At 38.8% G+C, this 144,179-nt stretch overlaps 4 protein-coding genes across 10 annotated transcripts; all 4 read right to left on the bottom strand.

Moving 5' to 3' along the window:
* Positions 1 to 27,578: 27,578 nt before the first annotated feature.
* ZDHHC21 (zinc finger DHHC-type palmitoyltransferase 21) lies at positions 27,579 to 62,498 on the bottom strand. Of its 7 annotated transcripts, none has more exons than XM_065663318.1 (9): positions 62,478 to 62,498; positions 59,072 to 59,168; positions 55,224 to 55,427; positions 54,350 to 54,448; positions 51,551 to 51,662; positions 49,864 to 50,026; positions 42,571 to 42,687; positions 29,116 to 29,159; positions 27,579 to 28,596 (listed from the first exon to the last, which is right to left on the bottom strand). In XM_065663318.1, the coding sequence occupies exons 3-9, from the start codon at positions 55,375 to 55,377 to the stop codon at positions 28,464 to 28,466; spliced, it is 822 nt and encodes a 273-aa protein (XP_065519390.1). In that variant the 5' UTR covers positions 55,378 to 55,427; positions 59,072 to 59,168; positions 62,478 to 62,498; the 3' UTR covers positions 27,579 to 28,463. The 7 variants fall into 7 exon arrangements, with proteins under 7 accessions (XP_065519390.1, XP_065519385.1, XP_065519391.1 ...); XM_065663313.1 differs by lacking the exon at positions 62,478 to 62,498 and adding an exon at positions 62,318 to 62,385; XM_065663319.1 differs by lacking the exon at positions 62,478 to 62,498 and adding an exon at positions 62,318 to 62,385 and having other exon boundaries at positions 49,888 to 50,026.
* Positions 62,499 to 69,731: 7,233 nt separating this feature from the next.
* On the bottom strand, positions 69,732 to 72,029 carry CER1 (cerberus 1, DAN family BMP antagonist). The gene is made up of 2 exons (XM_065663868.1): positions 71,502 to 72,029; positions 69,732 to 70,025 (listed from the first exon to the last, which is right to left on the bottom strand). The coding sequence occupies exons 1-2, from the start codon at positions 72,027 to 72,029 to the stop codon at positions 69,732 to 69,734; spliced, it is 822 nt and encodes a 273-aa protein (XP_065519940.1).
* Positions 72,030 to 75,591: 3,562 nt separating this feature from the next.
* Positions 75,592 to 101,597, bottom strand: LOC136005324 (FRAS1-related extracellular matrix protein 1-like). The gene is made up of 13 exons (XM_065662712.1): positions 101,133 to 101,597; positions 99,666 to 99,867; positions 99,072 to 99,216; positions 96,604 to 96,733; positions 95,139 to 95,211; positions 92,678 to 92,827; positions 91,258 to 91,496; positions 90,479 to 90,526; positions 90,003 to 90,185; positions 89,631 to 89,756; positions 88,816 to 88,931; positions 82,178 to 82,263; positions 75,592 to 80,823 (listed from the first exon to the last, which is right to left on the bottom strand). The coding sequence occupies exons 1-13, from the start codon at positions 101,595 to 101,597 to the stop codon at positions 80,624 to 80,626; spliced, it is 2,163 nt and encodes a 720-aa protein (XP_065518784.1). The 3' UTR covers positions 75,592 to 80,623.
* A 15,736-nt stretch (positions 101,598 to 117,333) lies between these two features.
* On the bottom strand, positions 117,334 to 136,291 carry LOC136005972 (FRAS1-related extracellular matrix protein 1-like). Its single transcript, XM_065663867.1, has 15 exons — positions 136,061 to 136,291; positions 131,112 to 131,206; positions 130,250 to 130,545; positions 129,542 to 129,738; positions 128,568 to 128,891; positions 127,438 to 127,546; positions 126,206 to 126,337; positions 123,764 to 124,108; positions 122,946 to 123,088; positions 122,174 to 122,370; positions 120,908 to 120,998; positions 119,746 to 119,913; positions 119,017 to 119,225; positions 118,077 to 118,170; positions 117,334 to 117,620 (listed from the first exon to the last, which is right to left on the bottom strand). Exons 1-15 carry the CDS (start codon positions 136,289 to 136,291, stop codon positions 117,360 to 117,362), a joined length of 2,892 nt encoding a protein of 963 aa, XP_065519939.1. The 3' UTR covers positions 117,334 to 117,359.
* Positions 136,292 to 144,179: the final 7,888 nt, after the last annotated feature.

Here is a 144,179-nt window from a genome sequence, read left to right as displayed (position 1 = left end):
TCTATGTGCAGTTAATAATGCACATTCCAAGTTCTTTTTTGCACCATTTCAAGTTTCTTACTGCAAACTACTTCAGAAAAAGACCGCTCTAAATCTGATTTTATATGATGAAAAAATTGAACAAATCTATAAATACCTGCATATGAAGTCTACATCAAATGTTACTAATTCCATCATATTATAAAACTCATTTGAGAATGTAAGGCAAAGTCTGAGTGACTTTAAAAATGTTTTGGAAAAAATATTAATTATGATACCTGTTTCTGTCTGTCTGAAACAGGTGAGCTGAAGTTCTGTCTTCACTGGGTTTTATTAAGTATAGCAGCTTTAATTGAAGTTATATGAAAGCAGGCTTTCTACTAGGAAAGTTGCCTGAGAGCTAACACAAATGAGTCTTTCCCCCCACGTTTGTCATATTTGGTAGACTGTATCGACATTTTTTTGCTGTTGACAATATATACAGAAAATTAAAATAGCCACTAAAACTAGGTAAGGAGGAGACAATCTTCACAGCTGATACCAGGAATGTTCTAATTACACATCAGTATCATTTGAGATATAGAAATTTACAAATACTGTATCAAAAATACCTGGCATTATACCATGCAATTTGAATTATTCACTCCAAGAATAAATAAGATGTTTCAGTTTAAACCCCCCTACAATTTCTGCTTACAATGTGGTAAGCCACATTGATAAGACTGAATTAGATGGGCTGAAAATCTGAATTATTATACACTATTCAGTGTAGACTTTCTGTCAGTTACTGATACATCAGTTTGCCTATTGATTTGTGAAAGAACACTAACAATTAATTATATTCCATCTAATTAATTATATGCTCTATCATTTGTCAGTAAGGTATCCTGAGATAATTCTAGTAGCACAATGGAAAAACACATCTGAGTGAAGTGGCCTGAGGATTACTGTATTACATTAACTTTGGGTTAGAGTTTTTAGTAACTCAGAACTGATGTGTCATTTCTATTAACACATTCACTTTGTTCTAATCTAAGTTTTGCACCAGTCATTTGGGCAGCAGTGTTAACCGTAATGCAATTTACTTGAGCAAAAATAAAAGGACATCCTTTAAAAAGACATTTTCTCCTTTCATTAACAAAAACTCAGCCTTAGAGGAAACTCAGTATGTTTTCCTCTCTGGAATAATTTCCAGGTTCATAACTAGTTTGGTTGAAAAGAACAGATTCTTATGACAAGTCACAAAATGAAATTGCAGTCAGATGCATCATTGATAGGATTAAAGCGAAAAAAACACTGTCACCAAGGTGCTGCTAATGGGAACCAGTTGAAATGGCTACTAAAGAATTTAATAATAATTTAAATGAAGCAAATGACAAATTGAGTTCAAATTCTGTCTCCTGAGTCCTCACCTGCTACTGAAACTTGATAATTAGCAGTACCAAGGACAGAAAACTCATGGGCTTTAGGAGTGCACTGTATCTCTGTAGAACTGGAGCTCAAGCCTGGCTGTAAAGTGAAAGCCAGTGCTGCTGCATTTGCCATGGGTGCTGGATGGGTAGATGGCAGCCTTCAGGTCAAATGCATCTAATATCTCCTTCTAATGTTGGGCCCATGAAAATACACTCCAAACTAAATTTTATTAATGGGCCAAATAACCTCACAATATGTTCATGCAGAGTTATGTAGACTGTAATCTCGTTTCTTAGTGTGCAACTGTTCAAGCCAGGAAGAAGACTGCTCCGTGACAGCAACGACTGATGAAATAAGAAACTGTAGTGGTATCGTAGGTATCAGACAAACAAATGAACCAAGAGCACCAGCAGCTTCCCAGCGTCTTCCAAGATGCCAGTGGGAAATCCTTGTTTTGTAAGGAACAATATGCAGGAATGATACTCTGGCTGGGAAGCCGAGACAGTGAGCTCTGCTTAAGAAACATGTCTGCATGACATTATGCAGAGATGTCTGCAGAGATATTCTGACAGGTAAAAGCCTCATCAGCCATCCAGGGTAGTGCAACAGATCTCAGTGGTTTCTGAAACTATGTTAACTTTTAGTGTGAAGTAATGCAGTGATGCTTTCATATATCATAAATCAGCAGTTATTTGTTTCCAGTGACAGGCTCTTGTAGAATGTCCTCTTGTGGTTAGCTAACAGGTAATTTTAAATGTTATAAAAGCAGGGCTCCTCAAAAGCTGAAAAAGCCAGTTAGAACAGGCATGGTTCTGCCAGATCAAGTGGAATACGTTTGGTTAAATAGGAAAACTTGGCAGTGCCCCAACATGAAGGTGAAGCATTTCAAATATCAAACTGGTTTAGTTTAAAAGTCCAGCACTAAAGTATTCAGTTTGATCCTCTATTAGTTTTTAAGGGGAACAGATCTGCTATATTGTAACCAGAATTCTCAAGACCAGTAGGTTTTAGTAACTGCTTTCTTTTACAGATTGCTTTTCCTAAGAGGAAGACCATGTAACTTCATTGGATCAAATTTATTACATGCAAGAAATTGAAAGACTTTTTTAATTAAAGAAATAAAAATCCTTATGTCACATTTTCTTGAGCATTGGGAAAATTTACATCTAGTCTAACCTCTCTGGGTGCAGTCTTTCCTTGACTTACAAAGAATTCACTTCACTTCCACTGGAAGGGTATACGCTTTGAGATTCCCTGAGAAGCAAGTCATTGTTTAAAAGGATGCTACACAAAAAGTCTCTCCCATCTATCATAGCTTTGACAAACTGACATTTCACAATGACAATGTGAGATTTGACATTTGACATTGAATCTAAATAGATTTATCACTGCACATTCAGGCTAGTGCAAGGACAGAACTTAAATGTAGATGAGATTGTAAGGTACAAGACCTGTTAAAATAATTGATTGTGTGACTTTGTTTAGAATTCTGAATAGCTGTAGTCAAATTTTTAAGACATTTAATGATATCACTGGATAACTGCACAGAGTGGCAAAGTTGGTAGAAGCAGCTAATAAAGATGTAAAATTTACTTCCCAAGCACAGTGTGTTCGTAAGTTTGAAAGAGCTGGTTTTATTTGTTCTCAGTGTAGTTTTTACTTCTTCAAACTATTGTGAAGCTATAATCTGAGACATGCTATTTCAATTGTAGCTAGCAGCTACTCATCTCTTATTTCTAGAACATGCTAATGGAGTGACTTTCGTATCTTTTTTGTTTCACTAGTAACTTTTATTTCTAACTTAAATTGCAAAAAGAAATTGCAGAAACCTTCACCCATTTGTCTTTACTTTAGGTCTTCCATTTCTTTACTGAAGTTGCTTTATTCAGAATTGTAAATCTAATGTCTTACACTAGGAGCCTGAAAAGATTTCTTAAAGAGTAAATGTTTCCAGTTATGATAGAATTTTCAATATATTAATATTGGAATGTAGAAAATTCAGCTTTATTTCTTCAGAATTTCAACTCAATGTCATCAAATAACATCAGAGGTCAACTATCATATATTACAGCTAGAAAACTACATTTTTTGCATATTAAAATTTTTGATGCAAATTAAGAAAGGTATCTGGAAAAAACAGGAAAGTGAAAGAACAGACTGATAACTTCAGAAGAGAAAAAGCAACTTTATTATGAGTTGCATAAGATTTCTGTAGATCCTACAGAATATTCAGCTACGGCAAGGTGCCACAGCTTGCTTCACACATACATTTCCTCAATCTTAGTGCAAGTTCAGGCAAATTATGAAGAAAACTGTTGTTGAACAGGTACATGAAACACTGATGTTAACTACATCTTGAATACGACAGCTGTATATGTTACAGATGTGTTATATAAAGTACAACTGCATTTTACATTCTGTAGAAGCATGCTTTAGATCTAAACGCTCGCTTTCTCCTGGTTTTCAGTGCACTTTGGATCATGTGTTAAGCCAACACAATGCGCACATATTTCGTGATGTAGTTATATACGTACCTACACAAAAACATATGTTTATGGTATTGTTGGTGTACAGCTTTCTTTGTATGAAAAGTGTTAACGCTACCAGAATGAGCAGACAAAAGGAGGCACTGTAAGACTCCTAGTGTGGAGTCCGTGCTAGGTACAAGTATGAAGCACAACTAGAAAAAGTTATTTCACCCAGAAGGTCCTGAACACCTCATGGCAGCAAAACTAACTGGAAATTCATAATTAATATGCAAGTGACTGGAAGGAAAAAGGCACAGAAGAATTAGAAAAATCTGTGCTTGTGAATAAGCACAAGTATTCTTGGTTAAAAGGACACGTTGTTTAAAAATCTGCAATGACCAAATGTTAAACAACAGTGACAACACCCTCATTCTACACAAGTGTATACTGTTCAGATTTAAACTCCCTGCCTCTTCTTTTTTACTTTATAAAGGAAGATTATCTCGCCTGTTCCATAATTAAAAAAATCCCACAAAACATTAGAAACAAACGTGTATTCAGGTTTTACAGTTCTCCAGACAGATCTTTCTGAGGTCAGATAGTCTGAGATGTACTAAGTATACATAGTACCTGAGATGGATACGTATTGTAGGCTGAAATGTAACTGTTCTGAACAAAACCTAAACCCAAAATATTTATAGTGTCTCATAAGCATAGACAGTGTGTCTTAGAAGACGACTTTTTTTGGCTAATCATTCAGAATAACCATTACATAGCTAATAAAGTCTCTTGTAGTAAGTTATGTACACTGTTTGCATTTTTATTTAAGTAAGGAAAACTGAACAACAGTTTACAAATATAAGCTTTAGCTAATCATTCTTTTTATACCCGCTTCTCCTGAAATTTCCCCCTGAAATTTATAGAATGAAGATAATGTGTTCTAGGTCCATGAATAAGCACAGCATGTTTAATATGTCCACAGTTATACTGATATTTGTTTCTAAATCATTTAATTAAAAGTCATTACTGAGAACAAAGGATTCATTAGCAAGATGTACATTTGAACAACTGATGGAGTTATTGTGTTATGAATATCATTTTAATCCAAATTAGAAAACTGCACAGATGTGCTGCTGCATAATGTTGACATACTGTAACTCCCTTGGAATGTGATTAGCATTTGTGTTAAACCAAAAAGTACATTAAAATCTGGATTTACTAATATATTTAGGATTGGAATTATTCTTTCAATGCTGAAATATATCATCTAAATTGCTATTTTTGCCTCCATTTGGAATCATATGGCATTTTAATCAGCTTTAATACTATTTGATATGAAATACATTTTTAAAATACTTCTTTCTGAAGGCAAAAATACAAAGCAAAATAAGAAAGTGATGAACTTTGTATCAACAACCTTTTTATTGCGAGATCTTGTTATGATGTGCTTGATTGTAAGATCAAGCCATTAAGCAAAAGGAAATGTGCAGTATTTGCAACAAATTGCAGCTTGCTATTTGCTTCTGGATTATTCTTGCCATTAATGAAAAGACATATCTAGTGTTTCCATGGGTATCAACCCCTCAGTCACCTTTATAATCTTTCCTACTCACTTTATAAATGGACTTATTTCAATTTAAAAATTCTGGAGTATTTGCCAGCTGTACTGAGCAGGACTTGATAGATAGGTTCTCTCTCTTCACTGAATATGTTCTATCTCTCACCACAAAGTTAAATGCAAAAATACTAAGACAATGTGAAACCAATATGGTCATATTAACTCCACCTAAAAGACTGGGATAATCAGTTAACAGTTCTCCATATATTTACTGTTTCTTAATATATTGAAAGTTTACTTTTTTTTTTTCCTTGCACTTGGTTGCTTGTTGCATTCTCAATAAAACTTTTACTCACTTGTGTTTTACTAAATATGTCCATATTCAAGAGAGCACAGATGGAGAGGGAGCACAATGTCTGTTTGTTTGGTATTTCCCTGTCAAATTAATTTATTACTATTATAGCTAAATAAAGAACCTGAATGAAATAAACAGTAAGATAGACAGGAAATAATAGAGTAGCACTGCAATATTATAGGTAGATAACACAGACCTTACTTACTAAACACTCATTCGACTTAATTTAAAGAGAAAGATAGAATGCTGTGTTCCAGGAAACAGTTTAAATGAAATTACTTAAAAAAAAAAAAAAAAAAAAGTAGCCATTATTTTAGGAATATCCAAACTCAATGTGATGTTGAACACCCGCGCTACACAATAAAGTTCATAAACTTATCTATAATAAAAAGATAACTTATCTATAGTGCAAAACACTAGATTTTGTAATGATGTCTGTCATAATAATATTTCTTTACGAGCTTTTCATGAGCAATCATCTTAATACATTATTTCCTACCCACCACAAAGCATTTGCAATTGAATGTTTACAATCATTCAGGAAAAGCAGAAAACTAACGAAATCAGCCTTTCTTCCATTTTTTTTTTGTTAAAATTGTTTCTATTTTACTTATACTGCATATTCCTAATAGGAACTTACTGTGAGTAACTATGCTATAAACTGTGGCAATATTGTGTACACTACAGCATTGAAGCATAAGATCTTTGAGAGAAAACAGTTCACACTGTACAGGGGTTTACCTCAGATTCTACAACTGCAACTTTAGAAATACGATGCATAATAGGTTGCACAGCTAAAATACAATTTTATTTTAACCCATAATTAACAGTAAAGCATTTTTAAACTCCCTTTCTAAAGTGTGTATGAAATACACACTTGTGACAGTTAACATTTACATTACCTGTACTTTACAGATTACCATTCAGGACAAAATACTGCATGGAGTGAAAGTATTGATTTTCTTTTCCTTTCGGAAGCAATGCCAGCTTACTGAAATCTATCCTTAGAGAAACTTTTATTAAACTTCAGACATGCTCCTTTATAAAAACAAGCCGTAGTACATGCATTATTAAGGAAATCTGCTATGCAAACATTTCACAATGTTCATGTCTAAACATCTGCCAGTCACTTTAACAGCTCTTTTCAATAATGTATACTCTTACAATAAAAAAGTCTGATTAAAGATATAAACATGAATCTAAACATAATAGTAATAGTATACAGTATAACTCCCATCTAAAAAAGCAGGTTCACAAAACAGCTCATCATCTACTTTCCTGCTGTATTCTTTTTGATGTTACGTTAATGGTCATACTGCACTAGTTCAACAAGTAGCAAAGACAGAAAAAGTCTCCTTCCCCGTATTCAGAAAGTACAGAAACAATCACAACCAGCAAACATAATTTAAATTAAATACTCCCTTCAGGTGTGACACCCTCACTGAAGGCATGTATCAACATCCACCTTTAGAAAGATAATGAAGTCCTTGCAAAGCCGTGTAGGAACGCAGTACGTGTAGGAAGCTGCCTTCTGTCCAGGCACCGGGACTTGCTCTCCACTGGTGCTACCCAGACCCACCGCCCAAGAATAAAGTGCCTATTGTCTCAGCACTGTACTAATTGTGAAAAAAACAGTCCATGCAGTAAGCATAATAATTATGCAGACAAACAAGCAAAGGCAATCAACGAAAGAATGAAAAGGGTAAAAATATACCACCAGACAAAGCAACCCAAGAATGAAATTAATATTCATAATGGAATGCTTGCCAGCAGAAGGTCCCTTTCATGGCATGGCTATTGCATACAAGAGACCATTGTCCACACGTAACAAAATCAGTATATGGAGAAAACTTCTTGTAGCTCTGCTGAGGAGAAAAGCTTTTCATTCCAGAAACACTTGCTCCCAGCCCCACTGTTTTCATTGAATAAAGTTTTGGGCTCCTTTGCCTGGCAACATTAAAAAAGTTGTCTCTCAGGGTCCACCCTTCCCTGAGCTCAGTAAGGGTTTTTTCCACCTCCCCGCTTTCATTTGCAGCTGTATAAATATGAACAAAACCGCCATGCTCGTCCAAACAAAGAAAAAATGGACTGAATATGCATATCCTCATTAACTAAATTTAATTATGACAAGCGGCATATTAATCAGTAGTTGCTCCAGTTACTGCATTCATTGGAAGGGAGGAGGACTCCAAATTAAGGGGAAGCGTGGGAGACAATCGCATACTGATTAGGAGGCTGCTCACAACATGATACAATACACTTTCTAAATAATTATTAGGAGGAAACAGAATAAAGAGGCAGATTGCTCTGTTTTTAAGACCAACTCAAGAACAATTAGCCAAGACCGTGATGACAAGGCTGCTTTCTTTTTTCCCGTGACTGCTTCCACCTCCACATTCTCACACCAAGTAGCTTGGCAAGCGCTGCAAAATTTGCATTTCACAGGGAAGTGGTGAAAAAAAAAATAAAAAAAAAAAGAAGAGATAGGAATAATAATAATAAAAAAAAAAAAGAAGTAAAAATACCATGTTATCCTTGCTGCTGTTTTATAAAGAAGGCCCATGCCACTACAGCAGCAGAGAAATCCTGCCTAGCTGACTATGATGTTTAGGAGCTCTGCAGAGTCACTCAGCTGGAGCTGAAAACTTTGCACGCTCTGAAGTTTGCTGCATGTGCATTGCAGCAGTGAAGGAGGAGTTCAGAAAGGAAAACAAAAAGGCTTCGAGGCAGGGAAAAAAGGAAAGTTATCACACCAACTTACCATCCACCAGGTCCTGGCTGACATGTCATAGCATAACTGCCATTTTATGGAGCTGTCCGATGCTTTCCCTGCCATTATGCTGTCAGCAACCTTCATCAGATGCAGTTCAATGGAAGATAAGACACCTAATCAAGAAAACATCAGCAGTGGCTTGCTGGGCTACATGTAGGCCAATCCTTATCACACTGCATCATGGGAAAAGCTCCTTTATTAGCAAGAACTCCAACCTCACCGATATAAAGACAAGGATCAGGTTTTTTTTCCTTCTTTTTTTTTTTTTTCCTCCTGTTTGTCTGAAGGGATTGGTGAAACGCGCCAGCGTTCTTTGAGTATCATGTGCACACCAGTTCAGCATCTCGCAAGTGGGCGGCTAGCTGCATTGCTGGGCTATGCGGACTTCAGTTTATTTGCATTCTTCTCGGTTGTATATTGTTTGACATGGTTCGTGGTCAGCTCTGAGCCTAAGAAATGAGTGGAAAGAAACTGCTCTGAATTAGTGTCTCCCCAGCAAGGCCACATCAGTTGCATTGACACAGTGGGGGCTTGGTTCAGATGTCGGGAGCACACACATATGTGCTCACGCACCGCTACATGCTCGCACACACAAACACACGCGTGTACTGTGCACAGGTGGGTGCCCCACGGAAACACAAAGGCAGCAGCTGCAGCTGGATCTAACAGGGGTTGCCAAAGGCTACAAACTCTGTTCTTATTCTGGATATATGTCAACAGTTTAACTCTTTGCAATCAGCTTCTAACAAGGACTAGGGAGGCTGGGAAATCGACAAGAGGAGCAGGAGGGGCTGTGGTTGTTGCAGTGCACAGACTGGCAATTGCAGTGCCACAGACTTTTCCCCCCTCCCTTTCCATGGATGCTCATGATCTCCATGGCTCGGGATGATCTAGCTGGCAAGGGGGAGGTGAGGGGCGGGGAACTACTTCAATCGCTGCTCCCTCCCACTCCACAGCCTGGGGTCATCTGCCTGTTGTACCTACTGCCAGCAGGGAGAGAAGGAATTCTTCCTGAAAGGTTTTCCATGCAAGGTTTTTCCCTAATGGAAAATTTGCAACTCCCTGAAGGAAGAGCTGGCTTTGAAGAACAAAGAATTCTGACTTTAGTTTAAGCTGTGGAAAAGGAAAAGTGCATATATAAGTGCACAGAGGAAATCAATAAACCCTGGCTCACATTAAAGGAGATATACAGAAAGAACATTTGGTAGTCCTGACCAAAGCAATCAAAATCAGTTTTACTGCTGTGTTGCACATTCTATGTGTGCTTTAGCTACAAGCTCCCCGTAGCACTCCCCCCTGCTTTCAGAAATTCTCTTTAAAATTATAATATTCTGGAATCATAGAATCAGCAAGCGAGATTTTCACATGCTTAGCATCTCTCTACTTATCATGGTTTCAGTTTATCATCTTTGGCATTCTGCTCTGTATTTTATGCTTGAGAAGTCTTTGCAAGCGACAGGCTCCTATTTGCCGTGAGCTGCAGGTAAGAATCCAGTACTACCGGCGTATGGAGGTACCAACACTACGGTACACATAGCCCCTACCAGGATTCCTCATTGCTGCATCTCTTCTTTCTCCTGCATGTGCTTGCCTCTTTTTCCAGACTCCCCAGTATTTTCTCCTTCCATGAAGATCACCCCCAGAGTTAATGGCTCATGCAGCAGAAAGCCCACTGTAGCTACAGCCACAGCTGTGCAACACTCCTGCTGATGAATGGGGGTACCCATGCATGTACCCTACTACAGCCGGATGGGCAGTATTTTGTCTAGCACGGATCTACAGCCCTCAGCTGACTGTCAGGGCTGGCATCCATAGTCCGTTTAATTAGATCCTGAAACAATGACAGCACCTAAAAAAATGACCCTGAGCAACAGAACAGCGCTGTAGCAACACCAGATGCATCAAAAGATTAAAACTCCTCTCTTATCCATGTGTGTTGTTAAAATCAGATTGCTGCCTCAGTTTCTTCTGTTAAATATATGGATGAGGCCAGCATCAGTGAAGGCAGACATAGAATTAATTACTGGAGAGCCTGGACATCCCAGTCCCCTAAATATATATAACTCTTTTTTCTAGAAGAGGTCCATGCAATAGATGAGGGTGTTTTCTTCTCTTTCATTCCAGCTAGGTCACAGTGATATATAGGAACATGTGAAAATTTTGGATCAGGGGAAGATCTGCCTATGATCAGGTGTTGCGGGTTAGCTCAGCACACTTGCAGCACACAGGAGGCATTAACTCACTTTGGCTGTGTCCCTATATTGTGGTCAAACATCCTGACTGTGTGATAAACATTATAAGGTACAGAGTGCACCACCAGCAGAGTTTTATCCAACTGTCAGTAGGCAGCAAGCAATCAGATGTCCTAAATGGTCCCAGGATGAATCTCACCTGTCACCATTGCTAACAGGCTCACCATCATGGTGGGACCTTGTGATATAAACCTTGGACAAGAAAATGGATCCTACTGCTTGCTTTCACACATAACTGCTAACCTCAGCTAACAAATGTACTTCCCAGTGGAAGGAAACCTGGGACTAATGTGTAGTTTTCCACTCACTGAAGTCTGATCACAGGTGAAGAATCCAACTGCGTCAGCCTCTAATCTGTTTTACTAGGGCAATCCACAAATCCTCAGCAGTGCTGTGACGGCTGGGAGTGGAAGCCCACACTTTAGGTAATCACGAGCCAGTTCACAGTGTTTAAAAGAGGATAAAAGCTTTATCACACTCTAGCTACCTGAGAGGTCTTAGGCTCTCAAATGCCCAGCCCACAGCAGATGCCATCTCTCAACATTCTCTTCTACCAAGCCTGCTGTGACCAGTGGGGCTGCTCCATTCCAGAGGAACACAGCTCCTGAAGCTTCAAGAGGAACACTTCTGTAGGCACAAACAGCACATGGATGTCTGCTTTTGTGCATCCAGGAAAGACAGAGATAATGATGAGCCTCCCTTCTGTAGCTGCCTGTTTCCTTGCTTTAGCTGAGGGCAGAATGGGGATTTCTGGCACGCAGAAACGCAGCGCCCGCGGTGCTGGTCAGTGCATGCTTCCCATACGTGTGTTGCTGCCATGCCTTCTCCTGCCTGCTGGGAGGTCTGCCTTTTTCCCAGCCATGTCTGGTTTGCGGATGAGAATTTTACAATGCTGTGACATGTAGAAGAGGTCTCATTTCCTACGCTGCTTGAAGATTCAGTTATAGGTACAGTTGCACACAGCGCAGGGACACATATGTAATTGGACATTTTTCAGGTTATCTTTTCTTTCCTTCCAGGAAAGGACAGATTTATGAGGAAAGCAATCAGTATTGCTTGCTATATAATGGCAATGCATTTCAAGGTTATTCAGACTTCATTTCCATAAAAGGGCGGTGGGTTTTAACTGGAACAACTTAAATTTTCCAAGTGAGCTGGATTTTTTAAGTGAATTTTTCAAGTGAATTTTCCTGACCCCATTTCATTCATTTATTTGTTTGTTTCTTCGTGTTTTGGTTTGTTTTTTTCCTCTCCTGGATAAACATATTTCTCACATTTTCAAAGGAGCAAAAGAAGACATTAAAATATAAAATTCAATAGTACAAAAATCCGGTTCTTATTTAAGTGAAGTAAGATGCAAGCAAGTTCATCCATTTGCAGATGCCTCTCTTCCTAGCATATTCAGAGTGTGATTGCCAGCCTGACTTTTCCTCAAGGGTTTTGTAAGGTTTTTTTACATTTGTTTTCTGCAGGCTGGCTCAGCTCTTGACTCTGCTTAAGGGGACTCATTTCCTACCCAGAAGGGACCTAATGAAGACCACCACTCTTAATGAGCCCTCAGGAATATATTAATTTCTTTTCAGAAGGTCCCAACACCTACTAATAGAGAGGCTCAAACAAAGAAGTCAAAGTAAGCTGCTCTGGAGGATTCACAGTGCTGGCACAGAGAGACCCAAACTGGTACCGTAGATTGAAGGAATTACAGAAACCAAGATCAATGTCCGGATTTTTGGATGATCCTGAAATCTTGTTTCTCTTTACTGAAAAACTCCTTTCATTATTTTAAGTCCAGAGCAGTACTTTTTTCACTAGTGGACAGAGACTATCCTAGCATCCTGAGGCTATCCATGGCACGTAGGGACCCTTCCAGTGTCGGTAATTCCCATTTCATGACAGTTAATAGGCCTCTGGACAGACAGCGGTCACAGGTCATATTTCTTAGTAAACTTATTAACCCACCCACTACCAGGGCCAAACCATTTATATTAGTGTAGCAGACAGCTAACCACAGGCCACATTTGTGTACTGCCTCCCATAGCTCTTACTCATATGCCTGTGCACACTTACACACACTTGTCACTGCTGGGCTGAAGCTGGGAAATCAGCCCCAGCCATTTCCTCAGATGTGTGGTATTGCAGTGACATGCCAGAGGCTTTTAGGTAGGTGTCTGGAAAGCCCTCCAACCTTGTTTCACCAGACACACACACAGCCCTGCCTCAGCCCTTCATGAGAATACGAAAGGACTGCTGGTCTCCCGAGTCCAACAGCTCTTGGGAGGCTTTCATATGCTGCCCCTCAGCATACACTTTTCCTCTTTCCCTGCTATTTTCTGGTAAATATCTTCCACCCATAGTCATTGGCAACTTCAGAACCCATTCACATAAACTGACACAGAGAGGTCCTTTATGGCAACAAGATTTTTAACTCCTATTAAGGGAGCAGTATGTGGCTACAGAAGCCTGACAGCCCACCGCTCTCAGCTGAGTTATGTGCTCTGGAAAATGTAAATTTGATGATTCCTTCATGCTGTGGCTGTGGTAGTTGGGACAATAATTGCTCATACCTTTGCTTAGGCTTTCTAATTTTTCCATTTGGCATTAGTAAAGAGACAAATAAGGGTTAATAATAAGATTAATAATAAGCGAGCTGCAGTCAACAGCTCAGTGTCCAGCTGGAGACTGGTAATGAATGGTGTCCCTCAGCAGTCTGTGTTGGGACCAATCCTGTTCTACATCTTTGTTGGCCACATAGACAGGGGGATGGAGTGCACCCTCAGCAAGTTTTCTGATGACACCAAGCTGTGTGGTTCAGTTGATAAGCTGGAGGGAAGGAATGCCATCCATCACTGCCGGAGTGATGAAAGCCAACATTTTATGATCAGACACTTCCACCTTAGCACTTTCTTGCGGGTAGACATACTCCCTCTCTTCTGGAGCTCCAGTGTACACAAGAATTGACAGGGTGCCTCCAGAAATATGCAGAGTTCCACAGTCAATTCACAGTCTGACTAAGAGGAGCCAGCAACAGCAGCTTAGAATCATAGAATCATAGAATCAGAAAGTAATAAAGAAGGCTAATGTGGAGGCTGCCTAGTCGCGTGTTTCCAACACCCCTGCTTTTGCTCCCATTACAGCTGCCTGGTAGACCTGCAGGCTGAGCACAGCACCTCTGGGGCAGAAAGAAGATGGGGGATGGCAGGTGGACAAGGCAGCTTCCTAAAGCTTAGAGAGCTAGTTCACAGGCTGATGACATTCATGAAAGAAACAATGCTAAACTATTGTTTGCAAGTAACTTCTTGAAGTAGTAAATGTTGAGTGACAACTAGCAAAGCAGATATGGCAAAAGAAAACTTCTGGTTTTAAAAGTAGACATCAGCCAAACTCAGAGGCAAATGGGATGGTTTACTTGCAAAGCTAATTATGATATAATTTCAATATGTCCACAGAACTGCTGCTGCTTGCATATATGCTTGTGTGCTGTTATAAATTACAACTTGGTCCGGACACAGCCAGTGGTGGAGACATGCCCAAAACTGGAGGGTTCAATTGTACATTCTAAATCAGCCTCATAAAATGTTTCATTTGCATAATTTCCATTCAAATAATCCATGCACAATAATGGAGCCAATGTTATATAAGTGGAAATGCTAAAATTCTAGCATTCTCTGAAATTATTTAAAAAAGAACTTTACCAAATGCAGTATATGGCATTTCTCATTTCTAAAAAACATCCCCAAAAGAAAACCATTATTCAAAGATCAAGGTGAAGTTACACTTGGTATTTTCAAGAAAATACTGTTTGATTTGTGTGTCTCACACAAGTGTTCTTTATTCAGTAAATACCCTGTTTCATGAGGAGGGTGGCTGTTAGTGTTCAGTACAGGATAATACTCTAACAATAATCCATCTCATTTGTGGCTTGGACTTCATCCCTATTAGCTATTTGAGAATCATAGAAATCTGAAGTGTGTCCCCTGAGATTCAGTGCTATGAAGCCCAGCAAGTCATTATGCTGCTTCATAATTTCCTTAGAAGAAGGAACAGATTCTTTTTACCTGCTCTTTGAAGAGAGGAGCATACTGATGTGCTTCATCAAATACACTGCACTTTTGTAAATGGATGTGGAGCAAACACTTTGCTTGCAGCACATCTTGAGTTCGGGGCCTGCTGAAACAGTCATATCTGCCACGATCAAAACACCTGCTTGGTGCTCACCACGCATTGGCATGAACAATAGTATAGTGCAGAGGGCTCTAGGGAAATCACTGCCCTTTCGCCAGGCTCATGTGTTTGAACACTAGCTTCAGGCCCTGACAGCATATGCTCAATGCTGAAGGAGTGGGCATGGCAGTTGCCTTGGTTTGAGTGCTGGCCAGGGACTGGAGAGGGCACAGCTGGAGGAAGGAGGATGGTTTCCATCAGTTTTACTTGGTGAAACAAAACTCCTCAGAAAACAAAAGGAAGAGAAGTGGGAAGACACTGTTCTAGCTGGCTTCGTCCAAGAATATTTACATTTAGTTTATGTATTTCATTCTAATGTTTTTGCTGAAATTACATAGAATGGGTTTGTTATTAGCTAGACAGGAAGCACAGGTAATAGTGTCCTTGGGTTTGGGGGCATCGTGTAACTGTGCTGCTCAGAATAACCTAGGAGTATCACTAACTACTGGCTCATGTCTCAGTAAGACCTATAATTATACTTGTTCCACCTGGCTGCTCGAGTAGTAGTGGTTAATGATTTCCCCATATGAGCATTTTTATGCTCTTTCACACCCTCCTGTACTTCACAGTCCAGAGCCTGTTTTGCTTGTAAAAAATAAAAAAGAGGCAGGGTTAAGCTGTATGTAGTGTTTGGCACTGTTGAATGGCTACAATTGATTTCACCCAGTTGTATTACATGAGAGCGGTAAGAAAAAGTGGAGAATAGGCCAGGGATAAAGAACATCTCATACGTGAAGTATCTAGAAGATCAATTTCCTTTTAACTGTCTGGATTGATTGGTATATGATTCAAGTATTCATCTATATGTCCTAAAAGTTAGCAATGCCCAGGACTATATTACTGTGATTTAATAAAAGTTTGGCCTGCTTCGTGTTTTTTTCATTTTCCTGTGTTTCTATGTCTTCCTTTTGTCCAGTTTTACCAGATGCAGGCTAGCGCACTGTGGGCAGAGCATGAAGCAATCTCAGAAATTGACAAATCCTCTGCTGCCACACTAGATACCCCAAACCTGCAGGAAACTGCAAACATGGTGAATCAGAGGTTCACGGGGAGCTCAGTGACCCAGCGTTAGCAGAAGCTAGCCTCATTCTTTCAGTTCATCGTCTTCCTTTTGCCCCAGTGGAGCACAGAGCAGCAAGCTGTAGCAGAGAACAGCAAGCAATATGTAAATGGAAAGAAGTGTAAAATTTAACTCAGTTCCCACCTGGGAAAATTATTGTCTGTCTGATAATGGCCCTGGCATCTCAACAGTAACTATTTTTGAAAGCTTGCTCTTGAAAGGCATTCATATAATAATGTAGTTCAATTCATCTACACAATTTATAATTCTAAGGACATATTAGACAAACTGAATGAATCATTTCAACCAGGCAGCCAGCCGCTCTGGGGAATTATAAACAAAACAAGCTATTTGGTTGATACAGATTCTTACCTTCAAATGCCGATTGGCTTTTGTGAAATAACTACACAAAATGTGTTGATACAGATAGCATACCGTGCAAAGAATTCACTAAACCAGCAGATTTGCAGTTCCTGTCCTCCTCACAAAGTAATTTTCCACTGCTTTTTTACCATTTATTTTAAATGGTAAATGATTGAGATCAGATTACATAGCACTGGTTTTGTACTCAAGTACTACACAGTATAGGCATTCATATTCAAAACCCTTTAAAATTATAACTGAAAGTCCACTTAAGGTAGGTTTACGAAATCATTTACTAAACCTAACAATGACAAGTAGCCATGTGGACTAATAGAACAGTCTTGTTAGCATTCTCCTAGGTGCAATCCTTCTTCTCTGCTCCTTTTGAGCCATACATCGTTTACTGTGTATCTCTTATGAGAAAGCAAATCTCTTTTCCATCCATTACCATAATTTTTCTCCAAAAAATTTGATTAACCAAAACAATATGTCAAAGCCTCAGTAATTTCTTCCTTTCCTCAGAATCAGCCACACATTGCTAGAAGAAAATTTGCCATTGTTGAATTTCTCAAACAAAAAAAAAATGCAATTCCTGAGATAATCATTTCCACTAAGTACTATTCTGCATTATCTGCCTTTCAGCCTAAGATCTACTTGGAATAGTAGTGGTTTTGTTCAGACTTCTCCAATACTGTGAAAGTGTTCATATACATCCATACATGCACACCAATTTCAATTGCAATGGGTAATTTTTCCTGTATCTTTTTCTAAGCATTTAGAATAGGACATCTAGAGAGTGACACATCTTAGCTGTAATACTTAACCCCTAGCTTTTCAATTGCCTTTGAGTTCATTTTTCAGAAAACAGCAGCTACGTCTTTATGAGAACACTCTATGAAGTCTACAGATACCAGTACGGCTTACGTGTACATTCAAAGAATGATTTTGCTGCTTTGAAAAAAGCACGCAGGTGGGAAATCTGATCAATTGGACATGACTGTAGCTGAAGGTCAACAATGCTGTCAATGCGACATTTTCTTCTTTTAAGTATCTGTAGTTCTATTAGACTTGAAATGACTTACAAGACTTTTGTAAAGTCGGCTCTCTCGCTAATTTGCAGGAAGACTTGGGAAGAGTGGACTCTGTCCCAGCATGATGCACCCATTCATAATTCAGCAATCCCACATGGAAGCTCCAAGAACAAAAGCATCTGAACTGATGATAGCAGAAAGGATAAAGAGACTAATTTTCACACGCAGACTTGCTAACAGTAGCACTGCTCCCTGCATCTCTCTTTACCACTTTGAGCCAGAAACATTTTGACATTCGAAAGAATTCAGCGTCACCTTGGGGCAACAACCCTTTTCATCTCATTCAGGAGGGCTAAATCAAACTAGATGTGTATCTTCAGCCCTCCCATGTTTCTAAATGCCTGTCCACACTTTTATGTTTGTTATACGCCAGCCTGCACATCTTTTTGCCAGGTTTTAGGGAGGATTTATCAAAACTTTTTCTGTAATGATGCAGTTTTCTTACATACTACAGGGAACAGTACAAGAGCTAACATCAAGGGCAGAATGTTTCTGGTACTATGCTTTCCCCCAGTCTAAAATACATTTCAGAATTCTTGTTTCAAGTGCCAAAATCAAACTGAGATGGACAAGACATTTCACATTTTGAAATCTCTCTTTTCCAATTCTTAAGGTTTAGGCAGGTAATTTCAAGCAATTCTGCCACGATGGATTAAAAATGTGTTACTTGCTTCCCCACCTGACACACCTGGTTGTGATTCTAATCTAGTCTTTGTGTGAAGTAATGACATTCTGCCAGTTTTGGACATCTCACCACATTTATGGTTATTCTTCATTTCAATATAAACTGATTTCCACATACAAATAAATTTCTTGAATAATATTGTATTATCTTGCTTTATGTTTGACTGATTAGAGGTAAAATGCTACTCCTTTGATCATTTCAAAGGTTAGTGGATACAGATGCATTGTTTTCAGCAGCTTTCTTCCTTACAAATAACTGAGTGAATATGAATCTTTTTCACCAAAAATGCTAGTATTTGAAAACGAAGATGTACTTGATGAAAAAATTAGCACTGTTCTTACCTATGAAGAGTTTTAATATATAAACAGTTTTAATATATTTCATGGTGGCCTGCAGTTAACTTGACAAACCTATTTCATGGCACTGAGTACTGGCTTTCATGCCCCATGCAGTACCACCAGAGACAGACAGGAAGTATTAATGATACTGAAGATAAAAGCTTACTGAAAAACACAAGAATGGTTGCAGTGATGTTGAAAATAATTGATTTTGGCAATTTGAGGTCTGTGGGATGCAAAAATGTTCTTTCAGAACCACTTTGCCAAAAGCAGAGATCTGTGTCTAACTTGAGATATCAAAAAATACAGAGCACAGTCACTTTGAGTGAGAAAATACAGTAAAATGGCATTGATTCAGAAATGTGAAAAACACTGCTGACAAATTCTTCAAAACTAAATATTTTCTTGTAAAAAATATCCAATTTATGCTGTCATCTTCTAACAAAGAAGCCTATCATTTATACTTTCCATCTAAAACAATCAGCACAAAATTAGGCTTTCAATAGCATTCTGGTTTGAGTAGTCGTAAATAAGGTCCTGAAAAATTCTTTATTTAATTCCGTGACTGCATCTTCTCATACTCAATTATTGAGGTTCTGACATACCTTTACCCTGGAAAGCCGCAAATAAAGCTGTGTTTATGCAGCAGATACTTGGCGAGAGACTGTCCTGCTGAGATGCCAAAGTAGTTCTAAGTTCTCATTTAAAAGGTGTGCAATGCTAACGTGGTCCCATTCTTTCTCCTTTATCTTTCTCTGCAAAGTTATGGAGGCTGTTGAATTGACCCTCCTGGAGCTCCCCATCTATGTGTTCAGCAGAACATGGCAAAATACGTTAAGATTCCATAGTCTGGATTTTATGTGACTCTTCCAGAAAAGCAGCTCTTTTAGAGGGGATTTTACAATCCTTCAGCTACCAATCTCTTGCTTGTCTTTTGATATCTGCCAAGCCACCGCCTAACTCGAAGACGACAGAAATGTGGAGTATTTGAATCTCATTTTACAGTAAGCATTTGTTTCAAGTGACAAAACTTGAGAGTTTTTGAACTCAAAGTTCCTTCTTCCTTTCCCTTCCCTTCCCTTCCCTTCCCTTCCCTTCCCTTCCCTTCCCTTCCCTTCCCTTCCCTTCCCGTCCCTTCCTCTACAGTTAAAAGGGAAGTATATCATTCATCGTCTTGTTACAATACACTCAAAACCACCTCCTCTTCATGATACAACTCATTACTTTTCTAATGAAGTGGGATAAAGGAGGAAATTTATTTTCTCATTTTTCTAACTGCCTTTTGGCAGAATGAGGGCAGAAAGTAAAATTGTTTTATCATGAGCAGAAATACGGTGACCTGTCTTAACTGGAAATAATGTCAGAAAGTCAATTAAACAGATCAACTTCTTGAATTCATGGCTTCTCCCTCAGTGCAGAAGTATTATTACATAAAACACCAAGCTGGAAACGACATGAAAAAGCCTCAACAGACATAAACATGCAGGACAATAAATCTCTTTTTCTTCTTTGTCACATGACAAAGTTACCTTCAACACTTGTGATTTCAACATAATTCAAAAAACTTTCATCTGTCAGAATATTTTGTGGAAATAAAAAAAATAAAAAAAAAAAAATTATAGCACCAAACCACTTATCACCCTTAACAACATTATCCTTGGCATAACTGACGCAGAAAGCACTTGTAGTCCTACTCTGCCATACAGGCAGAAAGAGATAGAGCCTGGATGCAATAAAAACGTGCTACCTTGACCCTAGAAAAGGATGCTACAGCCATGAATACTGGGGTTTTGACCTCCAGTGAAGACACCATGAGAGTCAGTGCTTGGTGAATGGCAGTTGCAAGCACCCAAGATGTGCTGGGACTACTCTTGAGTTGGGAGGAGTACCAAATACCCCAGGGAACTGCTCTAACTGCAATTCTTTGCCTAAAGATATGCTGTAGTTGGCAAATCCTACCCATGCACCCCAGCTGTATTTGGCTGCATCATTCAGAGGCTTCAGGAAAAGATCCTGGTATCCTGCAGGCAGGAAGCAAATATGCAGCTCCCCAGGCAGAGGCAGCCTGGGGCAGGGGGGATGCATTGCTCTGGACATCCTGAGAGCTCTGGATCCCATATGGGATTACAGCCTTGGCTGCTGTGACACAGGATGCAGTGGCATGCACAGCAGCACTCGAGCAAGGGATTGCAGCTTTCACCTTCGGCACTGCTCTTCTACCTAACCCCTGCTTTGGACATGAGGTGTCTCACCAAGCAACCAGAGGCCACACAGAGAACTGAAGGCAGATCTCCTGAGTCCCACACTTGCAGTCTAACCCAGTGCGACAGCATCCATTAGCTGCCGAAACAAATTATCGAATCTCACCTTTGCAAGGCTGGAGTAACTGCATTGTCTGCACTTACACCACTTAGAAACAAAATAGGAGCCCATCACCCAAATGGCAGCCAACAGACTGTGGAAGTAGGGCTTTTGGCTGCAGCTACAGGGAAGTACCAGTTTCCTGGAACAAAAGAGTGAGAGTGTGAAGTATCCTGAGCAGTAAATAATTTGATATTTGGAGATAAATTATTACTTTGGCTTGAAAGAGTTGTTATTCCTCAGCAGCACCTGTCCAGTTCATTTTATGTTCAGCTCCGTGTGACTCAAATACAGCTTTTTGGCTTACTGCTTATAAAGCCTATTGCTGCATGTGTCAGATCTTAAACTAATTCTTCAGCAAAGGGAATGTTTTTGAGAGGGGAAGTCTAACCAGAAAAATACTGTGAAACTAGAGGACATACAAAGAATATGCTGTGATTGATACAAATTCTCTCCTGGTTTTTCTTTTAAATTAGCTTAGCTGTATTTTTTTCAGACTAACACATCCTCCATCCTTCCTCAAGCCTGTTTACTCAGCTGGATGTCCACAGGGTCCAATTTTCCCTCCAACTGCCCTTGCACGTTGATGTAATTGCAGCTCATATGGGTAATTGGTCAGCCTACAGCAGTGCTTGTGCGCATTTGTTCATCTGCACTACCTGACAGCCTCTTAAAATTAATTTATAGACTCAAAATACTGTTGAATACTTTGTTTTGTTCAGTTTATAAAAGAACAAAACACATCAAGAAATATTCCAGGAGCTTTAGGCATTAAAAATACTGCAGTCTACACATTAAAATTATTCTTATGGGCAAGTGCGAATAGACTTCTGCTTCCATGCATCAAAAAGAAGACACATATTCACACAACTCAGTTCTATCTAATTTGTAAATACTAAACTAAATAAATTTTATAGCAGAGATCAACCAGATTCAAAATTATTATGTGGGGAAAAGAGGCCCACTGATATTTCAGACAAAAGAAACTGAAACTGCAACAGGCACCACAGCCTTGTCTTGGAATACAAACAGAACACAGGATTTTACAGGTCGGTTTTACACTGTTGTGGAAGCCTCAGTATGGGAGTGATTTTTATTACTTTTATTACCAGAATCCGATTCCTAGGTTGAAACAGAACACGCAAGTCCTGTGCCACAAACTGTCATCATGTAGTTTGTGCTCCTTTATTCATGAAGTGTCACAACTCCGCTATTTTAATCATTTCCTTTCAGGCATAACCACTGGCTCTTTTCTTCAGCTGACTATTATTGGAGCCTGTCTTCCCAGGTGTATAAAATCTTCCTTTCACCCCTTGTAAAGCTGAGACTACTGCTCATACCATACCCAGCAGTTTCTATTTTATTCCTCTCTCCTACACTTTTCTATGGCCATTAATACTTCTGCACTTGTTTTTACATGTCTAAATCCAGTATGTCATTTGAAAGAGACAAACATGTGAAAACTCTCTGCATCAAAATCTGACATAAATTCACAGGTACACAAACCAGATGACTTGCTGATTCAGATCCATTTAACTCTCTCAAAAACTGTTCCAAGAATGATTATGTATGATCTAATACGTTGTATAAAAACATACAAGCCAAAGATTAAGAAGAAAAAAAAAGGCAATTCATGTAACTTTTAGCTTATGGCTGTATCAGAGGCTTCTACTCTAGTGGGGGTTATGGAGAACTGTGAACTCTATCTTGGCATAAATGTGCCTGGGTTTCCTGTGCTTGCACCCCTGAGCAGCTTGCTTTAGAAATCTGATTGTTCTTACCTTCCATACCAAGAGCATAAAGAAAGAAAAAAAAAAAGGAGGGGGTGGGAGGGTAGGAGGGTTAATTCATCAGTATAACATAAACATGTGCATACACATAATTAAATTATATAGGAAAGGAATTTAACCAATACTGTAACCAGTGTTATTATACCAATAGATATGCCTAACAGAGGAAGTTTTCAATGTTTCCACCAGCACTCATTTGGTCTCTTAAAAACAAACAAGCTCAGATAATAATTTCCTTAGTAACAATTCAGTGATTTTTCATAGGTCAGTTTTCAGAAACAATCATTTGGGATTATAGCTTAATCTAGTCACAATAAAAAAAAAAAAATACTGAGCAAGGAGAATAATTTATATAAGAATTAGGAAAAAAAGAACAGATTTGGAAAATATTAGCAAAGTATTTACACAACTTTACACCAATGTAAATGAAATCCAGGAAAGAAAAAGAAACTTTGGTTTTCTTTTTTAATTTAAAAATAAGATTTAAAAAAAATACAGAACATAAGAAGTCTCAGTAGGAATAACAAAATAATCTGTAACTTAAATCAATCAAAAAATGAAAAATAGAAATATTACTTGACTAAAATAAAGAGAAACAAAAGACAATACATTGTTTTTCAGACGTACATACTCTTCTACTTTTATATTTAAGAAATACCAGAGTAAGTTTCCCTGTTTTGATGTTATTTATCCATTCACTTCATACGTTACTCATTCAGGCATAACCAGTGCTAGATCTTGTAATTTTTAACAAGTACAGTATAAACATTAATCAGCATTGTTTGAAAACAGTCAAGATCAAACAAATTAGTAGAGCTCAATCACACGTGTGAACTACAAAATTCAGAATACTAGTTTACAAAACTCAGTATTATTTTGCTACGTGGCCCTTAGATTGAAATTGTTAAGGAGTGATAATTTTCTATCTATAAACTACACTGTGATCTACAGCATACGAGTCTCAGGAATGTGCACAGAAATACCTATTCACCCAGAAATGCACATAAATTACAATTTAAGTTTCATATTTTCTAACTTGAAAAGCATATGTTCAACTGTAAATCTGAATTAGTTTTACGGTTATGCAGACAATATTTCGATGGGCTCATTGCAACAACTGACTTTCATTGCTCCACCGCAGTTTGGCAAGACACAAGATGCTTAGCCACTGAGGAAGTAGTAAAAAACCTTTTGAAGAACAATGCTTTCTGAAGTATTCAGTCACGCAGTATGTTTCGGATGGACACTGTATTTTAGAAGTATCAATTCTTCCCAAAAGTAATCTGTAGTATCACGCACCATCACTCAGTTTTAAAGTTGAAACACACTATGCACCCACTACTCATCCAACCTAGCTAACAGCTAACAGAGAGCTACAACATGTCTAGCCGGTATGACTAACAGCAATTTATACTGAGGGCAGAAAGGGAAAATCCTTTCAGAGGGAAATGGTCTGACTGCAAAGCCACAGACCTTGAAAAGTGTATACACCGGGCTTGTGCTATGTATATGCAAACTAAGATTATTTTTCTTGGTCCTGCTGGACAGCTACAGTGCTCAGTCAGGTCACTTCATTAGATTCAAACCTTCAATTCAAAAGACTTTGAATTAAAAGTCTTTGAAAGATTCAAAGGCTTTAATATCAGATATGAATCAGATACGAGATTTTGTGGTTAAACAAAAACTAGTAATTTCTTGAAAGGCAAAAACCAGAACAGTACCTTTTCCTTCTGATGGTTAACTTTCACTTGGTTACAAGACTATGAATAGAAATGTATTTCTTACATACAGTGCTAAAAAAAACCAATTTAGTATTCTTGCCCACGTAACACATAATAACTGTAGAAATACAGGACTGAATGAGAAGTACTATGTAGTACTAATAAAGATCCACACTGTTTTATGCAATTCTTATTCTTCAGAAAGTACACGTACACTTAGTTTCTCTTTTAGGAATAGTTTAGAAATGCTAATACAGTATTAGTGATGGCAATATATGTGGAATATGCAACAATTTTTGTCTGAAAAGATCAAAACTCCACCATACAAAGGAAACACTTTTAAAGAATGCAATGGTATTTCCAGGTGGGGTATTGAGAAGAACCAGTCAATAATATTAACCTTTGCGATATGGTTGTTCCAACAGAGCTACATTGGTTTCTTATTTGTGACCTGTTGAGTGCGTGATGAAGACAAAGGGTGGAACTTTTTTTTTTAGTCAAGTTAAATAATACATCTAGGTGACAGCATCTTCGAATATATAACAGGAACACTGCAGTAAGTGATGTACCTCTGGCAGGAAGGCTAGACAAATAAGTTAAATAGTGCATTACAAAAAAAAGTGTTTCATGTTAACTAACAACTTCAGGCTGCCAGAACACTCATCTTATTGACACGTTTCATCTGAATGCTAGTTGACTTTAACAGTATTGTAGAAATCCTATCTTTGCCACCTACATTCCTTTCATTGGCACAGAATGGCCAATGTATCATCTACTGCACAAAACTGGACAACTGCAAGATGGACATTGAAAGACATCACATAATGACAGCATATGTATTTATTTACTGCTTAACTGACACTCTTCACAATCTCACCTCATTTGGTAAACTCTGGTCGTGAATCAGAACAATTATTTTGGCCCCACCTTCATTTTCTCTGTGCTTCCATGAACATTCCACTCACATTAGCCAATTTTAGATTCAAATCAAGGAGAAAGCTGCCTAGTTCAAAACCAATCCTACCACTTGCTTCTTTTGACAGCTTCTTACTCGTGAATCCTCCTAAAGACTGAGGATGACCGCATATCTCAGGTACTCTACCATCTGTTCAATGGAACCTGTACTTGAAAAAAACAGATCAGAGGGTAGGTTGGTAAAAGTTATTTAATGCACAATCTTTTATTTTAGACATCAAGATTTTCCAGATGAAATCTCGAATCTCTGGTATTATGAGGAGACAGTGACGTAGCATTGCTTGGTCCTACCAGGAGCTACCCCATAGTGCAAATAAATCAGTTATTTTCCAATGTTTTCAGGTTGTTTTTCATTAGTGCTTTGAGATCTCTTTGCACCCCTCAGAAAATATCATGAAGTTCACAGCTAATATTAACTGTGCTCATTAAAGCATGTGTAGCTTTGATATTACATTAGGATGAAACATGAGTAACAATGACAAGCACTAATTAGTCCTAAGAATGCAATTTCAACTAAAAAAAAAAAAAAATCATGGACAGCCAGAGGGAAGTAAGTGGGATTTCAAAGTAAAGATTCAAAGGATTTCAAACTAGATCATAAAAGTCTACCTGATTGTTTCCTGCTGGAATAACTCTTTCTGATAATCAGTTTCAGAAACACTAATTAACTAATAACATGATAAAGTAATTTTTTTAATATTATTATTACTTTTACACTTTCGAAAGCCTGTTATTCAAGATGTAGCTCACTGCCTCCTAAAAATGAAGCCTCTTCTAAACCTCCCTTCTCTCCTGCACATACTCAGAAATGGGGTAAAAAAATGAAGTAGCTGCCTCAATTGCATTGCATACTGATTCCCAATGTTATGGATGAATAGCAGAATGACTCAAAAAAAAAAAAACCCTAAAAACCCCACATTTACACCAAAAAAATCCAACAATCCGAAAACATTTGAGAAACTGTCAATCTGTAAAATCACCATTTTCATTTGAGAATCGGCCGGGTTTTCATGTGCATGATCTAGTTAAATGTACGGCTGATAGCTCAGCCGCAAGGCTTTTCTTTCTATCACTCCAGCAAGCGCCTTACCGTCAGAGATGCTTATTTGCGATTATACTGGGTCGTTCCCGAGGACGGCCAACAGAGGGAGCCGAGGGAGCGAAGGAGGACGCGCTGCCAGGTAAACCGGGGATGTCCGTCCCGTTTGGTACCCCTGTGCTCCACAGTGCCGGCAGGTAACAGAACTTTTATTTCCCTATGGGTTTCACGAAGACTGAACCAGTGAAATTCCACGGGGGAAAAAAAACAACAAACAAACAAAAAACAAACAAACAACCCCCCCCCCAAAGAAACCCCCCCCCACACACACAAAAAAAAAATCACGAGAGAGAGAATACTGCCATTACTTTTTAACGTGTATGCACATTATTTTTAATTTCAAGCACTGCTCCAGCCTTTTCATCCACTTTGCTCAAGCTTCAAGTGATTTTTAAGACGCACCTTGTAGAATTTTCGATAGATCATTAAAATCTGTTAATTCAATAAAGGGGCATCCAACACTGGCAGTGGCTATGGTAGGACTTTCAAACAGCTGATCTACAAAATCATTATGAATAACACTCATGACAAATCTAGCCCTTCTGTTTGAATGAACTGTTCATAAACAAGCTATTCTCTCCAAACTTAACCTACCTATATCACATCCTGATTTTTTGTCTTTAATTATCCTGTTGCATGACTCTCATTTAAGGTGGATCCTGGTCCTGTTAAGACAACACAGTAAGCAGCATAACTGAGCAAAAATTCACACCAAAGCTGTGAATTTCTCCAAAAATTCACAGAACTTTCAAAAATCATGTCATGCTGATATTTGTACAGATCCAGAGGGACAGAATAAATTAGACAATTTTTCTAGATACAGCAAAGCTGATCCAGTACTTTGGCAATTAGCATTTTACCAGATGTAACCTTAAGGATGCTTTCTTCGGTTAATTACTCCTGCACTTAAAGGGCCCACAACAAGCTATCTACATTGACAGAGTAATCTACTAAATCAGTTAATGTACTTCAGTCTTCATGTTGGTATCAAATATCTGATGTATAAATATTTTAAAATATTTTACATATATTTCCAATATACACTCAGACCAATTCCAGCTAATCATAACCAAATATAAAATTTATAACTTTATTGACAATATACTCTTTTTTATGGTACATCATGCAAACTAATTAAATCTACATTTTTAGAAAAGTAATCATTTGAGTATTTGCACCATACAACTTCTTTATTGAATTATTGCAAAGAAATCCTTGTGATATATGGAAAACATGCTTTCTATCTGCATACTTTACCCTGGAACATATCATCGCCTTTGATGACATAAAGACATGAATATTTTTCACTATGATCATATCTACGCAGAAAGATAACTGTAACATGTTTGATTTCTCTATATAAACACATACATTGACATGTAGTTTTATAAATCTCTCTGGGGAAGGTTTTGGAAGAAGTCTGCATCAGTTTTAAATGTTACCTTTTATAGTGCAGTGCCACAGGATTACTATTGCATATCATAAATAAATGGCAGTGTCAGTGAATTTTAAATACATGTAGCAGAAAAAAGGCATAAATATTATCAAGACAGACCTACAGATAAAAATTCAAGGCCAAGTAAGACACTTAGTGGGAAAGCTAACAATCAATGTAAACTTCAGTGTTTTCTACCGAAATAAAAAAAAAAAAAAGCCAGTATGAAACAAATAGAGTAAGACTGCATTCCAGTCATTTGGTTTTGGTATTAACCTCAAATACAAAAGAAATCCCCTTGGAAAGCTAATTTGGAAGTAAATATGCCTAAGGTGAAACATACAACTTGTATTAATCTCAGAACAGAATTAAGACCACTATTAAAATAAAAGACTGGAGTACACTGTTGTGCCTACGATTGGTGGGTGGATTTTAATTGACTTGAAGACTGTCATAGTCCTATTATCATAAAACCTGTAATGCACTTCCAGCATGGAGGACCCATCTGTGGCCACCATCCATCTGTTTAGACGTGATTGGCAAAGTGGTAGGGAACGCGCAGTGGCTGTCTCTGCCTGAAAGGAATAAACCACAGGATCTTCCAGTGAGTGCCAAAAACTTCTGAGAAGGTCTGCTGCCATGGCTTTCGGGGCTTCGATCTACAGAAGACAGCATTATTAGTGAAAGACAGCACGCCCACAGTGCACTTCAGTCAGCTAGAACAATGCAGGTTGGCTGGGGATCCAGTACTGGACTCTGATGAATTGTGTCCCAGCATCATAAATGCAGCTTTTCTTTCATTACGGCACGCAGCTGAGACTTAACTTTAGAGAACAGAAAATATCTGTGTCGTCAATCAATGGAAGGCAACTTTTGAAGCAGAGGAGAACCTCTGAATCAATTAAATGTATGTCAAGACACAGCAGAAAGTGTCTTTGATCTTTACTGTTGAAAGAAAATATAGTTCTACTGGCTTTGGAATGGGACTAATGTGAGGCTACTTTGTGTACAACCAATATTAAAAGATTAGTGAACTGCTGCTAGAGACAGGAAGTACAGAGAACACCACCACATAAAAACAAAGGCCCTTCAATTTCTTTTCTCTTTCACACTGTTAAAAACCCCAGCTAATCCTTTAGCTTTTCAGCAAATAAATGCAGAAATTTTATAGCACTTACATGTCTTCACAACAGTTTGACATTTTTTCTATACTTGTAGTGTCCTGTTGAAGAAAACACAATAAAAAAGTATTTATTTACAATTATTAACTGTTACAATGTCATTCTGAAAGCAACTAGGTTACATATTACTCGCACACCAATTAAACAGCTGTGAGATCATACATGCAAATTTACTCAGTCTGTTAAACGTTCTTCACAACGTGAAACTGTACTGTGTAGTTTTACTGTGACAGTACATAGCACAGAATGTCAACAAAAATGTACAGCATTATTACATTCAAAATTAATTCAGATATTACTATTAATGGGACATTTAGATGTGTGTAAGATAGACTCTTTTCACAAGCACTGATTCCAGACATGGTCCGCTGAGATAAACACAGAAAAATTTAGTAAAATGCACCTGTTAACAGATGTGGCATTTTTGAAAAGCAGGAGCTATGGAGAAGTTTTAAAATAGTGATTTTCATGAGTATTACAATGCAAACAGCACCGCTAGGAATATAGCATCAGTTTCCACAGTCACTGAAGGTAAATACCAAATACAGAAATTATTTTCTTAAAATGTAACAAAAACTAAACAATATGCAGAGTGAATGCATCCCTGAAGAAAATGGTAAATTAAATTCATACTTTTATGATTAATCAGTCACAAAGTTTTATAATCATAAAAAAACAATTTAAGCTTAGATCACCCCCAAATAAAGCTTTCAAAACTACCAACAATACTTTTTCCCACTTTTGCACTACATAATTAACAAAAAAGCCAACTTTTTTTTCATTAAACTCCAGCATTATTAGAATTTTCAATGCACATTCATAGCTCATTCTGTTCCAAAATCCCTTATGAGGTCCAAAATTCAGTAACTGAACTATTTCTCATGGTTCCATCTCCTTTTTACAGCAGCTTGACAATTCCCTTCACTGTTCATTGATTTAGGCATGCACATAATGCACCTGTCAGATTACACTAGCATCTCAATGAAACCAAGAACTAGTCTCCATTGTCCAAGCTATACAGAGACACAAGGGTTGCAGTTTAATTAGGCTGCAACTTCATTGTCATCTGGAAACACTACCTAGCAATAAAACCATACTGTGTTCCTCAATTATTCCTGCCATCAGGGCATCCAAGGACTAAGTAAACACAGGTATTGCTTCCACAACATTTCAGTGAGGCTGCAGTACCATCTTCATGAAATGCACCTTCTGTAACTGCAAAAATATCTCAGGTCTACAAACTATCATCTCTATCAACTCAAAGCTGTCTACCTGTTAGTAGAAAATGAAAATAACTTTGGTATGTTTGAAAGCAATGATTGCTAAAAATGCTTGTACAACAGCAACATGCTAGTCCAGACTATAATTGATTTATAGCTGTCAAAGATTTATGCTATCATTTCACTGAAGGAACCTTAAAGTAGCTTTGGGTGCAGAAGTAACACAATAAAACAACACCTTAAATATGGCTTTTTGCCATGTTTCTTCACACTGTTTATTCATTAACATATTCATACAGCTCTTTAAATAATATAGTTGAGATTTTTTGAAGATTTCCCAGGTTGAGAGTTGGGCATTATAATTGTTTTTGTTATCATGGCATGTTATCAAGACCTGGAAGATGCTCATGAGGGTCTGTCCCCCTCAAAATTTAACCCATTAAATTAACGATCTAACTGGAAGCACCAAAAAAGGAACTGCAGAACATGACTGAAGAAAAGACTGCCAAGCTTCCACATCTTTAAAACACACTAGGGACATGGAAATTGGATAGGAAGTCAAAGGAAATCCTTCCTTCTCTCCTTCTCTCCCTCCTTCCCTCTTTCCCTTTCCCAACATCTACTTTAGAATTCTTTAAAGGAATTGGGATTGAGCAGTAAACCCTTTGATTCTGGGATACTTTTTCAGAATTACAAAAACTTTATAGCCACATTTTAAAAGCTGTGAACTATAGCTGTGAACCAAATTCCCCTAACAGCTTCCCTCTGCCAACACTGCTGCCAAACAGTTGGGGTCATTTGAAATGTACTTGCATTTGAGAGTGAACTAATTTACCTTTTCATATGAAAGTTCACAGCACCCCAGGAAACTCAGTAGCCCCTCTAGAGACAAGAAAGGAAGGAAAGGGAGAGGACCCCAGTTGAGTTTTGGCCTGTTATTTAAGGCTTTCTTCCCAGACAATTTCTATTTCTTTCAGAGACTGGAGGATTAGAATAATCTTATCACTCTTCTGAATGACAAGGTGTTCCTCTGTTCATTAACACATCCCACAATGGCTTTCAACCAGAATACCACCTCTCCTGATTATGCATTTGATGTATACCCTGGTTTTGTTACAACGTCACTGTTACAGCCTAAGAGGCTTTGGCTGTCTGCATCTACTATCATCTTGGATTACTATTATCACAACTAGAAATCTGCTAAGATTCCCTCCCTATTCCCTAATGCTGATGTTAAAATCTTTTGGAGAACCAGCAATCATCCAAAAGTTTAAAATAAACTGCTATGAGCAAACATGACATACCTACTGAGTCCTAGTAACCTCTATCTCCATAAAATAAAATAAAACTCACAATTGCATACATGAAAAAACTGACTAACCCATAATTGATTAATTTCACATGATGAGTCATGTGGATCCCTGGAGTGATCATCCAGATTGGAAACAACTATTATTCCTACACCTAGTTATTCAGATACATACCTACTGATAAGCATCTTAAAGCAACCAGGAAAAACAAAATTGTACGCTCGTGAGAAAGGCAAAAGAAATTTAAGGAATTAAACATAGCAATAATTAAAAACACATCACTTTAAAACAAGTGGAAAAGGGTATAGGTTTCTGATTCCGCTGAGGGAATGAGGAGTGGCTTTTTGCTTTGAAAACACAAGTCTGCAAGAGCAGCTTGTTTACGGGACAACAGCTAAGACGAGGAATGGAAAGAACTATGTAAGAGCACTGACTGCATTCTGCAGACCAACTTAAGACTTATTTGCAAACAAATGCACCTGCATTAGCTAAAAAGAGGAATATATTTTTCATAGCTATATTTTGAATTAGCATAACCAACTGCTTGAAAAAACAGGCTTTTTATAAAGATCACATGCACTGTTTAACAAGCTGTGCCATAGGATGGGATTCATCATGAACTAATTTATCATGGAAGAAGCACATAGAAAAAATATTTTCCTTTTATTGATTCATGCTCTCCAAAGGAGAAGCTGTAATTTGTAACTCACAGGACTAACTCCTAAGAACGCAGTCATTATCTTGGGTTTGATTTTTCTGTGTTTGCTTAAAGTGACATGTAATCAGTACAGCTCTATTTAATACTTCCAATAGAAGAATGTAAGCATTGTGCCACACTTTCTTAATATAGCATTTTCAAATACTTAGTATATAAGAATCAGCAGGAAAATATGATAAAAGTGGAAAGAGGAGAAAAACATGTAACAAAATACTCAAAACTTGCAAGCCTTTCTGGATTTGCAGCCATTACTTCTATCCTAAAGTGCAAGACAACATTTCATCTAGCTGAATAATAAGTTTTTTCATTCCTTCTACCTAACATCCTTTAATTGTGTGTATGTAAATGACAGGTGATTATCTGAAGAATATAAAAATACTGAAAATCTCATAGAAAGCATACTTCATATTTCAGAAATTTTCCTTTTTGACATTAATTACTTTTGGATTTTCATTTTGCCATCTTTTAGCACTGTTTCCTTACATCTAGACAGCTTATATTATTAATTTTATCAATTACAATTATGTTCACCCTGAAAATTACTAGTTCAGTTTTAACCTTAAATCCCTAAATCAGAGAATTGTGTGCAAAATGAAAAAGCTAAACTATATTATTTCTAGGAACACTTCTACACTCCTCTGCGCGCCGATGAATTTAGTTGAACAGATTTCCAATGCATTGATCAGATACCAGAAAATGATTCAATGAAAAGAAAACCTCTGATAGTAAATTAGGAACACACCTACAAACAGATCTCTTTTCTTTGTTCTGTTTCAAATCCTTAGTGTGTCATGTGCAGATAGCTGCATGACAGCACGGCATGTGACAAAAGGTACTATTTTTCCTGATACTTACAAATATCTTCTTAGCACAAAAATATTGAGGCAAAAAAAAAAAAATACTTAGGAAGGCTAGGTGTTGACCTTCCTCACACAGAAGCCATTTTAATGGTCTGATGTCTAAATGAGACAAGCACTTTTAAAGAAAATGTACTCAGCACTCGGAACACTCGAACGTTATTATAGTTGCTTATTTTCAATTGGTTAAAGGTACTTCCTTCACTATTTAGAAAAACAACTAAATATACTAGATATTTACTGATAATAAATGTATAAAATAACTAGAACTGTAAAAGGACTTCCTCCTCAAGTGATGATCACAGAATATATTCTGCATTATATTTTGGCTCTCTGCGCAATATAAATGTCTTTGATTAAATTTTCTAATGTATGTTTTCCTTAATAATATTGTAAATAATTAATTTCGATAAAAGCATTCCCACTTTACCTAAAACCATGTAATGATTTAAAAAATGCAGACGAGATCTTTTGCCACTCAGTGTGCCTTACACTTGAATTTATCCTTAAATTTTAAATAGCTCAGGAAAGAGCTATTTTGAAATTTACTAAAACTGTACTTTAACAGTAAATATGTGTTTAAGACTGCCAGAATACATTTAACAAAATGTGAAACAAATTGCTAGTCTGATTGTGAAGAATAAGGTAAAAATACAAAAGACTTCATACAGTTAAAAAAATCCCATTCAAAGACCAGGACATCACGGATTCCTGACAACTTAATTTACAGGACTTCATGCAGTCGTCTAATAAAAGATTTACCTACAGGTAGAGACAGGAAATGGAGAAGGGATAAGAATAATGGGGAAGACACAGACAGGCAACATTAACATGAACTTGTTTTCTGTTACATCTCTAATTTCGAACTACTAATTGAGTTTAAGGGTTACACACCTTTTGCTCTCCCTCTACAATTACTTTATATCTTACACTTTGTTATAGCCAAGCAAAGAATATGTTTGCCTGGGAAGCCTAATTTCCCTACGAATCCTAATTTTTTCTGTGTTAAACTTAATTATGAGGATTAATAGTTCCTTGATTACATTTCTGCCATGTTTGAAAAAAACAGAAAAAAGCCCTTAGTATTTCACTAATCAAAACAGCATTTAATAGATTATCTGATTAAAGATATGATTATGAATAAGTTTAATTATAAGATACTTAAGAGACAAAAAAGCATTTTAGCACAACTAGATCACTTGTGCACACTATATTAAAACAGCAATGGATCAACACTATGAAATATTCAAAGAATTAAAAAGCCTTTGATTTTATGACTAGAACAACTGCAGTTAAATTTTCATTATTTTGCACTTCAACCTTTGTAAAAGTTTATCTGATTATACAAAGAATTTTAATTTTTTCACTGGCATTTTTATTCTTTGCACTTCATTTTTGCACTATACTATTAAAGTCAATGATACTCCTATAGAAAACTAATGGCTTGAAAATATTGTTTTGTAACACTTATATCTGAAAAAAATTTTTACAATTTCCATCTTTTAAAAATTTCCTTAAAAGGATGTTTTGTCCTTTTGAGAAGAAGATCAAAATGAATAATGTTCCTTATTACATGCTCACTGTAAGTATCAGTCACACTAAGTAAAATAGTTAATATATATGAATTAGTAAGTTTAAAACATTCACATGGAAATGGATCTGTTTACAAGTACGACAAAAAATAGCTATTGAAATGTATTTGGTACTTGAAGGTGAAAAGGAGAAACACTTAGCACTCAACATAGCACTCAACAAATACCGAGATTGTAAAATGCTTCTATGGGAAAAAAAATCTATGTTGTAGGCATCATATTGTGCACAAGACAGACTGTTGAACACCAGCTGTTAAACTATTTTCCCTTACATCCTCCCCAAAGCAAATAATGGGAAATTTCTCTCTACCACATCCACATAGTTCTGATGCATCAGGATATTGGCATATCACTGTACACCATTCAAACAGTTAATTAACAGGAAACCCAGGTAGCATTAATTAAATTAATAAAGTCATTGTCCACTTAGTTTATAATAATGCATCCACTATCTTGTACAAAGACCACATGGTATCTATTAAATTTATAAAAGCCCATCCATTACACAGTTCTGACTCAAAGAAACAATTACAAAATAATTTTAACAAAAAGTTTTTCTCTGCAATACTAACCACAAAAATCACAGAAAATCATATTAGATAGACATAGTGGTAAAATGAAGACAATTTCTTTAATTCCATATAAATACTTCGTTTGAACATAAGGAAAAATGAAAACACAAACTGGTTAGTGTTTGAAATAAAAAACAATCAAAGGTAATCCTTTAAAATTAGGGTTCAGATTAGTCTCTGCAAAGGATGCTGTTTAACTGAAACATCTGGTAGTGTTATGCTGAGAGACAGGCCTTTTTTAACTTTGGAAATGAGATTAGTAGATCAGTTATTTGTAAGTGTCCGAGTAATTTCTAATTATTTTATCTGGGTCACAGATAATCTGCTTTTACAGGGCTCCCACAATGACATCAGAGGATCACTGCTGAACTGATTATCCTGTTACCTTCCACCATCCATGGGAAGAGAGGATTTTCCTTTTGTACAGAGGAAGAGAAAGAAGTGGCTGATTGCTTCAGACAGGTGGCAGCCAACAAGATAAAGAATACAGATCTTGACAGGAAGAAAACTCACATATGGAAAAGGTACCAGCCTTATAAAAGGTCAGCAAACTGAATGCTTCTTCGTAGCGTATGGTGCAATTTAAAACCTCACTAGAGATGAATAAATATCAAAATAATCAGAAAAGCCATTTTTTAAAAAAGTGTGCCATATTATTTATTACTTGTTCTACAATAATGCCTTATAGATCAAATATAACTGATACCAGAATCTTACTGTAGAAATAGAAAGGTTGGCTTTTACCATCATTTAACTGTTGAAGTGATGTGAAAGACATATAGAAAAATTTTCTTAAAGCAAAAATGGAGCATGAGCAAGAATAACGGAAGTGCCAGGGCTAGTCTTGAACTAACATACACACAAGCATACTGACAGTTCCACCTTTTAAAAGCATCTTGAATTGCAGCTCTTTACCTCCTGCAATCATAAACCAGAAGCAACCTGTAGTTGATAAGATATACCTTCGTTAAGCCTGAATGAATAAATAGGCTAGTTATGCTTTGCGGGTTTTTTTGTTTGTTTGTTTTTGTTTTTAGGTAAATAAGCATCTGCTACATACAAAAATGAGAGAAGACTTCTTAAAAACTATTATGTCAAGAAGATATGTCTTAACAAAGAAAGTCTCTGGATATCATTTGACTAGCTTCCAATTAAACTTTATTATTTGATATGAGGATAACTACAGAAAAAAAGTAATCGAAAATAAAACTGAGTAAGACAGGTATGTCTAGGTACATAGACATGTCTACTTTCTTCTAGGTTAAGTGCACAATATTATTTTCTACATAAACTTCGCATTTGCCATTGCAATACAATATAATTAATAGCTATTTGCTGTTACTGTACAAGACAGTGGATGCCTTGGATTTTTTTTTGTTGTTGTTGAAAATTTAAAAACTTTCTGAAACGCAACTATCTCAAACAAAATTATAATTTATTTCTAAATAGTGAGTTTAATATTTATTACAAACCACCAAATAAAAAAACCCATCTCTCTACCTTCATGGAGTTTTTCTACAATAGGGCCATCTTGTTATCCTGTAGTGCTTGAGGCAAAAAAGGAATAATTGTTTGTGAGAGTACAAGCAGCTAGAAGTAGTCTGACGTAAGGGGTATCAATAATTTACAAAAACAAAATTATATATATTAGTAGAACATTTAGTTTTTGTAGGGTGTAACTGACAAAAATATCTTTTGGGTGGGGATTTTCTAGGGTTTTTTGTGGAGGAGGGGTTGTTTGTTCGGTTTTTTTGCTTTGGACTGTTGTTGCTTTCCTTGGTTTGGGTTTGTTTGTTTTTTTTTCACTTACTGGTACATGCTAAGCTTGCTTTTCTTTGTTGAGCATTGTCATTAGAAAATATCATGCTACCTGAGAATGTGAGAATACAGGTTCCTTTCCATTTAAGGAATATAGAATTAAAATTTTTCCTACAAGCAGTGGCAGGGAATAGAGGACTGGTAAAACAAGCACCAAGTATGGAAGATAAGCAGGCCTTCAACATAAATACATTATCATTTTGAAAATTACATTAGACATTGCTTTCTTCATGGGTGAAACTCTTTTCTTCTACCCAGTTCTCTAGAAACATGAGACTTGTAAGTAAGAAGTTATGTTATTGTTATGCTGAGGTTTTAGGAATATCTTCTTAGGATCCTACAGTTTCTAAATTAGGATCTTAAATTTCTCCGTATTTCAGAGACTTATGAACCGGAAAGAACTGAAGCGCTTCTGTTTCCAAAGTATCCAAATAAAAGTTCCCCAAGAGCAATCTGAGGTACATGCTGTAAGAAGTGTTAAAATTCAGGATGACAATGAGCCAAAACAGAGCTTGGGAAAGCAATTGCAGAAGGAGGATGAAAAGAGCTGTGTGCCCCTTCTGCTAGAAGTGTATTTCACATATGCTAGTTTCGAGGGAGAAAGCACTAATCTCATATACAGAGGCTACCTCAGCTGCTCCCCTCTTCATTGGAACAATTCATGTCAAAAGTTCCTCTAAGGACAGTTTTTGCCAACCAGCTGTTCTCTCATTGTAGGAAGTCACCTCCCTTGCTCTTTGGCTTCCTGAACCTCCAGATGAGCTATGAACAGCCTTATGCTAATGACACCCTAACAGTGATACCAAATAAGAGGGGTGGTAAATGCACTCAATTACTACATGTTAGGCAACTTGCTCTGTTAATCACTTTCTCAAGCAGTAAGTAGTCTTAAGAACATTGTCTGTGCAAGGGCCAAATTTGAGTACACAAGTTACAAAATTTTCACTTTTACCAGAAATCACATTTTTTACAAGCATCTTGGTATCTGTCAAACACACATGAAATAGGATAACAGCAGATTACATGCACTTTTTTCTTAAAGAACTTATACAGTAGATACTGGTATAACCTATGCAAGTCATGCAATTCATAGGCACAGAAATCAGTCAAGTGCACAACACTGAATTTTTGAAAGTGTCTGCAACACACAGCAGAATGTTTCACCTGTACTTCATAATGTGCTGCTTTGCTCTCCTGTCTTAGCTATTGCCCTGTTCCAGAAAAGCATGCTGGAGTATATTCACTATATCCTTTCTATTGTATGTTCAGTTGGGCAACATTTTTTTACTTTAGAAAAAAATTACGAAAGAGGAGAAAATGCCAGTATTTCCCCTTAAAATCTTATAAACAACTTCTGCTCATTCTTATGTTTCATCAAGCTATCACTCAGATGAATTATAGTAAAGAGCAACTTTGCTTATAAAATGCTGTATACTTAGGTGACTTAATGCAAATTAATTCTATATATTCAACTTTATCTATCTTTCTGGAGTAGAAAAAGGATAAACTTCCATAAAGACAAAGAAACAGCACAAATGCGGTGACAGTGACGAGGGTAGGTATCACATTTCACAATGCATGCTACATTCCAATCATTTACATTTGAGCAGAGCCATTCAGACGTGGAAATCAACCATAAACAACGAAGTAGGAAGCTACCATTCCAGGTCCCAGTTACTTATTACTCATAATGCTAAAAGAGGACAAACAAGTCTGTGATTTCTTTATCCCAAGTTGCTTCTGTAAGACTGACAGTAAGTAGAGCACATTCTATATATGTACTGAAAGACCAAGAACTGGGGATTTTTTTCTTAACATGCACATCCAATATTCCTGGAAAAAGTCACCCTTAGCTTTATATTACTTAGCTGGAAAAGAAACTATTGGCTTGGTTTTCAGAAGTTTATTTAATGACATAAAGCAGGTTTACCATACAGGCAATCGGGATGTTTTGCTGCAAAAATGATCAAAGTTTCATAGGTCCTGAGTTTATTTCCAGAAATATGATATTGGCAGCATTTGAAACATAGGTAAATAATATTAAACCCCTACAACCCTGAACTTGCTGGACCCATTTAGCAATAGTATGTATCAGTGGAAGTTTAGATCACAGAGATGCAATGCTGTTTCTTACTATTAACAGAAATCACTTTTATCCACGAGCTGTGGAACTAATCTTGTCTTGATGTCAAACTGCAAACACAGGCATAGAGCATGAACTAGGAAACTGTTTATTATCTGTTTTCCTGTAAAAGCACAAGTAAGAGCTGCCCTGCTTCACCTTTTCAAAAGACCCATGCTCTTGTCCACCTCTCCTGCACACATCTCTGGGCAGCCTCGGCAATCACTGATATTGTTGCTCTCAAGAATAGCTATGGATCAATCAATATAACATGAATGTTTTAACCGCATATCTATACCTTCAAGTGTTTGAGTTTCTTTTAAATTAACCTCAAGTCTGCAGAATTATACTTCAACAATTGCGTTCTGCTGTTAAATGAATTTTGATCTGTATCTTTTCCTAAGTTAGGTTTAATTTCACCATTAATTAATTTTTTAAATAGAGCTCATTTCAGTTGCAATTTACTCAGTTCATGCAGGAAGGTCAGACGTTGAACAATAACTCCAGCATAGTACACAATAAGAACATTGCTGTCTCTTAGTGATCACGGTTCACTGCTTCCACAGGACTTGAATGTTTTCCACGCTGTGTGCTCAGCACTGTGGGTGGGTATACCCAGTTTCTTTGTTTCCCTATTCTATGCATCATAGGCATGTCCTTAGGGAGCCTGCAAAGAAACTACTCACTCATCTGCTGACTTTTCCTCTGCCATTTCCATTGGCTAGCCAAAGCTGTTAGTCAGTGCTTATGGAGGAAGCCAATCCCCACACTACACTGCTGACAATCAAAATCATCTGTATAGAAAGATTTTCTGACATAACTTGCAGACTATGCACAACCTCACCAAACAGATTGGGTTTTGTTTGATTGAAGTCTGACTAGTTGTTCCCAAGTAGATTTCCTCAGAATGACTCCATTGTTTATTCTTGTCAATTCTATATTAATGAAGAAAGGACTGAAAAAGAAGAAGATGATTGTGCTGCTAATATGGAAATGCTTTGAGTGAGGGACGACCTAGATGACCTGTGTTCTTCAATGAGTCAGTGCAACTGCATCCACATGATGTGAATGAGTTACCGTTTGGAGATCCCAGTAATGGATTTCTACTTCCCCATCAATCCCAAACTGAAGAACTTGTCCATATAAGGCAAGCACAATAGCCCCTCCACTACAGGTAGGGTGCAGTAGGATACCCTAATGCAGAAGAGCTGTACTTTCCAGCAACTGCCTCTCACAGTCCATTCATATCCACAATTATTGTGGTTTATTTGCAAAGTTGGGCAAACAGGACAAAACAGAATATACAGGCATACTGCAGCTCAGCAACCCACAGAATTATGATTTCGGCACATAAAAGGAGGCTGGACTTAAAAATGTAATTAGCTGACATCTGTTCCAGGGTAGTAGCCAGCTTAGTTAAGTGTATAGTATGTACTTCACAGCATATAATGCAACTGACATAGAACAAAAGGGCTTTACAGGACTTCATAAGAGTCTGCAGTGGTGGTAGCAGCCTGGCAGTGCTAAGGCTCAGAACAGTGAAAGAACATACTGCCTGTTGCAGGGGCAGCACAGTTTGTGTTCTGTGTCAGAACAGAAATGTCCCAAATTTCAGGCGTATCTGACAGAACAGGGCTCAGTCTCAGAGCTTTTATCTCAGCTAAGAGTAGCTGAATAAATGCTGACGTCCACTGCCAAAATTTAGTCCAGCTTCTGGCAGGACACAGAACAGAATGGTAGACTTAGGTATTGTTCCTTGTTTTCTGCTGCGTCATTTCTGTGGTTTAGTGTAGTACTGATCCCATGGCTTTTTGTTCCTTCTCAAATACCCATTTAACAGAGACTAAAAAAAAATCCTTATTTCAGCATCTGAACTCTAAGGCTCCCTGTGTTTCTGCCTCTCACACTACTGGGAGCGAGGGCGAGCAGAATTCAGATGTGTGCACCACTTCAGCTAGGTACCCAGCAAGGCACTGTATCAGATTAGAAAGAAGTCCCAGCTCTAGAGGACACGAACACTAAGGTCGTGTGCCAGCATTTAAACAGGGAGGTGAGAACCTGTCAGCAAGATCCTGGAACAGAAACCAGGCATGCAGTGAAGGGGCACAAAGGCAAATCTGTAGACCTGGGGGTTGACAGAAGTACAGAAATCAGTCTGGTAGAGCAGCTGGAAGATGGCAAAAATAACACACAGCATAGCTACAGTCACACAAAGAGCAGAAGGCAGTAAACTTTTGTAAAGGTAATACAATAAAACCAATGAGCAATGTTATTATTTTATCTAACAGAAGGAAAAACTATGCAGTCATTTTTGTCTTTTATTCTGTACAATTACATTATATAGTTAGGAGATTTTCCATTATGCACCTACAAAGGTTAATACTGTGTAAACCCTCATAATCCCAAAATGAGACCTCAGGCAGATCTCAACCAGTTGCAGTGACAAAGATGCTGTCATCTTGTACGTTACTGTCTTTAAAAAAAATTTTGCAGGCCAGATCATACACCTGTTTAGACATAGACAGATCCAACTACTGTACTCTCTCCATTCAACACTGCAGTACCTCAAACAGTTGCATGGATTCTCAAGATAATTAAGGAATTCACTGCTAGTGACGAACTTCTAATGTACACAACAGGATATCACATCAACAGACACTTGTTTCTTGTAGATATGTGCGACATTACGAAATCCGTTTAACTGGAAAATTTTTCCATGTAGAGGATTTTTTTTTTCTGTACGTTTAAATACAGAATATACACTTGGACTGTAAATTCTACTTGATTCCATTCCACAGTTTGGCAACTGAAGAGATATAAATGTAAGCATATTTATTAAAATACTTTACAGAAAGTCTGTGTTCTTAGAATGTGTGACTTAACACAGACCCTCACTGTCACAAAGTATAATCGACACCAAGGCACATGAAAGTTTAAAATAAAACCAAAAGTCAAAACCCACAAATACATACCTTGTAGACTGCACAATTCCAGGACCATGTATGGTTTTATTTTACTAATATAAATCGGGAAATTGCCTTGATAGGTGAACTTTATTAGATACTTGTTAGGTGGCTTTTTCAGACTTCCTTGGAAACAAGAGTTTTGACAGATCACAAACCAAATAGACGCCTCAGAGTACAAGTGGTTTTCCACTCTTTCCTTACATGCAATATACTTTCCTGCTTTTTTAAATTTTGTTGAAAATAAAACTAATATATACTTCTAAAAATAGATACTTACAGTGAAAATACCCATAAGCTGAGTGTAAAAGAGTCCACTTATTCCACCTAACATTATTATACCCATGAAGGCAGATATTCTTAGGAGAGCAAGTTCATGTCTACATACAAAAACATCCTATAACAAGACAGAAAGAAGAAAGAGACTTTAGCACACAGAAATCAATTTAAGTCTTTGAATCACGTGGGGCTAGATAAAAGCTGTTCTCAAAGACTTACAACTAAAGGCAAATACTGGATTTTTTGAGCTACATTGCAAATTGATACATTTATGGGCTGAAATTATAAACCAATAGTCTTTTATTTCTTGTTGGGGAGGGTTTGCAGGTTTTCAAAAACCTCATTTGGGTATTTAAGGTTTGAGAATAGAGCATGCTCAAATGGGTTACTTCTGAATCTTTCATTTCAAACTGTGCCAGACTGCTACAAAAAAAAGCATTCTGTTAAATACTCTGATTTATAAGATTCCTATACCTTGGCTCCAACCCACAGCAAATTTAATTTTAACATCACATCTTTCAGAATAAAAATAACATTCCTAGCTTGACTTTTAAAGATGATACCTACAAAATCTGAGTACTTGTATTGGATTAGTCTCACTGTAACGCTATTATCCAACATAAACTTCTCTTCGTATTTTAAATTTTTGCCTTAAGTAGATTATTTTAACTTTGGATATGGGTGCACAACCAAGTTGTCTCAGGGTATAGGAGAATACAAACTTACTGTATCACCTGCTCTAGAAAGCCTGCTCTCACCCAGCAGAAAATATGAAAAGTGTAAGACAGTTTTATAGATCTTTTTCAAAGGTTAAAACACCTTATTTTTATAACAGGAAAACATTTGCACATGGCAGTTACCGTAGGTGTACTGCAAGTTCACATCTCATCTTACCCTTTGATAATAACACACCCATTCTCTTATTATAAGTTACGATTATGTTCTCAAGGCTCTTTTGAATGTACACATCTGTTTTCCCACTTAGAAAAGCCAGATCACAGCAGGAAACTATTAAAACTTTTCAAGTATACTTTAAATTACAACCACAACATAAAAGTGAACTGAAAGAGGGAAGAGAGTAAAAAAAAAAAAAAAAAAAACCAAAAAACCCCAAACAAAACACAATTGAAAAACACTGCTTTTGAACTTCCCTTCTTTAAGTTCAGTGTAATGGTTAAGGGTTTGGGAATACTGGGGTTTAATTAAACAGAAAATAGTTAAAGCAAATTATATTTAGTAAAAAAGTCTGATTTTAGATTTAAATTATTTCCATGAAGGTTCAAAATATAAACCCAGGAAAAAGGTTTATGCAGAAAAAAAGTTTATGCTGTCTACTAAGACTATGAAGAGAGCTGATGTTTAACGAACAAGAAGAAATCACTAGTTAAACAGATAAAACAAAAAGCAAATCCCACCATCTTCTGGGAACTGGTAAGCCAGCTCTTGTTAGTGTTGGCCTTTCTTGCTGTCTATAGAAAACATATGCTTCATTTCAATTTCTTTTTAAACTCTTCTTACCCAGTTAACAAGTTAATTCAAAATTACAGTAACTCAAAATAAAAGCATTCATACTAATTTTTGTTCCCCTATCCACCACCACGGTAAGACACAAGTTCTACTAGCTGTAAAATTCTTCTCATAGCACAGAATTAGCTAAGTTCGGAAAGACCCCTTAAGATCATCAGGTCCAACTGTCACCTCAGCATTGCCAAGTCCACCACTAAACCATGTCACGAAGTGCCTCAACCACATGTTTTTGAACACGTCCAGGGACGATGATTCCACCACTTCCCTGGGAAACCTGTTCCAATGCCTGACTGTGCTTTTAGTGGAGAAATTGTTCCTAATACCCAATCTAAATCTTTCCTGGAGAGCTTGAGGCCATTACCTCTTGCCTTATCACCTGTTACTTGGGAGAAGAGACCAGCCACCTCCTTGCTCCATCCTCTCTTCAGGTAGCTGTAGAGAGCAATAAGGTCCCCCCTGAGCCTTCTCTTCTCCAGACTAAACTTCCGTTTCCTTAGCTGTTCCTCATCAGACTTGTGCTCCAGACCCTTCACCAGCTTCATTGCCCTTCTCTGGACCTGCTCCAGCACCATAATGTCTCTCTTGTAGTGAGGGGTTCAGAACCGAACACAGGATTCGAGGTGCAGCCTCACCAGTGCCAAGTACAGGGGGATGATCACTGCCCTGTCCCTGCTGGCTGTTTCTGATACAGGCCAGGAGGCCAGTGGCCTTCTTGGGTGCCTGAGCACAAGTTGGCTCATGTACAGCAGCTGCCAGTCAGCACCTCCAGGCCCTTTTCTGCTGAGCAGCTTTCCAGCCACCCTTCCCTAAGCCTGTAGTGTTGCATGGGGTTTTGTGGCCCAACTGCACATGTGGACACGGCACTCTGCCTTGTTGAACAAGGTTCACCTTCACTGGTTAATTTATCATAAAAGTTTTAACATACTCAAACTCATCAGAAAACGGTGAAATGTAAGAGAACAGTTCCAACAGCAAAGTTACATTCTGGATCTAGCATCACACTTCCCATTAGAAAAAAGTCTGTAGCACAGCTGCTGGCATCCCTCCAACACTCTAAGTTAGGAGAGTTCCTTCTTTTGAGCATCACCTTCATCAGAAAAACATAACCACATAATCCAAAACATGAGAAAGGAAAATTCTAGTGTAAAGAAGGCAGACTGCATTTTGCTCTTGGCCCTCCTAACCTACATTAAAACCAGAGGTACAGAAAAGATGTTTCATACTGAAGTGAAGACCAAGGAAATACTTTCTTTCTTTCTTCCTTCTCTCCTTCCTTCCTTCCTTTTTCCCTTCCTTCCCTCTTTCCTTCCTACTCTTCTTCCGAAAAGCATCTACTGGAAAAGACTGGGAGTTGCCGAAGAGGCAACATCACCAATGTTTTTCCAGCCATTACACAACCCAAGGGGAATAAAAGTCTCCAAGGCAATGATGACATGGAAATCAATACTGGACCCTCACCTAGCAATCCATACAAACAGAACAGCATTTTTTCTATATGCATATATATATGCATATAGAGTATATTTGTATATTTCTATAATATACATATATATACATATATACATATATATATATTTCTATATGAATATATATATTTGCATATAGAGTATATATGTATATGCAGGAATAGAGTCTTTTGGTAATCAGATCTTAATAACGGAGATCCTTTCACAATTCTGTATTGAAATAGAAATATGTGACTCCACAAAAATAGATACAGTTAAAAAAAAAAGAAAATTAATTCACAGAACACAAGCTGCATTCTAATAAGCCCTTTTGCAGAGATATTTATAATTAATAACAACTGATGTTTATGTAAAGCACTTTTTGATTCAGGACTATTTCAGTTCTACTAAATGAGTAGTTTTGCAGTCTGATTCATGAATGATTTGGTTTGAAGTGAAAATAGGAATAACACTCTGACTCCAAAACCAATTGTCTACATACACTTCACTCCAAAGTGATAATTCTGAAGTCTTTTCAGACTAGAAAAGATTTCAAGAAAAGGCCATACAATCTTCACATAAAAATGACACTATCAATATATTTTTAACAAAAAATTATCCTCACAGTTGTTCCTATATTTTTCTGTACAGAATTTACTTTCTAAATCTAATTCAATATTCATATATTCTCCCTATAACTATACATGAGGAGAGGAGGGTTAGGTTGTTTTTTCAAAACACTGAGAAGGAAAATTCTGATGTGCTTTACGTTTTAAAAAAATTCTCACATCCTGCAGGTCATGTAATGGACCTAAGAGAGAAAAGGTTTCCTTTAGGTTTTCTTTACAATATAAATGGATTTTGGATAATACGTAATTCCAGATTCTAATTATTATTATAGCTACTACATAATATTGAAAGAAATAGTACTGTCAATAATCTCACAAAGGCTAATGAATACTTTCCAACACCACTTATTGGAATTGAGAAAGCTGGGTCCCAGACAGAGCAGACTGATATTGCTACAATGCTTCCTCAATGATCTTTCCTTCCCCCTATACTAACGGAGACCAGAACTCTCTAAAAATCAATTTGATAAAACTAAATCAGAACAAAGAGGTTTAGGTTTTCATAGGTCAGTGGGTTTTTTAAGACTCTGTTTTAAAAAAAAAAAAAAATCTTTTGCTTAAGAGATGGAAAGCCTTCTATAAATCAGATAAAATATACTACCAATGCATTTATTTTTGCTTCTACTCAACCAGCTGTGTCTTGAATCTTTGCCAGCACAGCCATAGTAGACAGCAACTGTATATGTAGTCATGAGAAGACTAGTATTTATCCTTGTCATCTCTCTACCCACAAGATTTAATGCTTCCTAAAATATACAGACTTCCTGACCTTGATGTTTTTTATTGAAGATGCAAAATTAAGAATGTTCAAGTTTTAGCCTCTTAAAACCACCAAAGGTAACAGAGGAACTCATATGCTGGTTTATTTGTATTAGGTATTTTTATTCTGCTAGGATCTCCCACAGACAATTTAATTACCATTTCCCTCATTCCTAGCAGTAATTGTACTCCTCCTGCTGGACAAATAGAGGCAATAACCAAAATCCATCTTTCTGACAGCGTACCAATTAGAAGAGCCAAGAATACTATGAAGCAATTTTCTGCTATAAAACCAGAGCTGAAAGATTGTATCTCTATTGAAAGGGCTTCCCCTATTAGCTTTAAAGCTATCACCTTTACTTCAGAGCACTTACCAAAAAATGTTACTTAACCCTTTTAAAATAAAACCACAAGTTTATATTCAGAAGGAAATACTAGCATGCATACTGTGATCCTTACTTTCATAATGCATTAATCAGTACTGTGATTATTTCACAACGGCCTTAAAACCAATTTTAATTCTACTGCTTCTGTGTTCTGTACTATTTTATATCCAAAGAAATAAAATTAAGTTGAAGGCACACTGCCAAAAACCTCACATGTATTTTTAATGATCAGGGATAAGCAAATTCCAGATGGCTGTTTAGAAAAAAAATATGCAGTTCTTTGAATCTGTGCTAAACACTGGCCCCTCTCAATTGAGAAAATGTAGCCTCTTGGCTACATCCTAAATTTCAGCTAAAAGCAGCACTTCCAGGAGAGGTAGAAGGTACTTCAGTCTCTGGAATGCTATGGTACATCAGTATTAGCTGATATACAGACTAAATGAAACTTGCAGCATGCTTGCTTAAAAACCTACCTAATAGTAAGCAAATCTTTTCAGTGATCCTGTTCATTTGATATCAAAATTACACAATTCTGACATGTTACTCTGTGACACAAAGTTATACGGCATTGTATCCTTAGCAACACTGTAAAAAAAAAATGCTCAATGGGGCTCTGATGACATATTCCCAGCAGATATATTGACTAGACAACTAAATAAATTCAGAGCAGTTTCACTGAGAGAGACATCCTGGCACTTGAAACCTGCGAACTCTGTGTACAGGAAGCCTTCAGAATACACAAAACGTAAGATCACTCTGTCCAGAAACACAGTAGGTTTACTTAGTTTATGTATCAAAAAAGAAGTTTACAAAACTACTGAAGCAAAGGCATTTACATTTAGTTACCTTTCAAAAACCTAAGAAATTTTACTTAGATGACAGATTTAATGACTAATAGAGAAACTGCAATTTCATACCCCTTTTAAATTGGACACAGCTACAACAAATCAAAGTAGCTCCTTCAAATCGCACAATGCCTGTAAAACAATGTAAATATGAAAAGCCCATCTGCAACAAACTGGAAACAAAGTGAAAAATGTGAGCACTCCATTTTAACTGACCTATTTTACAGGTCTGTCTCAGTTTAGAGGGCAGTGTGTATGGAAAGATGCTCTGAGAAGACAGCAAATTCTTCTCTTTTCCTTATTTTTAGAGTTCCTTAAGCCATTTAAAGGGAAAAAGGGAAATACACAGATGGGAATGAAAAAAAAAAATCCTTTAGAAGTTATTTAAAGAGCGATTTGCAAAAATTCTTAACTTTGGTGTATTCCATGTAATAAAAAGTTGGTCTCTATCAACTTGCATATAACATTTATCAGTTCTGGATGGTCAAAGGAGTACAGTCTTTGACACATCATCTTCACATATGCTTTCTTCGGAACATCAAATCCACTGCAGACAGACAAGGAAGCAAACAAGACTGGAAGGCTATGTATGCCCCATTCTTTTCCAGAAGTTGAAAGCTGAAAATAAGTTTAATACTCTTATTTCATACCATTTGTAATACAAAATAACATAACAACCTGAAGTTGTTCAACAAAATGGAAAAAGGGGTTTACCTTACCCATAACCAAAAGACAGCCTCCAGGAGCCTTGAAAGATGGGTGTGAGATCACCAGCAGAGAATATGCTGGGATGTCACATCAATGTGGAATAAAAAAAATATTCAGCAATTCAGTACTTGGAAAAAATCTCAATAAATTTAGACTACACTACGAATTTCTGGGATGGTCTTAGACTCTTCACTTAAGACATCTGGAATGTTATCTGATTTTTAGTATATTTTAAACTTGTTTTCTAGTTTTTTTCTTTAGGGTGCTTGTTTTGTTACAGACCAGTACCAATACAAAGTCCATTTTAGATTCTGGGTAGAAGTTTTTACATTTCTTTATGACCAAGATCTCATAATATTTGCTGTTCTAGCATTTTCACGCCTTCAGAAATTTTCAAGCAAACATCCGTAAGTCCACATTCTCCGTGTGTTCAACTGCATTTTACTGATGACAAAATGTTGAAATATGATAACGTCGTAGAATTCAATTAAAAAAAACCCCACAAACTCAATTCTCCCTTAACCCACATAACCTTTTGAAAGCAACTCAAAATATTGCTTCAAAACCAATGTAGTTTTTAGTCCTTTCAGAATAATTGTGTTTTTCTCCTTTTTCTGGCAGTATTAATATTTTTATATAGAGACTTACAATAGATACATACTTTGCAAAAATTTACTTTGGAGGAAGTAAAAAGATATTTGAATAAACGTAAGGCAGTTATCTTGCTTCTCCCCATTATTCAGTAATATCTTCTAAAGGAACCTAACTGATTCTGTCCTCCTTTCCTAGATTTCTAAGAAAACTAATGTTGTGTTTTTAACAAACAGAAACCATATGCCCTTTTAGAAAGATATTTTGTTACTTACTGCAAACCAGTTTGCTTATTTAGCATACATCTAGTTGAACTCTCTTCACTGTAAACAACTGAGCTAGCAGAAGCATGTGTTAACTATATACCAAAATAAATTACATTACAGCACAAGCTACTTACTCACTTTGTAAAGAAAACGGATTCTTACCCAATTTTCTTTTTTCAGAGGCAAAAAGTAGTAGTAATGGCAGAAATCAAGTATGAGTGTATATGAACTTAGGATCTGAGTGTAGAAACACAGCTGTAAAAACAGCCAATGATTGTCTTCACCAACACAATTATTAATCCTGTAGAGAAATAAAATGTATAAAGACAGAAATATAAAGACTTTAACAGTGCAGTTATGATATTGCGAGTAACAGAAGTTATAAGACAAACATAAGAACTACTGACTAATCACTCCATTCTTAGTAAAAATTTTAGACATGGCAGTTACTATAAGGAGTGGTTTCCTTACACTGCCACTTGAAGTGTAGGTTGCATTACTGAGATCACTGCTTAGAACAGAAGACATATTTCTCTCTATCTTCATATAGCAAAGATACTCCCACAATTTTAAGTAATACTCAAGTAACAAAATTGGGTTTTAAAAGTCTGCAAAATTTCACGGTAATATGCATTATCTTCAGCTACTCTACACATTTGACTGGTTGTGAACTATACCAAGTCCAAAAACTGGAAATGCAGATGAAGGGTTTGAAATAAATGTCATCGCAAGATACCTCAATGACAAATAAGCGTGACTTGGGTAGGAGCCTAAGACACAGACAGGCATCTTTATTCAGAAACTCCTTCTGCAAACTCCAACATGAATGAGTAAAGGAATCACCACGATTCTAGAAATAATGATATTCAAACCCCTTGAATTCTAGGTCTAGTCTGCTTCACAGAAGTTACATTGATGCAAAAACAATGGTCAGGGTGCAATTTCATACAGACATTCTTGGCACAGTACCAAGATAAGGGATAATAACAAAAGCACTATATTGGCACAATTTTCTGAAGTAGCAATTGACAAAAAGGATACTTTGAAAAACTACTAAATCAACATAGAAGGATCCTAATGTCAGTTGTGTCCTCTGCAGTTTTTCATTGCTGTCTTGCTGCAAACAATAACTTAGAACTACTGACAGAAATGTTTAATTTTAAGCTACAATCAGTTTAAATAAAGAATTTTATCTAGATTAGTTCATTTTGACTGAAACTAGTTAGAGAACACTAAAATAAGCAATTACGCTACAAAATCAGAGCAGCTATGACAAGTAGGGCATGGTACGAATCACTAGCATTTTCTACTCAGCACTGCCATTTGGTAAACTAAAAATCAAAACCTGTCTGAAACCATCAGCTTTTTCTAGTAATATAAAGAACATCCTCTCTTATATTAAAATTGTAATCTTTTATTTCAATTCAAGAAACACATTGTTTAATGTCCTACAAAAAGATATTTTTTTTCCAGCATCAGACACTGAATTGCAACCGCTGAAATACATCTGCAGTGTAGAAATTAATTATGCTGAGATCACTCTTAGCAGTACAAAATCCAGTTACTTAAAGTATGTTAATTTACCAAAACTATATGTCATATAACAATTTGGCAATGATAAAGTGTTACATGCAGTAGTCCCTACTTTCAGTTTTACTTGCAGATATATGAAAATCCCAAAGCTGTTCTTCCCTGCTCTAAATGCCTAAACATGTAAGCACTACCAGGAAAGAAATACGGCAAATGAGCAATAGTCAAGACAATGAACTTTGAAATGATTCACTAAAACAACAGTAGAGTTTTAGAACAAACATCCTGGTCTTACCACGGACAGTGGTGATCCATTCTCCTCACACAATGTCCACAACGACTGCAATGGTGTGAACGCTTTGGTCTCATCATATTGCATTTGTTACATAATTCCCAATATTCTCGTTCTAGGTGAAAATGTAAAGACAGTTTAGAGAGCTTTAAACTCAGTAAAGTACACTCATGATAAATCTGTAAGCTGGCGATTCAAAAAGAAAAATAGAATCTCACTATCATCTGAGAAGGGTAAGCAGCATATGAAAAACTTTTCTCTCACTGTCACCTTAATTAAACTGGAAAATACTATTGCAAATTTGTGTCAGTCTTCCACAAAATTTTCTCTCGTCCTACATATTTCTAGGGAGTAATCATTACAGCATGAAAGCTGTCACTCAAACAAGGAAGACTGTAATTGTTTTCTTACACACTCATTGTAAAAAAAAAGTATCTGCTAGGCAAAACCATCATAAAATCTCCCTGCCATTCCAAACCCTCCTGAGGAAATACTGCTACTCAAATTTGTCAAAGCCAGCTAATTAAAATAAAACGCAGAATGAACATTTGAGGAGCATCTTCCACCTCAAAACTTTTTCATACATACACCACACAACATGCAGTTTTACACATAAGGGAAACACAGAACGGAGGATAGACTTGTATTTAAAATTATACACTATGTTTGGATGCCCAGTGTGAGATTCTGATCTCCAGAGATAATAAATAGCTGAAACTACCAGGAGCTACTGTTACTCAGCTTATTATTTATCTCAAAATGCACCACTCAAATTAGAGGAAGCCTTTGAAAATTACAATTCAAATTATATATTAGGAAGTTCATTTTCACAGGGGAAACAAATCACACCAACACTGTAACACTTCCATTCACAAAAGCATGTATTTTTTGTCTTTAAGGAAAATAGGTGCATGACTGAGAATCTTAAAATACTTTGACTGGTTGTTTCTACCTAAATAGAACTTTTTTAATGAAGAGAAATTTCCCAAATCCTGGGGGAGGTCAGAAAGGAATAAGCTTACTTTCTGCAGTAGGGCATTCTGAAATTTTACATAAAAAAAGCACTCTCCCAATATAAATTAAATAAAGTTAAATTTAGCACTTCTGAGCTACCTGCAGGCAGCTCTAATCCTATCTTTCTTGCAACAAAATAACATTTGGACAGTGGAAGTAAAGAAGCCAAACATCTGAGATCATTAAACTAATAATAATACCAGATGGAAACTGATTTACAATCTGTTTCCATAAAACCAGTGTCACAAAGATGTCACTCCCTAATAGGATAGCTACCAGCAAAGTTCAAAAACACCAACTAATTTTTAATACAATTTATACCATGTAAAAATGTATCTTCCTGTCAACCTAGAGAATACTAGGTAACTGAAGAAAGTATAAAATCCTTGATATAGCATACACCAAATCATCACATCAATGTCACAGTGAAGCCTAAGCATTCTATCTTCACAAGTATCTATAAAGCATCACTGCCATATGAAATGAATGGAGCATGAAAAGGCTGGAGGGCTGTTCATGAGGATCCCTGAAAAGGGGAAGAAACATTGTACAAAAGGAATTTGTTCTGGTCCTGGTGTCTTGCAGGTAAATGAACATTCAGTCATAAACATAATTGTCTGTAACTGTACTAAGCATCTTCATTCTCCACCTTGGGCTGCAGAACCCATTTTGCTCTTCCTGCAGCAAGAACCCAAGTCTGAGCCACCCTTCCTTTTACTGGATCAAAGGATCATTTACCAAAAGCAGAAAGAACATTGACATGAGATTTTCTGCAATTAGTACATTACATCTGAATCGCAGAGAGATACACCCCTTCCTACTATCTGCTGCCTAGTTTGGGCACCTTGTTAACATCAGTGCTGAGGGTAAACTGGTCATGTTTCCAAACACATTATCCTAGATTCTACTAGCATTAGGAAGAGAGAGTGAAATACAATGTGGCAAACCAAAAAAAAAAAAAAAGACTGAAATATTCACCCCTCCCTCCATTTCATGCATTTTAATAGACCTATTTATTAGACCTACTATTTAATAGACCTACTCCATTCAAAACTGCTACATAAAAGCTCTCTGCATTAGACAGGCACCTATATAGCATTCAACAGTTCCTAAAAATATTGGCTTTCTTTGTGGAGAATTATTAAGGTTTCAAATTTCCTTCTATTTCTGGAGCCTCAGATACCATTAAGGAACTGTGAAATAAATTCACAAGGAAAGAAGGGAAATATAACATGTTAAGTTGCTACCCCATAGCAACGCAATGTAATTAGCATCACATTTGTTCAGTTAACAGCCCACACAAACCTAAGTCACTGAAAAAAACTGTGTAGAAAATACATAGGTAAAATCCTGTACCTTCTACTACCACTTTGGATATCTTATAAATCTACTAGGAAAAAAGCTATGGAATTATAATGACTAACCATCTCCAAACATTTTTTATTACATATTATCAAGTTAGAAGTATATGTAATACGTTTGAAAGCCTAGAATGCAAAAAATATCTTCATGTGCAAAACTTTCCTAGCAGAAGTTCCTAAATAACTAAACTTCTGATCGAATACAAGTTTTGGAAAAGAAGTTTTCAAAACTTCTATACGAGCGAAAAGTCCTAGAAAAGTCTATAAAAATGTCCTAGGAATTTACAAGTTAATACCATTAACAACATAGGCTCCAGCAGAAACTGATCATAGTTTCATCAAATCTCACAAAATCAAATTGATTCCTAATTATTTTGAGGACATTAAAATAACTTTTATTCAATTATACAGAAACAACTTAATGTACCTGTAATTGGTATCTTTGGGTTTTCAGGTAGCTTTCCTGGGTCAGCAGCTGAGGCTCTCAGTAATGAAGCTATACAAAACAATGAGCAGAAATAATAACCTAAAAAAATAAGTAAGGCCTTGTTAGTCTTCTTCGGGTTTACAAAATACTCACTGCATACTGCATCAAAAATATAGATGCTCCAGCACTGAGTTAGAAATTACTCAGACTTCTCATTCAATTCCAGGCATATATTTGGTACTACGCAGTCTAAAATATTAAGTACTCCCCAGTCTTAAAAAGGGAAAGGAAAACATAGCAGTGAACACTGTTTTGACAGCACCAACAGAATGACATGACCTTACTACTATATTTAAGAAGTTCCTTCACTATTGCATTAGCAGAAAAAGCCTACACATGGAAAGGACATTCCCAATAGTCAATCTTCACTTTAAAGTTGGTTCCAGTTATAATCTAAGCCTTTCTCCAGAAAAACTCATTACCATAACTCATATTAGCTGATGCACCCAGGTCATTTGTCATTTTTATGACAAAACTACCAAAACTCTGTTTGCCAGTACTACCACCCCGAATTCTGACAAGCACCAAGAGTTGTTTACCTGAAATTAGGTCAACAAATTTTAGCTACAGGATCTGAAAACCATATTAACGCTTATCCCCAGTTTCCACACAAACGTGTTTTACCAGAACACCTTTAAAGTGAAAGAAAGTCTCAGCTTCTCAGAACACAAAATTGTAGGATGCACCTCAGTACATTTATCTTTTATGCTTCACCTCTTGTCTTTTCTTTTTCTCATCTTTCTCGTACATGTTAACCATACCCGAATATACTATTTTTACTAGTATAAAAAAGGGCTAAGTTAAATTGACTTACACAAAATTGCAAGAACTGAAATATGTCCCGCTTCATAGTGAGGAAAAAGGATGACTTTTGGAATAAAGATTGTGTTGTACAGCCAGACAAAGATAATCAGACCCATGCAGCACCAACCCTGAGGGTCAACCACAAAGTGAATTCGTCGTCCCATTGAATGCAAACAGGTAATAATCTGCCACGACCCAGGAATCAAAAATTGTCCTACAGAGATAAATTTAAAAAATCATTTTAAAAAAGAGTAAATTAGCTAGTATCATGCCACCTATAGGGTCCCACATACATTCAAATAAGGAAAAAAACCCAACCAATAAACAAAACAACAACCAAACCTGTCAGCTACTGATTTAAGGAATTAAATAAAAACTTACAGACATTTCACATGCACCGTTCAAGTATCAGGAAGAGAAATAGTTTATTATTTCATTAGTTGTATCTCACTAAAATGAAACATTTATCAAGATGCAAGTAAAACATGTACCTTGAAACTATCAAGTAATAGGCAAAGCAAGCAACTGACAGACAGATAGCAGCAGCAAAGGATATAAATATTAGAGAAATATTCCATCAAAATAAAAAGGTTGCAAAGCAAAAAAGAAACACAGGGAATGACTTACGTTATACAACGATTCATCCCACCTACCTATTGCAGTCTACCAACTATATTTCAAGATTATTTTTAAAAGCTTGCATGCTAAAATACTCACAAGCTTCCCTAGCAATCTGTTATGTTCCCCTGCTTAAAAAAACTCCTTCATGGCATTTATAGCAGACCAGTAGGGAAAGAAACCACTCTACCCTAATATCTTTCATGTAGATCAGTAACAGGTCTTGCAAAATAGTAAGTTTTCTCATTATTAATTACACTTAAAACATTGATGTTTCCATTCTGATATTTTAGTGCGCTAGGTTATTTTTTGCTTTAGACTGAAGTAACTCCACCAAGTCCTACAGTATGAACACTGGAGCTTCATAAACTGATCTTCATAATAATGCCGCACTAAATTGGAAGCACTATTCAGCAGAATCTTCAAGGGAAGAATTACTACTGTTGCTTTTTTTCTTCAGGCTGCTTTCATATATATGTCTTATTATTGCAACACACAAGCACCAAGCTATTCTCCTAACCCATTAGTTTCTCTTATTTCTGGGCTTCAGGATTCCTCCATTTGAGCTTCCTCTTCTTGCACTGAAATTTCATCTTATGTGTCTGTTTCCAGGGTTTTCTTACTTATTTCATGTTTCCTCACTTGCATTTTCAATTTCTCTGCTTAATATTATTGACAGGTTTCATTAATGTATTGCTTTCTTCTCTTCCTAGATGTCTAATCAAAATCAGACCCAAATAAGCCATCCGACATTTTTCCACACTTCTATGCACCATTTATCATAACCCTTTGCTTATTATCTTCTGGTGGAACAGTGTTTCCATTCAAGTATTGCAGAGTATTAAGTGCTTATTTTTATCCTAAAAATTCATCATATGTGCTAACACTTTTTTTATAAATCCATATTGCATACTGAATACAGCTACTATGCCCTTAAAACTGTCTATAAGTTCATGATAATCATAAAAACTGTTCAGGCCTACATCTACTGTTCTTTTTTAATTTTACTATATGTAGCATGCAAGTACCACAGTCTGTTGTATACACAGTATTAATACACTACAAAATTATGTACAGTCTCTAGGCATATAATTGATTTAGCATTATACTCCTGAATCCACCAGCTATTAGTGTGCCTCTGTTATAAGTTAGCTTTGGCAACCAGTAGGTTTAGAACTAAAAAAACATTTGATGTCCTTCTAAGCACGCACTAATGGAGGATCTGTCAAGCAGAGAAGCTGTGGGAGGAGGTGAGCAGACTGTGTAACATCAGGGATGCAGAAAAAGAGAGAGACCAGATTCTCTCCAAGACCCTGCAGCTACAGGAGCCCCTGCTGCACAGAGGAGGCGCAGGCAGAACTTTATCTTGTCAAGCTGGGCATGGAGATGCCAAGTCAGGTGAAGCCTGTGAGCTTGCAAGCTCTAGCACTAGGAAGACCATTCCTGCTCCCCTTGCAGCTCTGATCTACAGAGCAGGTTCCAAGCCCTGGCAGCAGGCAGAGAGCTCTGTCCAATGCAGCCTCTGAGCTGGCATCCTATGGCAGTGCGGCAGGATAGGGCAAAGGAACAGTGGTCGGAAACTCTCTGCTGCTGGGGCAGAGGCACCTCTGCCATCTCCACCAGCAAAGCTTGCTGCTTGCCTTGGGCTTGGCTCCTGGACACCATGGATAGGCTGTTACTGAGGTTAGTAGTAGTCTGGCCTTCAAACTATTATCCTCAGCTGCTCCTCCATATGGGTACCACAGATACAGCCAAGGAAGGCCAGGAGCGTATTGAAGCATAACTACAGTGCTCAGACGGTGTGGGCCAGTGCCTGGAAGCCAGGCGGTGCATATTTTGTCCTGCTTCTGAAGTGGAAGGACTGGAGGAGTCTATGAATCCCACCAGCACAAACAAGTCATTATGCAGCTGACATCACCAACAGGGACTCAGCCTTTACAACAATGGGACCTTCACTAAGTTCAAAGAACTGCCAGGTGATGAAGTCCACTGACCATGTGAGGCAAAAGCATCTTTGCCAAAAGGCTAGTCAACTTCCTAAGGGAAGGCTTAGACTAGAAATGATGGAAAGAGAGGTGTGACGTAAAATTGAGTGAGGAAGTGGTGGTCAGGGTTTGCAAGAAAAGATGCAGTGTGATGTGGACAATAGAGATCTTATAATCAACAAAACATATGTGAAGTGGAGCTACATCAAGCATGTGCACACACCTGATACAGGAACACCATTTGGGTATACTGGGACAGAGTTAGGAAAAACAAGGTGCACCTGGAGCTGAATCTGGTGAGGGATATGAAGGTCAAAAGTTTTGTACCAGTACATGAGCAGCATACAGAAGACTAGGGGAAACACAGGCCTGATGCTAAATGGGATGGATACTTGGCGAAACAATGCCAAAATGTCAAAGAGCCTTCTTCACCTTGTTCAACAGGTAAGACCTGCTTTCTGAAATTCCAGCCCCCTGAGACTAGTGAGAAAGTCTGCAGCTATAAAGACTCTAAATGAGGAAGAATCAGATTAAGAAATCTTTAAACAAATTGGAGTAACACTTCTGTGGGACCTGATGAGATGCCACTATGAGTGCTGAGAGAGCTGTCCCTGTCATTGTGAGTCCACTCTCAACTGTCTGAAAGCTTTAAGCTGATGGGTGAGGTTCTAGAGGACTGAGGAAAGCAACCATCAACCCTGTTTTCAAGGACAAAAAGGGAGGATCCAGGCAAATACAGGCCTGTTGGCCCCACCCTGATCTCTGGGAAGGTGGAGCAAATAATCCTGCAAACTATTTTCAAACACAGTAAGGACAACAAGGTAGTAGTCAGCATGAATTTATGAAGGGGAAATCATGCAGACTGACAGAAACACAGAGGCCAAAAAACTCAAAGGGAGCTAGAAATACTGCTGACTGCTCAGGAATCTGTCTGTTTTCCATCCCACCGGGGCAGCAGAGATCCCGTGATTCCATAGTCCTTCCTCAGAAGGTAAAATACCAACTCAACAAACAAAACAGAGATGCAAGTACTGAAATACTTGTTTACAAATGACCTACTAAGCATAATGTGTGAGCAATAAGGCAGTAAGAGAGATTCTGGAGAAAACTATGGGAATGTCTGTAATTGAAATATATACCAAATTTTTACAAGTCAAGGACTAACTTTTGCCTGCATGACATTATTTACTTTTATAATTAAAAAGAAAGAAAAGCAAAATAAAACCAAACACCACTACCACACCCAAATCCATACCTTTGATGGAAAGTTCCACAATTAAGTTGGAATTATGCAAAAAAAGGCCCCATTCTCAAGAAAGTGTTTTTTTTCACCATTGTCTTCTGTATCTTTTCTGAAAGAGATAGAAAAGAGTGATAAATAATCATCATCACTGTTTTCAGAGGCTGCGTGTAATAGATTACCTTCTATTGTGTTCTTCATACCTCATCTCACTGAGTAGAGCGACCTCTCAAGCCATTCACAGAAACACCCAGATGCTTTGCATCTCACATCGGAACTGACATGCTGATTCTAACTATAGTTCCTTGAATTTCAGTTCTAGGCCATTCATAATTTCAATATAGGTTTTAAAAGATGGGAGTGTTCATGAAAAAACTGCACTACTGCCAATGTGGTTTAGTTATTTTAAACTACGATGCAGTTGCTTCCTGCATGCATATTATATTGAAAAATTAAGTTTCATATTTTTCATTATACTTTTGTCAGCAATACTGCATAAGTAACATTATATACTTACTTCCTCCAGTAAAGTGAGCTTTTTCCCCCCCTCTCCCTCTTGGCTTATGTACCATAAATAAGTACATAAGGCAAAGAAGTGGTATAAAGAAAACCTACAACATGTACGTTCTGATGATTAGGTAGAAAGCAGCATATTCCAATTCAACACATGGACAAAGTGAATTTGTAGTCTTCTCTTTTTAAACATACTTTTTTTAAAAAATCTGTATTTACTCTTTTAAATACAACATCAAAAGAAAGGAAGACTAATCTCAAATAATTCTGTTCTTTAGGATGTGTCATTTCTGATAAAAATAACTACAATATGTAGAGAATAAAGTATATGAACAGGTTTACAACAAATCAGTTGAAAAGAAATAATTAAGTGATTTAGATCCATATACACTCAGCATTTATAGATGCAGTGCCTAAAGATTTTCCAATAAAATAATTTAGGATAAAATACACAACACTAATGTTGGAGGTTTTGTGGCTTTCTTCCCTCTTACCCTAATTTATAGCCATTTTTTCTAAATAAACATCTCAAAATATTTGAAAACAAACAGTAGCTGTGGCTGTGAAAAGTTCTGATTTTCCAAAATATGACAGAGTCTTTCCTACATGATCAAGAATTGTTCTTGCCTTTCCAAAAATTAATTTTACTATGCAATGACTGGACAGCATTTTTTCATAAACCTTTAATTTCTGTCCAAATCAACAGTGTCATAAACTCAATATTTGTTCACTATAGTCACCTCCAGTATCACTTCTGATGTGACATCCACTGAATAATGAGACCACAGAATGAGTCAGGCAGCAGAAACTCACTTCTGAGAAACAAGAAAGCATTGCACTAACCCAGAATCTTACCATGAAATAAAGTTTCTTTTAATTGGCTCATTTGATTGCAACTTTCAATAAAAAGTATGCAGTTTTGCACCAAGACTGTCCCAAAACATTCTTAGAAAATTCTGCTTCATATATAAACCAAATACAAGGGACTACTCAATTTCCCATCTTAAGAAGGATGACAGCTACCCATGGTGACATCCTGCTCCTTGCATTCTTATGGTTCCTGCTTTGATACATAACTGGAAAACAAGACCCTAGACATTCTGCCTCAGCTCAGCCCTAGACTTCAACTTCAGTAAGGAAAGTGAGACTTGTGACATCTGACTTCCACACCTTTTTTCCCAAATGCTTAAATAAGTCCAGGGCGACACAGAGCAATAATATTTAGTATTGTTCAACTTAAACATCGGTGTGTTATCAGTATTGTTCTCAGACTACAGCCAAAACACAGCACTGCACCAGCTCCTAGGTTGAAAAATAACTCTATCCCAGCCAAAACCAGGACAACTGCGAAACCTGTTTTAAGACTCCATACAGACTGAACAATACTATGCTCTATAAAATACATTTCTAGGGTGAGAAAAACACCACTTTCTGAAAAGGCTACATTCTAAGCAATTGAAGGGGAAAAGGGAACAGAGAGTAGAAACACAAGACAAACACTTGCTGTAATATTAGTGACGGCCAAGGCAAGGCCACAGCAATCAACAGCCTTCATCAATTTACAATCCACCTGTGGTTTTAGATCTGTGACTTTCTTTAAATCTTAACAATTACTGCCAGAATCTACTGATATAAAACTAACAATATACTTCACCAGAAACAAAACAAACAGGCAAACCCCAAACCCCAAACCTTAAACCAAACAACTAAATTACTTTCAAGTACATTTTAAAGAAATCACTTACATGATGTTATCAGGTGTCAGAATACAATTACCATTGTGCCTTCTGCAGCTCTTCCGTTTAACAAACTAGTATCTGAACAACCAGATAATACAAGCAGCAGCATTTCTGTGCCATGACTAAAGGCCACGTACCTAGCATTGCAGGTATCTATACAATAGATGGTTGTTAGTAGAGCCCTTGGCAATACAGTTGCTAGGTCGCTGTTGACAGGCTGCTGGAGCTTGGCAAAGACGTTCCCACCCAAGTTCTTTCTATAGATAGGCTCTTGCAAGGCGTAGCTGTAAACACCTACTGCATTCAACACGGATGCCACATGGGCTTGGCCTGCGATGTGGCTCAGTGTTAATGTACGTCCACTATATCCTCACTGATCACAATCCATGAACACTATCTTCACCCACTGCTGAGCAAACAGATACTTGTAGGCACGTCATCTATGTTACTTAAGCCTGACACTGTCTGGATCCTCAGTGGGAAGGACACGAAGATGTACAATCTTGTTTTACTAACTCCAGGAAATGGAAAATGGAAGTATGATACTTGGAGATGTCAGAGGGCATTGCGCTTCCTTATGCCGCGCTGCCGGAGCACTCACCCCTCCCACCGCCACCCCAAAGGCAGCACTCGCCCTCCTCGCCCTTTGGCAGAGCAGGCAGCACTGCGGGTCTTGCCGAAAGCGACAGCAGTATTTATTCATCTCACAGGAGCCCGGCTAGGGGCTTCCCTCTGCAGAAACCAGCACTCCGTCGGCTGCAGGGACCACAGGCGAAGCAGCCCCCAGGGCCGGCAGGGCAGCGCTAACACAGCGCGCCGCACGGCGCGCCCGCTGCAGCCCCCGCCGCGGGCGGAGCGGCCCCTCCTGCAGCGCAGCGCAGCGCAGCGCAGCGCAGCGGCGGGGCGCGCGGACCCGCGCGGCAGGCGGCGCCCCCGCCCCAGCGCGCGGCGCAGCCCCCCGCCCCCGCCAGCCCCTCCCCGCTCCCCCTGGGCGCGAGGCGGAACCAACCGTCGGGCGACGCCGGGCGGGCGAAGGGCGGGCGGTTCGCCGTCACGCGCCCCCCCCCCCCCCTGCCCCCCTCCCCATGGCAACGCACGCGCCCAACCGCCCCTGCCCGCCGCGCAGACGCCTTTCCGCTTCCGCGCGGGACACCCGCGCATGCGCCTACCGTCAGCGCGGCCGGGCGCTAAGTGGTCGGGGTCTCATGGCGGGGGTGGAGCCTGAGGGGAGGTGGGCCCGGTTCACCAGCCTGTGGGGCTGCGCGGGGGTGTGGGGGGTGATGCCGGGTGTCGCTGCTTATGGCTGTTGGTGCCCTGCGGGAGGCTGTGGAAAACCTGCTCTCCTGGTCCGCTTCTGGGTGTGCGGCCGTGTTCCGCCAGTGCAGGGCCGTTCCCGAGCGCAGCGGCCTGTCTAGGTGGTTGCTGTCTCCTTTACGGGTAGTGTCCTCTCGCAGTCCCTGGTGAAACTCAAGTGGTGCGGGCAGGGCCTCTGTCTCGGTCTGCGGGCTCCTGTTCGGAGAAGCTGGTTCCCAAACTATGGTACCAAGTAGTCTTTGTGGTATGAAATCGCATTAACTTAATAGCATGAAACCATATTACCTTTCTTAAGGCACATTCATATATATATATATTTATTTATAGCCATTGATATATATATATGACTGTAATCATGGTTAAATCAGCATAACTGAAAGGCCCAGTTCACTGCAAGAAGGAGAAAGACAGTTCCCACCCTAAGGGTATTTTTCTTTTTTTTCTCAGAATCTTAAAGCCATCCATGAAGAAGGGATACCCATGTGCCACTCATATAACTTCCAGCATCCCAGCCCTTCCAGCACTTGTGTGAAATCCTCCCATCATGCGGCATCATAGATAAGTAGCTATAGCAAGACCAGCTCCAGGCTTGGACTAGGTTCCCTAGGATTTAGGGACACCTAGATCAAGAAGGAAGCAGGTGGATGATGGCATTGTAGAATTACAGTTCTTTTTCAAAATAGAAGTGTGTGTGTGTGCAAGAATTCATGTTGTATCTGAATGCTTGAAAGGTATAAGAACCATGTGTAAAAAACTGCATGTGGTGTGCCCAGATTTGAATGGGACACCTCATGAGCATGGATAAAGAATTATTCTTGTAATTCTATACTTTTAGCATCTCTCCTCATTCAGCATAGGCCAGTTGTGAAACTTTCATGACACTTGTGTCCCCTGCTGTGCTGTGTCCTGTGCTCACAGAGGGCCCTTACCTGGCCACAGAAGCCAATCTGTTTTTGAAAGACAATTCTGACCCACAAGGGATTAGCAGTGGCTAAAAGCCACAGACAGCTTGTAGTGGACAGCATTTTCAGTGTTCCCAGCTGGGAATCATGCCTTGAGCACCCATTGCTGATGCACAAACATGATCTTTTGGCTACGTAAAGGTAACCCCATCTGCCTGAGTGGCATAGTTCCCACTGTAAATTATGGGCTCTTGCCCCAGAGCGTTTTTCCTACACAATGATGGATGAAATGGAGGAAGAGTAATATGATAACCACAGAAAACTCTGCTTTATTACTGATAACATTTTTCCTAAAATTTAATTCATAATATGATTTTTCTGAAAAGACAGTGCCCAGAAAGCCAGGTTAGTATTTAGGTGAATTTCAAGCTTTTGTGGACCTTGTCCTGATTTATTTTTCAGTGTCCAGAGTCTTCTGTTATACAGGGCAATTGTTAACATTTGAAGCTAAAGTTGCTCTGACCTGAAAATATATAGTCTTAGCCAGAACTGGAGATTGTCTAGAAGGAGAATGGAGCATGTTCAAGACAGAAGACAGCACTTCCTCCAGAACAACCTACATATGTCCCTAGGAATAGGTACCTCTGAAAATAACAGATATATTTATTAGACTATTAAAAAATACGGGGAAAAGAATTCTGGAAAGGTTGTTGTAATAAAAAAAAACTACCTCTGCTTCTCTTCCAGGACAAATTTCACATCTGAATTTATGGCTGTATGTAAAAGACACAGTAAAACGTGAAAGCTTTTCACTGATTTGAAGAATAAATGTAAATGATGACAGACAAGGAGTGGAAAGGAAATCAAGGACTTGAGAAATAAATAGGAAAGATAAAGAAAGAGGGATAGTATGGTTGATGAAGGTTTTTCGGTAGAATGAGTCAGTCAATAATGTAATCTTCTAATGATGTACCAGGTATTTGCATTTCTGTAGTGGTACACTGGTAATGGCCAGGCATTAGATCTGTTGTCAGGCAGATTGTGTTTTACTTTTCTCTACTCATAGATGTGCAGGGTAAATACAGGTTGCAGAATAAGGGCAGTAGTCTATTCTGGCTCAGTCATCTGCACAGCAGTTCACATTTGTTCGTATTTCTTTTGGGGAAGCAGAGCACAAGAAGAAAAGCAGGCAATCGTGCTGAACTTCCCAATTGAATTTGCAAAGGTTCAGACCACACAGATTACTTGACACTTTTGACAAGTATCAAATCCAGAGAGATAGATAAGGAGTCTTTGTGGTGAGCTCCATTCTGAATGAAAACAACATTACCTAGGGGAAATAGTAACTTTGCATAATATGGACTTTACTTAAAGTTCAGTACGGATGCCTTACACAAAGATTGTTAAAAGTCTGCAAAATTAGAAAATACCCACATTCTTCAGTGTTGAATATTGCACAATGCCATAGAATTCCTCTTGGAATTTCTAATGCCTGTGCTGTGTTGTTGTTGCTGTTTATAAATTACCACAGGAGCCACCAGCTGTCATCATATAAATTTTATTGGCACTCTGTAAATATTAAATCAGCATGGTAAAATGAAGCCATGTGCAGTAACAGCTGATGCTCGGTTATGGAGAGCACATGCAGGAGAGAGGTATGCACTGTGACTCCAGTGATTCTTAACTGCTTACAAACCCCTTGTTTTATGAGACTGTTTTCCAGGGTTCATTTTGAGCCCAATTGTGCCCCTTGTACAGAAAGGATACTGAGCACAGATATCTCCTGGGTTGAGAAATCAGCCTTTTCAACAGTGCTCATCTTCCTATGTCCTTCTAAATTGTACAGTTTGCTACTGCCACTTCTTTTCTTCATCACTATTGCATTGTTACTTCTTTGTAAACTTTGCTGATGGCCATAGGAGATAGAATGGGCGCAAAATCCTTCATGTCATGAAGATCCATGTCATAAAACATAAAGATGTCTGTGTTAATGACATGCTGTGCTGAAACAAAAGCTGTCCTGGCCCAGTTTTGTCAGTCATAAGGTCACGTACTGAGGGTGAGGCAATAGATGTGAAAGGAAAAGAAAATGTCTCTCGGGCTCCATTTTCTGCCTGATCTAATTGCCAGAAAAATCAAAGGCAAGGTATGTTTTATGAACTGTCTGCCTCAGTAGATATAAGGTGCTCTCTTCAGATAATGCCCAGTGGGTGTTACAGTAGATGTCCTAGTATTAGCTCTTCTAACACCTCACTCCTTCCAGGAGCTGCTGACTAAAATGCAGGCAGCACACTGCTTGAATGCTTCTGTATCTATTGCAGTACAAAGGGAGTTTAAACCAGCTTCAGCAGAGGGTTAAGGTGAGACACCGCCCTTTTCATAAAGACAGCTTAGGCACATGCTGATTCTGTCTGAACACCCTGACTGCAGGCTGCAACACCCAGCTGAGCTAAATGGCTGGTAAAGCAACATCCTAAACCAGCAGAAGTAAAATGCCTCAGAAAAGGCCTTAGAGAAACATAAAAGCTGTCCCTGACTTTTCCTATTATTACTCATTTTAGCTTTTGTTCCATTTTTAGTTTTTCAAGTTGAAGTTCATTTTATTGGTGCCATGGAGCACAAGGCACTGTAAACAGGATGATTTTTTTCTTCCGTGTGTACAATTAACATTTTTATCAATATTCTTGCAGCAGGCCAGCTACAGTCTTCTTATCCCCATTCTTTCTCATCTGAGCAGAGGGAGTGTGTGCAGCTGTCAGGGAGATATTTCAGGGGAGCTGAAGTTAATGGCTGCATACCAGATATTCAAGGAGTTTGGTTTAGCATCACAGCAAATACAAAATATTTATAATTCAGTATAAGTGTTTCATGTTTCCACTGGCAAGCTGCCTGGTGGAGGACCTGAGGTAGCCTCAACCCCACACCTCTTCACGTGCACCATCCTGCACAGCATGAGCTCCCAGACATGATGTGATTATGCAGCTGTACAGACTGGCAGGGAGCTTCTCTCTGAGTGGAGAATCTCGTCGTCTTGCCATTTCAGCAAGGAGTTAGTACATTTATGAGGAAGTACTGCAAGAGATTTCACCACCTGTCAGTAAAACATGTTAAAGCTTGTTAGCTGACAGCCATGGGGTTAGCTGTGAATATTTCATAAATGGTGAACAAACTACCAAGCACAGCATGAAGTACTGAGTGCAACTTCACAGTCTTTTCCCTGGAATACATAGTTGTACAGAATTTAGTGAGAGTTCTATGTAACTTTACTGTGTGATGTAATTACATTAGGCATTAAAGCCAACTGCATAAAAACCTTATTTAAGAGTATAAATTAAGATTTATTTTGCTTAAGCAGTTATCATAAACAGCACTTCAATTATTTAAAGATAAAGCCCACCCATTTGGAAAAGAGACAGTAAGTCAAATGAAATAGCAGAAGTGTACAAACTCTGCTTGGAACTGAGCTGAATTTTCAGAGACCTCTGCAACCATGGTCTTTCAGACAGAGTCTTTCTCTGTATGGTAGGTTTGTACAAGGAGTGCTCTAAAATGGAAGAGATCACATTAAGCATTCAGCCTCTGTGTGGACGCAACTGAAGTCATGCAGATTTGCTGCTTTAGTGGAATGACTACTGGAAGCATCCATATAGTGATGCAGATCACACCCCTCACCTTTCTGACCCACATCATTATACTAGTAGAGGCCATCATAGTTGTGCAGAGAGAGCAAAATCCTGTTAGCCCCTGGGCACAACATATTCCTAATAGGAAATTTTTTAAAGGATGAGAAATCTGATCCAATTAACACATTCTTGATTTTGCAGAATACTGTGCTAATTACATGCAACCAGTCATTGCTGGGTTAATTAAACATTCATAAAAAAACCTACAGCACTAATCTAATTAGCAGTTACTACAGCTGTCACTACCTCTTCTCACCTATTTTTAAGCTGTGCAAATTCACACTAAGAATCTGGTATTGCAAGCTCCTTACACGAATACGCTTCTTTAACTGCAGTAATACTTCAGCACGCAGAAGGCGCTTTAAAATTTAGGCTGAATACTGTGTAGTCCACAGTATAGCTTCAGTTGTGCTATCCTTATGTGCAAAAGTCACAGTTCAGTCAGTCATGTCAAAATTACAAGACTGGCAGATTTTTCTTTTTAATTGACTTGTCATCTTACAGGGAGTGTATGTAGGTCCTATGTTCAAGTGGTTCCCTGTAAGTATCAAACCTAAAACATATTTGCATTTCAGAAAAAAAGAAAATGCAGGCAAGCATTCTTATATATTCACACAGCTTTAAAACATCAGTGGTTAGAAGCCTCAGAAAATTTAGTTTTTTCAGATTAAAAAAAATAAAATTGGGAATAAAAGAGAAAAAAGTTGGGAACTTTGATGCTTTGTGTGCTTTATTCCTTAGGCACGATTAAAAATTAACACTTACAATGACTCACAAACTTTTAGTAAGGTGCTGAGATTTGGACCTCGTGGTAAGGCAGGAAGCTGTTTCTTTCCACTTCCATACAGCGTGCTTTAACAGAGCAGTAGTTGTTAAGGCTGAATGTGCAATTGGACATGCCCAGTGAGGAGGAATCTACTGAAAAAAGCATGAGTTTTAAAGAATTACTTTCTTCTCTGAAACTATACAGTTGCTAGCTGGTGCTACTTTGCCTATTAGAAAAGCTTTTCTTTCTTTGGTCATGACATGAGCCCATTCATGCTCAATGCAGCCTGACCTGTGAAGGTGGTTTTCTGAATCTGAGTGCTGACTCACTGCACTAGCACCCGAGGATATCGATCAGCATTATAAAGCTAGAATAAATATTAAGTTAAAATAAGTATTTCCTTTATTGCATTCAGTACAGGGATGATAAGGCCTTGACTGCTTGTTACGTGGAATTACATCATTTACGATGCCACAACATACAAACCACCATGCAAAATTTGCACATCAGTCCTTAGTGTAAAAGGATCAAGAGAAAGCTTTGTTCAGTTTTAGTATACAATTTTTATTATTTAAAACCAGGTTTATGTGTAATGTGGGATAATTATATACTAATCTTCAGTTCGCTGACTGCAACTGACCTGCAGAAGCAAACAACTATTGCAGCACTTCAGATCTAGTAGCAGCATATCATCCAGGTACAATTTTCAGTAAATATTAAACATGGGTCTTGCACTCCAAAGCCATGCTGAATGTATTTTTTGACAGGGTATCAAGACACTTCTGATCACAGAGCAGTTCATACACAAGGAGTCATTTAACCAAACCTTGACTTGGCCAGCTATTTCAAAACTGATTTCCAGCATCCAAAAAAAGAGCTGTGGATAGTTCAACAACAGGAGCTGAGATCTGAGAGTTTGGCAATAGCAGTGGAGCAGATTTCCAGAGAGCTGAACGAACTGGGTTAGAAATAGGCTGAAGTCTAGTTGCTGGAAGTTGATCACTGCCTGGTGTGCCAGGTTTGTGAGACAAATTCAGGGAGAAGCAGCTGGGGAGAGCAGGGAAGTTAGAAGTTCAGCTAAAAAAAGCCATGCAGAGCAAATGCAGGCACATAGAAGGAGAGTAAGTGGTTTCTATGGCAAAATAGCCTTTGCAACCACTATCCTAGTGTGTAATTTGTGAAGTATATTAGTTTTCACTGGGAACTGGACCCCAGCTACAAGCAGTCAGAATGACCTTAACTAGTCACAGCCTTCTATCTGCTTTATGCCCATTTATATTTTACATTCTTCAGGCACTATCTTGATTGAAATCTGACCTGTTTTTGCAAGGAAGAAACTAAAGCCTTATCTGTGTTGCCAGTAAAGCTATGTTGGCAGTCCCTGCAAGCAAACGGAATGTAAACCAGCTAATACATCCGGTTTTTGCACAGATAAATCTTGCTAGTTCTTCAGCTGTTGTTTACTGGCATCCTAGAAACAGTGATAAGAAGGGTGGAAAATTTTTTAAAGGTTTCCCTTGTTAAAGTAAGAACTGTACACATAAGCCTAGTAATCTCATGTCCATTTCTTTAACAGCTGCAAGGAAACATCTGTTACATGTTAGGTAAAGTCATTGTTGAAGCAGAGAAGCAGTTCAGGCAGTTTAATATTTTTGTGTATCAGTGTGATTAAAGCGTTAGTTTTGTTGTTGGGTTTGGGTTTTTTTTCTCCATTTACAAATTCTTATGATCAAGTTGTTAAGAGGTACTTTGCACAGATTAATAGTGCTGATGTACATTTGCATGCAAGTCTGACGGTTGAGATCCAGTTGCAGGGCCTTTAATCTTCTGAGTCTCACATTTACACTCTTCCACGATCATGACTTCTTTGACCACCGGAACAGAACCAGTGCAGTTGAGATCCAGGCGCTTCATGGAGAACTTGCTGGGCAGGCAATGAGAACAAAATGTATAAAGATGATCCTCTGAACCAGGAACATGGAGGGAACTACATTTTCCAAAGCACAGATTATTCTGCACGATCACCTTCTCACAGCTCTCATGAGTAACACCCTGAAACAGAAAGCAGTTTTAAGTTTCTGGTACGTGGACTTTGCTAGTAGGCATGAAGGCAACACTTTCCCCTCATATCACCTCCCCACACCCCCTAAATACTATGTTTTTTCTTCTTAGAACACTAAATTTATTTTTTTCTGTCAAGAAAGCAGCAAAACATACGAGCTTTTAAAAAGAAATTATAGCCCTCCTATGAGCAGTTCTTAGATTGAACAACAAAGTCAAAGTCAGCTTCAGTCAGAGCCTTTGTGAGCTTATGGAGGAAATTCAGTAGGGGTTAGTCATATTTCCTTTTAAATATTCCTTGAGTTCTACATTTCTGATGTGGTTAAGCAGTCTTACCCACATAGCAGGACTTAAAATATAATTTTGGCTCAATCAAAATATAATTTTGGCTCAATCAAAATATAATTTTGGCTCAATCTTCTTGTGTATGAACCACAAGCTAGACTCAGCTGTAATCATAAAGATTTGTCTTCAAATCTTGTGGAAGAGACAATGTTCTTCAGCAGTATTTGGGTTTTTTTTAAATGAAAATCTCGAAAGTGCGATGGAAGTTCTATAATCTCTTGGTCTGCAAGAGTAACAGTTCCTTGTATCAGGAGGGCCTATGTCAACTCTCAAGCCTTAAAAAGCTAGACTGAAGTGAGCCCTTTTATACTGGCATAACTGCAGCTGTCCTGGAGAAATCTTGCCATGTTACATGACACAAGTAAAATAGTACAGGTTTCCAGGCCACATCTATATTTAATAATTTACATTTATATTTTGTCAGCTGTATATTTTTGTCAGCTGAATTTATTGAGGGATGTGAAAAAACATAGTCCTTGATGGACTGTGAGTACAGAAACACTGAGAATATACATTGCCTTACAAGTAATGTAGCTCTTATATCTATACTATTTGCTTGTCTTTGTATTACAATATGACAGAATGGCTTCATCCGTGCATGAGACAATTACCAGTTCTCTAGCATCCTTAGCACAGAACTAGATGTATGCAACAGTCTTCCAATTAATACACCAGAAAGAAATCCTTGCTTAGGTCTAGGCAAACAGCTTCTTCTGTAAATACTTGCCCTGGAACTCTGTATATTTGCATATGTGTATCTGAATATACATATTTTTATATAGGTAATTGATGTATAAAAGCTGTTTAGATGTATATTCATTGAATAGATAATTACTAACCACTGCCCTGCTTGCTCAGACTGGGTCAGAACATCTTTGCATAAGAACAAATAACTCTGAAAATTTAATGTGTGGCTTTTCAGTACTGCAATTTAGCAATTTGCCTCATCATACTAAAGCTTTTCCAGACTTTTTCAGAAGTGTTTTTCAGGCACTTACTGTGTGTGAATGTTCTAAAGCAGCCCCATGACTTAGCAAATGAAATAACCCACGAATCTTTAGTTTCTGATTATAACGGGCAGGGGAAAGGACAAGTTTATTGATCTTGGACACCTGATCTTACCTGGGAAAAAGGCAGGGTTCTGCAGTTTTGTTGGTGCATTTCGTTGGTCTTGATTGGCAGGACAACCTCTTCAGATGCTGAATTTTTCTTTAACATGAAGTGATCCCAGAATTTCTTGGCATCTCTTCTATAGGAAGGTTCAACCTCCCTCTTGCTGGTAAAAGGGGATGGAGAGAAGTTTTCCAGAGAAGAGATCTCTCTGGGTGCTGCCCAGGTTCTCAGGCCTTGTTCTACATGGAGTTTTGTATGAGGAAGGATGAATCTGGACATTTTTTTCTCCTTTTGTTTCTCAGTTTTAAATGCCGTCTGTGGAATTGCTACAAAAAAGCTTGGTTCTCCCGGGGTTTCCTCAACACTTACTGGGTTTTCTCCTGCCAGCTCACGAAAATTCTGACTTTCAAGCAGTTTTTTGTCCAGATAGAGGAGGTGCTGAAATGTCCTTCTGCTTTTCTTTTGTGGTGAATCTCCATCTGGCTCTGTGGCTCCAAGACATGAGAGCACTAACAGCTGAAAGAGAAGCAGTGACATGACCCTGTAAAGTGCAAGCCTGTATGTAGACCTGCTGCTATTAGAGTGTGCTAGCTTTATACAAGAGCCTGGTGTCAATTTATGGATGCTGTCTGTGTGCAGAGGAGGGGAGGGCTCAGGGGAGACCTGGTGTGGCTAATTGCATTCATTTACTGTAGATTACAATTATGATAGGGGAGTTTGTGCTAATGAAACTCTGCTTTCAATCTGGATTATGTGTATTAGAAGTTCCTGTCTAAAATCTCGTAACCCAGGATGGCATGAGGGACAGAAGGAGTCAACAGGAGGAAATGTTTGGATAAGCTGTCTAGTTTAGGCCTAGGAATTAAGGAAACATTTGAGGTTGTGTATTAGCATGTTCAGTGTAGTCTTCATTGTTTATTTTGACTTTCCATTCCACAAAGCCAGAGACTGTCAAAATTGGGAATGTTATTTCATCACAACAGGAAAAGGCAAGCTGATTAAACTTTGTTAAAACATAAAGCTGGATCTGGAGACGTCAAATCAGACTGCATTTTCAAAAGCTGAGTCTAATTCACCTCTGACCCGAGGCCTGCAGCATCACTACTGCAAACTGGCAGACTGGTACTCACACACCCACAGAAATCTGGCCCTTGCTTCACTTCCTTCACAGCAGCTGCTGGATTGCAGGCATAACAGTAACCCAGAATAAAAGGTCCTGGAGCAAATAAACGCTGCGCCCCACATTCTCAAAGATTAGTTAACACTGCTACATCTCTTTCGGGTGCCAAAGCCACTACAGGCATCCTATAAAGTTGGTAAACTGGGGATTTCAGCAAAAATTCTTAAAACTGGCATATTTTGTGATTCTAGACATCAGTGACTCATCAGAAGTGTTTGAAGACTGCCAGACACCAAACTGGAGGTGTGTTTCGCAAAATTACAATGCAATATATAAGGAAAAAAGAGAAATCTGACAGAACATACAGAGGAAAGTGTTGGGAGGAGGAAAAGATATTTTTGGTCAACATTGCAAGTATTGATCCTCACATAAAAATACTAAAAGGAAATTCTGCTTCAGATAATTTGTTATATAGGTACTCTAATCTCTACAGACTCCTGTTTCTTTCAGAAAGAATCTATCAATAGACTCTAAACTTTGTAGCTAATTTCTTCATTATTCTTGACAATTTAGGTGGTCTGTATTGTGTGTATGGGGTTATTTGACTTTCATTTCCAGCAAATTAGTTTATTGCACAATAATTAAAGTAGACTAATTTCGTAGCAACATGCTTGTGGAGCACTTAGAACATTAGCAAAAAGTTGGAGGAGCTCTAAAGCTTTTCCATACTTCATAATTCACTTGAGTTAAAATTTGCTGTAATCCTGACGTCCACCCTGGGACAGGAGTGCATGGAGCTCCAGCAAGAATGGGATTCCCACACCAATCTTAGAGTGTATTTGCTCCTTGACCTCAGTGGGATGATCTTATTAAGGGAAATGCAGCCATGAAGCACAAGCTTTATTACTCCTGTCATTTCAGCTGAAGGCAGTTTAATTCTGCCACTGGTCTGGTGCCTTCCTAAAGACTCAAGTGTGCCTGGGAGGGCAGATTCTGTCACAGCTATCAGGAGTGAAATCATGAAAAATACTGGCATCTGCAACCAAGATCGGGCCTTGCATCATATTTACACAAGCATGTACAGTACTGAGGTGCAGCCAACACTGCGCCAACAGGGTTAATTTGATAATTAATTAGCTTGGTAGGTAATTAAGTAGTCTAGAAGTGCCATTTAAATCCCCATTTTATATTTATTGGGCAACAAGTTAAACTGAAGTAATTGACCTTTGGAACGAAAATTTCTTGTACCTGGTGCATGTTGGTAGTAGTTATGCAAAATTATTCAGCAAGAACACTTTGAGTTTTACTCCTTTTTTTCCTCTTTGTTTTAGTTGATAAGAGAGTTATAAGACTCGGCTGATACTCAGACCTATGAATTATATTGTATCATATTGTATTATATTGTATTATGTAGGTGCAGACGGGCCTGACATTTGACAGTGCCTTTGAAACACAAGATTTGACTGTTTGAAGCAACATATTTTTGCAGCTTACCTAAAAATGTCTCTGTCAGTACACAGATAAAAATTAAGTAAATAATAGTACTGGAATGATTGGGCTGCCAGACACTTCTATCTAACTTAAACTGGTCTGGGTTCTATTGATGTAGTGCAGATACTAACAAGGGATGTATAAAAAACCTTAGTATTGACATACATGCATAGATGTTAAGCTGCTAGTGTTACATTTGCAGTGCAATAGCACTGAAAATAACCTGTTCAGGATCTGTTCATGGTATGTACTATTCTATACTATAACATACAGAAAGAAAAAAGCCCTGTGTTAGAGGGCTTTGGATATAAAAGCAGAAAATATTTTTTACAAAGGGTAGGAAAGAAGGCTGAAACAAAGCAGTATCAGCAAGTCACTCCAGAAGCCTCTGTCACACAGAGGCAGAAAACAGAGCTCTCTTCTTTTCTAGGTCAAGCAAGTTCTACTTCCTGGGTTTTGTTGGGTGGTTTACTGAGAGCTGTTGGGAGACAAAAGGAGCACACTCAGCTCTGGTTCTGCCAGGCCAGTCTAATACTGCTCCTTCATGCCTATGTTAGTAAGCTGTGGCTGCTTTCTAAGAGACCAAGTTGGTAAGAAATGGAACCTGGTACATCTTGGCACAGTTTTTTTCTATATTTGCATATTGTCTAAATATGTTTTGAAGTCAGCCGCCTGTATAACCATGCACAGGTAGCAGATTTTAGCCTCTCAGCTCAGGCAGGAGCCTGCCTGCATTATGGGAAGGCATCCCAGTTCAGACAGCAAGTTTGAAGAATCATTCTGAAGTTAAAAATAGTAAGTATTTAAAAGTCTCTTTGTGGTGTCATCAACTGCATAGAGTGATAGTTGACAATACAGATTGGACCGGACACATAACCATTATGTTACAAATACAACTAATCTCAGATTTCTATAAAAAGCAGTGCTGTGTCTTTTATAAAAACTTGTTTTCCTGCCTGATTACCCTTTCATATAAGCATAGCACATGTTTTCACTGTATTTTGGTGATTAAATCTTGTGGCTAAATGCAGTGGTGTCTTTCAAGCTGGCTTTGATTTGCCTTCATAGTAGCAATTTATTTGGGACACTCTGTTTTCACTAGAAATAGACACTGTGAATATTTGCCCATCCTTCTAAAACTGTCAGATCTATAGATGACAAGGCCTATGCAAATGCAAAGTAGTTTTCATTTGTTTCTGAGTTAGAGTTTATTCAGTCATTATGGACATAAACTGAGTAATTAGTTACACTGCCAGTTGATGTCTAAAAATAATTCTTAGGCAGTGCTTGAATTACTTGCCTTCTGTTGAGCTAAATAGTCTCATCATAGCATGATTGATGATTAAATAATTAAAACGTATTTTATGTATTACAGCCCAATTCAATATCCTATCATTTTCAAAACACATCCTATGTAGACAGACTTGTATCCAGATATATCTTTTACAGAACCCATATGAAGACCTCAGAACTAATGAATTGGCACTGTGCAGTTTATTCTTCAATTATTGTACTTATCAAAGAAAGCCATCTGTAGTCTTTGTTTTACTGAGTTTCGGGGAAACAGATCACATACAGGCCTCATGGGAAAGTTATAATTATGAAACCAAAAGGCTTTGTGTAAGGCATGATAACAGACTAAATCTGTTTAGTTTTGTACCTTCAACCTCAGATACTGTACAGCATTAATTCTTCCCTTTGCTATTCAAGTCCTTTGTTGCATTGTTTCTTTCGTCGCTCATTTATAACTTCCTGTTCACATTTGCTTTCTCTTTTCTCTGAGCTGTAGCAACAGAACTGAGAACAGTCTTAAGTTTCAAGCTGGTGTCGAAATGGAGACGCTCACACTTGAAAATGTTCACTTGTGTGTCCAGCAGGGCTAGGATAAATGTCCTTTTGTGTGTATTGGCCCATGTTTTCATGGCTGTTGGTACATACACACGGTCCAATGAAAGGTTTTCTTTCTGTTATACTTCTCAGACTGGTATATTTTGGACAGGTGTCCACCTCCTGAGGTATCTCCTGAATGGTACTGGCACATACATGCTGCCTCTTGAGAGCATATCCAATTCCAAACCCAGCCTGAGGAGCTATGTTGGGTATGTGTATGTACTTGATTACTTCAGGCTGTTAAGCTGTGGGGCAGTGAGCCGGGGGAGAAAGAGTCTGGGCAAAGAGACATTTCAGTCTTCAGGGAGGCGCATCTTTCTTAGATTGCCATGAATAATTTGAAGAGAGCAGTGGTGATTCACTGGAGAGCGTGACACCACCAAGAAAATGTTTGTAACGTAATACAGGGAGGAAGATGCAGATGGGGTTTCTTTTATTAGTAAAAGTATATTTAGACTTACCTGAACATTTCATCTGTGTGAATAAAATAATATTTTTTTGCTTATTGTAGTTATATCCAGTAGTTCAGATACCAGGTTCTTATTCATTAGGACTACTTCTGACTAAACCATTCTATGATTCTATGATTGTCTCAATGCTATAAAAATGAATGAACAAACCCTGTTGTGTTCTTGTCTTCTGACCTTGTATGATTTGTATACGGCTGTAGATGATAGTAGTTAAGAAATGGAGTTAAAGTAAGAGTTCTCCTTGTTACAAGCTGCATAGCTTTCTAAAGGGTAATAAGAAAGAACTGACATCTGCATCTCTTCTGATTACTGGTTACTGAGGGAAAATTATGTTTAATCACATTTTCCTTTAAATCAAGGATCATAGTAGAATTTAATTTTGTTTTTCTTTTTGTATAATTACTACCAGACCTGTAACTTTTGTAAAATTTACTTCTCAAAATAAACATAATTTTCTCTTTTAAAATGTTTTGCTTATGATACAAATGTCCTTTATAGTAGTAATTCAGGAATAGGCTCATGCAGAAGAAGAATCAGAATTCAGAAACTGTAGGATAAACAGCAGGTATATCATGCTTAACTGTAAGTGCATTTCTATATGCCCAGCCCTATAGTTTATACCTCTAGAAGAAAAGCTTTTATGAAATTATGAAACTGAAGAAATACATATTCAGCATAATGTGTTTGAGTTTTGTATTAATACACATAACAAAGTTAAACATAACAACATATATACTGTTCTGAATACAAGAGTTACAATAGCACCAGTCTTGTGATGAAAATAATGTAGAATCACAGTATTCACTGAATTATATATATAATTCTTTCAAAGTTATTTTTGTAGTTTTACAATGAGTGAATAAAGACATGAAGGTTTTCAGTAAGTTTCAGTGTGTACAAAATAGATATGGGAAACTTTCCTGATTTTTTTTTTTTCAGATTAAAAACCCAGTCTCAATGAAGTTATTAATAACAATACAAATGTTTTAGAATATTCTGGTTTGGAAGAAGTGCTCCTGTGGCCAGTTGCCTATCCATATTTTTCATAACCTTTGTGTTTGAGTCAACTACTTCTCTGCAAATTTGTTTGAAATTGCTCAACACAGTTAAAAGATACTTGACAGAGAAGGTGATTAAAAGTGACAGGCACATGAAGAGCTCATATTTTCTATCCCCTTATAGAGATCTGAGCTAACTGCTGAGTTCTTTTCACTGAGTTGTTGTGTCTTGGTTCCGTAGCTCTTAAAGGATATATGGACAGCTCTGATGAAATAAATCCTTCGTTTATCCAAAAAGTGTGGCATCCATAGGTGAATGCCAGAATTTACATTGTTCTTACTTTCAGCCTCTTGAAATTCTTCTGCTAATCCACTGAACACTGATTTTCCTCTGAGTTTACTTGGAGCCTAAATCAAAAGTACTGAAGACTGAAAATATTCCCAATAACTTCTCAGGATTTTAGGCCCTTCCTTTACTAAACCTCTTAGAGCCAACAACTTCCCAGGCAGCAGAAAAACTGATGTATTTGTGCTTCCCTGATTTGAGTATGTTTTATTCTTTGTACTCTGCTATTATAATAAAAGCTGTAAAAGTTTGTGAAAAAAAAACACCTCCATTTTTAAGAATAGAAAAATTAGAATTTATGAACAAATATTTGGAACAGTTTGTTGTATTGAGAAAAAAAAAAAACAGTAGCCTTTCAGGGCAGAAATATTCTTGTACTGCAATGTAAGAATTTTAGTCTCATTAGTGTATTGTATTAGATGTAATGAAACCAGTAAGCACATACAGTTTGTGCAACTGTCTGTTATGTACTATAACCTTCATTCTCTTCAATCACTTTAGAGTGGTTCAAATGAAATACAGAAAAGGGAAATCCTTCTCACAATAGCAAACCTCTGAGATCAGTGTTGTCTCAGAGTAGGCATGAGTTATTTATTAGTTACTGATCAAGTAATAAGCACCTTGGTCAAAATTCCCTCTCTATTGATATCATTCATTTATTGAATAATTAGGAGAGATATTTAAATTATCTTGATAGGCTTTGTCAAGATAGCACCAATAAACTCAGCATTTTCTATAAAAAGAAGGCCCTAAAGAAATCAAAGTTTATGATGTTTGTGTAACCAAATTCTCTCAGTCAGTTTTCCCTGGAATTCCAGACCACAACAGCAAGAGTGCTTTTTTATATCCCTTTCTTTTTTTGGCAGTGAAGACTATCAGAAGTAAAAACAGGCCTATATGGGTACTCAGGGGTACTTGGTTGGGAGAATTTGACGCAATTTGTCTACCTGTATTGATCTAGAAGACTCCCCAAGCAAAAGTGTTAGTGTCTTTCAAAGGTGTCTAGATGCTTGGCATATAGATTACCAAGAAAAAGTAAATCTTGGAAATATTTTTGTCTATGTCTGTTGATGCCAACAATAAGGGTGAAGAGGTTCTGTCCACAGTATTTTTTCCAATTTACAATGCACTCATGTTTATCTGCAGCAGCCCTTTCAGAAAGGTTCTCTCCTTTATAAAAAGACTGTCCAGCTACTCACATGCATATTAATTTAACATGTCACAGGCAAGGAGGAAGGATAAATAACCTATGATGCCAAAAGCAAGGAAGAGGGATAAATAATCCTTGACACAGTGTCCCTCAGCTCAGAGAGGAGAGGTGATTATGTTGCATCTGCCCCTTGCAAGACTGAGGCATTGTGGTGAGGAGCCCCAGGAGGAAGTTTTGCACCTCTGGTTCAAAGCGTGTACAGATGCAGTTGATCCAGAGTCTGACCAAATAGACAGGCTGATAGGGGGCAAGGGAAGAATCAACTGCTGGCAGCAGGCAGGCAGATGGGAGCTGTGAGAGCTCGTGAGGTGCAGGGCAAATTCACCCTACTGAGTGCCATGGCAACAGTCACACACTCATTGCGTGCAGAGGGAGGGTTTGAGAGGAGATTTGATTATTTTTTTAGGAAGACTGTGACTTGTTTTGTTTTCTAATTTTTAAGGCTGGCAGTGAGAATGTCCTAAAGAAAGATTTTTGACAGGTCTGATGTTAGGAAATGGTAACACTGTGACTGCATATATTTGAAGTAAGTTAAAATCAAGTTATGAGCAGCTGGATTTTTCCAATTACATTCTGATTTTTAAGCCTTTCTCAGAACTAAATCTGGATTTTTAATTACTATTTAAAAACCCAAAATCCCTAATAAGGACTTAGATTTATACTTCTCAAAAGCTATAGATGCTGTAGTACAAAATATGTCTCACGATTACATTGGTTTATACACATATAAATCCTATTGATGTTCATGTGTCACTGAAGATAATATTCTAGGATTAAGCTTCAGTATTAATTTTTTTGTGTAAATCACTGTTGGATATAGCATTAGATTTACAGAGGTCCCATTATTTAATTACACTAAAAATTATAGCATCATCCTGCAACTCCAGAAAATGTTGAACAACTTTCAGTAGGAATGTGAAACAATAGGCAGCTCTGTGTTAGCAGATCCATTAGGATCTGTAGTTGAACTTGGGAGGTAGAAAAAAAAATACAGGGCTTTGCTTCTGTTGGTACTCTTTCACTAAATCCTGGTGTTGGTATTTTTGTGAGAAATTGTACTAGGGTACAATTCCCCAAGAAGCCCCAGTCTCCTGACATAATGTCCCTCCTCTCATCACCCAAAAGGGCCTGTTTTTATCCAGCAGAGTCTGCTCTCATTTCCACCCCAAGCAGTCTTCCTGCGTTTGGGTAAAACTGCGTTATTTTCTGCAGATGAATTAAAGAAACAGCCAATTCACAATCTTAAGAGCAAAGCACATTAACCAATGTGCTACTTTCTCTTCTTAAAAAAAGAAAAAAGAGAAAGTATTTTTACACAGAAATGCAATGAAAGCCTTCAGGGTCTAGCTCTTTGGTGTAGAAATACGTAAGAGTAAGTGACAGATCCAAGTCTTTGGGAAGAGTTCAAAATCTTAGCCTGGACTTAATCTCTGCAACTGACCTCTATTCCTTGGGTTAGAGTTCCATGCATCTGTGCCACTGGTAGCATATAAAATGAATCATGCTGATAATTAGGACAGTTTTCTGACTGCACACCCTCACATTTCTGAAGATAAATAAAGCTGAAACAACATGAATGCACGCTTTTACAAGGATCCTCTGTTCTTTACAGCTTTCTTGAACATATATAGCTCTTCCGTTTGACCTTCCTGCAGTCAGTTGCTTGCCATTTTCCTTGCTTCTGCACCAATACACAATTTCTTCCTTTCTTTGGAGAGCGGTAGGAGCCTCTCCTCCAGTTTATGTAAGTTACAGGTTCTCCTCCATTCCACTCCCAATGTCCAGGATTGACTTGGTCATTCAAGCCTGTGTGAAATTGGTAAGAGCAAGTCAGTGATGTTTATCATCTCTGGAGCTGATGCTAACAGAGGCATGCTTTTCTATCCCTTTGTTAAAAAATGTATACAGTATTGTGCTGAGGAAAAAAAAAAAACATCTGGAAGAATACTAGCAAAATACAATTTAATATTTCAAAAGACCATCTGAATCGTAATTGTTGTCATCTGAATACGGGAAAACACACTTTTCTGCATTATTGCTTATCTCTCTTTCCATCTGTTGCATGTGTATCTCCTACCAAGTTTTCTTTTGATACTTAAGATGCCAAGCAGAATATTGTGTTCAAGTCTGGGCAGCCTCAGATGCCCTTAAGATTCCTTCTGAAAGTTAAATGCTGCAGATCTTTGTAGACCTTGTTTGCACTGTTGACATTAACAGTTGTAAAATTAGGTTGTGTTAGTTAATGCAACCTAAAACATGTCTTTTCATTTAGTGTCTGAGTTACTAAGACTAACATGAGTGTCATATTTTCTGATGTGACCTGTGTTCTTAGCTAGAAGAGACCAAGATCAGAAAATTGACACAATGGTCCTGTGGTCTTTGTTCTTATCAGAGGAGTTTATTTCTCTCAGGTTAACAGAATCATCATACCATTAAACCTGCCCAAAGTAACTAGTTTTAAAAGCTAGTTTATTATAGCTAGGAAATCCATCTTATAAAATTACTAAGAGCTGAAAATCGCAGCATAATTGGAGAAAAAGAGCCTCAAATGTGGACAGTGTAACAGAAACAAGGATTGGAAGAAAGCAGTAGCACTAGTCCATGAGCTAAGGCAATCACTCACAGAAGGGGATCAGGAGGTACAGAAAAGGCCCAGCTGAGTGCTCTCCATTTCTCTTTAAAGGAAAGGTGCACAATAAGAAATAGCCAAATCTTAAGTTATGAGATTAAATCTTCTTTAGCTGATCATCTAACAAGATTTCTGATGCAAGATGACACCACTAAATTAGCAGTAACATAAGTAGTGTTAAAAAGAAATAAATTAGAGATAAATAAAAGAACAGACGAAAGATGAGATAAACAAAAGAGTAGGAGCTCCGTCAGAGCTTATTTAATCAGATAGTATTAAAATGGGAAAGGTTTCAAGGCAAAACAGCCCATCAAAAGGCAGCATGATAAACTCTTCTTTTTTATGAAGACTTATAAAATTAGGTAAATTATGGCTTTCAGCTTATGCCTTGCTCTGAAATAGGAAAAGCAGCAGAAAGTGAAGGGCAATCCAGTGTCTGAAAACTGGACTGGAACTGCTGCGGCAGTTTCTGCTTTCCAAGGTGCAGAGGAGCTGTAATCCTCAGAAGTGACAGTCAGATGAGGTACTTGCCTATCCAAAAGGGCTTTCTCCCACTGAAGTCCCACAGCCACTGCATGTTTTGTTCATTAGCCACACTTGCTAGAGTTCCAAGGTATCTAGGTTCAAGGAGAGAGCACAGTGTAATTACCATTCCACAGTGACAGGACAGCTCCCATCCACTTAACAACAAGGGATACTGATTCTAGTAAAGCATGTAAATAACATTTATAGGAAAACCACCACTTACTGGCATGACAGAATAATTACAAGAAAATAAAGTCTAAAAATTCTAGATTTCTCGGAAAGGAATCTGAGTCTGGTCTGACTTTCTAACAGAAAATTTAAATCACCTAGGCAATTCAAAGAATACAGGGAATATGTACCTCATACTCACAAACCGTGTTCTAAACCATTGACACAATCATTGATACATTCTTTTATTTAAAATAATAATCTGCTCACACTAAAACCCACGCCACTGAAAGATACAGCTTCTTCTGTTTGGTAGCAAAGCAGACTATATATTTTTAAAATTGCATTCTGAAAAAATGAAAGCTTTGAGTCACAGGTAAAATCTTAGTCATGTTTCAAAACTGAGCTACATGCATGTAATTTAAGGGTCTGACTTAGAGGGGTAATGTGGTTCTGAGAAGTAATGTTGTGGGCAATAACTACACATTCAGTTCAGCTCAAAGCAAATTGTGTATTAACCACACTATTTCAGAATGAAGGCAGTTCGTAAGCTCTCCTCTGTGTTTGTAAAGTATGACAGCCCCAAAGGAGGACTTGCAAACCCTTGCACTGAGAAGTCTTCCACCTAGAACCAAGCATGCAAGCCCCAGCAGGCTGCTCTTAAGCCATTTAGAGATCAGGCTAAATCCTGAAGCATTAAGAGACAAATTGTATCCCTCATGTTTGCCAGGAACTGTCAGCCATCAGTGGCTCCACTTTCTTATTGATCCATCTTCTTGCCTGCCTTGATGTCATGTTGCCTTTTTACCTGTCACACCTACCGTTGCCTTCCCTCTGGTGCTGAGCCTCTCATTTCTGTTGTCCCATATTTCTGACTGCCATTCAGTCTAACAGTGATGCCAACCCCTCCAGCATCCCAGAACATCCTGGGTGATGCTTGATAGGGCCCAAGCAAACATGGCTCATCAAAGCATGTTTTAAGAGAGCTAAAAACTTTTCTAACAGCAGAATAAGTCAATGGCATTATGAGGATTTTGCTAATTTCATGACTGTTGCCAGATAACAGAGACAAAAGACCAGTATTGCTCCAAAAGAAGTAAAGACTGTCTTCTTCAGGAGGTGGGACAACAACCAGACCTCCAGAGTGGCATGGCAAACTTGAATTCACTCTGAAGACCATAATCAGACCTTACGGTTCAAGCCCACCACTAAGCTTGTTGCCCAGTTAGAGACCCATACCTGGAGCTCCATTCCTGTTTGCTGCCTTGTATCTCTTCTAGCAGTACTGCTCCCATGAATGCCATATAACACCACACGAGATAGGGAAGCAGGCAAATTTTGCATCAGGAGGAATTCAAAGTATTAGCCCACAATATTCTGTACAGTCCCTACTGCACAAAATCTGGACCATTCCTTACACTGAGCACACGGTATGGACCAAATTCATTTTAATGCTGATGGAATGCTGCTGCTGCAAAGGACTCCTCCGTTATCCCTGGAGTCAACCAAGCAGCAGGTGATTCGCTCTGTGCTCTGCTTTGCACAGCAGGTCTGCCAAGGCCTGTGGGACAGCTGAGGGTTTGCCCTCACAGTCTCTGTAATCACAGCTGCCCTGGGCCAAGCACTACACAGTAATGTGGGTACTGTCCCAGGCCCCCCGAGTTCAGGGGCATCCAGACAACAAAGTGTAAAGGATCTTGCAGACATCTTTGTACGCTTTCCTCAGGTAGAGGTGTGGCAGGGTGGCCTTAGAGACACTGATAATGACATTACAGCCTGTCCCAGCACAAAGTGGTTAGCAGCTGTCTGGTAGGGGTCAGGATTATGCACCCGCTTATGGTAACAGGCTCCCAGAAGTTCACCAAGGGAAGCTCCCAGCAGAGGTTTTGACTGTGCTGGAACAGCGAAAAGCTCAGGGTTAAGCTTTATCCAGGAAAGCAGGCTCAGTTAATTCAGGGTGTCCTCCCAGGTTAACTGAGTCAATGGCAGGCTGCCATCCCCCGTCACAGTGACTGTGGCTGGCCACTGACCAAACCTGGGGCTAAGAAGAGATTTGGGCAGCAGTTTCTGTGGTGTCACTACTAGCTGAGCAAGAATAGAAATAGGGCATTTTGTCTGGCTTCTACTTAAGGACAATCAAAGCCCTAGGACTAAGTAATTTGCTTTCAATAAGCATAGCTTACTTCCTGTTGTTTCAATTGTCTTAGAAAATGTAAAACCAAAAAGCATTGATGTGTATCAGTAACTGCTGTATTATTTATGACATACAGGGGTGGTCTAAGCAATAACAGTCTCACACTTTTACTTCAAGCCAAGTACCACGGAAAGATTTCATCACTGTGAAAGGAAAGCGCCACAATAATTATAACGTTATCTAATCTTTTCTCCATAGGAGTGCATCCTAAATGCAGTCTGAAAAGCACACATGGCTGAAGAGAGAACAGCCACTCCAATTGTTACACCTAGTCAAGGGTTTTGGTGTATTGTAGGGAAATGAGAACAGTCCTGAAGGAACATACCACTTAGGATAATATTACTAACTATACCTCTAGGCAGAGTGCCAGACAAAGGAAATGGCAAGATAATGTTAATTACGGAGTTATGTTAATCTAACACTTCCTAATTTAAATTACTCTAGAGAAGGGGTCATAATGTCATCTTGGAAAAAAAAAGCCAAAACCCACACACATCATGGATTTCTGTGCTAAATTAGTCCTTTTGAAATTATTCCTGTGTGCTTTGAAATGTTTGCTATCAACATTTAGCATCTATCATCTTAAAGCAGTTGCCCAAATTAAGGAAATGTTTTAGGTAGCCGTTGACCTTGAAATATTATATGCAAAATACTCAGCACAAATACTTTGCTGGTTTTATATCAAATTATCCAAGGATAATATTAATTGGATATTATTATCCAATAATAATATTAAAAGAGCTTCTTACCATTCTAATAAATTTAACTTCAGCAAAAACACACTTGATTAGCTATGAAGATCTCTGCAGGACATTTAATTTGACATGCTGAAGCAAATCCATGTCCTGTACTGATGGTGAAGGCAGGGGGGAGTGACTGAGAGGCTCTGCTTATCCCAGCCTATTTGATCATCTACAGAGTAATCCCGGTGCCTTGCAATAGATGTCTAATGTTGCTTACAGTACTTTGTGGCATTCAGGTGAGACTGTCTGACATGACACAGAGCTTAGAGGAGCCCTGCACTTCTGGAGTGGCAGCTGAAAGTCAGACAAGATACACTGGGCCTTTAAATGACTCTAGGTACCCGAATCCCCATGCTGCAATCACCAGCAATAACACAAATTAAACCAGGCACTTACACAACTAGCACAGCATTAGGACAGGAGGGCAGCAGGGTCCATCCTCCTTTGCACTAGGCAACGTGATCCTCCATCATGAAGGTCCTAGCCTGTTATTTTAGATGTGGCTCTGCCTGTGATTCCCGAGGACCAAAGCCACATGCTGCCAATACACAAACACCAAACAAAATAACAGCCCCTGCCTTATAAAGCTGGCAGTAAAGAATCTGAAATCTGGCTGTATTTAAGTTCTAATTCAATGTTCAGCTTCAGGAAGATGAAAGTATAACCTGACTAACAAAGCAAAAGACAGAACTGTGGGCTCTGTCCGTCCGGTGGAGAGTCCCTTCCGTAGCAGTAGTGAAACCATCTTACATGAGAGTGAGCCCTGCTGTACTGACCCTCAGAGAGGACATGTTCCTGCGGGAAAAACAAGAACTGTAACATAAATCACAAAATCGCTGCCGAATGAGGCCACTGTGGGATCACTCAGCCGCAATATCCCCCAGATGCTTCTCTGCATGTTGCCAAGGGCCGATTCATGCAAACAAACAAAGCTAGAGAAATGAGTGCTTAAACCACCTTTCTCTGTGATGTATCAGAGAAGGGTTAGAAATCACACAAGGTTTTCATGGCAATTAGCTGAGATTTTTTCCACCCACATTATCACTGTGGCATACAGCAACTAGCATGAAGACAAGCATATTTTTGTGTCTGCTTCTATCCCTGCCTGTGGAAACTGAAGATAAGGTTGGTATGCCACCTGCAACAAATGAGTGCAACGTATGTCAAAGCTCATTAGAAGCCCAAATAGGTTTCCATATACCCATGTATATATAGTTATGTCCTGACAACAATTGCTTCTGAAATAAATTTATATCATTGCTTTTATGGAATAGAATCATAGAGTAGCAGGTTGGAAGGGACCTCAAGGATCATCTGCTCCAACCTTTCTTGGCAAAAGCATGGACTAGACAAGATGACCCAGCACCCTGTCCAGCAAATCTTTGAAGTGTCCAGTGCTGGGGAATCCACCAGTTTATTCCAATGGCTGATTGTTCTCATTGTGAAAACTTTTCCTGTTGTGTACAACCAGAATCTCCCCAGGAATAATTTGAATCCATTACTTCTCATCTTTTCAATGAGACCCCTTGTAAAAAAGGAGTCTTTGTCTTCTTTGTAGCCACCCTTTAGATACTGGAACATGGTGATAAGGTCTCTCCTGAGCCTTTTCTCAAGGCTGATCAAACCCAGGTGTCTCAGTCTTTCCTCAAATGGCAGGTTTTCCAGTCTTTGATCATCTTTGTGGCCATTCTCTGTAACCTCTCCAGACTGCCTACATCTTTTCTGTATAGCTTGGTCTCAATTCCATCATCTCAGGATAACACTGTTTTCTCTAAGAGGTTAGGAAGTTGGTTAGTTTGAGACATACTGAAATAACTTCATCAATGCTTGTGCTTTTTTCCTGTTCTGTGTAATAGAAAATGTCTAGCAAGAAAATTGGAAAGAAGTTTAAAATAATGCCTTTTTTTTTTTGTAGTAATAAAAATAATTCTTGTTTTTCAGTGAAATGGAATGATTTAGTGAAAGTTGGTTCTAATATTTTTATTTAATGTCTAATTTTTTTTTGATCTATTAAAAAACCTGAGGATTGACATCTATGCTGATTTTATTTCCTTGTTGGAAATACCAACTATTTAAATGTCAGCAGTAGAAATATTAATAACAGAAGTACCACAACTGGTGGTAGTGGTGATTGCCAGGGAGGAGCTGGGCAAAAGCACAAAATAAAATTTATAGAGTTATCTTCTTGTATTGCTTTTCAATGTGTGCATGGGGTTGTACTTTTGTAAATCAGTTCCAGATGGAGGCCAGGATTACTCCATTTACCAGGATAAAGCTTTCTTATTTTGTAATAGTCTGACATTAATTGAAGCATCACTGCAGTAGAATTCATTTCATTGTGGATTCAGTGATGCCTTGACTTTTTGTGTAGGTATTTAACACTGTCATTAACTTACTGTTATGCAGTTTAACATCTACACTGCACATTAAAGCCTTCAGCAAGAAGTTACTTCCTATAAATATTCTGGGTCACCAGGAGCGCACTTTTTTAGGAAAAGGGGAACACTTCCCAGCAGAGCAACATATGTTCCCAAGGGATCAATTGAATGGTGAAGTCTCCGGGGAAAAAAAAATATTAGAACATTTATAGCTTACAGATTTGTGTGGGTAAGTAACAAAATAAAGACAGGTGATAGAAAAACATTTCAGAAGCCAAAATTTGAAGTCAACCATTCAACAATGTGGGATTTGTGGTAACCTCAAAAAGCAGGTAGCATTTATACCTTAGTAAAGAATAGCTTCCATCGGTTGGGAGGTATGAGAACCAAGACTTCCCTTTTGTGTGTTACCAAGACAACATAATCTGGCATAACAGAGTGGAATGAATCAAGGTTTGTTATGCATGCTGGTCCATGTTTCACGTATCTGCATGTTCTTAAACCACTTACAGAATACATTCTGTTTCTTTCATATCCAGTTCTTCCCTGTTTTATTTCTCATTTCACGGAGTAGTGGAGAGGCCTGTTAAAGCCCCACCTATTGTTCATCTTGGTCTTCATCCTGGTGCTCACAGTGCAACACAAGGTACAGAACATGCACAACCCTAGGGCAAGCTCCATTTTACCATGGCTAGCATTTGTAGCATTCAGAAATTTACTGTTATAATTGAATGTTTTCAAGTAGTTACAGAATCTGAAGAACTGCATCTTCCAAAGAATATAGTGAGGCACACAGGAGCTGGCAACATTGTACTGTTTCTAAACAAAGTGAAGGTACAGCCAAGGAATTGGTGTGTCAGAGGACAAAAGAGTGCTTTGTTCTATTTCTGTCCTTCCAATCTAACTCTCCTGTTAGGAAAGTATCCTCACTGCAAATGGATAGCTTCAGGAATTCGTGCTGTGAATAACCTGAAACAGTTTGAGACTAGTAATATTTCTATTTTCCACTGGGTCTGAATCCCAGGGCTTGTTCTTGTTCTGGGGAGCTCTGCAGCACAACCAAAGTTAGGTTTATTTGAATGAACTCAGCCTCAAGAGCAGTATTCAGCTCAGGGCAGCAGCAGTGCACAGCAAACACATTCAGTTGGGCAAGTCTCTTACTGTTCTCTGCAAGCGCGAGCAGCAGTGTTCCAGGTGACCTTGTGATTCACTACCAGCAAGTAGCAGCTGCCCTCGTGATGGCTCCATCCAGAGGGACATTTCTTTGTGCTTACCTCCTAAAATAAAAGAAGAAAAGGCAAAACAGACTCCTGCTCACAACAATTAGGTCTGTGCACATTAGTGAGGCTGAAGGATAGAGATGCTGCTTGTGGCCTCCCCAGTATTAAGTTGAAGATGGACTTTGCTATACGTCCATAATGCTACAGCATTGCTTGAAAGATGTAAAGAAATAAATGCCTGCCAGGGGAGCCTACAATTTATAATGAGTAGCTTTTAAAAGTGACTTGATGTTTCAGTTCCAAAACCCCTCTTAAGAGGCCATATACTTTGGACACCATTTTCTGTCTCCTGCAGTCTGTGTAGGCAATGCACGGGCATTATGCACAGACAACATCTTATGCTGTAGAATGGATGTGGAAATGGATGGAAAAGGATACCTAAGTGAGCTAGTTTTACTAACTCACTCGCTCTGTCACAGACTTCATTCACTGACTGTCTCATCTACATCCCCAGAAGCACCAAGACATCAGTGCTCATGTGTCTTGCACAGGGCCACCTATGGATGACAGAAAGGAAAGGCAATCAAACCCTTATCAGGTTTCTGGGAATCTTTTTTTCTGGGGGTGGCAAACCTGACCCTGTACAATTCTTTTATTCGCTGTACAAGTCAATAGTTGTTACACAAAGGTCCTTTGCTTAAAAGTCTCACTCATTGTAGACTCCATCTAGATGCATAGATGTGGTGGCATTTTTACCTTGCTTTGGGAATTCCAGAATTGCCATATTATCCCATCACACTGAAATAACTTTTTAGTGCTTTCTTCATAATGCAAGAGCCCCTTTAAATCTTCCGTACAGGCCTTTGGGAAAGAGTAGAAGTCCTGGAAAGAGAAATGTCATCTGAACAGTTGAAGGAGAAAATTACGGAAAAGAAGCTACTTGAAACAGATTAAATAGGTCCTGTGTTAAACTTTATGCTGAGTTGTTAATTTATCTGTGTATTGGTTAGACTCAGCTTTGGAGTGGGAAAGGTTAGGCTGCAGATCTGAGAAGTGTTAAATCATTTTAGAAAACAGCATGTCTGAAAGCAGATGGTGAAAATGCCTATGAAACAAAAGGTTTCATACCTGATGTCTTGAGCTTGGTCCAGATGCCAGTTCTGCCTTATCAGCTTGTGGGATTTCTGTGCTCCTAGAGGAGATGACATTTATCTGTGGCTGTGCTTGGTTAATTACTGACACTTGAGCTTTCTTGTTTGCTTTAGCTGATGAGGTGTCATCCTCTATTTTGAGTGATACTATCCCGTGATACTTTGTTTCACAGTATTTCACACACAAAGAGAACAGGAGGGGTAAAAATGAAGGTTAGCACATACAAGCAACTCTAAAACAAAACAAAAAATAATAATTAAAAGATAATTATGATAGAAATTGTTGCAAAACAAGGGAAAGTAATACCACCAAAAAAAAAAAAGCATAGAAAAACAAAGTATGGGTCATAGTGAATTATTAAGAAAGAAATATTCTGAAAAGAACAGAATTTGAAAGAACAGAATCAGAAAGAAATCATAGAAATGTCTGAAAAATATTCCTAATACTCTTACTTTGAAAACCACATCAGTTCCATTTCTAAATACAGATGAAGGATGAACCTGAAAAAAGTAGAATAACAGAATGAGATGGGCATGTTCACACATTATAGAAACAGAAAGACTTTATATGAGATTTACTACAAAATCTAGGTCACATCATGCAGGATGCATCTTGGCTTTTGTTCTTTCTCTTTCAGAATGGAACCTGATCAACTCTGAAAGCAGCCATTAAAAGTCACCTATTACAAGTGTGTTTATAAACAGATTTCATTAACCTTTAAGATTGCAGTAGTGGAATGTTACTAAACCAGCTAGTTAAACCAATATAATTTAAGCAGGAAAATCAACGGGCAAGTTTTAAGTAACAGTTCCCTGTTTAAGCTAGCAGTATTTTCAGCTCTAATACTTCAGGACCAGGTGCACAGCTTCTGTGTATTTGCCTGGCTCTACTGACTCCTTTCTTCTATCTGACCCATAATTTAGACAAGATTAGAAACTGTGTAATTGCTGAAGTTGCCTGGTGCATGTTTCTTTTCCCAACTCTGTTTTTATTCTCTTGCATACACGGGTCATCAAAATTAGGATTTTTATTATCAATAATAATAATATTATGATTATATTTTTATCTCACAGTGTTTTTAAATACCTCTCACTTATGACTCAGAGAAAATTCAGGTAGCTTATGATTATTATATAGTCAGTTAGGATCGCTACAAAAAGCACTAAATGAAGATGTCACATCCCAATTAATTTACAAATCAGTCCATCAATGCATTACAGAAACGTCTTACTATTCTGCCATTTCCAGTCACTCTCAGACTGGTCCTTTTCTGATTCACCAAGCTGTGTTCCTGCTGTGGATACCCTCCATTCTCTCTTATCCTTTTGGAAGGAGGCAGTGGGATCCTTTCCAAGGGAGCATTGCCAGGCCTGGGAGGTGATGAGGAGCCCGAGGAAACTGGAAACAGTATGCCTTTCCCCCAGTAGTCATGCTTGCTTTGGCCAGAAGAATGGGAATAGCTGCACTGACCTGAAAGCATAAAAAATGGCAGATGGTCAGTTCTAACTGCATGAGCAGATAACTGGTCACGTTGACATGGGCACATAAACAGCTTGTCATTAAAAGTTGGATGATTCTTTCACTTGGTGTAGTTGATTTGTTGTTCATTCAGTCATCCTCATTTGTGGGGTTTGCTATGACTATGACTGCAGCTACTACCTGTGTATGTGTTTTTATGCATAATCTGTTTGTCTACCTACAGATCAGAATTTCAGCCAAGCATCTGCTGAAATTACCTGTTTTCATGCATAGATTGGGGTTTGGAGTACTAGGATTCTGATCACGGGTAGCCAGGTATGTTTGGCTAATGTCAGTGGTATTTCTGTCATGCCCAGATAATTTTCTCTTCAGAAATCCAGGACACTATTGTTCCTACAAACCAATTATGTGAATTAACTCCTGATTTACATTATGATGTTATAAAGAAAATAGGTCTGAAATTTTAAAAGGATTTTTTGTAAACTGAAGCCTAATTCATTGCAACACAAGTATTTAAAATATTGTTTCACGAAGGACCAGAGTTAAAAACATTCTTGTGCTTTCAGAGGACTCTGCTGCCTTGCTAGTTATTTCTCATTTTCTACAGTTGGTTGTTTTTTAGTGTGATTTTAGGAACACCACATTTGATGACTGAAAAACAGAATAAGAGTGCAGGCACAAAAGCCTAAACTGTGATGATCACTGCTATGTGCTTTAATGTTGTGGACTCTGTTTGTTAAGCATTAGAAAACATATTGCTAAGAGCTGGGTTTAGTTGTTAGGATCTTTTTTGAGAGGAAAATAAATCTTTTTTCAGAGGTGTGCAAGATTAACCATTAAACAATAACAGGGAAAAACTTCTAATGGACCTAAAAACATTATTCCCGCTTTAATAAATGGTAACTGAATTCGTGTTGTTATGAAAAGAAGTTTCTTTTCTTGCACCACTCTTGTTTTGTACTTACTGCTTACTCCACGCTGTGTTTCCTAAGAGGATGCATATGATTGTGTGAGAGAATAAAGAGTCTGCAACTGTCAAGCCTCTTTTCACTAAAAGAAATTAAGCATTTTGATCTGAAGGTGAGTGTTAGGAACTACTTATGGTTGAAAATAAGTAGCTACTCAGCCAAGATTGTCCCACCTTCTTAATGATGAGGATCAAAAGAGAATACCTTCTTTTGAGTCCAAAATTTTCACTACAGCTTTTGTCTGGGTGCCAAGAACAGCATTCACAGGGGAGTTCAGAACTACTTCAAAGACTTCATCATCTTCCTCTAATCCGTCATAGGTAATTGCTATATTCCATGTCTTGGTTGACATTCCTAATAGAAATAAACATTTTAATTACTCTTTAAGTGCTATTTCAATCAATTGGGGTGTCAAAGGAATATATTAATTAACATGTCTGCAGCTAGAATGGAGTAGCTGGTGTATGCTATTGTGCTCTTACCAACTGACTGGACTCCTGCTGTTCTCCCAAGTAACATTAAGTTCGAATTTTTTCCTGAACAAATTCAAATGCACATACTGTAACAAAAAGTTGCTGCAGATGTGCAAAATGACATTACAATACATAGATTTAGGACTTTTGTTGCAATATCCGGGAGAAAATCATGCGGTTTATATCTTGAAAGATCTATTCTAGAGACTGAACATTATTTAAAATACTTGCAAATGGATCAAAGAGTCTCTTAGATTGAAGTACAACTTTTTAGAAAGATTTTATACTTGGATACAAAATTTTTGCTGGGTTGCTCGCCTTTACTGGGTAACTTACTTCAGGCTTGCGTTAGGGGAATAATCCATTCAAGATAAAAGACAAGGCTAGTTATTAACCCAAAAGGCTAAAAATTTGTTCAGGAAAGGTCAGAGGCAGCAGGACAGAAACAGACCTCAACATACCCATTGCTGTGAACAAAACTTCTTGGGAACTATTTCTGCATCGCAAAGTCAACACTGACATCCAAAATTGGTATCAAGGGTACATGTGGAACATTGTAAAAATAAATCTCTACATCCTTATGACACTGCCTAACCTCTATTTCCTTGCTGCTTTCCAGTATGAATCTTCGAGCTAAGAGAAGCCGTCAGTACAGTCCCATATACTTGGTTAGGGTCATCTGCCCCTTTCCACTGCAGTTTATTGTTTGCAGTCTGATGTGCCTATCAGTCCAGTCAAGAGCACAGCTGAGGGTTGTTTTTAAAGCTTTACTAAGTAATTAATAAATATCAAAAAACTTGAATTTAGAACTAAGAAACTGATGCCTTGAACATAAGAGTTTGGAGGGTCTTTCCCTACAGTTAAGTAAAGAGAGAGAGAGCCACACAAAAGGACTGTGTGAGGGAACTCGGCTGGCTGAACTGAGAAGGTGGCCAGAAAAGGGAAATAGTGTGTATCTCTCTTGTCACAATTTCTTTGTACTGATCTTGAGCCATTTTAATTCAGAGGCTGGTAAGCCTGACTGTGGTACATTAGAGGAAAGAATGATGGAATCCTGGGTCAGCACAATATGAAGGACTTTTAACACTTGCTTCTCAGATCTTTCTTCCATCTTCTAATTTAAAACAAGCAAACAAAAATCTAATAATAGATAAAAGGTCTCAGAGAGTGGCTCATTGGTTTCAGAGGTTTCTCGTGTGTTCCAGTGGAAATTAGGGCACATTTTCACCTTTCCACACAGGCTTTTTTATTTACTGCTGTCTGCTGGGTGTCCTCTCTTATCCACCTCTGAAAAATAACCTGCATTTGCTCATTCTATACCTTTACATAAAATCTGCCTTCTCAAGATGGACTGTAGTTGAAGATTTACAAAGTAATCAGATTCGTGATTCAGAACTTAAAGCCACAATTTTTTCTATGGAATAGACAAGCAAAGCTGGGGTATATGTGAATTCATTCATGGGATGCAGTGGTTTTTTTTCCCGAAGTCCCCAGGCTTTGGCTGGAACTGACGTATTGTATTCCCCATATCTGCTTTTCAAATGCAGGTAAGCACTTAGATCAATTTTTATTATCAAACAGACGTAATTTATTTCAGCCTTTCACAGATGATGTATTTTATCTCCTCTGTAGTCACTGTGACTTTCACCCACTGAAATCTTGCTGCTTACAGTCTTGGGATAACCTCTGCTGACACAGCAGGCAGCATCCTGGGAGGCTTGTGCAGACCCCATTTTATAAATTCAAATCCTGGACTCAGCAAAGGCCAGACTGTTGTTATGATTACAGTGCAAACAAGATGAAGTCTAACAATTATCAGGTTCCTTTGCACCTTTCTGGTCTTGGATACCTTGTATAACTTCAGTTGTATCCATTTTTGTCCACATTTGGCCAGCATCCTGCATTTTACCTATTATGCCTGAAATCTTTAAAGCATCTCATGGCTCAGCTTAGGGTGAATCCTCTGCAGCTTAACTGTAGGGGGATAAGGAGGCATAATTACAGCAGTTTTGATACTTTAAATATAATAAGGATACTAATTCACAAAGAAAGCCCAGTGCACTTCCTGTCTTTGATCCCACTCAGCTCCTCTAGCTACAGAAAGGTAATAGGTTTCACTCTCCAAAAATGAGAATTTACACATTCAAAATCAGTGAATTAACTATTAAATTATTCATTGCACTGATTCATACCTGGATCAAACTGAACAAGCTTGGAGGGTGTTACTGTAAAGTCCTGTCCCAGAACAGCAGATATTTCGTTCACCTGAGAAGAGAGCAGACAGTGAATGCTATGCTGTGACCAAACCACTGCATTCTGCTGTGTGCTGAAGTTACTGTGTGCCTCTCCACAGAGTCTATAAAAGACATGCCAACCCATAGTACATGTGCTCAGGCTGAAGAAAAGAAGATAAAAGCCTAAAGAATAAACCTTGTGATGTGCAACTGTCATTCTGGCCTTACTCATGTTTTAAAACTCCTCATAAAAGACTTGTTCAGCTTAAAATTTTGCCTCTTCCTCTTTCAAATACCTACTTGACAGCATCAGACAACACTACTGTTCACCATGCCTGGGGCCTGCCATACCTGGCTCCTGGACAGGCACATGCAGGTGTCCTGGAAGAGAAGCAGCAGCGTGGCCACATTTGCTTATTCAGCCTTTCATGAGGTCTTGGAAGAAGTCATTGCACACAGAGCTGACTGGCAGGCCCCAGAAACTCATGGGGATAGTCATGAATCCCTATGTATGTAAGTTTGGGGACACTAGTGACTTCCCGGATTTTCATAGTCAGAGGACATCAGTTTCCACCCTTGATCGCAGTCCTAGGATCAGTTTCACTGGTCTTTTTAGCCAAGTGACAACCAAAGTCACTGGAGTCCACGAGGTACAGGGCAGGATGGTTCCCCATGAAGTCAATAGCAAAATTTCAGTGACTTCAGTGAAAGAAAAATCAAAACTATGTTTCCAAGGAAGGCGATCATGCTTAGAAACTGTGAGTGTTTTTCTAGCAAGGGGATTTGGTAAAATCCTGGAATTTCCATTTTATGAGGAAAAAAATTTGTGAAGAGTGATTGCACAAAACCTGGTTTACAAAATTATAACATGTCGCTTTCAGACCAATTCTTTTTTTTTTTTTTTTTTCAAGTAAGACAGAGACTGTTACTGAATATATAGGAGGTTCCTGGGGCTTCTTCCTAGGCTGATGGCAGTGGGGGGAGAAATGGGGAAGGCTGTCATGACTGTGTAGTTGAAGATCCCATAGCTACCTAGCTCTTCCAGCCTGAGCAGGGAAATGAGAACTCTCAAGGCCCAAGGTTACCCAAAGCCTGGGTTTTAATGTGGCAAATCCTGGAAACCTAGCTTCTGAGCACAGTGCCAGAGGAAACTGCCTGCTCTGTCACAGAAGATAATCAGAACTGAAACACCACTCCAAAACATTCCAGCTGTGGTTAATCAGCATTTCTACTTAAAACTCAGAAAGTTTGTTAGCAATTTTTCGACCATCTGCATAGCAAGGACAATGTTCCGGTAAGTCTGGTTTGAATTGCACAGCCACTTTGCTGATTACTTAAGTACCTTGTAAGTCCAAGGGAAAATGTAATGGGCTGCACTGCTTACTGTCAAGTTTCCAGTTAGGAGTTTGTCTTTTAGCTTTACCTTCACAGCTACAAAGGCAGACTCTGCAGAGTGTCCAGCCCTGGCTATTTTCAGAGACACCACTCCCACAGTCTCACACACTTCATACTCAGTCTGTTGCATTTCAATCCGAGACCACCGTAGCTCCAGCCTGCAGGAGAGGAGGGAAAGCCCAATAAGAAGCAAAGCCATCTCCCCTGCTGCACCCACCCCCTGCTGCCAGGTTCAGTGAGGAGCTGTTTCTCTGCTGACTGCTGATTTAGCCAATACACATACTGAGCCTTTGTTTCCAAATCAACATATTTGTCTGATTTGGCTGATGAGAAAGAAGGAGAGGCAGTCAACAGATCTTCCAGTCAGTTAATAAATCTTCCAGTCAAGCCCTAGTCTACCCCATGCCAAGTCTGAACCTTGTTTCAGACCAAGAGGGATGCTGCAGCATCTTTGTAACAGCAAATAGGCCAAAACAAACTATCACTGTTTCTTCCTGGTTCCCTTTAACCCTGTAGTTTTACTTTACTCTCACTCTCCTGTATTTTCTCTGTTGTATCTTCCTTTATTCCCACCTTCCTTCACCTATCCTCTATCTCTCCTCCTCTAGCATATAGGGCACACTCTAGGGCTTTGCCCATTCGCCCTACTTGAATTCTCTGTGTACTTCACTTTTCAACCATAGAAGCGGCTGAGTCCACATGTCTCATACACTGAATTTAGAATCCTCCTCAGAGGATTGCATGCTGTACAGGATAGCAAATAAAGTTCTTGCCTTTTTAAAAGCTGTGACAAGAATTAGTGAGAGTCAGAGAGAAATGAAGGAGAGCAGAAAGAAGGAAAATGAGCTGTGATACTTACTTACAAAACATTTTTAACTTTTCTAAAACAAACTTCTAGACCTTTCAAGGTATACGAATTCTAACATTACTGGAAGTTTCCTCCTGTCCTCCTGTATCCTCTGATACTAATTTTGTGGGAACCCATTTAGAAGCTGATTTACTTTACCTTTGCTGAAGAGGGTGCATGTACCAGATGGAGTCCAGCAGTATTCAGATAAAAGCTGGGATTAATTTTTAATAATATCAAACTTGTATTTTGCACCTGTGACGATTAGGTGATAAATTCTAAAAAAAACCCACCAAAAAAAGCCACAAACAAAATAAATAAAAAACAAACAAACACACACAAAAAAAAAAAAAAAACAAAAAGCAAGCAAACAACAAAAAATACCTCTCACAAGCTTTTAAACCCAATATTAAAATTATTGTCTTTTCCTTAAAAAACAAAATCCTTTTCTTCTGAGATCCAGTGCAGCTAACAGAGAACTTCTACTTCTCTGAAACTCCCATTTTCCATACAAAAAGTGCTTTCTCTTTGCTCTTTTTGTAAAGCTATGTTATGCATTGCTATTTCTATACAAGAAGCCACACTTTCCCATGAGGAGTGGCAGCGTTTTGATGGTGGGTTTAATATCAGTACATCTGTGCTCCAGCACAGTGCAGCTGGGAAGAGCCCAGGCTGGCTGTGTTCTATGTGTTTGTGTATGGGGCCATCTTTTGGCACAGCACATAACTGCCAGAACGCTCTTTCTGGCTTGGCTCTGCTCGATCTAGAGCGCAGGGTAGTGCTCTGCAGAGGAGCCTGGCCCTTGTAGCCAGCTCTCTGCTGCTTTTCTCTCGCCGGGGGTCCTGCTTTGTGAGTAGCAACTTTAGCCCAGGAAGCCCAGAATCATAGAATCATAGAATAGTATGAGCTGGAAAGGACCTTCAAATGTCATCTAGTCCAATCCCCCATATTTGACTAGATCAGGTTGCCGAGAAGCACAATAGTATTTGTTATTTTTCTCAGTTACTTGTGATTAAATAAAGTGGTTGAACATTCAGCCCTATTTTCAGAAATAAAGAGAAACATTGCCCTTGCTGTAGAGCTACTCTCACTTTGGCCTTAATCATCAAAGCACAGTTCAGATGACACCCCAGTCTCTAATTTTTGTTCAAGAGGCTTAGCATATGTCACATATAAATTTTTGCAGTGGATGTGTGCCCTCCACCTTCTTCCAGTGCTCTTTTGCAGGAGTATGTCTGTCTTAGCTTTTGCTGCTTGAGCGCATTCCCTCTGTTGTGACCTCAAGCTTGTGAAAAAAGTGCTTCCACCAGCACAGGGCAAGAGTGACCTCCAGCTGCAGGACCATGTACATGAAACAACAGTGCTGTTCTTCAGCACCCAGTGTCTCCCACCTCCCAGAGCCCAACTGCCACTTACAGTAAACTCCACTATGTTTTCCTATGAGGCCCCAAAGGCCCTTGAGGACTGTGCCCCAGTCTAACCTGGCACTAGCTCTTTGTATTTCACCTCCCTGAGGGAAGAAACCTTTCTACTCTTCAACAGAATGGCAGTTTGATTCACAGCGACGTTCACGCCCGCATGGCTTCAACCCGACCTGTATTCATTCACTGTGGGGAAAGCACACACCACCAAGGGTTAGTCAGAGTTACCTTTGGGGCACTGCTGAGTTTCCACTGGCATCTGTGACTTGAAACTCCAGGTTGTCTGCATTCACTTCCCACAATGGGTTGATGACATAAAGGATGATTTTGCTGTTTAAATCTCTCTGGCTAAACCTTTCCTGAATAAATCCACCTGGGAAAGAAGAGAAACATTCAGGTGAATGAAGCCTGTTGATAAGAACCACGTACCTCATATAGGCTGCTTTCAACTTTTTATTGAGCACTTAGAAAATTTGAACTTGCAGAAATGTGGTTTTATAGCCAAATAGCAACACACCATCTTGTTACAAGCCCCCACCAATTTCTTTCCATGTGAAGTATTTATCAAATGGCCAAGTTCAATGCTCTTTTTTTTTCCATCTTAACACAAACAATGAGAAGTTTCTCAAAGGCAGCTAGTAACAATCATCTCAAACTCTCTGAGCATTCATGATGAATATGACACTCAAGTTCTAGTGTAAAAGCTTTCTTACTACATTCAAACCTTGCCCAAAATTTGATAAGAAATTTTGATTTCCTTTGTCAAGCAAACATGAACAAGACATGTTTGTGCCAAAATACAGAGATTATAGAAGACAGCACCTGTTGTTATGTTTTCCAGGTAGCCATAACGAGGACCTCGTAAAATCTTGAACATTATTTTGTCATCCTCTGTATTGGGGTCAGATGCCTTCAGGGACCTGGCAGTAATATAGATCCCATAATTGCCATTCTTCAGCAGTTCCACATCAGAAGAGCAATGGAGATGAATAATTTTTGGTGCCATTTTGTCCAAATGATCCACCTACATCAAAGTTAGACTAATGGATATTAATTTTACAGCATCAGAATATTCTCTGTCTTACTTTCATTAAAAGCACTGTAACCTGCTTAGGGTAGCAATAGCCACTTTGACTTGCAGTGTGCGCCAAGAGTCTGATCCCCACTAAAGTACTACTTCCCATGAGAGGTTTCCAGGCCCACATTGCTCTGTCACTTGATGTGTGCAGTGGGCTACAGCACACACTGGGGAGGGCAATACAAATTCTATGTACCTCTGCCTTGATGTCCCACACTCCCCATAGTCTTTCTCCTTTTTGATGTAATATTTTTCATAGCAAAGCAAAGGTTTATCACCAATGTTTTACAATAACAAGATTGGAAACCTAAAGATTATGATAATCATAGTCATAGACATGGCTAATATGTCTCCTAAAATCTGTTCCACCTTTCACAACTTCTGATGAATCTTCTAGCACTCTGCAACAGTTGTTGCTGGTTTTATGCCTAATCTTCTGCTGATACAGCATCATTGCTCATCACATAACTTCAGACTTTGTAATGGGAAAAGTTAGGAGTGTTTTCATTAGTGTCAGTTTTGAAAACTACAGAATTTTGACATACAGTGCAACCAGGCCTGCTTTTCATACTGAAACATGCCAGATAGATACCTACAAGAAGTTACAGCAGAAGCATCTAAGCCTATGACACAGTGGGAAGAACTTCAAAATAAGGAAAATGGAAAGTGAACAGAAATAGTCTAGTAGGGGAAGGAAGAATCAGAGCAGGCAAAGACTTCCAGAAGGAAGACAGGCTGTCTAGCTGTGGGAGCAAAGTGTCTGTAATTCAAGATTCCTGTGACATGAAGATCAACAGTCATGCTAGTGTCCTTCACATGCAAATCAGTGAGTCAGGTACCAAGTGGGAAAGCAGAGCAGGAGGAAGTTCATTCCTCTCAACAGCTGGGCTCAGCTTTAGGGTTGAGATTTCTGTGTAAAATATTTTAGCAAATATAGCTATATAAGTACATACTTATGTAAGTAAGATGTTTTGGGTTTTGTTTTTTTTTTCTCTTAAATACAGTCTCTCTCTTTGAACTCTATAAAATTCTTTGCCTAAGTTGTGGCAAGTAGTTAATTACTGATGGAACACAGAAAGCAAACATTTTAGCTGACAAATACCTCAGTTAAATCATGAACTGCAGCAAGTACCAGTTCTCATAAAAATTACTACATTTTCCGCCTTACCATGCTTTATATCTCTTTTGAGTAAGCCTGTAGTCACACTTGCCTGAATGGTGAATGCCACTGGCTCGCTCTGCACCCTCCCCTTCACGATGAATCCTTGATTTGTCCTATCTGTTGCCACAAATGTAAATCTGTCAGTCTGGGAATCTCCACCTCGGTGCTTGTATGCAACATTCCTGTTGTCCACATCTTGCTGGGTGAAATTGTACTGCAGTAGCACAGCCCCTCGGTAATAGAGATGACCGTATTGGGGCAGCTGAGCCAAGAGGAAAGTGAGGTTTTCTTTGGCAGTGTCTGGGTCTGAAAGCTGCAGGAGGTCAGGAGAAAGGAGTGCCATAGTGCCTTCCGCTAATCTTAACCCCATGTTCTTAGACAGTGTGGGCAAAGCTTGGTCGACTGCCTCCAAGGAGATCATGAATGTCCCGTGCTTAGTCCTCAGTCCATTGCTGATGATGAATCTAGCAAAGAGAGGCAAGGTAGTCTTCAGCATATGTTCTTGATTCACCATGTACTGAAATGAAATGACAATACACACCTTTACTACAGGACTTGCCTGTGCTGATACTGCAAAAGCAGTAGAGCTGGTTTCAGCTCAAAGCCAGGCTGTGGGTGGGGTGGGTGTATGAAATCATGAAAGCAGATGGCTAGGTATATGTCAAGAGTTACAATTGCATCTGTAGGAATCTGAGTAGATGCCAGAAGAATGGCTTTGAGGATGTACTCATCAGCCTAGTAGTCATAACAGAGCTGATCTAATCTGCTACCTTAGATACAGATGGAGCACATCTAAAATGGCAGGCTGGCTGCGGGTTTAGAGCACCCTCTGGCTTACATACACCTTATGAAGTTGGTCTTGTATGGGACACTGTCACAAACAGTTGTTTCAGGCACTATGAGGGCCAGCCTAACCAGCTGCTTTTCACATAGCATGCTAGTACCATTCAGAAGTGAAATGGGAACTGGTTGATATTTAAATTACCTGCCTCCCCTTGCTCTCTTGGCTGCACAGATCAAAGAAGTATTTAAATAATTAGAGGGTCAAAACCTAGCCTATTGTTGCATGCCTTGAATGTAAGTGACCTTCAGTTCGGTCATGGAGTAACTTACTGTGTCACACAGACTGTCCATCTAAAATTATTCACTGCCTTCACCAATGCTTGATGATTAGGGCTCGATCAACTTGTAAACTGGCAGTATGCCACGAAACAGATGGGAATGAGCATAGGCAGACCAGGAACTATATAGCAGTTAGAAATATGTTTACTGAGGATGGTATTCCCAGCTGGGAACCTAGAGACATCTGTCTGCACTGACCTAATGCTATTGTGCCGATGGTAAAAGGGTTGTGCTATTAGTAATTTAGCTGAAATAAAATACAGAACTAGAATAACGATCAATAGAACTATGCTAAGTCAAAAAGGGGCAAAACACATTCAGTCAAGACCTTAACCATTTCTCAAAGAGTCTGCAAGATTGCAGCAGAAGTGAGTTTCCTCTGGTTCTTTTGATAGCTGTAAAATAATTTGGATGATTTAAGGGAAAGACTTAGATAATTCCATTCATGAAACTGAAGACTCATCCAATCTTCTACAAAACACCAGATAGGAGCAAACCTCCGGGATATATATCAAACTGAAATTTACCATGCAAATGTCATGCACCATTTAATTTCACAGGTGGTGAACTGCCTGTGTCCAATGTCCTTTTTTCTGCACTTTGGGAGATTTTGGTTCTTTATTTCTGGTTTATGGCTGCTTAATCATTTCCTTAGGAATAGAGAGCAGTCAATATTCTCCTCACTCTAATGAAATTCAGGGGACAACTCTCAGGCACATTTAGGAGGACATGTTGCATGGTTTGATTTCACCATTACCAACATTTCATGCTTTCTGCAGTTTGATGGCAACGAAGTTGGCTACAGGACCTACCATCTGTCATGGCATTTAAAAGATAAAAATGGAATCATAAATAGTGCCAGCTTATTACAAAATCGAGCCAGCGTGTCAAAATCGAGGACATTAGCATGTTCTTTTCATATCCTGCTGCCAGCATCTGATGTCAGGTTGCTAATCACTTGAAGTTGTCTGTCCAAACAAGCACTGCCAAATCTTTCTTCCAGGCCAGCAGTACCAAAGAATACAGGCAAATTTATGTCTGAAGGAAGTACTTCAGTGGACAGTAAAAATTTGATCAGTTAATCCCTCCTCCCCCTATAATTACCCATATAATTAATGTAACCATTCCTTGTTTAAGTAATCATAATATTCTGCCACAATATTTGTATGTCTACACAAAACCAAATTCTTTTCCAAATGACATCAAGTATACTAATTATTGTGATTTAAATAGTTATTGAATATCAATATTTATTAAAGCATTATAAACTCACTTTTATAAGGCTAGTAATCTTACTTTTCTAGTTTGGTTCATAGCCATTGACCTAAACAGAAGACACTGGGTTTATCCACATGCACAGTTTCCCTGGAATTACTTGGTCTGCTTTTCATAAGTGTGGTATAGAAGTCATACTTACGAAGCCACTCCTACAGCCTAGGGTTGGCATGACTTCAAACTTGCTTATATAAGCTTATCCTAGTTTTGGTTGTAGTGTTTCACAATCAAGAAACATAAAGACAGAAAATATTTGTTCACTTTTGCTGTTACAACTCAAGTAGATACAACAAGTATCTGTTACATGGAATTTAGAGAGAGGGATAGTTTAAAATGTTTAAACCAAGGAAAATTCCAAAATTACTTTTGGGTTAACTCTAGATAATGTCACCTGAGCTGCCCCATGTCATAGGGAGGTTTATTTAATGTCCCCATGCCCCACTTGCTTGACTTCTCTGCAAAAAACATGCTCTCGAATCTTCACCATGCATCATAAAAAATGCCGTTTACATCAGGAACCTAGTCATAATAGAGTGTAAAAAGTGGTTGTTTCTGAATTTCAACTCTTAGAAGACAAATCCTTAATTTTTCTTAGTCAAAATTGAAAAAACAATGAACTTTTCATTTTGGCTGGAAAAACTAAATTTTATAGAAATTTCATTTTCTGTCAAAAGATGCTTTCATGCAAAATTGCTAATGCTAGCAAGAAATAAGTGTTTTTCCTTTGGAAACATTTTGTTTGTATCTGAGAGTTTCTTTTCCCCCGAATTTGCTCTCTTTTACTAAACTGTCCCCGAGACTTTGAGCAACAATGCATATGCTTTGTCTTTACCTGATGATAACTCATTACATCATTCCACTCTATGAACAAGGGAGGTTCATTTAAGAATAAAATAAAGAAGTATTCACTTTAAGCTAAGCAGGCCCAGGAAGAAAGTTCAGAACTGGGTGAAAGTAAACAAATAGCACTAGGCTGCTGAACTGGATCTATAGGTAACAAGGTTTACCTCAAAAATCCAATTGTCTACATGAATTTCTGAGCTATTGTGGTGTCAAAAATAGGTTAAGTGGACTGATTTTCACTTTGTTCAAGAACCACTTATGGATTCAAAAAGCCTGGAGCCGAATTAATATGATAAATAAGAATAGACAAGAAAGAAGCTGTTCAGTACCTGAATGGACCAGTTTTACCACATCCAACTGTAGCAAAAAAACAAAGGAAAATTCCACAAAGTATGTTCTGAGTCCTTCTCCAGCACTTATATCTTTACAGATGTGTGCGTTTGGGTGCTATAATACTATTGACGATAGTATCATTGAGTGAATGTGCTCTGGCTACAATTTCAACATCAATTAGAAAATGTATTTATTACCAAGGAAGTCACAACTGTGTATATTACAGTAGAAATATCTTTGATGTCTGAATACTCTGAATTCCCACAGGCTTTCCACCTATTTTTAATTGTTTGTTTGTTTGTTTTTTTGGTTTTGTTTGCTCTGTTTTGTGGGTTTTTCTGAATACTGAAAAAATCCAAGGAGGAAAGTTCAGAAGGTGAAGTGTTTGTTATCCCTTACCTGAATGTATCTTCAGGAACAACTGCCTTTGTATTGTGAACATAACAGACTATCTGTCTTACTACATCCATTTGACTGAAGCTTGTAATGGGAATGCCAGGATATCTGACATACTCTATTTGTCCATACTGGGGTGGGGAGGTTATCACATACAGGAGTTCCTCTGGCTTGTCAGTACCATCCAGTGCAAGGAGGACATCGGTTGTAATGTAGGCCTGATCTCCTTTTGGCACTGTAAGAGGCTTTATAAAAACAGCAATATCTCCTGCAAGATAGGCAGAACACTAACATTGTCATATTAAATCATAAGTTGATCTCTTTTGCATTATTTAGCCACATGCAAGCCATCACCAGCAGAAAAATCGTAGGGCTGTATGATTATGGGGTAAGTCAGTCTGAAAGGTACTTCAGGATCTCTCTAGTCCAGCCTTCTGCTTGAAGCAGTGTCAGCCATAAGGTCACCCGTAACAAGGTTGCTCAGGTCTTTATCTATTAGGGCTTGAAAACTACCAGGGATGGAGACAGCACAACCTCTTTGAACTTTTTGTCCCATTTTAGCAGTGTCAGGTTAACTTGGTCTAATTTCAGTTTCTAGTAAGAATGCAATAAAGGAAGAGAGACCATAAGAATAGAGCATAAACCTGGGAGACAGAGCTGCTCTTGAACAGCTTTTTGTCTGCCTTATTACATTCTTGCAGTTTTCTTGTGCTTTTATTCAGACATAAAACTAGTTTCAGAAGGATATTTTCAACTCTATTTGAAAAGTAGCTGAGAGTCCTGAGAGGCGAGGTGCAACACACTGCGTTAGGCAGTGCCTTTTCCAATCCCAGGACCACTTCTTCACCATCAGGAGCATCAAGGCTCTGGCCAGCAGTGAAATACATGCAGAGACCTTTCAGGATCTGCAGGGAGACTTGTCAAGGGCCTATATAATGTTCAGGGAAGTATCAGAACACATATTCACATCTTTGTTTCAGAAACAGGCACTGTAAAATGTCAAGCCTGACAGATATTTACCCTTTTCCATGTCCTTGATATTTATGTAGAACTCCACACCTGGGGACCTGTTGTACCCATCCCACAGATAAAATGTAAAGCTGTCTTGGTTCTTTGAGCCTATAGTTCCCGTATGGACATATCTCACGAGTTTCATATCCAGGTCTTCCTGGCTGCACTTCATTCCAGTTTGGAGTCTTATCCAGCCTTGGCCTACCTAGAAAGAATAAACACCCTTTATTAAACAGATAGTCACCTATGTGTCCTTCTCAGTTACTTTTACTCCAGGAAATACATTTCTGCACACTTCTCTTTGAAACACCAACAAGATGAATATTAAATTGTTCCTGACCTAGCATACGTTTTCTATTTCTTAATTTCACAAAGCTGCCTTTGGTTCCATCTGAAACCATACCTAAAGGGATATCAGAAGTGAACCTATGGGAAACTTCAGTAAAGCAGAGAAATTGAGAGCCCCAGAGGTTTCCCTTCAATGGAAAAAATTGAATTGACAAATAAAATTTCCTGTTTTTCTGAAGATAGCACAGTACCTGGACTGACTGTGTATCTGACATTTAGCCTTCAGTAACAGCATCAGTAGCTTTGAAGCAAAGCTTAGCAAGGACAGAGAGCTCAAACACACGTGGGTTCCCTGAATGTTCAAACTGTCAGACTCCAGCCAGTAAGTGGGACCCCTTTAATTCACAAGTCTTATATGAGATTTGGTCATGGATCTGTTGGTGTGAGTCCAGAGGAGGGTCATGAAGATGCTCTGAGGGCTGGAGCACCACTCCTATGGAGACTGAGAGAGCTGGGTTTCTTCAGCCTGGAGAAGAGAAGGCTCTCGAGAGACCTTAGAGCAGCCTTCCAATACCTAAATGGAGAAAGCTAGAGAGGGGCTTTTTGCCAAATCAAGTAGGAACAAGACAAGGGGGAATGGCTTCAAGCTGACAGAGGGCAGATTTACGTTAGACATCAGGAAGAAATTCTTCATCATGAAGGTGCTGAGGCCCTGGCACAGGTTGTCCAGCGAAGATGAGGATCCCCCATCCCTGGCAGTGTTCAAGGCCAGGTTGGACCGGGCTTGGAGTCACCTGGTCTGGCGAAAGGTGTCTCTGCCCATGGCAGAAGGACTGGAACTAGATGAGCTTCAAGGCCCTATCCAACCCAGACTGTTCTATGATCCTGTGATCCACAGGTTCTTGCAAGGGTCCAACATCAAAATACTTTCTGTGCTTATGGGTTTTAAAAAATGAAATTTTTTTTCTATTATATATGCATGCAATTTCAAAGAGGCATTTTTTCTAATTTTGTTCCTTCCTGTGGCCTATATTTGGTCAATTAATGGTCATCTTTCCTTCCATTTCCAAACTTACTTTCTACCTTTCTTCTTGCTGTACTCTTTTCATCTTCTTCCTTTTTTCCCTTCCTTCCCCTTATACTTTTTGTTCTAGGTCATGATTTATTCCTCACTCTTTCACACACATGTCCTTCCATTCTTTATGAATCCTGAAGTAACTGAAGTAATGGCTTCCTTGTCACTTTTTTTTTGATCAAGGGCTTTCCCCCTTCACCTCTGTCATCTTTGATGCTTTGTTTTTCACCTCCATGGGCTGATTATCCCAGCATCTCTCTCCATTGTCACCTTAGATGATCTGCTATGCTTTTCACTCTCTCCTTCTCTTGAGGATCTGGCCTTTACTGTCAAAGCCTGTGAGACAGCATCATTGTTTGGTTCAAACACTCTTTCAACAGTCAAACAGGCCATAGCTGTCTACTTCAAAACATGACAGACATTTGGGAGAAAAGGAAGATGAACTTCATTCTATTCAAAAAAGAGAGAGTTGTTTGCATGCCTGCTTTTTGTTGAAGTACAAAGACTAACCTTGAGCTGAAGCTGACCGTTTTCTGGAAGTCTTTCAAATATATAATAAATTCTCTCCCTCGGGGTGTCTTTATCTTCTGCTGACAGAACAGCACTGGAAATTATTCGACTTTCGCCCATGTTCACCTCTATATCATCCTTTCTGCAAAAATTGAAAGTCATGCATTGATGCAGTAAAAGAAAAGTAACCTTTCTGACGACGTAATTTCTCTGCCAGGAATATGGATTACCCAGATTCTGACAGAAATGATGACTACAGAAAGACTAAAAGAAGGGTGCCTATTTCAGTTCAAAACAGGTAAAAAAAAAAAAAAAGCAAACAGGGTAGACCAGCTTCTCCTTAGAATGGTGAAAAATAGCAAAGCAGATACACACAGCAATAAGGGATTTATCACATCTGTCTTAATCTGGAATCTATTCCTCTTACCTTCATAAAATTTGTAAGAGGGTGATGTAAACAAATAGTCTGAATTATATGTTACTGCTACAATATTAATACTGGTTCCAATGAACTGATTGTTCACTAAAGACTGTCTTTTGACTGACTAGTCTGTCACTTAATCTTTGAGAGATACTACAAAGATGTAACCAGCTTCTCTATGCTGTTTCTAGCACTAATGTCTCATCTTGAGAAGACGCTTTCAAGGAGAATGTGTCAGGGCCTTACATTCCTCAAGGGCACTCCTTGCTACAGGATGCAATCCAAGAGCTGACAGATTGAGCTTTTGGCACTCACTGTTTGCCAGCTAAAAACATCCCATTGCAGATTCTTCAGTCTGTTGACCACAGCTAACAGAGATGAGACCTGAAACTCGCTGAGGTGAAAGGGTGTCCCCAGATCAAAAGGTGAGAAAAAGCTTACAAGTATTGTTAAATGTTCACCTGTAAAACACTTCAGTAGCATAAGGGAGCTCCTACCCCACAGCAAAGATGTTATGACTGAATGTAGAAGATAAACCACTCCAGTGCCAAACTGAATACATTTCCTCAGAGCACTACTGCTTAAATACTGGGAGCATACTGCGTATCAGTGGAAGAGTAACAGGCAAGAAGCAGTAACTTCTTATAATGAAATACATATTTTTCAAGTAGGTGGTTCGCTGTGTGCTGCTCATCACAGGAGTGGCAAACAATGAGTTCTAACAACACCAGACAAGGCAGCAACAGTTTCTGGATCCAGCTGGGCAAATCTAAAAACACTTGACTTCTTGCTCTCCATCACCTTCCATCAGAGAGAAGGGGTGGAAAATGTTGTATTAGTCTTTACCATATGAGGAACAAATAGGCAATTATCAGTATGTGATATGAATGCATAAACTGTATCATTTATTCTAACTAGAAATGGACACTCTCCTGTTAGCATTATGTGATCCTTGATACTCTTTCAACAATAAAACTAAAATTTGTTAGTGCAGGAAGCTCTGCATAGTAAACAAAACATTCAAAATTCTCTGTAATGGGAAATGTATGTCTGATCTGAAGGTAGGCCAAATATCCTGAGGGATCAGAAATGCCCACATTATTGACAGCCTGCTGAACAGACTGTGAGTCGTTTCTAAAATGCAAACTTAAGAGGTTCAAGCTGTGTGCCCAAAGCTTTTGGGTTCCCAGCTCCCCATCTGCCTGACTGGGACTGGAAACCAGGCAGGAAGATGAAGGCCCTCATGCTCTGTAGCAGAACATTAGCTAAAAAATGGGGATCCCAAGAGAAAAGTCTCTTGCTAAAATGTCAAGGAGTCCATCTTTCTCACAGCCAGCTGCCTATCTGCAAATGGTCAGCCAAGCAATTTCTGACTATGTGTATTTCATTATTCTTTCCTAGTTTTCAACTGTAAGGGAAGATAACATGCATCTTTTCAGAAGCTGAATTATAGCTAAGCGAAGAGAAAATAAAAGAATCATTAAGCTGAAAAGCTTTCCCCTGTGAGGCAAGGAGGCATCAACTTTGTGGATTATCTCGTGCCAAAATACCTAAGTGCTTTCAGAAAGATGTTTTAGACATGCAGTTGTCCCAGGGGAGGGCAAAGCAAAATAGCTGCAGTCAATACCATGGTGGTCAGTAGCCAATAGAGGTGTGCAAACATGAGAGCTCTCTGGCAAACATCTTCAAGTAAGCTGTAAAAGGCAAAACAAGCATGCTACCCCACTTTTTTTAATTTTTTTCTCACTATTCTTTTAATATTGAGCAACATTAAAGCATATCCTTATTTCACTAGAAATGTTTTTGTTAAACAGGCTGATAGAGACCCATATGGAAACATCTGTATTGACTTTAGTCTGTGATTCTCCCCATGAGTCACCAATTTGCTGTTTTGATCACTTTTGGATCATTTTATCTAAACTTATCCCTCTGTAAGAGACAGGAACATGTGGCTTACTTGCTCAGCACTGGTTTCTCATCGTTAACTGGAATGACCTTTACTGAAATGGTTCTGATGACTTTATGTTTCCCATCTGATAACTGGATTCTAAAGCTGTCAGTGAGGTTTTCCGAATTGTCATGCATGTACAACAGCTTCATTCCTATGCAGAGGGCGGTGGGAAAAAAAAAAAGAGAGGGAGAAAAATGGAAAAATCAAATAAATCTGACTGCAGCAAAATCTCTCACATAATTTCTTTCTGTTTCCCCCTCACCCTTCTTCCATCTCCCTTCCCCATATGACCTGTCACAGCAAGCTTGTTTCAGCTACCAGAAAATAAGCTTAGTGAGCCGCTGATGTTCATTAATCTACCAACATACTATTGTCTCAAAGACATGAGCATGACTGGAGTAAGGAGTGACTCCCACCACAGAAAAGTCTCTGTTGGTCTGAAAAAGGCACATTTCTTCTCCTCTCCTCATTCCAGTTCATTTTAACAGGGTCCATAGCAAGGGTGAGACTATCAGGCAACATTCTTCTATGCCTTAATCCTCAGAGATCTTTAAACAAGCCTTGGGGAGGACAGCTGCCCTTGTGGCTGTGATCATAGCCAGTCAGAGGATCTGGGCTGGACGTAGCTTGGTCACTATTGTGGACAGGAAAAGAGAAAAGCCAAGCAATTGGAAGAGAGACAAAAACAGCACTTGGGAAGGCTGAGGAATTTGGGGTGGGAACTTGACACTTCTGAAGGTTCGTATTAGGCAACAGAGAAAAGAAAAATCTCTCCTCAGGTTTTGAAAGGGCAAGGTTTCCAGGAGAATCTTCTCCATGAACCTGAGAGGCACAGAGGTGAGACTGACTGCTCTGTAGTTTCCCAGGCCTTCCATTTTCCCCTTCTTGAAAATGGGGGTTGTATTTCCCTTTTTCCAGTCATCGGGATCTTCACCCGACTGCCACGATTTTTCAAATATGATGGCCAGTGGCTTAGCGACTTCATTCGCCAGCTCTTTCAGGACCTGCAGATGGATTTCATCAGGTCCCATGGATTTGTGCATGTTCAGGTTCTTAAGATGATCTCGAAACTGATCCTCTCCTACAGTAGGCTTCCTAAACATCAGCTTGGAAATACACATAAGGCAAGTGACTAAATAAGTGCTGAAGGTTTCTTACTGTGCCACCTTGCCTCATTAAAGAGATGAAAGACCAACGTCAGAAGAATGCTGCACCTACCGTTCTTCAGTAGCTCCATGGAAAAGTCATGAACAAGCAACTCATGCCTGTGGTGGTCATGGTTAATTAACTGTTTGTAGTATAGAATATCGTTGCCATGAACTCCATTGATAAGGAACCCATACTGGGGCCTCTGCACAACCCCAAATACCAAGTGGTCTTGAGGCACATCCAGATCAACTGCATTGATAATAGAAAGATCCAGCTCTTTCATCTCCCCTTCCTGAACCTAAACATGAAAGAAAAAAATGTCAAATTCTTTTTCATAAAAAGAATAAAGAGAATTTATCACAGTTTCCTAAGTAGGTTGTTATTGTGTATGTGTTTTCTTAGTTTTCTCCACCCGTTTCCCAGTTGCTTTTGAATCAGCTGCTGATTTCAACCACTTAAAAAAAAAAAAGTGAAAACGTGTTTTCTGGTATAAAATAATTCTGCAACATACATTTTGATTATTTCCTTACTGTAATATTTCCTGCTATGAATTCTGGGACTTCATCGTTGGTTGGGTTGATCAGCACATAAAATGGAGTCTCTGCAGAGCGATGCAGCCCATCAGTGACATAAAGTACAAAGTGGTCTGCTGTTGGTTCCATCTGCTCATGCCTGGCTTGTACATAGTTTATGTTCAGAGCTTTCAGGTGCTTCAGCTGAAACGAAGCTAGAGATTTTAAAGAGATTATGAGTTAACACAATCTTTTCCAGCCTTCTGGTCTTATCATAAAAAAATTGTTCTTCAAAGAACAAATATCTTGGATTTTGCAAGGATTTTTATAAGTTTTCAATTTATTTTTTTTTTTGCTGAAAGAGTTACACTGCATATGTTACCACAGGACACATGCCCTTCCCTTGAAACAAAAATGCGTCTTTCTGCTGCTTGTGGGACTGTGCAACTTCGTGCTTCCCAGTTCAGTCTGCAGAACTGAGCCCCCAAGAGAAGACCCAAATTATGGGTGAGATCTGGGCTCCAAGTAGTTAAATTGATTGTTACTTGACTGATCTGGTCTAGCGGAAAGTATCCCTGCCGATGGCTGTGAGGTTTGGAACTAGAGGAATTTTAAGGTCCACTCCAACTTTAACCATTCTATGTTTCTATGACAGACCAGGAAAATGAGGACCAAAAGGCTCAGTGGTTCTGAGTGTCTGCCTGGAGACACAGATAAAAGCTGGTAGCATTACAGAGCATGCTGCAGTCCATTCCACTGAGGATGAAACTGCATTACAGTGTTTGAAGATGGGCAAGGGAAGACATCCAAGCCAACCAACATCTCTATCACTTCTGTTACTTTGTCTTGAAAACTAACATGGGACCCAGGCTTTTCAAGTTCTCAGCTAAAGCATTTAAGTGACAGAGGTTTAGGTGAAGGGAAGTGCAGGATCCTTGCATGGGGGGTTGAAGGCAAAGGCAGAGAGAGAGCAGATTAATGTCTCATATTGCCACTACTAATAGACTGCAGCTGGAATGCATAGAACAAAGACTGGGTTATTTACTTCAAGTGCTAATTCCTCACGTTTTCAGATCTGTAGTCTGCCTTTGAACTCCTCCCTCACAGTCCCCTTTGCTCTCCATTTGCCAGCACCTGCCTTCCTCAATAAGTCCATATTAATGCACAGACCACCAGAGCCCACAGCACCAGAAGCCCTCTGTATCTCATCTGCTTGATTGCCGTATGTCACTAAGACTTACCTATACTTATGCCAATGTTGCTCTTCTCAAACCCAGGAGAAGGCAGTATATTTTCAATGTAACCAAACTGGGGAGGAGAAACCAAGACAAACTCTAAGTCATCTGCAGTGGTGTCAGGGTCAGTGGCAAGCAAATGGTTTGTGGTAAGGGCTGCTGAGGAGCCCTCCTCCACCACAAACCTTGCACCTGCACACAAACAATATGATAAGGGTTACTGCTCTTTTAGCTCATTTTGCGATTGCTTTTGTTAATACAAATGAAAGTAGTAACTAAGGGTGAAAAGACAACAAATACTGAGTTACTGAAGGGGTTTGGTTTAAGGTTTTTTTCTGTGCCTACAATGTCAACTCTACTTTTGCCATCATGTATGTAGAGAGGACGGGGATCATGAAGTTATTTTGCTGGTAAGTTATTAGGTATAGTCTATGTGCTGCTCAAAATCAGTTGTTACCTCTGTTAGTCAGAGAATTAATTACATGAGAGCTGTTCTGAATTGCTCATAATGGATAATTTTTCATGCAACACTGCTTAATTTCTCTGCTGGGACAATGCTTCATTTGCAGAACATTACTTGGGTTAAAGCCTGCCAATTATGAAACTACTCATACATATGCTTAGATATTCTCTGAGATACATAGCATGTATTTTATGCTAACAAACAAATGACATTGAAACAGGCAGGCACACAGGAAGCATACCTTTATGTGTATACTACAGACCTCATCGAAAGCCCAGGAAGTCAATGGAAATTTCGCAAAATGAGGTCTGTTAGACTAAATGTACATTACCAAAACTATTTCCATTTTAACTAAATATGTTTGATTTTGAAGAGTATTAGTAAAAATATGGGTTCAAATCTATTCATTTGATCTGTTGCACAAATAACATAAATTTGCCTTCATCTATTAACAGAGTTAAACATTGGTATTAAAAGATTCTCTCCTTTTACATAAGGGCTGGAGTCTAAATTTCTTTTGTAGATTTTACATGCAAAAGTAGATAGGTATTTACTCTATGTTATTGCATAAACAATGCATAAGACAATTTTCTGGACCTAAGTTCAGTTCAGGGAGAAGATATTGATCACTTTTACCCAGACATAGCTTGCTATGATGGTTTTGGCTGCAGTGGGGTTAATTTTCTTCATAATAGGTTGTATGTGGCTAAGTTTTGGGTTTGTGCTGCAGTGTTGGTAATTCAGCAATGTATTGGTTACTGCTGAGCAGTGCTTATACAGCCAAGGCCTTTTCTGATTCTCACACCACCCCACCAGTGAGCCGGCTGGGTGTGCACAAGGAGTTGGGAGAGGACACAGCCGGGACAGCTGACCCAAACTGTCCATAGGGATATGCCAGAGCATATGGCATCATGCTCAGCATGCAAAGCTGCGGTAAGAAGTAGGAAGGGAGGAACATTTGGAGCAATGGCGTTTGTCTCCTCAGGTAACCATTAACATGGAATGCTTTCCTGGAGATGGCTGAACACCTGCCTGACGGTAGGAAACAGTGAATGAATTCCTTGTCTTGCTTTGCTTTGCTTGTGTGGATGGCCAGTGAGTTTTCCCAATTTAATTCTTCTGTTTCTCTCCCCCATACCACCAGGGGGAGTGAGTGAGAGGTTGTGTGGCGCTTCGTTGCTGGTTGAAGATAAACCGTGATGCCTACCTATGGAGCAATGGACATATATGAATGGAGGGGAGTATATCTGACCACTCTTATCTCTAACCACATGATTTAAACATGCAGCTGAAGAGTCACAAGCAGTTACACTTGCACCTGCAGCTGAATTTGGAGGCTATACTGTACTAGCAAAAGAAAAAAAGAATCAATGGATGTTCTGCTTCAAAACTGTTGTATGCTGATCTCAGCTAACTCTTTCTGATGCTAAAGAAAAACAGAATCCCAAATAAACAAACAAACGAGTAAAATCACTGTGTCCTTAGCCATTACAGTACTGTGTAAGCCCACATTATAACTGTGTAGTGAGAGGAAGCTTTCACCAGTTGCAATTGATGGAGGCTGGTTGTCCACTGGAAGTACAGTGATGTTAAGGTCATATACTGGAAATGGTTCTTGAAGCGGAACTGGAGGAAAAAGAGGTCCATCATAACAGCAGTCTTTCACATTTATGCCAGCCTCACTGTCAGAGACAATGAAGGTTAAGATCTCAATGGAAGGAGTCAGGCCAATCTCCCCACCTGGAAAAAATATTGCAGTTCAGAGGAAATGTTTTACCTAAACTTCATGAAGAATAGTTTTGTACCCTGAAAGGACAGTCTGCAGTATTCAAAATCGGAAGAAAAAACAAAGTTACTAGAATTCTTAATTCTGGCTGGTGGGGGTGCTGTTTGGTTAAGAATTCGGTTTGCTGTTCGTAATTAAGTTTAACCAGCTTCTGTTCTAGAATAAAAGGGTGCAGAAAGGTACATAACCAAATATTACTAATAGTTATAACATTACTCGTTCAATTTTACAATACTATATTGTAATTGTAATAATAAAAAATAAATAAAATAGTAGTACTCATAATTCTGTTATTTGTTCACTAAGGCATTTGCAAAACATACATTCATGCAGAGAGTTTTTCCTGCATTCCTTCTCAAAAAATGTAATAAAAGATCATTCTTTTATGTATGTACATACGTATATATACTCTCTCTATGACAAACGGTAATATCCACAGTGTTCCAGAAGAAAACATTTTTGCACACCTAAAAATGCATGTATTCATATATGTCTCTTATTCCTACAAAATGGACTATAACAAGGGCTGTGCTTTGTATATGTACTTTTGTGCAACTGTATATTATGCCCATATATAATCACATTTGAAATGTGGGTTGATACAGCACAGGACTGGGAGCTACCACCCCTTGCAAGAAGCGTCTGTGGCTGAGTGCATTTCTCAGCACATCTGACAGCCTGTGTCTTGCATTGCTGCAGGATATTTCTAATAAGCTGTCTGCAAAGAAAAGGCGGTGAATCCCACCATCTCTTGTGATATCAGCTGTCAGAACATTTGACTGCAGGCACACGCAGAAATTTGGGAATGAAAAAACACTGGCACTGCACCTCTGAAAGTCAGTTTCTGCCCTTCATTACTCTGCAAAACACTGCCATTGAAATAATGTTCCTGGTATCCTTAGGCTGCTGAAGAAAAGTTTGTTATGGGTGGCCATAATCAAGTACTTCCTTCTTTTCTCAAATACCAGCTGCTCATTTTAGATGGTGCCAAGCCTGAAAATATCACATATCTAGCACAAAATTACAGGCTAATTACATAGAAAACCACAGCCTTTGAAAAAAAAGAAAAAAACCAAACAAGACTAAAGTGGTCATCAGAGATATAGAAGAGAGCCCCTTTAATGCTAATAAAAAGATGACACTAAATAGGAAATGGGGTTAACTGGCCCTTGATTTCAGCGTGTAATTTAAAGAAAAAAAAATGGGTTGTTGGGGTTTTTTTTTAATTTTTACAATAAAACCACAAAATAACATCTTTTTAGCATTGTGATTCTCTTGAAGAAAATCTGATCATTTACCTTATGGTACAGAAAGACTATAAAGAGTCCAGAGATGGATAGCAATCTAGATTGGAGAGGCAAGCAAGAAGTACTTCAGGTTGCTAGCAGTTTTCTATTATAACATGGTATCCCAATTTACAGCATTACATCCGTTTATCTAAACGTGACTATGGAAAAAGGTTGAAGTGGGCTTTTTTTATGTCATGAAACAAACAAAAAGGCTCTATTTTGTACCTAATTTAACAGTAATTCCCCCCCCCCCCCCCAAAAAAAAAAAGAAAAAAAAACCAAAGGAAAAAAAACAACCCACAAAACAAAAAAAAAAAAAAATGCCAAAGATATTTTACCAGGAACAGTGAAAGAAATCCTCTAAGGTTATGATATTTTCATGTAGCTGTTCTAATAAATTTCTCACTTCAAACAGGGATTTGAAGAGCTCATTAAAACATTTGGTAGTTTTATATCATCAACCCTCTTTCAAAGCCACCTTATTTTTTTCCCTGGACAAAACACATGTGGTTTCTCAGCAGTTCCTGCTGAGCTTCTGCAAAGATTATATGAATTCTGGTTACGATTTTCTTCCAGAAAACTCTGTGACCACCTTCCAGACAAATTCTGTCATTAACTCACTTACTGGTGTGCTTATATGTGACTAAACCAGAGATTACATCAGCTTGGGAGAAACGATCCACAGCAATGCCAGCTTTTCTCACCAGCCCATGATAGGGCTGGTGAGCCAGAGTAAACATCAGTTTCATGTCATCACTGTCTGCATCTGTGGCATAGATATACTCTGAGGAGAGGACCACTTCTTCACCCTCCAGGCAATGGAGCACAGGAACAAGGCCTGTCTGTATAACAGGTGGCTCATCATTCACAGGCAGTACCTAATCAGAAAAATAAGTTAAGATCTTTAATCTTTCATTTCAGTGGAAAGCTGTTGTTTTAATACTTTGCCTTCCATACTGCTCAAACCAGCAGTATGGTGTCACGGTCAGAGTACACTGAGCTTTCCCTATGAACCAAATGAAACCAGCTGAATTAGGGTCACATTAAAAATTCAAAGACAAAAGTAAACTGAGCTAGATAATTACAGCCTGAGAAAAATCTCAGTCCCCAAATTCAAGTACAGAGAGAATAATTCCAGGTAAAAGAACCCAGGCAAGCACAAGTGCAAATGCCTTTCAGCTAGTACAGGCCAAATGTCTCAATTTGCCATATAAACCTGATGCCTAGCAAGTCCACTATCTTCCAGTTTCCAAGAGAATGTGAAGACTTTAAGACATCAAGCTTTGCACTCTTCTGCAGAGGCAATTGCTTTCAGAAATATACAACACACTGACCTTGACCTGCAGAATGAACTCTACAAAGTGGATGCCATCTGTGGCTGCAAAGAGGATATCATCAGTGAGAGTCTCAGAGCCATCATGCCGATAACTGTGAGGGGAAAAAAAAGAAAAGAAGATCTACATGTATTTCACATAGACAAAGGAGTTCTGCTTTCTGCTTTCTGGTCATGCCAGAGACAATATGAATCCTTCTCAATACAAAATGCCAATCCCTGTGCCAGTGTGTCCATCTAAGACTGCTGACTCTGGATCAGGATGTCTTCAGATCATGTGTGGGGTCTCCTAGATGAAGAAAACTGCCAACAAAAACCAGACAACAGCTGGGAAAAAGGTTTCACTGAAGCTTTGTCATCCCTGTTCCGGCTGCTTGTGAGGTGTCTGCCAAGCATGTATGCACTTGCTGTGGTAGGTGCCTACTTTGACTAATAGATGGAAGTGGAGTCAGAGAGTTCTTATTCTGCATGCATGTAGGAAATTGAGTCTCACTCTTGTCACAAATAAATCAGCAACATTTTCATCTCTGGGTTAATTAGTGTTAATACAACTTTTCTTGTAAACTAACAAAGTTTAATAAACATACAATTTCCTTAAAAGAAAAAAGCTGCTAACCACGGCCTTCTTCACAGGAGCTGCATGTCTGAATACAGAATTTGCATCTTCATCTGCATGGGGCAGTGCTATATAGGGAAACCTATCTAAACCAGACATGGTCACTAGCTCCCATTTTCTGGCCACACAGCAGCTTAGCTTCTGCAGTGATTGTTGCAGTCCTGAGAATCAGCCAGCAATCTTGGCCTGGAGCAGCTCTGCCAGAGCTGTGCTGTGGTGAGTATTGCTGGCTGCAGCCCCTGCACCTCACCAATTCATTGCAGGGCTTTCACTCATCTGACAGAAAAACTCAGCCACTGTAAGAGAAGACAGCCACTCTTCTAACCTGACTGCCAGGGTACGCAAATCCCCACAGGAAAGCCTGTCGCCTTCATTGATGGGAATGCCATTCAGTTCCAACGTCCCATGCTGAGGCTGTCTCTGCAGGAGGAGAAGGAGATTCTCCTGTTTTGTGTCCACATCAGAAATGAGAATGTGCTCCTCTGTGACAGGGCTCAGGCCACCCTCTTCCACTCTTAAATGGCTTGTATAAACCTACGTGGAAGAGAAAATGCTTAACTCTCTTTTCTATTGCACCTCCCAACACACACCGAACAGGGCAATTTCAGTTTGCTCCAGTATAAGGACGTGTGACACCTTAAAAAATAAAATGCCACAGGCTGTGTTAGGAAAACCTAAGGAATTTACTAATAGTAGGCCCTAATACAGCCCAGTCTCCATCCAGTTCAAGGAGGCTCCTGGCCTTCATAGGCAATAGGCAATATAAAGAGGAGGGATGCATTTTGTTAACCAGGATATGGCATATGTATTTTTGTACAGCCATTCAGGCATTGGAGATAGCCCTCAAATTATTCAGCACACAAAATCACATTGCACACTCACCGCACTTTCCCTTCCACTGTAGTCCCAATGCAGGCTACGTATAATGCACTGAGACCCTGATCCCGTGGAAGACTTATTTTTCATTTCAGTCAGAGCAAGACATCTCTCTGCATTTCTGTTTCTACTCAGAGCCATTTCCAGTCCTTTCCTCTTGCCTTCACCACCACCCTACCTCTGGGGCTTGATTGTCCACAGGAAGAATTGTAATATTGAAGCATATCCCATGCAAAGTGCCACCATGCTGATTGCTGACAGAAAAAATAAACTGGACGTGCTGAGGTTCAGGCCCGATGTCCTGCAGCGGTGGCATGTAAGCAACTTTCATATAGTTCACAGCGTGCTGCAAAAAGAGAAGGGGGGTGAATGTAAGAAGAGATAATGGGAGAGCCATAAACCCATAATTTGGGAAAGCCAAAACTGACATTAGGGACCTTTCTCACCCCCTGATTAGATGGTATCTGAACTGCCAAAATTAATTCCATAAACTTTGCATCTACTCTTTATATACTGGCAATACCTTGATTAAATGCATCTTTAGTTACAAATCAAGTAAGTACACGTTCAAATACTCAAACCTGTAGCAAAAAGCACAAACATAGTTTATAAGTGATGACAGAAGCGATGGCCTGCCTCCTTGATGGACCCCTTTATGAATGCTGGTCCAAAAGCCTTTTCTAATGAAATGTTTTCTTGCAAACTAATGAAGTTCAACAAACACACAGGAACTGCATGTCTGAATACAGAATTTGCCTCCTCCTTTCTTTTTTAAGAGAGCAGGCTGGTGAAAAAGGCCAAAATAACCACCAAAATCTGGCATCCAGACACCCATATTAGGCAAAGATTAAAGATTTGTAGGCTCAGAGCTCTAATCATGGTACTGTAATGATCACCATTATTATCTATTACAATTATCTTATCAATACATCAGGATATAAACCAGGCCACTTTACTAATATTTGTAAGACATCCATCAGACTAAGTGGAAACGTAGCAATGGAATCCTGAAAGAGGCCTGTTTCACCCTGTACCGAATCTGTTGGTGGAGACACTGAGAATAAGCAGGAAACTCTCTTAAGGCCTCATTTTTTCCTTCATCTTAACGTCATGCTGGATCCAAACACAGGCTGCCCTAGGAAACTGCAGCCCCTGCTGGTTTCAGAAGGAAAGTTGTGTTTACATGTTGCAGAACTGAAGCATAATGGAAATTTCTTTTAAAAGCTGGAATTGAATTATGAAAGTTTTGGGTTTTAACCTCTTCCTGTCAAAAAGAAGCTGCATACTTGTAACTTGTAAATCGTTTAGAACAAGTTTTGATGTCAGGTAACATAACAAACCTGAGCAAAGGACCGCAGTGCAAGAGCAGCAGGGTCCTTGACTAGTTTGGGGATGGTGTCCACCATAAACAGCTTCCCAGCATCTGAGTGGCTGTACAAAAATAAGTATGTCACATCCTGGTTAGCAAAACTGAAGAACAGGAAAAACAACAGTCACATAGCTCAGTCTTGCATTTCAAATTAACTTCCCACCCTAACTATATTCTATTTCTTTCTTCTGTCCTTGTTATTCATGTAAACATTATCCCAGAAAACTGACCACAAAAAAAAAAATGTGCATCAGGCTGGTCATGAAAATTTATTACATACCTTTTAAGCTAGCTTTGGGTTTGTTACAAGTGTGTCTCTGTAGACCCCAGATACCAATTACACCTCCTGAAAGTCCAGTCCGTCACACTCTTACTACTTACAAACCTGCATTTACTTTTATGTAGAAAAATAAATTATATCATGCATCTTTAAACTTCTGAGATGAACCTATCTCCAACAAGTCAGCTTTCCAACAGCTGTAACCAGCAAATTAGATAACCGTGTAGCTGTTTGACTGAATAGGGGAACAGCATAAACATCCTTCTTCCCAGCTGCACACTGATCCTCTGCTACTTGAGGTCAAAACTGAAAGTGATGTTCTTCAGCTTGAACTGTACAATGGTTGGGTTTTAAACTTTTCTATTTGTCAAATTGTTGCCAATGCTGTCATGAATTCTCATGAATTTCCAACTGGTGAAACAGCATCAATGACATGTAAACGGCTACTATACCCATTCATCCCATAACCTCATTGCCTCCTTAACCAGTTCTGCTTCCATTGTGCTCCATGAGTCCAGGACCAGCAGTCCTTTGCAGTGCCATGGTGATAATACAATCCTAGAAAAAACTGTAACACCTCATGTTCTCAGCCTGGGGCAGGCCCAGGTCAGTCCCACTCCATCAGTAAGAGACATGCTGTGACTTGTGATCAAGGCTGCACAGGATCTCATATGGCAGTGTAAAATGCAAGTTCAACAAAAGGAAAGAAAATATTTCAGGTGCTTTCCTCCTTATTTCTTGCTAAACCGTGGGGCTTTTTTAATTACTCCATGTATTATTCTGCTGCTTTCAGCTCTAGCTCACACTTAATCATCAACAGGGAGGTGCACCATCTGTTGCACTTTAAGTAAACAGTTGAAGAACCTGACACACAAGAATGCTACTGCCGCTGAGGCTGCTTCTCTTACATAAGTCATTGCCCAGTCCCACCTGAAAGGTATGACAGGTCACACCTACCTGTGTGTGCAAGAGAAAAACGGGGAAGTGGTTATGGTGTATGTGAGTTCCCTGTCCTGATCTTCCACATCTAAGAAGTGGAGATGTTTCTTAGTTAGGTGAGCTATCTCAGTCTCCTTAACAATGAGGTGACGGGTCACGCCTGGGGCTTCTCTGGGTAGCTGATCGTCCACAGGGATTATGTGCACCATCATCACCTGAAATCAGGGAGACAGTGCAATCAGCAGACATTCATCTCAAGATGAGGTTGTCCAAGCAGTTGTTTATAAACATGCACACAGACAAGTAAGTAAATCACTGGAATATGATATACAGGATGTGGCTATCATGCCCAGTTATGAATACATGAGCAATGGAGATACACAGCAGTTACATGCAAAGCCTGTAATTCTTAGTAGTTTCCTTTTAAATTAAAATTGAAGTCAAATTCAGTATGTTGGATTCATGTGTGAGCCAGTTCTCAGTTGACTTCAGGAAGGTTGTTTTGTTTGTACCATCTCCAACTCTAATCTGTTTTCAACATTTCATTTTACACTGTAGCAAAAAGCCTTTGCGATGACCTTGTCTCTCTGTGGCTCAGGAGAAAGAATTACCCTATGGGAAGCAAGAGCAAGAGCTAGCTCTGAAGACCATTACTTGTGGTGATGACCAAGGTGGCAGCAAACAGAAGAGATCCACCAGTTTGATTTTAAAGTCTATCAGAAGGCATCAAATCATCATCCATTTGAAGGAAATATGTGGGACTCTGCCAAAAGGTGCTTCATTTTCATACCTGTGGATCTGAGAGATTGGGGGGGTCATGGCTATCACACAGCACAAACTCAAGGGAATCTTCAAATACTTCTCCTCCCAAGTGACGATAATACATTATTCCATTAAATATATCCTTCTGAAGGAAACTGCTGACAGAATACCCTGTTGAATTGAAGAATATATCTTATATTGAGCAGTGCATGGTTTTAATAATTCATAAAAATTATCCATTAGATGTGCAAGTAACTGGTGAAGCAAAATGTCCTTTTTCTCACCCTAACTAGAGCGAGTCCTTTATTGCATTGTCTCCCACATTTCCTGAAGATCATTAACATCTTTTTTATGTCACTTAAAGATCATTCAAAAAATTATGCAACACAGCAAATTGGCCTAAAGCCCTGTTCAGAGGACAAGAGTATTTGCAGGACTAGCAGCCTCTACAGTCTAGCACAGAAATTTCTGAGTTCAGTTCAATGAAAGGAGAGCTTTCTTGCCTTTTAGCATGATTAGCATTACCTAATAACTTTGAACTTGTCAGGGATCCTTACAGATCAAATAACTCCTGACTAGCCCAACTTTTCTGGAGAAAAGTACATCAGGCAAATGGACTGAAAATAGAAGAATTATGGGATAAATTGTGTTCACAGGTACAATTATCCTGGTGCCAAGACCGACATTAATTAATGATGGGTCTTTACAAAGAACTCCAAATTTTCCATGATTTGTTCTGAGCCAAAATAAATTGTCTAATTGTAACATTTAATGCAGTTAAAAAAAGCAAAGGGGAAGAGAGGGACAGACAAAGATAAGTGTGCTATTGTGGATATGTTTCATTACCTATCAGGTTTGGTCCTGGTTTCTTCATGATTTCTCCAGCCTGTGGTGGCTTGGTTATATTGAATAGTATATAATCATCACTGGAATCCATGTCAGATGCATGAAGCATAGAGCCCTGTATCAGGATCGTCTGTCCCTCATGAACTTCTATGACCACATTGCTGATGAGAAATGGAGGGCTGTCATCTTTAGGGAGGATATTGATTGGAAACTTATGACGAATACTGTGGGAACCATCAAAAATCCTAAATACCACAAAATCCTTAGTAGAATCACTGTCATCATGATGGTAGTGAACGACTCCAGCCTGAATGTCAGAGACTGTGAACATGAATCCCTTCCCTCCTGTCAAAACAATGGATGAAAACACGTCAAAAATGTCCAGTTCAGCCCAGAGAAGAATCCTTCCAATATGAATGTTATTAAGAGAGAGAGCAAGAGAATGCATTTCCAACAAGAAGAATCAAATGTAACCTTTCCTACTGGAAACAAGATTGTAGAAGTTAGAACAGTTAATAAGAATGCAGACTTTGCAACTGTGGTAGCAAAGAGAATCCTCCAAATGTCCATTGCACTAAAGCTAACCGAAGATATAAAGGATTTTTAACTGCAATTGTTACCACTTTAATTTCAAACTTTACTTTCTTATCAGAATATCTTATATGTACTTTAAGCATCAAAGACAATATGCTTTATAATTACAGCTCAGCATTTCGTTTCTGATTCTTGATTTTTCTGTATACTGAGGCTATTCTCTATAATAAGACAGTTTTACAAATCTGTTTCTCTAGATATGTTATGTACTCAGACAAATATTCACGCTGGTTAAAGGTTTCCAGAACTGAAAGCTGATGCTGGAAGAGATGATCTCCCCAGGGTCTCCAAGGAGAATATTGCCTTGCCCTCCAGGCTGTGTAACATCAGCTGGGACACACACTCACTGTCTTTGCTCCTTGCTTGAAGAGTATGGACAAACTTTAGGATGGAGAAATAACTACCTCACAGCCAGAAATGACAGCATTACAGGAGGATGATCCTGCAGATCAGCAGTAGTTTCCTGAGATGAAATGCACTTCTGGACAACTTCTGTTTCCATTAAATTCCAAATACCACCTTCCCTTTTTTTTTCAAATGCTTGTACGTCTCTAGGGTATGCAGTTTACATGAATACATTTAACTACCAAAAAATCCAGCACTGACAGAGGCAACATCTTTCTACTCTGCCAACAGCAGTGACATTTTAAACCTAACCATTTTCCCAAAGAAGGCAGCACTGTGCTGTCTCATGAGACTTCAAAGCAAAATTACTAACAAATTAGGTCTAATTTAATTGCCACTTTTTGAAATAAACCTTATAGCTTCCAATAAATACCAACATATTGGTATTTATCCATATGCTGTCTGTATTTGCTAACAAATCAAAATCACTCCTCATTCCTTAACATCTTCAAGCACAAATGTAAGAAATTACAATACAATGACTGCATTTTGCCTAGGTCATGCCTGCTCAATGATGGCATGCCTGATTTCTTTAAAATTTTAGTTTTGGGATGTAAAGGTATATTAGTTTAAGTTAGTAGTAAATTTAGTTTAATAATAGTTTAAATAAGTAGTAAAAATTTAATGTTAAGAAAGTAACATTTAAGGAAGTAAAAAGTTTTAAAGTATGTTAAGAAAATAAAAATTAAATAAAAGAAAGTAAAAGTTTAAGGTAAAAGTAAGTGTATGTTAAGAAAGTAAAAGTTTAAATACTGAATTTTTCAATACTCTTGTATTCTTGGGAAGCCAGTCAGCAGAGGGAGCAGAGCTCCCTGCCTGCCTGCCTGCAGCAGGGAGTGCTGCCTGCTTCCGTACATGCTGGTCTTGCTCTTTGCTCTGGAGGGTAAACCTGCAGAAGACGCATTCTCATGCCCCAGAATTTCCTATTTTCTTTGAGGAACCCAGAGCAATATACAGCCGTGCTGGTGTTAGCCTTGGTTTTGCAGTGGCATCACAGCATTATCATGGGCATCCATCCTCATTTAGCCTCAGTGAGACAGGTCAGCACCAAGCATGTTACTAGGTGCATTGGCTCACTGGGCTGAACTCACCTCCAATGGAGAAATTAAGAACCAATTTAATTTTCAAATGGAAGTGATGTGTAGGCAAAATGCCAGACTTGTGTGTATCTCCCATTTAAGGATATGGACAGCATAAGTAAACTGTTCGCAAAAGTAAAGCAACTGGTTTTCTTTATGAGCTTGTGAACTTCTTTAATTTCTTACTGTGCATCCAGATATTTCCTTCTGTTCCTTTATTCTCATGTAAATCTGGATCTTAGGCTGGCAGCCCTCAGTAGGGAGTGACATAAACCAGACTCTATCAGTGTCTTATTGACTGCCAAATTATCATATCCATTTGCACTACAGAATGTTCACAGGCCCTCAAGTTGAAATTATTTACCTCTCACTGTGAGCCGCCCATGCTGTAAGCCATCAACTGTGACCAAGCGAACACTCTGGATGTCATCGTTGTCTACAATTTGGAAGTGTTGCCATGTGATCGGTCTGGATTGTCCTTCCAAGAGGTTGAGGCCTGTAAAGAGCACAGCCTTATTTCGCCAAAGTATCTGCGACATTCAAGGTGAGCAGCATCTGGTCAGATGCTTTCTAAAGGTATATACAGTCAGGAAAAAAGGCACGTTTAAATCTATCTACATACTGACCTGCGACAGACAATTCAAGGCCAGTGCAAAACTTTGGTGTCAGCTTTTATTCTGGGATACTTGCCTTAGTCAACTGTCTTTAAGGATTTTTTTTCAGAGAAATAATGTATTTGATTCCAAATGATCTGATAGACTAGTTAGGCACATTTCTGTATATTTGCACAAAATGGAGCACCTCAGTTGAAATTTCACAATGCCTGAAAATGGGTGCTAAGCTTCCTTAGTGAGTCAGCACTTGAAAATATCTATTAATCTTCATGAACGAGGATGGTATCTCTTTTTACTCTGACAGTCATTTCAGGTGGGGTTTCTCTGGGAGGCATGAAGCCTCTTCAGCTTCCTTCATTTTCTATTGTGAGGAGACTGCATTCACTCTGGTGTTAACTTCAAGACTTGTTTGATCTTATACCTATGCCTTCTGAGGATTAAATATCAACGTACTTTTCACCCTAGATGGGAAAGCCTGTCCCCTTTCTAGTGTAGGCATTATAAATCTCTTTGAATTAACCTTAACCCTGTAAGGTTTCCAGGTTTCAAATGGCTGCTGGTGTATCATGCCCTCTCTAGTTGTTTGTTTTTACCAACTTCCACTTTAAACAATGTCAGCAAACACTGGTCTTTCCCACACACTACCCTGCTACTGTTTTTCCACCACATATTTTTCTTTACTGTTTATACTCTTTTATGTCCAGTTCATTCTTGAAGAAAAAACTATATACAGAAATCCAAATTTTCCTATAACACCCTTTTTTTTTTTTTATTTTTCATTCCAGTTAAAACACAAGATGATCTGAAGTTGGTGTAGCATGTTCCCCCCACAATGAATAAAGGGAAAGAACAGATTTACACTCAATCAGTTTAATGGTCTTTAAGCCCCAGGAATAAATCTGAAGTTTAGAGCTTTGTCAAATTTCTGTGTCAAAACATTATAAATTCTGTAGCAAAATAAACTCAGGAAAAGAGATCTCACCTGTGTTCCATGAAACCCGAGGAGCATTTGTATCTGTTGTTCTGATGGAAAGATGCACAGTGATTGGTAAACTCCTTTCAAAGTAGAAGTCATGAACCTCAAACTCCACCTGTTGTCAAAACAGACAAACTATTTGTTGAAGAAAAGGTCAAACACCTGAATTGTCAAATTCTTGAACCTACTGTGAAACAACACTGAAAGCAGAACAGAGAAGAACCACTTAAGGAGCAAGTGGTTTGATGGGATGACTAATCACCATACTAAGGAAACAGAAAGAAAGGAGGTTTCTGTAACAGCCAAGATTAAAAAGAGACAATCTCTGTCAGGATTAGGTGCCAGTTACTGTTCCTGTTCCTCTGCTTTCCAGTCCACCTTTTCCCCAGCTTACCTTGCTCTGATTTTGTTTCTTTGGTGTCATACTTTTAGTACCAACCGTTTTATTTTGTTTGGGATATTGCTTAGCTATCCTATCAATTAGTTATCTTATAACTACCAGCATATTCATATACTCCTTTAACTCATTTGTCTTCCTATCATATCTCCTTTTTAAGACTATTGCTTATTTCTGAGAGTGCTGGCACACTGCTAAATTATACAAAATATCTACCAGTACTAGTTACTGGAGAAATGAAGTAGCACTGTGCACCTAGCAGCCTACATGGGAAAGGTAGAAGTGGTCCTCTTTTTGCTCCCATAAAATGTAAATGTATTCCTACAGCCTTGGTCTCATAAATCAGCACTGTTTGTTTACTCACTCCAGACCCTGCTCTCATTGTTTGCACCATGTTCTTTGGGTTATTAACATGCTTTTAGTACTCCTAGCAGGAACTGTTGGGAGCCCCTTTTTGTTAACCCTACACAGCTACTGCTGCAGTAAGTAAGCTGTGAGATCAAATGGTAATCCTGACAGCTAGCTGGTCTGTCTTTCATGGCTTCAAATATGTCACCTATCTACAGGTCATAGGAATCAGTACTGTCACATAGGAGTAAAATCTGTGTGGAAGTAGCACCACTGATCTTTCCAAAGGCTCTTGGGTGGATCAGCAAGTGTAGTTATTCCCCTATTCTCATTAAAAAAAAAAAAAAAAAAAAAAAAACCAACTAAAAACACCTATACACTGCACTGTTACCTCATAATTCCTCCTCTCTGTGTGGCTGACGTTTGGAGGCTGATAAGCAATGAGCATGTCACTGAGATCTTTCCTCGTGAAGGAGCCCACAGGTTTTGTGTGGTCAGATAGATGAGTGATGAAGCCCCGTGGAGGTGGCTTGGTAATGTTGAACACAAGTAGGGACTTTTGAGTTTCATTGTCTTCAGCATCGACAGTTGTGGTTGTAATGGTGGTTAAAATAAATTGGTCCACTTCCAGGATGAACTTTGCCATTGGGACAGCTTTGGGTATTTGATTGGGAACAGCGCCTTTAATCCGAACAGGAAGCCATGCATGCTCAGTCTACAACAGGAAAAAATGAGACAAATGAAAGGACAAAATGAAACAAACAGAATACATTAAATTTCTATTACCCTCATGTAATTAATTGGGGCACATGTTAAAGCAATAATTATTTTCAAAAGGAAAAATATTTAAATATTTTAATGAGAAAATGCCTAAAGTAAATATTTAGACCTCATGAAAATGTCTTCCAGGTTCATTAATCTTATTTGTGTTCTTAATTTTGGGCCAAAACAACTCGCTTAATTTGATGTGAGTGTAATGTATAACTTTACCTGACAGAAGGATGCATGAGCCATTATTATTAACTGAATATGTTCATACAGCTCTTAATTTATTAATTACTATGTATGTTGAATTCAGTGCATATCATTCTGTATAAAAAGGTGGAATTATGCCAGAATTAATTTTGTTCTCGGGCTAAATGACTTATGCCTGCCAGTAAACAGAGATGTTTCTCTGTACCCATAGTGGTCCAAGCATTGAGGCATGGAGATGATGCGTTTCATTTGCCCAGCTGGCAATAGTGTAAGAACTGAACAGATTTTCAGGCTCACTATCTCTCTCCAAATGCGAAAAGGAGCAACAAACTTAAATGTTTTGAAAGCCAGGAGGACAATCAGACATTGTGAGGTTGTCTGAAAGTCTACCTTGTGCAGAGTTTTGCTCCTGGTGTCTGTGAGATCCAGCCTCACAGGAATATAGTCAGTGTCAGGTGAGGGAGGGTCAAGATGCTGATATCGAATCCCCATCCGTAGAAATTCTTCACAGCTCATTTTTGTGTTGTGAATGACTCCCAGTCCCAGTGTGCAGTTCCCATTTCTGCACTTCTGGCCCAGACTGCTCTCTGTAATCCAATGGAAGCAAAAGCAAAACAGTTACTAGGGCAGAAACCAAGATGGGAAGTCTATCCCTGTATCTAGACTAACCCTGATAAAAAGCCAGTGATGAGAATTACGGTTCCTTTCACGACTTAGGTTTTCCTACAGGATTTTGTTTTCAACTGACATCTTCCAACTCCAACCTCCCTTGGTCTCTTGGGTAGGTGTTGCCTCCAAAAACTCCCTGTGCTGTTTCTACTGAATCTCGGCACTCACAAAGTGTCACATTGGTTCATGTGTCTAAGATACAAAACCAGACTCCAGTCAGGGGACTACTGACCCAGTTCTGTGGTCTGTGATGTGCCCCACACAAACTTTGTGGCCCATTCAGCTTATATAAAAGCTCAAGCTGTTCATTAAACTTCACATAACCCACTCTTACCCAGCATGTCTGAAGCAACCCACTCCTGCATACTTAATCTGCTGGGACTCTTTGAATCTGCTAATACAAACAACTAAAGCACTTCGTACTAGGGCCAGGGAAGAAGCTCTGTGGCTGATCCCCACGGAGCTGCTCTTGCTGCACTTCCCCAGCGATGAGCTGCCCATGAGCAGGCAGGTGGGTTTCCGAAGAGGCTATGGAAATGGTGCAATCCAGATTTATCTTCCTGTCATAGTCAAAAGTGAGGACGTTCTTGTCAATCGCCCTAGACAGACCATAGTATTCAGGGACCTCCAGGGCATGGGAACGCATTTTGATGATGTTACAGTCTGGCTCAAGTAACTGCACACGAAGGGTGAATGTCTCTACAAACGTTTCAGTTTCTGTAAACCTGCAGGTGATAGAAGGAAATTAATTTGCTTCATCCCATCTTCTGTCACTCTGTGACTTTGGCATTGGCCTCACCCTCTAAACTGAATATTCTAACCACTTTCTCTCACGTGCCTTCAAACCCCAGATCACCAGAGGCCATGAGGTGCCAGACCCTGCTGCCGACATCCTCATACTTGTAAAAAGGATGTCTGTGTGAAGGAAGAGGTTGGTCACTGCGTGTATACAAGGGTCTGTGTCACTATCAGCCGGACAGTGCAGAACATACAGTGCTCTGAAAGTTCTGTTGTCATGTTCAGTAATAAAAAGAAAAATCTCTGATTATCTGTAATAAATAAGCAATGCACAATATCTATTAATATTACCAAACCTGTTATTTAAATGTAGCTGACATACGTTGTGAGAAATGTTTCTGTAAACAGCTGGTCGCTTGTTCGCTAATGATGCCGCTACTGGATCTAAGTAGGTACAATAAGTACAGCAGAACATGCCTTTACCATGAAAAATTAACTGCTTGCTCTTCCCAAGGGCAGCTGTGCTTCTGGTAACAGTGAATTGTTTGCTTACCTGTACAGCCTGAGCATGATTGCATCTTCATCTAAAATTGGACAGCCATTGTGGGTGTATTTGACTTCATTAGGAAGGAAGTGACAATCAAAAACCTGTGAAGGAGAAAGAAAAGACAGATATAACACTGTCAAGGGTGCTAACTTCACAGCTTTCATGTCACCTTTCAGCTTTCTGTTTGTTGGCAAGTTTGTTCCTGGAGTTTTCTGTGAATCGCCTCACTCCAACTGGAATTTTTTAATCTGTAGTTTATGGATAGGTATTCACCCATTCTGTTGTTTCCCAGTGAGAGCCAGAGTAACCACTTTTAACATGGGGCTGCTGGCACTCTACAATTAGAAAAGGAATGGGCCATATAAATGTGTTTGTTGCAGGCTGCTGAGTCCCTCCTCAAGTGCAACAACTAGTTTGAGATCACACATGCGAACAGTTGTATTCAGTAGTACAACTTCAATGGATCTGAAAAGGCAGCCAATTCCTGCAGTTTACTGTTAGATTTATTAGCTTTTAAAGTTACTCGTGGCAGTAGTTTGATTAGATAGTAAATCCTGCTTTATGACCACTACTGGCTGGACTACGGAAGTATTATCTGGTGATATTTCTCTGTTGGAAACTTTGTTAGCTCTGATTTGTTACAATTTTTTGGAATACCGACTTTGTACTGGTAGCCTTTTACCAGATCCAATGTCATCTCCATGCCATACCAACACCTAGCCCCAATGTCAGTGTAATCCCACAGCATAAAAGCAAGCAGAATTTCTATATTCTGTCCACCATCAAATTCAAAAGAGGCTAAGAGATATATCTGATACAGGCCAAATTTACAAAGCTGTCTGGACACAGTTTAGCCATCTAAACCAGACACTTCTTTCAGTCTAGTTGCTTTATTTAATGGTTTGTTGACTTGCACAAGTAAGTCAATGACTAGAAATGCCTTTCCCAAATGGAAAGAAAGGTTACTTTAGAGAGTTCTGACACACCATTTTTGGGGAAGGGATTTGGATTCTGGGGTACATGATTTTCATGTCTGCACACACCAGTATGCAAGTCTGGCAAATTACAATTCCCATGTAGCTTTATTTCTTTATAGATTTTTAACAGCTGAAAGCTGCTAGCATTGATAAAACCTTCTCTATGTTATCCTTGTGATAACAGGGAACCCCTACATAGTCTATGCGTAGATGGAGGATATATATGTATTTTATATTTACAGTAAGACAGGGAACATTCTTGTCAGCAAGAAGGCAAAAAGTAATAATTACACTTCCTGGATGCCCCACTGTGAAACTGCATGTGTTTTTTTATGGGTAGTGTGCATATATAATTCCTGGGACATCTATGGACTAAAGAAAAATCTGTTCAGTACTCAGTAATAGATGCGAGGCCATTACTAACACAGATTAATATAAATATACAGCTGACTGACAAATTAGTTTTTGTTTTGTTTAGTTTTTCAGAAAGATGAGGTCATTTCTAACTGCCAGTCATTTCTTAAAATGCACCAAAAGAATCATGAAATTGAAGTGGCTTGCCTGAATTACCTACATCTCCCCAGCCAATTTGGAGGGTGGTAAAATGGAAGGGCAATTTTAGTGAGGCTCTGAAATGTTGACTAGAAGTGCAGTGCATGAAGAAATTCTTTGGATGCTCCGACTTTCAGTGTAAAAACAAAATAATACTTCCATTTCTCATTAAATTAAATACTTTAATTTGTTAATGTATAGTTAACTGAAGCACGTCGTGACCGCTCTTTGGATTTACACTAATGCATGTAAGAACTAATGACTTCTGTTTCTTTCTAGCAATTACACAGAATTAGAACTTGTGTATTTCTATACTGGAAGAATAACTGGAGTTGATCAGCTTCCATTATTACTGACCTGTCCATTTCCACTGAAGTTATTCTCAGATGCTCAAGCTATGTGGTAATGGTTCTATGTTCCTAGTGACTTTTAAATGTGTTTCTGGTTTTAACTTGTATCAAGAAACACACTGTACAAAGTCTTTCTATTTTTAAGTAAGTGATGAATTTGTTGATTATCAGATCAGCTTATCATATGGACAGATTTACCCCTCTTCTTAATGGCTAAAATAATCTTGGAATAATCTGTAATATAGGGTGTTATGGAATATATGATTGATTGTATTTGTTTGGACTGCTTAGGAAGGACAGGAACAGTTTGTGGAAATCAAAATTGCTCTCATATGATGAAGGTTTTGAAAATGTTGTGGCTGTTCTGTTGTGTACTATTTTCAAATGTCACAGAAATATGTTATTTTTCAGTGTCTAACAAAAAACAAAGATGTCTTGATCTTACTTAATGTCTTTTCTTTCTTAGTGCAAGCTAACATAAAGGAAGGTAACAGCTCAGTAATAAATTAAGTAATAGAAGTGATGTCTTACAAAAAAAAAGAGAAAAATTTCAAGAAGTATTTGGGTGGTGTGATACTCTAAAGGAAAAAAAAAAATACGTTATACACAAAAGTAACTCATATTGTAGCTTCCAGGAGTTCAGTGTTGTACACTGAAGACGAGATTCTTCACTGGCCTAAATCAGTATAGAGCCCTCAAAGTCAGTGGGGTTTTGGTGACGTGTAGGTCAGGTGTGGACCTGACAATGAGATACTGCTTAGATGATGTTCAAATCAGAGGGGACTGCCTACAGCAGAGGAGATGGTCTATGATATCAAAGAATTAATCTCTTTCTTTCTAAAACATTGTTAGTTCCACCTCCTAGTTGATAACAGGGTGATGGAAAACGAAAGACCTTCCCACAAAGGTCTATTATCATTGACTGACAGTCATTGTATATACATATAAGACACAATCTGCTTTGCAAAAAGAAACATCTGTTTTATGTTTCCTAATATGTTTTCTTTTTATACAAACAGGCAATTCTAATTGTCTATAAATTCACTGGGTAAGACAAAGGGGTTCTAAATCTTTTCCTAATTACTGTCGAGCTTTGTTTTTTTCCACTTCAACTGCTTTTCAACTACAATTTGTAATTAAATTGTCATACATTCCTAGGACATTACTCATTTAATGGCAGTAAAAGAGATCATATCAGAGACATTGCAGAATTTCCTGGTAGAAAGAGCATGAGTGGCACAGGGTGGGCAGGACGCTGGCACCTTTTTTCAGGAATGGTGAAAGCTCAGGCAGCTCTTTACAGTGTGTGGCTCAAGATTTTGTCATTTAAAACAAAAGCCCTCAACTTACAAATGCTGTCTTGCTGTTTTCCAGCAGGGAAATACGACCTGAGATAACAAGAATGCCTATCTCGCTGCCAGTCTCCCTGAAGGACACTGTGCTGTGATGTGTCGCTGGAACTCTCACCTCCCCATGGCTGTGGAGACGAAAAGGCACCTTTCCAAGCAGGATAGCACTCAGATCAGGAGCCATTCAGGGCAGGTATGCCAAGCATCACCTGCGGCCACAGCACCCTTCTGGCCTGGTACCCCAGTGCCACCGGCCCAGCAGAGCTCACCCTCCCTGTGGGGAGGCCTGCAGCCTCCACGCAGCTGGCACTGAGGCCCTGGGTGGATGGACGCTTAACACGGGTGGGGTTGGGAGTGGGGAAGGTCCCTGGGTCCATAGGTGTTTTGTAAAATAAGGTGTGTGAATACACATCCCCGAGGGTCTCTGGAAAACCCTTTGCTAGAAGCATGTCAGGTTACAAAGGACAAAGTGGCTTTTTCAACATAGCTGGGTCCTGCTGCATATAGAGGCCGAGGCAGAAATCAAAAGCAAAGTCACTCCCTCAGCCAGACAGCTTGCCTACAACAGAGGTTTTCCAGCAATGACGCACCTGAGTCTTTCTTTTTCTTCTCATGGGCCAAACTAGACAGAGGAAGTGGAGCAGTGGGACTATGGCCAGAGCCCCTGTGCTGATGGAGAGCAAGCCCTGCGGTAGTCTCAGCAAAGGCACTGCAGTGCTTGGGGGCAGTCTCTACAGAAGATCACAAATTGCCCTGCTCGTTGCCTCCTGTATTCCCTAGTGTGCCTCTGCTCCTTCTAGGTGCTGGTTTAGCCACAGAACTTGTCAGTGGTACGCAAAAATAATGTCAATGACTGAGCCAGAAGCTTTGAAAAATATGTTGGATCTGGTGCTCCTGCGTCCGCCTTCACAGAGACCACAAGAAACCTCAGAGAGGATGTTTAAAACAATATACATGTACAAACATAACAGAACATATGCTGTATGGTGCAACAAACAAAACTTTCTGAAAATAGGCAGAACTTCTTTAGTTATGCTTCATCCAAACCATTCATCTTCTATCTCTAGCATCACACCTTCATGTCAATTACTTTCAGCTCCTTCCTGCCATGACTCAGGTGGGGAGATTTGTAAGGCAAATGAGTAGCAGAATGGTGATATGTGACATACATTTCATTATTCTTACGATCTTGACATTTTAGCAGAAACAGTTGGGGTTTTTTTCATGTACTCGCCATCTGCTAGCAATTTAGCTGTTGCAGAGCAAGCAACGGTGTACACAATGTGCGCATTGTATGTGATGATATTTTTTTTTTCTTAATTGCTCCCTAAGTACTGGCTGCGTGACTGAAATGTGAAATGCTCTAGCAGGCTATGCATTATCCGAGGGGCGCTGGTTACCCTCATGGTGGAAAAACAAGCAGCTGAGAGACTGGAGAATGCCTCCTAACCAAAAGGTTTGAAATACCCATTCTCTGCTTGTGAAAGGAGACTCTGATCAAACTCACTCTTAGGCACTTGTAATACTGAAGTGAGCTTTAGGATTTCAGGGGTGCAGCTGTCTGTCAGCTGGCTTCTTTCAGGATAAGGCTGAATCTCACAGACCATCCCATTTCATGCCTTTTGGTCATTACCGGAAAAAAAAAATCAATAAAGCAGCTCTTTCTAGTTTCTCCCACAACTGTGCACACATAGACACTCAGAGCAGCACAAACAGATTCCAAATACCTGTGGAGTTAGTTTCCCAACCCTCTGTGTTATTGGCTCATTGATCACAACTTCTACTTTGCAGGCATCCTTCTCTCTGGGGATGGAAAACTTGAGGTCATCTTCTGACAGGAAAACAGACTGTCCCTTCATCACTTTCACCCCAAGGTTGACACTAATAAAGGAGGAGCATACAACTCTTAGCAACAAAGGCAGCAGTAGAAACAACCAGCTTTTCTCAATGGGCTTCATATTATGAGGGAAAGACAGTTCTTTTCCACCAGTAAAAATGTTCCAGAAGAAGTCTTCTCTTTCTCCACCAGCAGATTTCCACCATATGATGAAGGACCAAAATGTTATCCAGAGGTAAATATGTTCCACATGTTTTCTATTAAGATGCCCCCATCGACTGAAATTTGGACAGGAGCCTTTGAAAATATCCTTGGGTTTTTGTGAAATTCATTGGTCAAGACTGACAAAATGATGAATGTGTCCTCAGAGTGTTTTAAAGTTTTGTTAATCCTGAGGGGGGGGAAAGAAAGAAAAATGGTATAAAGCTCTGAGCAACTATCAAGAGTAATTAAAATAACCACACAAAAAATGATCCATTTCTTACAATTGCAGTCCATTGCAAGCAGCAGCTTGAATTCACATTTGAATACTATTAAAAGCACACATGCTCAGAAAATTAGCTATGTACCAATGAGACTCCCTCCGTCAACGGGTCAGCTTTCAATATGAATTCCAGGCACCTTTGATCCATATGATCCATAATAAACACTTGTTGGATAGTATCATTTGTTACCAGCCTTTTTTACTGCTGCAGTGAGTAGACAGACCTCAAGATCACCTAGTTCCAACCCCCCTGCCATGGGCAGGGACACCTCACACTAAACTGTCTCACCCAAGGCTTCATCCACCCTGGCCTTGAACACTGCCGGGGTGGAGCATTCACAACCTCCCTGGGCAACCTATTCCAGTGCCTCACCACATTTTATCAATATCAGATATTGATAAAAGGGTATGAGCATCCAAATAATGTGACAGTGAAGGAGCAGACATTTGTCCAGATTAAATATACCTGAAAATGGGATAACAGAAGAGTGGCCTTTTGTTAAATCCATTTTTTATTTGCAATTGAATTTTTGGGGGAAAACTTCAGTTCAAAACACATGACAAGTGCCTCTTTACTCTTCCTGATATAGCAAGTAACTATGCCAGGACATCAATATGGAAGCATATGAAAGCTGAGGTTTTTCACACACAAAAAAGTAACCATTATGAAAGCATTTCAGTGGAAAAAAGGAGCAAAATATAATATGAAAAAAAAAATAGAAAAGTTCCTCCTGCCTTCCAGTTCCAGTTAATCTTCATCTTTCATTTTCATAAACTTATACGAAAAATGGAGTTCTGATATTGAACAAGTCCAACTGAAATCCTTGTAAGACTCTAACTTCTACAGCTCTGCAAAGTAACTGAATGTATATCCTAAAGAATAGGCAATTGTATTGATTTAATTAAATTTCATAAGATCTTGAGTATTTCAAGCTAGTGAAACATCAACATTCCTTCAGTCTCTTGTAAATTTTTAGTACCCTGACTACTTAATTGTACAGTCTGATTTAACCCCAGTCCTACCATCATCTGCAAGATTTCGTGAGTAAAAAAACAGATCCATGTATCTATTTTCTTCATTGCTGTTAACAGGTGTTTTCTCTGTTTTTTCTGGCAGGATGACCCTCTAAACAGCCTACAATTGTATACATTTATCTGCCCAGTTTTACCTCTCAGTGAAAAGCAACCAGTAGTCATTAATTTCTTTAAAATTATCAACTTCCTAAAGTAACACAGGACAGACCCACTCACTTCAGCTCAGATTCAAGACTGAAGACACTGGGACTAACATCTAAAGTTAAATGTATGTTGACCATATAGTCTGGGCCACAAATCTCAATGCTGCTTTCCTAGCTTTTTACCTGAAACTATTTCAATTTTGGTCTAAAATCATGCAGCCAGATCAGTCTGAACAAAGTCTGAGAGGAAATGTAGAGTTCTAGCCAGAAGAAAAGAAATTAAATGAATGTTTGAAAGTTTTTTAATGTGTTCAAAATCTCAATTCCTTTTGATAAAGTTTACTTACCCAGACAGCTTCCACTAAAACCCAGATATGTAAATGTGCCCAAAGTATTTGCTAATTTTTGTTTCTCTTTAGTGGGATGGCTGTGCATAGCACTTCACTGAAATAAGCACATCTGAGACAGCAATCAACTTCCTAAAATTTGCAGTTTTGAAACACAGCTTAAATCACATAAAGGACAACTTGGAAAGACAGGGAGAAGAACGGATTACACTTCAGCCTTCAAGTGAGAATATATGGTTTGCAGCAAGGGCATCCTTTTAACCTGAATATTTGATTGGCATTTGTCACATAGTGCAGGAGTTGCTAGCATTTATCTAATATAATCTGTGTTGCCTTAAAAAAACAGCTGCAAAGCATGGAGACATATTCTGAGCAAAAACCTTCTCTGTTGCTGTGCCCTTTTCCTACTTCCTGCATCAAACAAAGTGAAGCTAGGTCTAAGGGAAGTGAAATAACTTTCTTGGCACACGTCTCAGGAAGATGCTCTGCCTGCTGTCTCCTCTGACTTCAGGCATGCCAGGATACTTGGCCAGCAGGAACCTCCTGGCACAGGGACTGCAATGGATTTTAAATCCTTTGATTCCAGACCCTGATGAACAAGCAATGCATGAATAAGAGAAGACCCAGTTTCTGAAGCCATAGTGGGGCTCAGGTAAGAAGAAAATAATTATAAATTTTAGACTCCGACTAGAACCTGTCAAAGTGCTAAGAAGTAGTCAATAACTGAAGCATAGACCTGGTGGTTTATAGTCATGACAATGCCAGTAACTTCATGCTCCATAATACCAGGTAAGGGCATTGACTTGCTACACAAAATGCCATTATTCATAGGGCACTAAGTACTTTATGAGAAATTACCAAATTGAAGCCTGGGCAGTTCCGAATTTCTCCACTGCCACCTGTTTAGCTACCACAACAACACGTTATAGTTCAGAGACTGCCTAATCACCAGTTCAGAAATAGCACTGGTTGGGAAGTGTATTACTCTCTTTTCACCTTATGTATTTGCTTACAAGCTCTCTGTCTGCAACAGGCACTGCCAGAGGTGTCCATACAGGGACATCTGCACCTCAGCTCTGATGTTCAGTTGATCAGTTTCTGGTGCCTGCCTTATAAATCCCAGCAATGGGTGCCAGTACAAACCTTGGGCACAGTGGTGGCTTTTATGCTGCATCAAATACTCACAGCAGAAAGGCTCTGAAAGGAGCAGGAGCCAGTGCTGTCTGGCTGTCTGTACCCAAGTTAATTTTCTGGAATATTTTTGCAGAATACTGCTTTGTACCACACAAACTCTCCACTAATTCCCATGAGATCCAGTATAAAACCAGACTGGTATAAAAAATGTGACAACAAAGAAAAAGACCTCCTTCCCCAACCTGACCCTAAGATCTGGGAGCTTGGAAAAAGAGTCACAGAGACATGTCCAAGGCATAGTGCAAGGAAGACTTGGCAAGGGGAACTCTGAGGATCTCCTCATCTGCTGGCAGACTGTTGCCCCATCTGCAGATGAGCCCAGAGGAAAAGGTAAATGGAGAAGGAGCCTCTGAAGAGGTAATGGATGTAACAGAGGGACAGACCAGAATGGGAACAATGTAGGGGAGGGTTACTGAGAACTTCAGATGTGGTTTGTTTAAGATTTCCTCCAAATGCCAAAAGAACTAGTTTTTCCTCAGGGCTGCTGCTACAGATGTGAGAAATGATGCAATGGTTAATTGAAAACATTAATACTCTCACGTCTTATTCTCACTTCTTACCAAATAAAACTGGCTTTCAAGATTCTTAACAAACAAAAAAAAAAAAAAAAAAGAGAAAAAGAAAAAAAAGGACTGCTGTAGAGTTATCATAATCACAAATTATCTGACAAAACTTCCCAATTTGACAAGTGCTCATTGGCTTCTGGAATCTGGAGAACTGCATTAAATCCTTAAGAGCACCCATGAAGAAAACTAGTGACTTTGAACCAAGTCTCAATGACACTCAAAGTCTTCAACTGGATTTGGATGAGACTGTAAGAGTTTCTCTGTGTGTGACAAAATCTTTGGTTGCCTGGGAGATTTCACTGAACAATTGGATGCAAAATTGCCCCTTTCTTTTGCCAAGCTTGAAGGGGATTATGGAAAATGACTGTTGTGGGCTGGGAGTTGGACTGGTTTGTTTTAATGAACACCAGAAAAAGTTTGCAAGAAACAGAAAGAACATTGGGTTTCTTCCTTTTTTAGATGATGAGATTAAAGAAAAAAAAAAAAAAACAAAATAGCAGCCTTCCACGATTTCTAGGAAACAAGACCAATATTATTACAGCAATTAAAACTTAGCCCAGGGCAATGGAAGGATCCTGAGCTATTACATTAGGGGGCTGTCACTTCAGAATGTGCAATTAACACATGCACCACTTGGACTGTTTGCTACTTAATGTTTTTTTTCTGTGTGCTACAAACAAGGATTACAGGTCACATAGAAACTTTAGCACGGTATTTTCTGAGTCAAGGAATGGTAGATAACAGTTCTCTTTTTTTTTTTTTCCTCTCTCAGCTTTGGTCTGAGAACAGTCTATAACAACATGGGGGTAGTGGAATGGCTTTCCCTAATCCACCCAGAGAATGACACAAAAATAAAATTAAACCATCCATAATAATGGAAACTGTACATGGCTGAAGAGAGTGTAGTAGATAGAGGAAATCCCCCAAGTCCATTGACTTTGAAAAGACTCTAGTAAGACTCTAGTAATGGGTAGAAAAGAAACCAAGTAAAACTCAGCAAGCAGCCTAGGATTAGTCAGTGACCACTGTGCTTGTGTTACAAGGACAAAATAATTAGCTTCACCTTGAGCCATAAGTTTGGTGAGTGAAGAAAGAAACAACGGTATTGCATTCAGTACCTAATATGACAACACAAGGCTTCTAACTCTGGCCCGCCATGCTTTACCATGATGTTTGCAAGCTATGGTCAGATCTCTTGCATCAAGTGCTATAGATGAGCTTGAGTTATGGCAGAGAAGCACTACCAGAGAGTGAATGCATTTCTGATCCATAAGTGTGAGGTGTCAAAACCCATATAAAAGAAGCAGTAAAAGCATCCCTCACAGGCAATAAAAAGGTGAAGGGGCAGAGATGAGGAACCTGTAACCAGCTGCCCGACAGTCACATGGTTTCACTACACCTTGAACTGCAAGGACTGACACTTCAGCGAAACAACGGTTGGGCAATGGTGGTGAAATGCAGTACCACCACCATTTTGCACATCTACATAATGTTACACATCTGTTCCTGTCCTCAGTAAGTTGTGTGTGATAGCACACAGCGCTGCTCAGGTACAGAGCAATGAAATGGCAAGGGACTTCCACCTCTGGCAGACCCCCTTTTACTGGTAGAAACCTACCTGAAGCACAGCATGTGGGTTTAATGGGTTTAGAATAATTTATGCACTGCTGGTTGACTGGATGGTTAAAAGAGTGAGGGAGAAGGCTGAGCTTTGAGCTGACAATCCTTGAGGGTAATAGCAGAGGTTTTGATTTTTTTGAGAAGGAAGACTTTTCAGACTGTTCACAAAAACAAGCTCACAGGAGGATGTGCACTATCTCACAGCGCTAAACAAAAGAAGACTTGCAATCTGCTGCACATGTTACACAGAGGATGTTTTTGAATGCTTAAATTTTAACAGCTGGTAGATGGCATGGTTTACACTTTCCCACAAACACACTGGCTTGGTTCTTTTCTTTAAGCCTTACGTATGTGAAATTTAGGTGCTCGTTTGAAGGTTATGCCAAAATTATTGCTATATTATGGGAGCAAAAAATGTGCCTCCAAAGAGCATTTCCTTCCAGTTTATATAGCCCTCTTAGGGAAAGAGGATAGATTTGGCACAGATACAAAATCAGGTTTGCAAAGGTGGGGACTTCACTAGGAATTTGACATCCATGCATACAAATCTAAAGTGATTTCAGGTTCTTCTGTGAAGCACGTAGGTTACTTAGATGTGGTATGATTACCTTCAAATTATGTTTGATAAACAACGATTATACACTAGTATAAATAGTCACACTTCTCATCAAAATTGGTCTAGATCCAGTAAAAGAAACAAAACAAACCCATGGTTCCTCTTTAGCTAGCAATTTTCAATTACATATGTATATCCTTACAGATTCAGGATGCCCGCACAGTGCAGCTACAGCCATTCAGCTCATGTAATTGCATAATGGTTTTAGACAATGTTTGTCAGAAAATCAAACACAATCCAGCTACAGTTTATCTTCACAGACAGCTATTAGAGTTCTTTGAACTACTGTTGCAGACTTCAAAATTACAGCAACTGGGGACTGAAAAAACACATTTGTTAGGGAGTGTTTAACAACTTCTCAACTGTAGTCTTTTCACGGTTTTTTACCCAACTGCACAAAAGGTAGCTGAATCACCCAGAGAATCTTGCGTTGCAGTGTGTGAAAGCATGAAGTTGCGCAAGGACACCCTAGCTACAGTAACTGTAGCTCACACAGACATTAACATGAGATAAATTCATCTGGGTCTACAACTGACTGCCACACAATCTCAAAGCACGAGAGAAGCAATGTTAAAGTATTGATGACAAATCATCTGCTCAATCTCCCTTTATGTTCAACAGGTACAGTCAAGTGGATTGCACTTTTAATGTGTCACTATTTGACTAGCGTGTGCTATTTTACTGTGATGTTTTTCTACACATAGTTGTTGTCATCTAAATTCAATGTTAGGCTGATGAAATCCATAACCATTTCTTTTCCCTTGTTGTAGTGTAACTAATATCAAAGATTAATATTATCAAGACTACTTCAAGGACTGCAGAAAATAAGTGCAATGAATGAACAGGTATGAGGTACTCCCATTTAAAAAAAAAAATCAGTCATTGTCCAGGAACTTGTTTAATCATTTGTCCTTAGAATTGCCTAATTCTCCTGAGAGCAGGGATCTATGCTGGAGAAAATGTTCAAAACCTAAAGGTGTCCAGATGCAAAACTCCTCATTCTCTGGGTCAAAACAATTTGCATGCAGTCATGTTGCATGCAAAACTAAACCCCAGGGAAAAAGCATAAAGAAAATGCTGGCAGGCACACAGCACTAACAGCCAAGAAAGAGAAAAGAGATGAGACGACTGCAAATGTGTGTTATCTTTTACTGTGGAAGCAACTGAAGATTGCAGTGCCAATGCCTCCCACAGACACCTTGGACATATGTCAACAGCAGAGATGCATTTTGTCTAAGGTAATGCTCAGTACTGAATTAGCTGAGATGGTGAACTAGTAGAATTTCTAACTAGCAAAAATAATTTGCAAAATCACTTTTTAATAACTGTTCCAAGAAACTGTGTATAATAATCTACAGAATTTGTTGAAGTGTCTCAGCACAGCCCAGAGCTACAGCAACTAATCATTAAAAGGTGATGTTTTAGAGTTTGGTTTTAGATAAATGCATAGAAAGCAGCAGGAAATGCAAAAACTGTAGAAGCATGTATGTGAGTGCCCTGAAACACACATAAATATTTACACATACATACGACCAATGAACATCTGTCTAATTCAGATGAATGAAGTCAGCTGTCTGAACGTACACGGTAATGTGAAAACTCTCATAGATCTCTACTGCAAAATAAAAGTTTACAATTTTAAAGCATGCATTTAAAAAATAAGTTCTCCCAGCTAAATTAGATACTTCCTTTAGAAAGACTTCTTACTAATACTGAATGTTTTTCAGTTCTTTTTGTCACAGCTCTCCCAGTGTATCTTGCTAAAAAGACTGATATAAGAAAAGAAATCTTGCTTAGTGCTTCCAAGCTTTTATAAAGGAGAAAACCACATAGTTTTTGATGGAAGAAAGCCAGCATAGTTGAGAAATCTGTATCAATTTGAATATTAGGATAAACTAAGTTGCTTCGAATGCTTAACTTCCAAGTTAGCTCCTGCTAAACTACTGGCAAGAGCAAGTGCCTGCTTTCCTCCAAAGTTAGAACTGAGCTTTCCCCCATTCAAAG

Source organism: Lathamus discolor, chromosome Z (assembly GCF_037157495.1).
Source record: "Lathamus discolor isolate bLatDis1 chromosome Z, bLatDis1.hap1, whole genome shotgun sequence".
Taxonomy (NCBI): domain Eukaryota; kingdom Metazoa; phylum Chordata; class Aves; order Psittaciformes; family Psittacidae; genus Lathamus; species Lathamus discolor.
This window is presented reverse-complemented; position numbering and strand designations above follow the sequence as displayed.

Excerpts from the sequence above, each read along its gene's own strand:
- CER1 (XM_065663868.1), bottom strand. The coding sequence starts at position 72,029 with ATGTCACTGCTTCTCTTTCAGCTGTTAGTGCTCTCATGTCTTGGAGCC. Across the intron at positions 70,026-71,501 it reads GAACCCTGCCTTTTTCCCAG|GGTGTTACTCATGAGAGCTG; the intron begins GTAAGATCAGGT and ends TTTCTGTTTCAG.
- ZDHHC21 (XM_065663318.1), bottom strand. The coding sequence starts at position 55,377 with ATGGGACGACGAATTCACTTTGTGGTTGACCCTCAGGGTTGGTGCTGC. Across the intron at positions 54,449-55,223 it reads TTCAGTTCTTGCAATTTTGT|GTTATTATTTCTGCTCATTG; the intron begins GTAAGTCAATTT and ends TTATTTTTTTAG. Across the intron at positions 51,663-54,349 it reads CCCAAAGATACCAATTACAG|AACGAGAATATTGGGAATTA; the intron begins GTACATTAAGTT and ends ATTTTCACCTAG.
- LOC136005324 (XM_065662712.1), bottom strand. The coding sequence starts at position 101,597 with ATGGTGAATCAAGAACATATGCTGAAGACTACCTTGCCTCTCTTTGCT. Across the intron at positions 99,217-99,665 it reads CCTGGAAAACATAACAACAG|GTGGATTTATTCAGGAAAGG; the intron begins GTGCTGTCTTCT and ends CTTCTTTCCCAG. Across the intron at positions 88,932-89,630 it reads TCTGGAATTCCCAAAGCAAG|GAGGTAAGCACAAAGAAATG; the intron begins GTAAAAATGCCA and ends CTTTTATTTTAG.
- LOC136005972 (XM_065663867.1), bottom strand. The coding sequence starts at position 136,291 with ATGAAGCCCATTGAGAAAAGCTGGTTGTTTCTACTGCTGCCTTTGTTG. Across the intron at positions 131,207-136,060 it reads TTGGGAAACTAACTCCACAG|GTTTTTGATTGTCACTTCCT; the intron begins GTATTTGGAATC and ends TCTCCTTCACAG. Across the intron at positions 119,226-119,745 it reads TGGACAATCAAGCCCCAGAG|GTTTATACAAGCCATTTAAG; the intron begins GTAGGGTGGTGG and ends TCTTCCACGTAG.